Source organism: Apium graveolens, chromosome 9 (genome assembly GCF_009905375.1).
Source record: "Apium graveolens cultivar Ventura chromosome 9, ASM990537v1, whole genome shotgun sequence".
Taxonomy (NCBI): Eukaryota; Viridiplantae; Streptophyta; class Magnoliopsida; order Apiales; family Apiaceae; genus Apium; species Apium graveolens.
The window spans coordinates 140,023,711-140,167,889 of record NC_133655.1 but is presented as its reverse complement, the minus strand read 5'-3'; the positions used below and the strand labels follow the sequence as shown (position 1 = coordinate 140,167,889).

General features: G+C 36.4%; 1 non-coding gene across 1 annotated transcript; it reads left to right on the top strand.

The window, feature by feature from the left end:
* Nucleotides 1–131,342: 131,342 nt before the first annotated feature.
* Nucleotides 131,343–131,449, top strand: LOC141687673 (small nucleolar RNA R71). The gene has a single exon (XR_012561161.1). It is a non-coding gene; the product is annotated as a small nucleolar RNA R71 (small nucleolar RNA).
* The last annotated feature ends 12,730 nt before the right edge of the window (nucleotides 131,450–144,179 follow it).

Sequence of the window (144,179 nt, the reverse complement as noted above, 5' to 3'; positions counted from 1 at the left end):
GTGTCAACTTCCACTTAAGGCCTAAGGAGGCCCGAGTGAGGTCTTTGAGTCATTACAACTTTGAGAGTCATTTAGAGTCTTAATAACCTTTTAGATTTGGTTTGGAGTGCAAGAACAAGGTGGAGATACCCCATTTCCACCAAAACACCTGAGAGTCACCATTAGAGTTGCATTTGAAATTTGAGAAGAGTGCATTACATTTGTGTGTCTTTTGTGTGAGGACTTGATGTAAAACCAAGTTTGAGAGTTATTATTATGTCATAAAAGTTTTTGGGAGTCAGAATTTAGTAGAGGCTTAAGATGGAAATGAATATTTCTTCCAAGGCATGCAAGGGGTGCCAAAGTGAGCATTCGGGAAAGTTTAGTATGTGCATTGGTTTTGTAAGTCATTTGAAGTGAGGCCTAAATGTGTCTTATAATTTCTATGTTGAGTTGAGGTCATTAGAAGTAAAGTAGGAGTGTTGGTAATAATGCTTGTGTGTGACTAGGTTAATTGCATAAGGATCTAGAATAGCGAATATAGTAGAAGTATGCACTGTTAACTAGATAATAATTGCCATGCCATTTCGTGTTTATGTGTTTATGTGGAATGTTGATGCATAATTAATTGTAAATAATTAAGTTTATATGGATATATATATATATATATACTAGTTAATAGGGTAGGCATATATATATTAGAAGCTTATAATTAGTAATGAGTTAAGGTATAATTAGTAATGAGGTCTAATATTATGTGTAGGTTCCGGATCTAAGAAAAGGAAGACTCATGCCATTAAGATAGAGTAATTTCCAAATATAATTAGAAGGCAAGTACTTCTGATCCTTTTATTGTATTGCAAATATTCCTATCCTCGATTCGTAAATTACTACAAATACTTTTGATCGTATCTTATGATGATTGCCATGCTTTTACCCGCAACTTATAAATATTACAAATGCTTTTATTTTCAACTTACAACCTTGCTAGTGCTTTATCCTTGATATATTCCTTGTTCCATTGATTCCATTTGACCTTTGACCTACGATTAACTAGTGATAACCTAGAACCCTTTTGATCATTACCGATAGTTGTTGTTACAATACCCTCCCTGACATCTATGTTATAAAATGAATGATTGTTTAAAAATAAAATAAATGTTTTATTGATTTAGTGGATTGGACTTAGACGCAGGTCCTTTCCACACTTATTGATAGGCTGAAATGTTGCCAAGGGATCCCATTATATTTGAGAACCCAGCGCGGTTCAGGATTACTTCGCGACTGATCACCGGCTGTAATCTATAGCGTCCTAAAATGAATTTTGAAGTCATTTTGATTATAAATGTTTATAACATGTTGCCATGATGCCATTATTCTATATACCATATTTCATGTTGTTATTATGCCTTTATGATATGATTTCTGCTATTAATACCATTGATACCATCCATCTGTCTCTTCAAATTATGCTCTCCTGATTATGAGATTATACCATGTGTTGTTGGAAATGTTTAGTAATTGTTGAGCACTTTAGCTCATTTTCTTCTATTTAATCCTGATCTATAGCTAGCAAGTATGGTTCGTACCAAGCAGACCGCCCGTAAGTCAACCGGTATGCAAGCTAAAGACTATGTGAGGGCTTAGGTTGTTTTAACAACCTAGAAGGACGTGAGCGACTATCATATATTATGTAATAGATAGAAGGGTTGTTCCGTACTCAAAACCTGTAGCAATTCTGGTATTTCTATTTTGTTGGGATTATAATCTAATTACGATTATCTTTTATATTTTATTAATATGTAATTTTATTTATGGGTTAATATCTGGCTTGTGTGTGTGTATATGTTTGGGGCGTGACAAAAAGTGAATAAAAAACTGGAAATTGTGAAAGAAGAACTAGAGCTGCAACTTGTGAGCCTAGAATTAGTTAGGCAAGAAAATGAATATCTTAAAAACAAAATAAAATGTGTAAAGGAGATAGAGACTTTACAAAGAAGAAGAATGTGCCCAACACTGCTTGGGTAGCTAAAAACACTTAAACCTCATTGTGTGCAGGGCAAGAAGAATAAAGTCATGTGGATCATTGATAGTGAATGTTCCAGGCACATGATAGGTGATAAAGCCCTGTTATCACAGTTTGAGGAGATGGTTGGCCCTTTTGTGACCTTTGGAGACAATAACAGGGGATTCACAATGGGATATGGCAATTTGGTTTGTGAAAGTGTTGTCATTCAAGATTTGGCACTGGTTGGAGGTCTTAAGGTTAATCTTCTAAGTGTCAATTAATTTACTGATAAAGGTTTTAGAGTTACATTTGACAAAGAAGATTACTCAATTATAAACAAAAAGAATGGTGAAATTTCTCTCAAATGAGTAGGACAAGGAAGCATGTTTATTGCAGACTTGAACTCAGCAAACAAGAACAAAGTGTGTTGCTTCCACACTAAGGAATCAAGTGAACAAAGCAGACTTTGGCACCAAAAGCTCTCACACCTAAACTTCAAAGCAATCAACACTCTTGTGAAAAGAGAATTGGTGAGAGACATGTAACGACCGAGAAATTACGCTTGTATTATATTATAATAATAATAAATTATGTATATTATTATGTGATTAAATGTGTTAAGTCGTTGAACCCTAACTGCTATGTGTTATGTGTTGGTTGTTTTGATCCAAATGTGTTTTGAATATTTATTGAGCGTTCTATCGTCAGTTATATATATTATATCAAAACCTGTACAGCTCAAAACTATGTTTTAAAAGCCCGTATTTCAAACAAAATCATTGGCCCTATTTTGCCAAAAATGCCCTATACCGTATCGCTATTCTGAACCCCTGGACGTTTTACAAATTGACCTTTTTCGCGAAAAACGACTTTTCCGGACCCCTTCCGGTACCAAAAACCCCACAAAAATCACATTCTTATTTTTATATGATTATGAAATTATCATATATCATTTTTCTTTGTATTTTTGTATTTTTCACAATTTTTGGGAATTTTTAGTATTTATTTTGTATTTATTGGATATTTAAAAATTCATTATTAATACCCAAAAATTATAAAAATTGGGGCCAAATATTTTTATTAGGAGTGTAATTAGACCCTTAATTTTACTTAGGGGTATTATTTTCATAAATATAAATACCTGAATTACTATTAATTAAATCAGTTAATTATAATTAAAAATCAGAAAATAAAAAGAAAATCAGAAAAGGGAATTAGGGTTAGGGTTTGTGAAGAACAGAGCAGGAGGATCAAAGGCGATTTTGATCGTGATTCCGGAGTCCAAATCGAGCGTGTGAGTATTCGTTTTGAAGCTTATGATCTCTAGTTTTCAATTATGTAATTGTTTTTCGTGTTTGATTGATTGAATAGAAATTTATATTTTCGGGTTTAATTCTTGAATTCGGGTTTTGATTTCTGTGGATTGTTTGATGATTCTGTTAGCATAGTCGTGTAGATCGTCGTTTTTCCTGTCGATTGGTACCGGGTTTGTGTTTGTTGATGTCCGTTTCGAGCTCGCCGGAGTTTAGCCGTCGCCGCCGCGTTTCTTCGTTTTCCGGCTGCTGTGTCGATGAACGAGGAAGGAGAATTAGAAGGGAACGACGTGTGATTTCTGTGGAACAAGAACGGGGAAGAACGTGCCTGGAAATCGAACGTTTTGGCCATGTTTTTCGTCTCGCCGGAATCAGTCCGCCGGCGTCGGATTCTGGAATTACAGCCGGTGTTCTTCCCGACCCGTTTGGGTTGGGGACGACCCGGTTGCAACCCGGTTTCGACCCGGGTTTGATCCTAAAAACCCTAATCTGAAAACCTGTGTTGTGTTTCTGATATATTAATTATTAATTATATTTTCTAAAATCAGAAAATCAGTTTTAAAAATTCTAATAATTAATTAAAAATTAGTTTTATATTCTGAAAAATAGTATTATTAATTTCTAAATTATTTTATTAATTTATAAATTCGAATTTAATTATTTAATTAATTATTTAATTATTTATCTAATTATTTATTAGTTATCTAATTAATTAATAATTAGGTAATTAATTAATAATTAGGTAATTAATTAATAAATAAGGATTAAAAATAATTAAATAATATGATTAATAATTCGATAATTAGTTATTATTACGAGTAATGATTCGATAATGAGAATTATTATTCGAGCGATAGTTATTCGAATAATATTGTAGTGATTATTTGTATCGTATAATTAAATACCGATAATTAATTGATTAACGAATCGTATAAGTTTCAGTAATAATGTAATAGTTCGATAATTATGTGAGGATTGCGAGTAGCTCATATTTATACGAGTAATTAATCGTTGAGTTAGATTATAATTCGAGCACATAGTAGATATTCGATAAATAGCGTATCCGTTAATAGAATCGATTGATTATTTGTAAATAATCGATCTAATCGAAGAAATATCGATAAGTTATAAATATTATAATAAATTGTGATTAATCCTGATAATTAAAGATTTATTATTTTAGATTATTAAATAAGCAATTATTAATTATTTATTAGTTATTTATTTATTCAATATTTAAAAAGTGATTAATTATTTCGATAATTAATCACATAATTTTTAATAAATCGTAACTTCTTCATTTTAACTCCAAAAATTATAAAAAAATTATTTTTGACTTTAATTTTTCTTAAATAATTATGTAAAAATTATTTTAGGATTTAAAAGGATTGTAATAATTATTTATAATGAATAATAAATTAAATCATCCGTATTTACTTCATAACAATTCAACCGTTAGTCCGATTTGAGTGAAACGAAGACCTCTAGACTCAGAAAAATGAGACAAATCCAATAAAAATGGTTGTAAGTTATAATTTCTTCTGAAAAAGAGTGGTTTGGTGATAATTGATAGTTCGTAGGTCCTAGTAGGGATATAATTGAACCGAATAAATCCCGAAAAATTATAATAAAATCAGATACGACTAGTAATGCAGGTATAAGCCCAGAATTGATTCTAAAAATAATTATAAATCTAGAGATTAATTATGTGCTTTACGTGCTACGTGCTTTATGTGATTATATGAATAGATGTGCTGTATAAATGTATGTATATATATATATATATGCGAGTCAGATAGAAACGCATGGGTAGACTGATAAGGTTGCGTGATATCAATTCAAGATACACGTATGTAGTAAATTATCTAAACACCTATCTTTCCATGATTTGTTCAGTGTTAGCAAGGCAGAGCAAGCTAGGGTCAGAAGACAGTGAGTTAAACCAGGTTAAGTACGCGCAAGGCAAGTTTTTCCCCTATTCTAAATTCAGAATAGTGAATTATATTTCTTTTCTATCATATCAATTCTCTTTGATAATCATTGTTCATATACACTGTTGTCCATTTATTATTACTTGTTCCAGTTTCATTTCAATTCTTGATTTACCCAATTTATTGAATTCCCTGTTCATATTTCAATTCTTTTACCCTACATATATTCTGGTATATCCTGGTGTTGGGATATATCAATAGCATACCGATTGTTCCGGATGCTCAGCCTTGGACTGGATGGTTACTATAAAGGCTGGGTTTTTCCCAGACCATTAATTAATAGGCCATAGTTGCCTGAGTACTCCTTATGTTGGTTGGGTCTATGCAGTTGGGTATAGATCCGCACTATATTCTGACTGATCAGCAGATTATAGTGCATATGTTGGTTCTTGTTTCCAGTCTTGTTCATTTGACACTCGCCATCATTGGCAAATTATTATCATATACAGATACAGATGGTTGTTCAAACCAGCAGCTTATTAGTTCATTTATTTCTTTCTCTTTATAATATATATATATATTGTTGCAGGCTTGTTGAGCAATTTTGGCTCATTTCTTTTATTGTCACTCCTATTGTTTTACAGTTAAGGTAGAGAATGAAACCCATCAGAACCCGCATAGTCAAGAAGCGAGTCAAGCAGCGGGACCCTCTTATACCAAGAATGTTCCTTCCTATTCCCGAAGAGAGCTTTGAATTGCCAGATCAGGTGTAGCAGGATAAGTAGTAATGTTGGGTTGAATAAAAGTTTTGTGTAGTTTGAATAAAAGATTGCGTAGTGAAACTGTAGATAGAATAAAGTTTTGTAATAAAGAGAGTTCTTGAGATAGGTTTTATTTAGTTGGGTTTGTAATAAAGTGTAGTGCATGATTCTTGTTTCCAAACTCAACCCTTAAAAGATCCTGAGTAGTGATAGTTCGGGGTAATTATTATATTAATATTCCGCTTGTGCAGGTATAGTTGGTAATTGTTGTTAATAATGCCCCAAATCTATACCCCGGATTTGGAGGGTGTTATAGTTGGCATCAGAGCTTAGGATTGACCTTGGAAAACAAGAATGTTAGGGTTAAGATAAGATAGGAAAATAAGATAGGATGAGGGTAAGAGTGTTAGGAGTGTTTGTCTATGTGATTAGAAGTTATGAGTTATAGGATTGTGATTTGATTGTTTTGTGTTATTATTTTTATGTATATTAGATGGCTTCTTTATCATCATCTACGGAGAGGACCGAGACAGATCCAGTGGATGCACAGGTAGTAGCCCCAGTGTCAGAGCAGGTCTTACCTCCATTGCCACCTGAGCCAGCACCAGAGATACCACTTCCCCCGGAGGTACCAGGTTTTGCAGATTATTTTCCATACGTTGAGCCAGAGATACCAGATATTCCACCCTTAGAGTTTCCGATGTTTGATATTCCTGATATGGTTGATCTTCCGCAGTGGGAGGATTTAGAGCCTCAGATTCCTATGCCACCAGTTGAGATTCCAGAGATGCCACCGATGGAGCCAGAGGCAGAGCCGCCTGTGTATGCGCCTATGGAGCAGCCTGTCTTATTTCCTGCCCCATTAGCCATTTATGCACCTGTTCCAGGAGTGTATCAGTTTCCTCAGCCAGAGTTTATGGATGAGATCGTGGTAGATGGACCATTACCTTCTCGAGGTTCCAGCACTGATCTTCATGAGCATCATACCGTGACTTACCAGCGCTTTCAGGCAGAGAGGGAGGAGAGGATTAGATGGCAGAACCAGTGTAGAGAGATCCTTGGATTGTATGAGACACAGACGGATGGTCCTGTCAGAGCATTACGACCGAATTATATACTGAGAGATAGACTACATCATATTCACCGGGTTAGTTTTCAGCAGCTTACTGATTTGAGACAGCAGGATCTTAGTGCGGAGACAGCATATCGCAGAGCATTGGGACTTACCGAGGCAGTGCTAGAGGCAGTGCAGGAGGAATTGAGCCATGTACCACCAGGATTTTGAGATTAGCAGATCGATGAGTGCTGTATTATGTATATTTTGTAGATAGAGGCAGTATAGTATTGTATGAGTGTAGCTACTGACTCTGACTGATAGTAGTAGCAGTACGACTGTTATGTCATAGGTTTTTGTATCAAGCACTGACACCTGTAGCTGGTGTTCTACCTATATATATATATATGAGATAATCTTTTGCACGTTTTCTTTATTTTATTTCCAGTCATTTAAGCATTTACATTTATTTCAGTACCATTGCATATTTACAAATGTAGTTTTATTCACGATCATGTTGTAAAAAAAAAAAAAAATTTAAAACATATCATACTATTTTATCTATTCAGTCATTTAATAAGTTATTTTATTTTCTCAAATCGACTGTTTTAATATATGTTTAATATACTGTTATTAAATAAGATCCATTATTTATTTACCAGAAAAATGGCACCTAAGAGAAAAGCGCAGCCTGACTCATCGAATGGAAACACCGATGGCCAAAACAATAATAAACAGATGGATCAGATGTTTAATCTCATGCAACAGCAGATGTTGATGATGCAACAACAAATGCAGCAGCAGCAACAGCAGTTCCAGCAACAGATGTTACAGCAAGCCGCTCATCCAGGACATCAAATACCACCAGCAGCACCTACGACTAATTTCAAGCAATTTCAGTCGGTGAAGCCACCGGAATTTATGGGTTCCACAGATCCTACAAAAGCGAGGGCTTGGCTGAAAGAGATGGAAAAGGCTTTTTCGTTGGTAAAGGTTGAGGAAGAGCAGAAGATAGATTTCGCTAGCTATTTTCTAAAAGGCGAAGCTAATTACTGGTGGGAATCAAAGAAAGCTTTGGAAGAAGGTGTGGTGACCTGGAACAGATTCACTGATCTTTTCTTGGAGAAATATTTTCCTCGTTTTATGAAGAACCAGATGGAGATCAAGTTCCTGGAGCTGAAACAAGACAACTTATCGGTTGCGGATTATGAAACCAAGTTTACTGAATTGGCAAGGTTTGTTCCAGAGCAGGTGGATACGGACGAAAAGCGGGCCAAGAGATTTCAGCAAGGACTGAAACCATGGATTCGTAGCAGGGTAGCTGTGTTTGAATTGACAACTTATACGGCTGTTGTTCAGAAGGCTATGATTATTGAAGCAGAAAGCGAAGCAGCTCAGAAAGAGAAAGGACCAGGAAATTTTCAGAATCGTTTCAACAAAAGGTCGGGATTTCAAGCTCGGGGAAAAGTAAATTTCAAAAGGCCAGAGCAGAACAATCAGAGGATGGGAAATCGACTACCTGCCCCAACTCAGCAAAGGCTTATTCGACCGCTTATACCTGATAGTAGAACGTGTGGTAGAAAGCATACAGGAGTTTGCAACAAACTAAATGTTACGTGTTTCAAGTGCAAGCAAAGGGGACACTATTCTGGAGAATGTCCAATGGGAAAAGCAGAAGTTACTTGTTTCCAATGTGGGAGAAAAGGACATATCGCCAAAGACTGCAGAGGAATTGCAATGGCTGCCAGTATTCCAAGAATTTTAGCATTACCTCCACCTCCACTACCACAGCAAAATCAGCCCAGAGCAATAACTTTCAACATGTCAATGAAGGAAGCGGTACAGAGTCCGAATGTGGTTGCAGGTACACTCCCTGTAAATTCCGTAAATGCTTTAGTATTGATTGATTCAGGAGCTACTAGATCTTTTATTTCTGAAGCCTTTATCTCTAAGATAGATTGTGAGATTCAGTGGTTGGATGAAGTGTTAGTCATAAAATTAGCGAATAATGATCAGGTTGCAGTAGATCGAGTATGTCCGAGCTGTGATATTGAGATAGGGAGATGTCATTTTTCAGTTGATTTGATACCTTTTAGGTTAGGGGAGTTTGATATTATTTTAGGAATGGATTGGCTGTCTAGTAATAATGCTCAAATTGATTGTGCGAATAAGAGAGTGAAATTGCAAACTGAAGAAAATGAAACGGTAATATTTAAAGGTGAGAAGCAAAAGCAGAAATTCCTATCAATAATGCAGACGAGAAGATTGCTACGTCAAGGATGTCAAGCTTATTTAGCCTATGTACGGGATGTTGATAAGGGAAATTTGAAGATTGAAGATATTCCTGTAGTTTGTGAATTTCTTGATGTTTTTCCGGATGAATTACCAGGACTTCCACCAGATCGAGAAATCGAATTCACTATTGACTTGACGCCAGGGACTGAACCAATTTCGAAAGCTCCATATCGAATGGCACCTGTTGAAATGAGGGAATTAGCAAAGCAGTTGCAAGAACTTCTTGACAAAGGAATTATAAGGCCAAGTGTATCCCCATGGGGTGCGCCAGTATTGTTCGTGAAAAAGAAGGATGGTAGTATGCGACTGTGTATTGATTATCGTGAGCTGAACAAGTTAACTATCAAGAATAAATATCCTTTACCTCGCATTGATGATTTATTTGATCAACTAAAAGGAGCGGCATGGTTTTCGAAAATCGACCTACGATCAGGCTATCATCAGTTAAAGATCAAGGCCGAAGATATTCCAAAGACAGCGTTTAGAACAAGGTACGGACACTATGAATTTCTTGTGATGGCTTTTGGATTGACGAATGCACCTGCAGCGTTTATGGATTTGATGAATCGAATATTCAAGAAGTATTTGGATAAGTTTATCATCATATTTATTGATGACATCTTGATCTATTCAAAGACGGAAGAAGAGCATGCAGCGCATTTAAGAACGACATTGGAAATATTACGGAAGGAGCAGCTTTATGCAAAATTTTCCAAATGCGAATTTTGGTTGAAAGAAGTGCAGTTTTTAGGGCACATCATCAGCAGAGAAGGCATTCAAGTTGATCCAGCAAAGATTGAAGCCGTGTTGAATTGGGAAAGACCAAAGACGCCGACAGAGGTTCGAAGTTTCTTAGGTTTGGCAGGATATTATCGAAGATTTGTCAAAGATTTTGCGAAGATAGCTACACCGCTGACCAAGTTAACTCGACAAAGTGAAAAGTTCGAATGGAATAGTAAGTGTGAAGAAAGTTTTCAAGAGTTGAAGAATCGGTTGGTAACGGCACCAGTATTAGTACTGCCAGACGAGCAAGGAAATTTTGTTATTTACAGTGACGCTTCATATCGTGGTTTAGGATGTGTATTGATGCAACATGGTAACGTCATTGCATATGCGTCGAGACAACTTAAACCTCATGAACAGAAATATCCTACGCATGATCTGGAATTGGCAGCAATTGTATTTGCATTGAAGCTGTGGAGACATTATCTGTACGGTGAAAAATGTGAAATCTACACGGATCATAAAAGTCTGAAGTATATCTTCACGCAAAAGGAACTAAACATGCGACAACGTCGATGGCTGGAATTGATTAAAGATTACGATGTTACAATCAGTTATCATCCAGGAAAAGCAGATGTTATAGCAGATGCGCTAAGCAGAAAAGAAAGATTGAATCGGTTGACTTCATGCGAAGAATTGGCCAGGGAATTCGACAAATTGGAAATCGAAATTCGTATTCCTAATGAATCTGCAGAAACTATCTACACTATGACTTTCCAACCAGAATTGCTGGAAAAGATTCGCCGTTGTCAAGAAGAAGTGATGAGTCAAGACGATAACTTAACAGGAGAAGAGATTACAACTCAGAAAGATAATGAAGGAATTTTACGTTTTACGTCAAGAATCTGGATCCCTAACGTGGCAGAATTAAAAGAAGAAATTATGCGAGATGCGCACAATTCGAAGTATTCCATTCATCCAGGAAGCACGAAAATGTATCGCGATTTGAAGGAAAACTTTTGGTGGCCGAATATGAAGAAGGAGATAGCAGAATGGGTGAGTAAATGCTACACATGCCAGCGAGTTAAAGCAGAACACCAACGTCCGAGTGGGTTATTGCAACCATTAGACATTCCAGAATGGAAATGGGAACATTTAGCGATGGATTTTGTGGTAGGACTACCGAGGACTAGGGCAAATCATGATGCGATATGGGTAATCATTGACAGACTTACGAAGTCGGCACATTTTCTACCAATTAATGAAAGATTTTCGCTCGACAAATTAGTGCACATGTATCTCAAAGAAATTGTGATGCGTCATGGAGTACCAGTATCAATTGTATCGGATCGAGATCCTCGTTTCAATTCAAGATTTTGGAGACAATTCCAAGAATGTCTAGGAACGAAGTTGAATATGAGTACAGCTTATCATCCGCAAACTGACGGCCAAAGTGAAAGGACAATTCAAACGATTGAAGACATGCTACGAGTTTGTGCGATCGATTTTGAAGGCAGTTGGGATGAACATTTACCCCTAGTGGAATTTTCTTATAATAATAGCTATCACGCCAGTATTGGAATGCCACCGTATGAAGCATTATATGGGAGGAAATGCAGATCACCCGTGCATTGGGATGAAGTTGGAGAACGCAAGATTTTGGGTCCAGAATTAATTCAGCAGACAAAAGAAAAGATTAATCTTATTCGAAAATGAATCGAGGCAGCACAAAACAGACAAAGCAGATATGCAAACCAAGCCAGGAAGGATATGAACTATCAGGAAGGAGAACACGTATTGCTCAAAATATCGCCATGGAAAGGATTGACCAGATTTGGAAATAAAGGGAAATTGAAGCCACGATACGTTGGACCATTTGAGATTTTGAAGAAAATTGGGAAGGTTGCGTACGAGTTAGCTCTACCACCCTATATGCAGCACATTCACAACATATTTCATGTATCTATGCTTAAGAGGTATAATCCTGATACAAGGCATGTAATAGAGTATGAACCAGTAGAACTTCAGGCAGATTTGTCATATGTAGAACAGCCAATAAGAATTCTAGATAGGCAAGAGAGGGTATTAAGAAATAAGTCTGTGTCATTAGTGAGAGTTTTATGGAGAAACCCAGTGGTTGAAGAATCAACCTGGGAGCTTGAAAGTGAAATGCTAGAAAAGTATCCTCAGTTATTTGCATAATTAGATTCTGAGGACAGAATCTTGTTAAGGGGGGGAGAATGTAACGACCGAGGAATTACGCTTGTATTATATTATAATAATAATAAATTATGTATATTATTATGTGATTAAATGTGTTAAGTCGTTGAACCCTAACTGCTATGTGTTATGTGTTGGTTGTTTTGATCCAAACGTGTTTTGGAATATTTATTGAGCGTTCTATCGTCAGTTATATATATTATATCAAAACCTGTACAGCTCAAAACTATGTTTTAAAAGCCCGTATTTCAAACAAAATCATTGGCCCTATTTTGCCAAAAATGCCCTATACCGTATCGCTATTCTGAACCCCTAGACGTTTTACAAATTGACCTTTTTCGCGAAAAACGACTTTTCCGGACCCCTTCGGGTACCAAAAACCCCACAAAAATCACATTCTTATTTTTATATGATTATGAAATTATCATATATCATTTTTCTTTGTATTTTTGTATTTTTCACAATTTTTGGGAATTTTTAGTATTTATTTTGTATTTATTGGATATTTAAAAATTCATTATTAATACCCAAAAATTATAAAAATTGGGGCCAAATATTTTTATTAGGAGTGTAATTAGACCCTTAATTTTACTTAGGGGTATTATTTTCATAAATATAAATACCTGAATTACTATTAATTAAATCAGTTAATTATAATTAAAAATCAGAAAATAAAAAGAAAATCAGAAAAGGGAATTAGGGTTAGGGTTTGTGAAGAACAGAGCAGGAGGATCAAAGGCGATTTTGATCGTGATTCCGGAGTCCAAATCGAGCGTGTGAGTATTCGTTTTGAAGCTTATGATCTCTAGTTTTCAATTATGTAATTGTTTTTCGTGTTTGATTGATTGAATAGAAATTTATATTTTCGGGTTTAATTCTTGAATTCGGGTTTTGATTTCTGTGGATTGTTTGATGATTCTGTTAGCATAGTCGTGTAGATCGTCGTTTTTCCTGTCGATTGGTACCGAGTTTGTGTTTGTTGATGTCCGTTTCGAGCTCGCCGGAGTTTAACCGCCGCCGCCGCGTTTCTTCGTTTTCCGGCTGCTGTGTCGATGAACGAGGAAGGAGAATTAGAAGGGAACGACGTGTGATTTCTGTGGAACAAGAACGGGGAAGAACGTGCCTGGAAATCGAACGTTTTGGCCATGTTTTTCGTCTCGCCGGAATCAGTCCGCCGGCGTCGGATTCTGGAATTACAGCCGGTGTTCTTCCCGACCCGTTTGGGTTGGGGACGACCCGGTTGCAACCCGGTTTCGACCCGGGTTTGATCCTAAAAACCCTAATCTGAAAACCTGTGTTGTGTTTCTGATATATTAATTATTAATTATATTTTCTAAAATCAGAAAATCAGTTTTAAAAATTCTAATAATTAATTAAAAATTAGTTTTATATTCTGAAAAATAGTATTATTAATTTCTAAATTATTTTATTAATTTATAAATTCGAATTTAATTATTTAATTAATTATTTAATTATTTATCTAATTATTTATTAGTTATCTAATTAATTAATAATTAGGTAATTAATTAATAATTAGGTAATTAATTAATAAATAAGGATTAAAAATAATTAAATAATATGATTAATAATTCGATAATTAGTTATTATTACGAGTAATGATTCGATAATGAGAATTATTATTCGAGCGATAGTTATTCGAATAATATTGTAGTGATTATTTGTATCGTATAATTAAATACCGATAATTAATTGATTAACGAATCGTATAAGTTTCAGTAATAATGTAATAGTTCGATAATTATGTGAGGATTGCGAGTAGCTCGTATTTATACGAGTAATTAATCGTTGAGTTAGATTATAATTCGAGCACATAGTAGATATTCGATAAATAGCGTATCCGTTAATAGAATCGATTGATTATTTGTAAATAATCGATCTAATCGAATAAATATCGATAAGTTATAAATATTATAATAAATTGTGATTAATCCTGATAATTAGAGATTTATTATTTTAGATTATTAAATAAGCAATTATTAATTATTTATTAGTTATTTATTTATTCAATATTTAAAAAGTGATTAATTATTTCGATAATTAATCACATAATTTTTAATAAATCGTAACTTCTTCATTTTAACTCCAAAAATTATAAAAAAATTATTTTTGACTTTGATTTTTCTTAAATAATTATGTAAAAATTATTTTAGGATTTAAAAGGATTGTAATAATTATTTATAATGAATAATAAATTAAATCATCCGTATTTACTTCATAACAATTCAACCGTTAGTCCGATTTGAGTGAAACGAAGACCTCTAGACTCAGAAAAATGAGACAAATCCAATAAAAATGGTTGTAAGTTATAATTTCTTCTGAAAAAGAGTGGTTTGGTGATAATTGATAGTTCGTAGGTCCTAGTAGGGATATAATTGAACCGAATAAATCCCGAAAAATTATAATAAAATCAGATACGACTAGTAATGCAGGTATAAGCCCAGAATTGATTCTAAAAATAATTATAAATCTAGAGATTAATTATGTGCTTTACGTGCTACGTGCTTTATGTGATTATATGAATAGATGTGCTGTATAAATGTATGTATATATATATATATGCGAGTCAGATAGAAACGCATGGGTAGACTGATAAGGTTGCGTGATATCAATTCAAGATACACGTATGTAGTAAATTATCTAAACACCTATCTTTCCATGATTTGTTCAGTGTTAGCAAGGCAGAGCAAGCTAGGGTCAGAAGACAGTGAGTTAAACCAGGTTAAGTACGCGCAAGGCAAGTTTTTCCCCTATTCTAAATTCAGAATAGTGAATTATATTTCTTTTCTATCATATCAATTCTCTTTGATAATCATTGTTCATATACACTGTTGTCCATTTATTATTACTTGTTCCAGTTTCATTTCAATTCTTGATTTACCCAATTTATTGAATTCCCTGTTCATATTTCAATTCTTTTACCCTACATATATTCTGGTATATCCTGGTGTTGGGATATATCAATAGCATACCGATTGTTCCGGATGCTCAGCCTTGGACTGGATGGTTACTATAAAGGCTGGGTTTTTCCCAGACCATTAATTAATAGGCCATAGTTGCCTGAGTACTCCTTATGTTGGTTGGGTCTATGCAGTTGGGTATAGATCCGCACTATATTCTGACTGATCAGCAGATTATAGTGCATATGTTGGTTCTTGTTTCCAGTCTTGTTCATTTGACACTCGCCATCATTGGCAAATTATTATCATATACAGATACAGATGGTTGTTCAAACCAGCAGCTTATTAGTTCATTTATTTCTTTCTCTTTATAATATATATATATATATTGTTGCAGGCTTGTTGAGCAATTTTGGCTCATTTCTTTTATTGTCACTCCTATTGTTTTACAGTTAAGGTAGAGAATGAAACCCATCAGGAACCCGCATAGTCAAGAAGCGAGTCAAGCAGCGGGACCCTCTTATACCAAGAAGTGTTCCTTCCTATTCCCGAAGAGAGCTTTGAATTGCCAGATCAGGTGTAGCAGGATAAGTAGTAATGTTGGGTTGAATAAAAGTTTTGTGTAGTTTGAATAAAAGATTGCGTAGTGAAACTGTAGATAGAATAAAGTTTTGTAATAAAGAGAGTTCTTGAGATAGGTTTTATTTAGTTGGGTTTGTAATAAAGTGTAGTGCATGATTCTTGTTTCCAAACTCAACCCTTAAAAGATCCTGAGTAGTGATAGTTCGGGGTAATTATTATATTAATATTCCGCTTGTGCAGGTATAGTTGGTAATTGTTGTTAATAATGCCCCAAATCTATACCCCGGATTTGGAGGGTGTTATAGTTGGCATCAGAGCTTAGGATTGACCTTGGAAAACAAGAATGTTAGGGTTAAGATAAGATAGGAAAATAAGATAGGATGAGGGTAAGAGTGTTAGGATTGTTTGTCTATGTGATTAGAAGTTATGAGTTATAGGATTGTGATTTGATTGTTTTGTGTTATTATTTTTATGTATATTAGATGGCTTCTTTATCATCATCTACGGAGAGGACCGAGACAGATCCAGTGGATGCACAGGTAGTAGCCCCAGTGTCAGAGCAGGTCTTACCTCCATTGCCACCTGAGCCAGCACCAGAGATACCACTTCCCCCGGAGGTACCAGGTTTTGCAGATTATTTTCCATACGTTGAGCCAGAGATACCAGATATTCCACCCTTAGAGTTTCCGATGTTTGATATTCCTGATATGGTTGATCTTCCGCAGTGGGAGGATTTAGAGCCTCAGATTCCTATGCCACCAGTTGAGATTCCAGAGATGCCACCGATGGAGCCAGAGGCAGAGCCGCCTGTGTATGCGCCTATGGAGCAGCCTGTCTTATTTCCTGCCCCATTAGCCATTTATGCACCTGTTCCAGGAGTGTATCAGTTTCCTCAGCCAGAGTTTATGGATGAGATCGTGGTAGATGGACCATTACCTTCTCGAGGTTCCAGCACTGATCTTCATGAGCATCATACCGTGACTTACCAGCGCTTTCAGGCAGAGAGGGAGGAGAGGATTAGATGGCAGAACCAGTGTAGAGAGATCCTTGGATTGTATGAGACACAGACGGATGGTCCTGTCAGAGCATTACGACCGAATTATATACTGAGAGATAGACTACATCATATTCACCGGGTTAGTTTTCAGCAGCTTACTGATTTGAGACAGCAGGATCTTAGTGCGGAGACAGCATATCGCAGAGCATTGGGACTTACCGAGGCAGTGCTAGAGGCAGTGCAGGAGGAGTTGAGCCACTGTACCACCAGGATTTTGAGACCTAGCAGATCGATGAGTGCTGTATTATGTATATTTTGTAGATAGAGGCAGCATAGTATTGTATGACTAGTTGTATGAGTGTAGCTACTGACTCTGACTGATAGTAGTAGCAGTACGACTGTTATGTCATAGGTTTTTGTATCAAGCACTGACACCTGTAGCTGGTGTTCTACCTATATATATATATATGAGATAATCTTTTGCACGTTTTCTTTATTTTATTTCCAGTCATTTAAGCATTTACATTTATTTCAGTACCATTGCATATTTACAAATGTAGTTTTATTCACGATCATGTTGTAAAAAAAAAAAAAAAAATTTAAAACATATCATACTATTTTATCTATTCAGTCATTTAATAAGTTATTTTATTTCTCGAATCGACTGTTTTAATATATGTTTAATATACTGTTATTAAATAAGATCCATTATTTATTTACCAGAAAAATGGCACCTAAGAGAAAAGCGCAGCCTGACTCATCGAATGGAAACACCGATGGCCAAAACAATAATAAACAGATGGATCAGATGTTTAATCTCATGCAACAGCAGATGTTGATGATGCAACAACAAATGCAGCAGCAGCAACAGCAGTTCCAGCAACAGATGTTACAGCAAGCCGCTCATCCAGGACATCAAATACCACCAGCAGCACCTACGACTAATTTCAAGCAATTTCAGTCGGTGAAGCCACCGGAATTTATGGGTTCCACAGATCCTACAAAAGCGAGGGCTTGGCTGAAAGAGATGGAAAAGGCTTTTTCGTTGGTAAAGGTTGAGGAAGAGCAGAAGATAGATTTCGCTAGCTATTTTCTAAAAGGCGAAGCTAATTACTGGTGGGAATCAAAGAAAGCTTTGGAAGAAGGTGTGGTGACCTGGAACAGATTCACTGATCTTTTCTTGGAGAAATATTTTCCTCGTTTTATGAAGAACCAGATGGAGATCAAGTTCCTGGAGCTGAAACAAGACAACTTATCGGTTGCGGATTATGAAACCAAGTTTACTGAATTGGCAAGGTTTGTTCCAGAGCAGGTGGATACGGACGAGAAGCGGGCCAAGAGATTTCAGCAAGGACTGAAACCATGGATTCGTAGCAGGGTAGCTGTGTTTGAATTGACAACTTATACGGCTGTTGTTCAGAAGGCTATGATTATTGAAGCAGAAAGCGAAGCAGCTCAGAAAGAGAAAGGACCAGGAAATTTTCAGAATCGTTTCAACAAAAGGTCGGGATTTCAAGCTCGGGGAAAAGTAAATTTCAAAAGGCCAGAGCAGAACAATCAGAGGATGGGAAATCGACTACCTGCCCCAACTCAGCAAAGGCTTATTCGACCGCCTTATACCTGATAGTAGAACGTGTGGTAGAAAGCATACAGGAGTTTGCAACAAGCTAAATGTTACGTGTTTCAAGTGCAAGCAAAGGGGACACTATTCTGGAGAATGTCCAATGGGAAAAGCAGAAGTTACTTGTTTCCAATGTGGGAGAAAAGGACATATCGCCAAAGACTGCAGAGGAATTGCAATGGCTGCCAGTATTCCAAGAATTTTAGCATTACCTCCACCTCCACTACCACAGCAAAATCAGCCCAGAGCAAGAACTTTCAACATGTCAATGAAGGAAGCGGTACAGAGTCCGAATGTGGTTGCAGGTACACTCCCTGTAAATTCCGTAAATGCTTTAGTATTGATTGATTCAGGAGCTACTAGATCTTTTATTTCTGAAGCCTTTATCTCTAAGATAGATTGTGAGATTCAGTGGTTGGATGAAGTGTTAGTCATAAAATTAGCGAATAATGATCAGGTTGCAGTAGATCGAGTATGTCCGAGCTGTGATATTGAGATAGGGAGATGTCATTTTTCAGTTGATTTGATACCTTTTAGGTTAGGGGAGTTTGATATTATTTTAGGAATGGATTGGCTGTCTAGTAATAATGCTCAAATTGATTGTGCGAATAAGAGAGTGAAATTGCAAACTGAAGAAAATGAAACGGTAATATTTAAAGGTGAGAAGCAAAAGCAGAAATTCCTATCAATAATGCAGACGAGAAGATTGCTACGTCAAGGATGTCAAGCTTATTTAGCCTATGTACGGGATGTTGATAAGGGAAATTTGAAGATTGAAGATATTCCTGTAGTTTGTGAATTTCTTGATGTTTTTCCGGATGAATTACCAGGACTTCCACCAGATCGAGAAATCGAATTCACTATTGACTTGACGCCAGGGACTGAACCAATTTCGAAAGCTCCATATCGAATGGCACCTGTTGAAATGAGGGAATTAGCAAAGCAGTTGCAAGAACTTCTTGACAAAGGAATTATAAGGCCAAGTGTATCCCCATGGGGTGCGCCAGTATTGTTCGTGAAAAAGAAGGATGGTAGTATGCGACTGTGTATTGATTATCGTGAGCTGAACAAGTTAACTATCAAGAATAAATATCCTTTACCTCGCATTGATGATTTATTTGATCAACTAAAAGGAGCGGCATGGTTTTCGAAAATCGACCTACGATCAGGCTATCATCAGTTAAAGATCAAGGCCGAAGATATTCCAAAGACAGCGTTTAGAACAAGGTACGGACACTATGAATTTCTTGTGATGGCTTTTGGATTGACGAATGCACCTGCAGCGTTTATGGATTTGATGAATCGAATATTCAAGAAGTATTTGGATAAGTTTATCATTATATTTATTGATGACATCTTGATCTATTCAAAGACGGAAGAAGAGCATGCAGCGCATTTAAGAACGACATTGGAAATATTACGGAAGGAGCAGCTTTATGCAAAATTTTCCAAATGCGAATTTTGGTTGAAAGAAGTGCAGTTTTTAGGGCACATCATCAGCAGAGAAGGCATTCAAGTTGATCCAGCAAAGATTGAAGCCGTGTTGAATTGGGAAAGACCAAAGACGCCGACAGAGGTTCGAAGTTTCTTAGGTTTGGCAGGATATTATCGAAGATTTGTCAAAGATTTTGCGAAGATAGCTACACCGCTGACCAAGTTAACTCGACAAAGTGAAAAGTTCGAATGGAATAGTAAGTGTGAAGAAAGTTTTCAAGAGTTGAAGAATCGGTTGGTAACGGCACCAGTATTAGTACTGCCAGACGAGCAAGGAAATTTTGTTATTTACAGTGACGCTTCATATCGTGGTTTAGGATGTGTATTGATGCAACATGGTAACGTCATTGCATATGCGTCGAGACAACTTAAACCTCATGAACAGAAATATCCTACGCATGATCTGGAATTGGCAGCAATTGTATTTGCATTGAAGCTGTGGAGACATTATCTGTACGGTGAAAAATGTGAAATCTACACGGATCATAAAAGTCTGAAGTATATCTTCACGCAAAAGGAACTAAACATGCGACAACGTCGATGGCTGGAATTGATTAAAGATTACGATGTTACAATCAGTTATCATCCAGGAAAAGCAAATGTTGTAGCAGATGCGCTAAGCAGAAAAGAAAGATTGAATCGGTTGACTTCATGCGAAGAATTGGCCAGGGAATTCGACAAATTGGAAATCGAAATTCGTATTCCTAATGAATCTGCAGAAACTATCTACGCTATGACTTTCCAACCAGAATTGCTGGAAAAGATTCGCCGTTGTCAAGAAGAAGTGATGAGTCAAGACGATAACTTAACAGGAGAAGAGATTACAACTCAGAAAGATAATGAAGGAATTTTACGTTTTGCGTCAAGAATCTGGATCCCTAACGTGGCAGAATTAAAAGAAGAAATTATGCGAGATGCGCACAATTCGAAGTATTCCATTCATCCAGGAAGCACGAAAATGTATCGCGATTTGAAGGAAAACTTTTGGTGGCCGAATATGAAGAAGGAGATAGCAGAATGGGTGAGTAAATGCTACACATGCCAGCGAGTTAAAGCAGAACACCAACGTCCGAGTGGGTTATTGCAACCATTAGACATTCCAGAATGGAAATGGGAACATTTAGCGATGGATTTTGTGGTAGGACTACCGAGGACTAGGGCAAATCATGATGCGATATGGGTAATCATTGACAGACTTACGAAGTCGGCACATTTTCTACCAATTAATGAAAGATTTTCGCTCGACAAATTAGTGCACATGTATCTCAAAGAAATTGTGATGCGTCATGGAGTACCAGTATCAATTGTATCGGATCGAGATCCTCGTTTCAATTCAAGATTTTGGAGACAATTCCAAGAATGTCTAGGAACGAAGTTGAATATGAGTACAGCTTATCATCCGCAAACTGACGGCCAAAGTGAAAGGACAATTCAAACGATTGAAGACATGCTACGAGTTTGTGCGATCGATTTTGAAGGCAGTTGGGATGAACATTTACCCCTAGTGGAATTTTCTTATAATAATAGCTATCACGCCAGTATTGGAATGCCACCGTATGAAGCATTATATGGGAGGAAATGCAGATCACCCGTGCATTGGGATGAAGTTGGAGAACGCAAGATTTTGGGTCCAGAATTAATTCAGCAGACAAAAGAAAAGATTAATCTTATTCGAAAACTGAATCGAGGCAGCACAAAACAGACAAAGCAGATATGCAAACCAAGCCAGGAAGGATATGGACTATCAGGAAGGAGAACACGTATTGCTCAAAATATCGCCATGGAAAGGATTGACCAGATTTGGCAATAAAGGGAAATTGAAGCCACGATACGTTGGACCATTTGAGATTTTGAAGAAAATTGGGAAGGTTGCGTACGAGTTAGCTCTACCACCCATATGCAGCACATTCACAACAGTATTTCATGTATCTATGCTTAAGAGGTATAATCCTGATACAAGGCATGTAATAGAGTATGAACCAGTAGAACTTCAGGCAGATTTGTCATATGTAGAACAGCCAATAAGAATTCTAGATAGGCAAGAGAGGGTATTAAGAAATAAGTCTGTGTCATTAGTGAGAGTTTTATGGAGAAACCCAGTGGTTGAAGAATCAACCTGGGAAGCTTGAAAGTGAAATGCTAGAAAAGTATCCTCAGTTATTTGCATAATTAGATTCTGAGGACAGAATCTTGTTAAGGGGGGGAGAATGTAACGACCGAGGAATTACGCTTGTATTATATTATAATAATAATAAATTATGTGTATTATTATGTGATTAAATGTGTTAAGTCGTTGAACCCTAACTGCTATGTGTTATGTGTTGGTTGTTTTGATCCAAACGTGTTTTGGATATTTATTGAGCGTTCTATCGTCAGTTATATATATTATATCAAAACCTGTACAGCTCAAAACTATGTTTTAAAAGCCCGTATTTCAAACAAAATCATTGGCCCTATTTTGCCAAAAATGCCCTATACCGTATCGCTATTCTGAACCCCTAGACGTTTTACAAATTGACCTTTTTCGCGAAAAACGACTTTTCCGGACCCCTTCGGGTACCAAAAACCCCACAAAAATCACATTTTATTTTTATATGATTATGAAATTATCATATATCATTTTTCTTTTATTTTTGTATTTTTCACAATTTTTGGGAATTTTTAGTATTTATTTTGTATTTATTGGATATTTAAAAAATTCATTATTAATACCCAAAAATTATAAAAATTGGGGCCAAATATTTTTATTAGGAGTGTAATTAGACCCTTAATTTTACTTAGGGGTATTATTTTCATAAATATAAATACCTGAATTACTATTAATTAAATCAGTTAATTATAATTAAAAATCAGAAAATAAAAATAAAAAGAAAAGGAATTAGGGTTAGGGTTCTGTGAAGAACAGGGCAGCATAATCAATCGCGATTTTGATAGGTGATTCCGGAGTCCAAATCGAGCATGTAAGTAGTCAATTGAAGCTGGTGACTCGTAGTTTCTGATTATGCAACTATTTTTATTGTTTGATTAAGTGATTTTAATTTCATGTTTTCGGGTTTTAATCTTGAATTCGGGTTTCGATTTCTGGTTGATTGTTTGATGATTTCGTTGCCATGAGGATGTAGATCGTCGAATAGGGAGTCGTTTGGCACCGTGTTTCACTCGATTTGGTGTCCGTTTTAGCATCGCCGGAAAACGACGACGCCGCCAGCTGTTCGTGTTCGCCGGTCTGGTTCGACGGGGAGGAAGGACGAATGAAAGAGGAGGACGTCCCTGTGGTGTTTTCGGTGGAGAACGAAGCAAACCGCTTGGAACCGTGGTGTTTGGACGTGTTTTGGTTCGCCGGATTTTCACCGGAAAATTCCCAGCCGCCGGCGTCGGGTTTTCTGGGCAGCCAGGAGTGTTCTTCGCGACCTGGGTTCGACCCGGTTGCAACCCGGAAACGACCCGGTTTTGATCCCCAAAACCTGAACACCAATTCCCTGAATGTGTGTTTTGATTTATTAATTATTTATTTATATTTTAGTAAATCAAATCAGATTTTAAAAATTCTAATATTAATTAAAAATTAGTTCTAAATTCTGAAAAATAGTATTATTAATTTCTAAATTATTTTATTAATTTATAAATTCGAATTTAATTATTTAATTAATTATTTAATTATTTATCTAATTATTTATTAGTTATCTAATTAATTAATAATTAGGTAATTAATTAATAATTAGGTAATTAATTAATAAATAAGGATTAAAAATAATTAAATAATATGATTAATAATTCGATAATTAGTTATTATTACGAGTAATGATTCGATAATGAGAATTATTATTCGAGCGATAGTTATTCGAATAATATTGTAGTGATTATTTGTATCGTATAATTAAATACCGATAATTAATTGATTAACGAATCGTATAAGTTTCAGTAATAATGTAATAAGTTCGATAATTATATGAGGATTGCGAGTAGCTCGTATTTATACGAGTAATTAATCGTTGAGTTAGATTATAATTCGAGCACATAGTAGATATTCGATAAATAGCGTATCCGTTAATAGAAATCGATTGATTATTTGTAAATAATCGATCTAATCGAATAAATATCGATAAGTTATAAATATTATAATAAATTGTGATTAATCCTGATAATTAGAGATTTATTATTTTAGATTATTAAATAAGCAATTATTAATTATTTATTAGTTATTTATTTATTCAATATTTAAAAAGTGATTAATTATTTCGATAATTAATCACATAATTTTTAATAAATCGTAACTTCTTCATTTTAACTCCAAAAATTATAAAAAAATTATTTTTGACTTTGATTTTTCTTAAATAATTATGTAAAAATTATTTTAGGATTTAAAAGGATTGTAATAATTATCTTATAATTGAATAATAAATTGAATCATCAGTATTTACTTCATAACAATTCAACCGTTAGTCCGATTTGAGTGAAACGAAGACCTCTAGACTCAGAAAAATGAGACGAATCCAATAAAAATAGGTTGTAAGTTATAATTTCTTCTGAAAAAGAGTGGTTTGGTGATAATTGATAGTTCGTAGGTCCTAGTAGGGATATAATTGAGCCGAATAAATCCCGAAAAATTATAATAAAATCAGATACGACTAGTAATGCAGGTATAAGCCCAGAATTGATTCTAAAAATAATTATAAATCTAGAGATTAATTATGTGCTTTACGTGCTACGTGCTTTATGTGATTATATGAATAGATGTGCTGTATAAATGTATGTATATATATATATATGCGAGTCAGATAGAAACGCATGGGTAGACTGATAAGGTTGCGTGATATCAATTCAAGATACACGTATGTAGTAAATTATCTAAACACCTATCTTTCCATGATTTGTTCAGTGTTAGCAAGGCAGAGCAAGCTAGGGTCAGAAGACAGTGAGTTAAACCAGGTTAAGTACGCGCAAGGCAAGTTTTTCCCCTATTCTAAATTCAGAATAGTGAATTATATTTCTTTTCTATCATATCAATTCTCTTTGATAATCATTGTTCATATACACTGTTGTCCATTTATTATTACTTGTTCCAGTTTCATTTCAATTCTTGATTTACCCAATTTATTGAATTCCCTGTTCATATTTCAATTCTTTTACCCTACATATATTCTGGTATATCCTGGTGTTGGGATATATCAATAGCATACCGATTGTTCCGGATGCTCAGCCTTGGACTGGATGGTTACTATAAAGGCTGGGTTTTTCCCAGACCATTAATTAATAGGCCATAGTTGCCTGAGTACTCCTTATGTTGGTTGGGTCTATGCAGTTGGGTATAGATCCGCACTATATTCTGACTGATCAGCAGATTATAGTGCATATGTTGGTTCTTGTTTCCAGTCTTGTTCATTTGGCACTCGCCATCATTGGCAAATTATTATCATATACAGATACAGATGGTTGTTCAAACCAGCAGCTTATTGGTTCATTTATTTCTCTCTCTTTATAATATATATATATATATTGTTGCAGGCTTGTTGAGCAATTTTGGCTCATTTCTTTTATTGTCACTCCTATTGTTTTACAGTTAAGGTAGAGAATGAAACCCATCAGAACCCGCATAGTCAAGAAGCGAGTCAAGCAGCGGGACCCTCTTATACCAAGAGTGTTCCTTCCTATTCCCGAAGAGAGCTTTGAATTGCCAGATCAGGTGTAGCAGGATAAGTAGTAATGTTGGGTTGAATAAAGTTTTGTGTAGTTTGAATAAAAGATTGCGTAGTGAAACTGTAGATAGAATAAAGTTTTGTAATAAAGAGAGTTCTTGAGATAGGTTTTATTTAGTTGGGTTTGTAATAAAGTGTAGTGCATGATTCTTGTTTCCAAACTCAACCCTTAAAAGATCCTGAGTAGTGATAGTTCGGGGTAATTATTATATTAATATTCCGCTTGTGCAGGTATAGTTGGTAATTGTTGTTAATAATGCCCCAAATCTATACCCCGGATTTGGAGGGTGTTATAGTTGGCATCAGAGCTTAGGATTGACCTTGGAAAACAAGAATGTTAGGGTTAAGATAAGATAGGAAAATAAGATAGGATGAGGGTAAGAGTGTTAGGATTGTTTGTCTATGTGATTAGAAGTTATGAGTTATAGGATTGTGATTTGATTGTTTTGTGTTATTATTTTTATGTATATTAGATGGCTTCTTTATCATCATCTACGGAGAGGACCGAGACAGATCCAGTGGATGCACAGGTAGTAGCCCCAGTGTCAGAGCAGATCTTACCTCCATTGCCACCTGAGCCAGCACCAGAGATACCACTTCCCCCGGAGGTACCAGGTTTTGCAGATTATTTTCCATACGTTGAGCCAGAGATACCAGATATTCCACCATTAGAGTTTCCGATGTTTGATATTCCTGATATGGTTGATCTTCCGCAGTGGGAGGATTTAGAGCCTCAGATTCCTATGCCACCAGTTGAGATTCCAGAGATGCCACCGATGGAGCCAGAGGCAGAGCCGCCTGTGTATGCGCCTATGGAGCAGCCTGTCTTATTTCCTGCCCCATTAGCCATTTATGCACCTGTTCCAGGAGTGTATCAGTTTCCTCAGCCAGAGTTTATGGATGAGATCGTGGTAGATGGACCATTACCTTCTCGAGGTTCCAGCACTGATCTTCATGAGCATCATACCGTGACTTACCAGCGCTTTCAGGCAGAGAGGGAGGAGAGGATTAGATGGCAGAACCAGTGTAGAGAGATCCTTGGATTGTATGAGACACAGACGGATGGTCCTGTCAGAGCATTACGACCGAATTATATACTGAGAGAGAGACTACATCATATTCACCGGGTTAGTTTTCAGCAGCTTACTGATTTGAGACAGCAGGATCTTAGTGCGGAGACAGCATATCGCAGAGCATTGGGACTTACCGAGGCAGTGCTAGAGGCAGTGCAGGAGGAGTTGAGCCATGTACCACCAGGATTTTGAGACTTAGCAGATCGATGAGTGCTGTATTATGTATATTTTGTAGATAGAGGCAGTATAGTATTGTATGAGTGTAGCTACTGACTCTGACTGATAGTAGTAGCAGTACGACTGTTATGTCATAGGTTTTTGTATCAAGCACTGACACCTGTAGCTGGTGTTCTACCTATATATATATATATGAGATAATCTTTTGCACGTTTTCTTTATTTTATTTCCAGTCATTTAAGCATTTACATTTATTTCAGTACCATTGCATATTTACAAATGTAGTTTTATTCACGATCATGTTGTAAAAAAAAAAAAAAAATTTAAAACATATCATACTATTTTATCTATTCAGTCATTTAATAAGTTATTTTATTTCTCGAATCGACTGTTTTAATATATGTTTAATATACTGTTATTAAATAAGATCCATTATTTATTTACCAGAAAAATGGCACCTAAGAGAAAAGCGCAGCCTGACTCATCGAATGGAAACACCGATGGCCAAAACAATAATAAACAGATGGATCAGATGTTTAATCTCATGCAACAGCAGATGTTGATGATGCAACAACAAATGCAGCAGCAGCAACAGCAGTTCCAGCAACAGATGTTACAGCAAGCCGCTCATCCAGGACATCAAATACCACCAGCAGCACCTACGACTAATTTCAAGCAATTTCAGTCGGTGAAGCCACCGGAATTTATGGGTTCCACAGATCCTACGAAAGCGAGGAGCTTGGCTGAAAGAGATGGAAAAGGCTTTTTCGTTGGTAAAGGTTGAGGAAGAGCAGAAGACAGATTTCGCTAGCTATTTTCTAAAAGGCGAAGCTAATTACTGGTGGGAATCGAAAGAAAGCTTTGGAAGAAGGTGTGGTGACCTGGAACAGATTCACTGATCTTTTCTTGGAGAAATATTTTCCTCGTTTTATGAAGAACCAGATGGAGATCAAGTTCCTGGAGCTGAAACAAGACAACTTATCGGTTGCGGATTATGAGACCTAAGTTTACTGAATTGGCAAGGTTTGTTCCAGAGCAGGTGGATACGGACGAGAAGCGGGCCAAGAGATTTCAGCAAGGACTGAAACCATGGATTCGTAGCAGGGTAGCTGTGTTTGAATTGACAACTTATACGGCTGTTGTTCAGAAGGCTATGATTATTGAAGGCAGAAAGCGAAGCAGCTCAGAAAGAGAAAGGACCAGGAAATTTTCAGAATCGTTTCAACAAAAGGTCGGGATTTCAAGCTCGGGGAAAAGTAAATTTCAAAAGGCCAGAGCAGAACAATCAGAGGATGGGAAATCGACTACCTGCCCCAACTCAGCAAAGGCTTATTCGACCGCTTATACCTGATAGTAGAACGTGTGGTAGAAAGCATACAGGAGTTTGCAACAAACTAAATGTTACGTGTTTCAAGTGCAAGCAAAGGGGACACTATTCTGGAGAATGTCCAATGGGAAAAGCAGAAGTTACTTGTTTCCAATGTGGGAGAAAAGGACATATCGCCAAAGACTGCAGAGGAATTGCAATGGCTGCCAGTATTCCAAGAATTTTAGCATTACCTCCACCTCCACTACCACAGCAAAATCAGCCCAGAGCAATAACTTTCAACATGTCAATGAAGGAAGCGGTACAGAGTCCGAATGTGGTTGCAGGTACACTCCCTGTAAATTCCGTAAATGCTTTAGTATTGATTGATTCAGGAGCTACTAGATCTTTTATTTCTGAAGCCTTTATCTCTAAGATAGATTGTGAGATTCAGTGGTTGGATGAAGTGTTAGTCATAAAATTAGCGAATAATGATCAGGTTGCAGTAGATCGAGTATGTCCGAGCTGTGATATTGAGATAGGGAGATGTCATTTTTCAGTTGATTTGATACCTTTTAGGTTAGGGGAGTTTGATATTATTTTAGGAATGGATTGGCTGTCTAGTAATAATGCTCAAATTGATTGTGCGAATAAGAGAGTGAAATTGCAAACTGAAGAAAATGAAACGGTAATATTTAAAGGTGAGAAGCAAAAGCAGAAATTCCTATCAATAATGCAGACGAGAAGATTGCTACGTCAAGGATGTCAAGCTTATTTAGCCTATGTACGGGATGTTGATAAGGGAAATTTGAAGATTGAAGATATTCCTGTAGTTTGTGAATTTCTTGATGTTTTTCCGGATGAATTACCAGGACTTCCACCAGATCGAGAAATCGAATTCACTATTGACTTGACGCCAGGGACTGAACCAATTTCGAAAGCTCCATATCGAATGGCACCTGTTGAAATGAGGGAATTAGCAAAGCAGTTGCAAGAACTTCTTGACAAAGGAATTATAAGGCCAAGTGTATCCCCATGGGGTGCGCCAGTATTGTTCGTGAAAAAGAAGGATGGTAGTATGCGACTGTGTATTGATTATCGTGAGCTGAACAAGTTAACTATCAAGAATAAATATCCTTTACCTCGCATTGATGATTTATTTGATCAACTAAAAGGAGCGGCATGGTTTTCGAAAATCGACCTACGATCAGGCTATCATCAGTTAAAGATCAAGGCCGAAGATATTCCAAAGACAGCGTTTAGAACAAGGTACGGACACTATGAATTTCTTGTGATGGCTTTTGGATTGACGAATGCACCTGCAGCGTTTATGGATTTGATGAATCGAATATTCAAGAAGTATTTGGATAAGTTTATCATCATATTTATTGATGACATCTTGATCTATTCAAAGACGGAAGAAGAGCATGCAGCGCATTTAAGAACGACATTGGAAATATTACGGAAGGAGCAGCTTTATGCAAAATTTTCCAAATGCGAATTTTGGTTGAAAGAAGTGCAGTTTTTAGGGCACATCATCAGCAGAGAAGGCATTCAAGTTGATCCAGCAAAGATTGAAGCCGTGTTGAATTGGGAAAGACCAAAGACGCCGACAGAGGTTCGAAGTTTCTTAGGTTTGGCAGGATATTATCGAAGATTTGTCAAAGATTTTGCGAAGATAGCTACACCGCTGACCAAGTTAACTCGACAAAGTGAAAAGTTCGAATGGAATAGTAAGTGTGAAGAAAGTTTTCAAGAGTTGAAGAATCGGTTGGTAACGGCACCAGTATTAGTACTGCCAGACGAGCAAGGAAATTTTGTTATTTACAGTGACGCTTCATATCGTGGTTTAGGATGTGTATTGATGCAACATGGTAACGTCATTGCATATGCGTCGAGACAACTTAAACCTCATGAACAGAAATATCCTACGCATGATCTGGAATTGGCAGCAATTGTATTTGCATTGAAGCTGTGGAGACATTATCTGTACGGTGAAAAATGTGAAATCTACACGGATCATAAAAGTCTGAAGTATATCTTCACGCAAAAGGAACTAAACATGCGACAACGTCGATGGCTGGAATTGATTAAAGATTACGATGTTACAATCAGTTATCATCCAGGAAAAGCAGATGTTATAGCAGATGCGCTAAGCAGAAAAGAAAGATTGAATCGGTTGACTTCATGCGAAGAATTGGCCAGGGAATTCGACAAATTGGAAATCGAAATTCGTATTCCTAATGAATCTGCAGAAACTATCTACACTATGACTTTCCAACCAGAATTGCTGGAAAAGATTCGCCGTTGTCAAGAAGAAGTGATGAGTCAAGACGATAACTTAACAGGAGAAGAGATTACAACTCAGAAAGATAATGAAGGAATTTTACGTTTTACGTCAAGAATCTGGATCCCTAACGTGGCAGAATTAAAAGAAGAAATTATGCGAGATGCGCACAATTCGAAGTATTCCATTCATCCAGGAAGCACGAAAATGTATCGCGATTTGAAGGAAAACTTTTGGTGGCCGAATATGAAGAAGGAGATAGCAGAATGGGTGAGTAAATGCTACACATGCCAGCGAGTTAAAGCAGAACACCAACGTCCGAGTGGGTTATTGCAACCATTAGACATTCCAGAATGGAAATGGGAACATTTAGCGATGGATTTTGTGGTAGGACTACCGAGGACTAGGGCAAATCATGATGCGATATGGGTAATCATTGACAGACTTACGAAGTCGGCACATTTTCTACCAATTAATGAAAGATTTTCGCTCGACAAATTAGTGCACATGTATCTCAAAGAAATTGTGATGCGTCATGGAGTACCAGTATCAATTGTATCGGATCGAGATCCTCGTTTCAATTCAAGATTTTGGAGACAATTCCAAGAATGTCTAGGAACGAAGTTGAATATGAGTACAGCTTATCATCCGCAAACTGACGGCCAAAGTGAAAGGACAATTCAAACGATTGAAGACATGCTACGAGTTTGTGCGATCGATTTTGAAGGCAGTTGGGATGAACATTTACCCCTAGTGGAATTTTCTTATAATAATAGCTATCACGCCAGTATTGGAATGCCACCGTATGAAGCATTATATGGGAGGAAATGCAGATCACCCGTGCATTGGGATGAAGTTGGAGAACGCAAGATTTTGGGTCCAGAATTAATTCAGCAGACAAAAGAAAAGATTAATCTTATTCGAAAATGAATCGAGGCAGCACAAAACAGACAAAGCAGATATGCAAACCAAGCCAGGAAGGATATGAACTATCAGGAAGGAGAACACGTATTGCTCAAAATATCGCCATGGAAAGGATTGACCAGATTTGGAAATAAAGGGAAATTGAAGCCACGATACGTTGGACCATTTGAGATTTTGAAGAAAATTGGGAAGGTTGCGTACGAGTTAGCTCTACCACCCTATATGCAGCACATTCACAACATATTTCATGTATCTATGCTTAAGAGGTATAATCCTGATACAAGGCATGTAATAGAGTATGAACCAGTAGAACTTCAGGCAGATTTGTCATATGTAGAACAGCCAATAAGAATTCTAGATAGGCAAGAGAGGGTATTAAGAAATAAGTCTGTGTCATTAGTGAGAGTTTTATGGAGAAACCCAGTGGTTGAAGAATCAACCTGGGAGCTTGAAAGTGAAATGCTAGAAAAGTATCCTCAGTTATTTGCATAATTAGATTCTGAGGACAGAATCTTGTTAAGGGGGGGAGAATGTAACGACCGAGGAATTACGCTTGTATTATATTATAATAATAATAAATTATGTATATTATTATGTGATTAAATGTGTTAAGTCGTTGAACCCTAACTGCTATGTGTTATGTGTTGGTTGTTTTGATCCAAATGTGTTTTGAATATTTATTGAGCGTTCTATCGTCAGTTATATATATTATATCAAAACCTGTACAGCTCAAAACTATATTTTAAAAGCCCGTATTTCAAACAAAATCATTGGCCCTATTTTGCCAAAAATGCCCTATACCGTATCGCTATTCTGAACCCCTAGACGTTTTACAAATTGACCTTTTTCGCGAAAAACGACTTTTCCGGACCCCTTCGGGTACCAAAAACCCCACAAAAATCACATTCTTATTTTTATATGATTATGAAATTATCATATATCATTTTTCTTTGTATTTTTGTATTTTTCACAATTTTTGGGAATTTTTAGTATTTATTTTGTATTTATTGGATATTTAAAAATTCATTATTAATACCCAAAAATTATAAAAATTGGGGCCAAATATTTTTATTAGGAGTGTAATTAGACCCTTAATTTTACTTAGGGGTATTATTTTCATAAATATAAATACCTGAATTACTATTAATTAAATCAGTTAATTATAATTAAAAATCAGAAAATAAAAAGAAAATCAGAAAAGGGAATTAGGGTTAGGGTTTGTGAAGAACAGAGCAGGAGGATCAAAGGCGATTTTGATCGTGATTCCGGAGTCCAAATCGAGCGTGTGAGTATTCGTTTTGAAGCTTATGATCTCTAGTTTTCAATTATGTAATTGTTTTTCGTGTTTGATTGATTGAATAGAAATTTATATTTTCGGGTTTAATTCTTGAATTCGGGTTTTGATTTCTGTGGATTGTTTGATGATTCTGTTAGCATAGTCGTGTAGATCGTCGTTTTTCCTGTCGATTGGTACCGAGTTTGTGTTTGTTGATGTCCGTTTCGAGCTCGCCGGAGTTTAACCGCCGCCGCCGCGTTTCTTCGTTTTCCGGCTGCTGTGTCGATGAACGAGGAAGGAGAATTAGAAGGGAACGACGTGTGATTTCTGTGGAACAAGAACGGGGAAGAACGTGCCTGGAAATCGAACGTTTTGGCCATGTTTTTCGTCTCGCCGGAATCAGTCCGCCGGCGTCGGATTCTGGAATTACAGCCGGTGTTCTTCCCGACCCGTTTGGGTTGGGGACGACCCGGTTGCAACCCGGTTTCGACCCGGGTTTGATCCTAAAAACCCTAATCTGAAAACCTGTGTTGTGTTTCTGATATATTAATTATTAATTATATTTTCTAAAATCAGAAAATCAGTTTTAAAAATTCTAATAATTAATTAAAAATTAGTTTTATATTCTGAAAAATAGTATTATTAATTTCTAAATTATTTTATTAATTTATAAATTCGAATTTAATTATTTAATTAATTATTTAATTATTTATCTAATTATTTATTAGTTATCTAATTAATTAATAATTAGGTAATTAATTAATAATTAGGTAATTAATTAATAAATAAGGATTAAAAATAATTAAATAATATGATTAATAATTCGATAATTAGTTATTATTACGAGTAATGATTCGATAATGAGAATTATTATTCGAGCGATAGTTATTCGAATAATATTGTAGTGATTATTTGTATCGTATAATTAAATACCGATAATTAATTGATTAACGAATCGTATAAGTTTCAGTAATAATGTAATAGTTCGATAATTATGTGAGGATTGCGAGTAGCTCATATTTATACGAGTAATTAATCGTTGAGTTAGATTATAATTCGAGCACATAGTAGATATTCGATAAATAGCGTATCCGTTAATAGAATCGATTGATTATTTGTAAATAATCGATCTAATCGAAGAAATATCGATAAGTTATAAATATTATAATAAATTGTGATTAATCCTGATAATTAAAGATTTATTATTTTAGATTATTAAATAAGCAATTATTAATTATTTATTAGTTATTTATTTATTCAATATTTAAAAAGTGATTAATTATTTCGATAATTAATCACATAATTTTTAATAAATCGTAACTTCTTCATTTTAACTCCAAAAATTATAAAAAAATTATTTTTGACTTTAATTTTTCTTAAATAATTATGTAAAAATTATTTTAGGATTTAAAAGGATTGTAATAATTATTTATAATGAATAATAAATTAAATCATCCGTATTTACTTCATAACAATTCAACCGTTAGTCCGATTTGAGTGAAACGAAGACCTCTAGACTCAGAAAAATGAGACAAATCCAATAAAAATGGTTGTAAGTTATAATTTCTTCTGAAAAAGAGTGGTTTGGTGATAATTGATAGTTCGTAGGTCCTAGTAGGGATATAATTGAACCGAATAAATCCCGAAAAATTATAATAAAATCAGATACGACTAGTAATGCAGGTATAAGCCCAGAATTGATTCTAAAAATAATTATAAATCTAGAGATTAATTATGTGCTTTACGTGCTACGTGCTTTATGTGATTATATGAATAGATGTGCTGTATAAATGTATGTATATATATATATATATGCGAGTCAGATAGAAACGCATGGGTAGACTGATAAGGTTGCGTGATATCAATTCAAGATACACGTATGTAGTAAATTATCTAAACACCTATCTTTCCATGATTTGTTCAGTGTTAGCAAGGCAGAGCAAGCTAGGGTCAGAAGACAGTGAGTTAAACCAGGTTAAGTACGCGCAAGGCAAGTTTTTCCCCTATTCTAAATTCAGAATAGTGAATTATATTTCTTTTCTATCATATCAATTCTCTTTGATAATCATTGTTCATATACACTGTTGTCCATTTATTATTACTTGTTCCAGTTTCATTTCAATTCTTGATTTACCCAATTTATTGAATTCCCTGTTCATATTTCAATTCTTTTACCCTACATATATTCTGGTATATCCTGGTGTTGGGATATATCAATAGCATACCGATTGTTCCGGATGCTCAGCCTTGGACTGGATGGTTACTATAAAGGCTGGGTTTTTCCCAGACCATTAATTAATAGGCCATAGTTGCCTGAGTACTCCTTATGTTGGTTGGGTCTATGCAGTTGGGTATAGATCCGCACTATATTCTGACTGATCAGCAGATTATAGTGCATATGTTGGTTCTTGTTTCCAGTCTTGTTCATTTGACACTCGCCATCATTGGCAAATTATTATCATATACAGATACAGATGGTTGTTCAAACCAGCAGCTTATTAGTTCATTTATTTCTTTCTCTTTATAATATATATATATATTGTTGCAGGCTTGTTGAGCAATTTTGGCTCATTTCTTTTATTGTCACTCCTATTGTTTTACAGTTAAGGTAGAGAATGAAACCCATCAGAACCCGCATAGTCAAGAAGCGAGTCAAGCAGCGGGACCCTCTTATACCAAGAATGTTCCTTCCTATTCCCGAAGAGAGCTTTGAATTGCCAGATCAGGTGTAGCAGGATAAGTAGTAATGTTGGGTTGAATAAAAGTTTTGTGTAGTTTGAATAAAAGATTGCGTAGTGAAACTGTAGATAGAATAAAGTTTTGTAATAAAGAGAGTTCTTGAGATAGGTTTTATTTAGTTGGGTTTGTAATAAAGTGTAGTGCATGATTCTTGTTTCCAAACTCAACCCTTAAAAGATCCTGAGTAGTGATAGTTCGGGGTAATTATTATATTAATATTCCGCTTGTGCAGGTATAGTTGGTAATTGTTGTTAATAATGCCCCAAATCTATACCCCGGATTTGGAGGGTGTTATAGTTGGCATCAGAGCTTAGGATTGACCTTGGAAAACAAGAATGTTAGGGTTAAGATAAGATAGGAAAATAAGATAGGATGAGGGTAAGAGTGTTAGGAGTGTTTGTCTATGTGATTAGAAGTTATGAGTTATAGGATTGTGATTTGATTGTTTTGTGTTATTATTTTTATGTATATTAGATGGCTTCTTTATCATCATCTACGGAGAGGACCGAGACAGATCCAGTGGATGCACAGGTAGTAGCCCCAGTGTCAGAGCAGGTCTTACCTCCATTGCCACCTGAGCCAGCACCAGAGATACCACTTCCCCCGGAGGTACCAGGTTTTGCAGATTATTTTCCATACGTTGAGCCAGAGATACCAGATATTCCACCCTTAGAGTTTCCGATGTTTGATATTCCTGATATGGTTGATCTTCCGCAGTGGGAGGATTTAGAGCCTCAGATTCCTATGCCACCAGTTGAGATTCCAGAGATGCCACCGATGGAGCCAGAGGCAGAGCCGCCTGTGTATGCGCCTATGGAGCAGCCTGTCTTATTTCCTGCCCCATTAGCCATTTATGCACCTGTTCCAGGAGTGTATCAGTTTCCTCAGCCAGAGTTTATGGATGAGATCGTGGTAGATGGACCATTACCTTCTCGAGGTTCCAGCACTGATCTTCATGAGCATCATACCGTGACTTACCAGCGCTTTCAGGCAGAGAGGGAGGAGAGGATTAGATGGCAGAACCAGTGTAGAGAGATCCTTGGATTGTATGAGACACAGACGGATGGTCCTGTCAGAGCATTACGACCGAATTATATACTGAGAGATAGACTACATCATATTCACCGGGTTAGTTTTCAGCAGCTTACTGATTTGAGACAGCAGGATCTTAGTGCGGAGACAGCATATCGCAGAGCATTGGGACTTACCGAGGCAGTGCTAGAGGCAGTGCAGGAGGAATTGAGCCATGTACCACCAGGATTTTGAGATTAGCAGATCGATGAGTGCTGTATTATGTATATTTTGTAGATAGAGGCAGTATAGTATTGTATGAGTGTAGCTACTGACTCTGACTGATAGTAGTAGCAGTACGACTGTTATGTCATAGGTTTTTGTATCAAGCACTGACACCTGTAGCTGGTGTTCTACCTATATATATATATATGAGATAATCTTTTGCACGTTTTCTTTATTTTATTTCCAGTCATTTAAGCATTTACATTTATTTCAGTACCATTGCATATTTACAAATGTAGTTTTATTCACGATCATGTTGTAAAAAAAAAAAAAATTTAAAACATATCATACTATTTTATCTATTCAGTCATTTAATAAGTTATTTTATTTTCTCAAATCGACTGTTTTAATATATGTTTAATATACTGTTATTAAATAAGATCCATTATTTATTTACCAGAAAAATGGCACCTAAGAGAAAAGCGCAGCCTGACTCATCGAATGGAAACACCGATGGCCAAAACAATAATAAACAGATGGATCAGATGTTTAATCTCATGCAACAGCAGATGTTGATGATGCAACAACAAATGCAGCAGCAGCAACAGCAGTTCCAGCAACAGATGTTACAGCAAGCCGCTCATCCAGGACATCAAATACCACCAGCAGCACCTACGACTAATTTCAAGCAATTTCAGTCGGTGAAGCCACCGGAATTTATGGGTTCCACAGATCCTACAAAAGCGAGGGCTTGGCTGAAAGAGATGGAAAAGGCTTTTTCGTTGGTAAAGGTTGAGGAAGAGCAGAAGATAGATTTCGCTAGCTATTTTCTAAAAGGCGAAGCTAATTACTGGTGGGAATCAAAGAAAGCTTTGGAAGAAGGTGTGGTGACCTGGAACAGATTCACTGATCTTTTCTTGGAGAAATATTTTCCTCGTTTTATGAAGAACCAGATGGAGATCAAGTTCCTGGAGCTGAAACAAGACAACTTATCGGTTGCGGATTATGAAACCAAGTTTACTGAATTGGCAAGGTTTGTTCCAGAGCAGGTGGATACGGACGAAAAGCGGGCCAAGAGATTTCAGCAAGGACTGAAACCATGGATTCGTAGCAGGGTAGCTGTGTTTGAATTGACAACTTATACGGCTGTTGTTCAGAAGGCTATGATTATTGAAGCAGAAAGCGAAGCAGCTCAGAAAGAGAAAGGACCAGGAAATTTTCAGAATCGTTTCAACAAAAGGTCGGGATTTCAAGCTCGGGGAAAAGTAAATTTCAAAAGGCCAGAGCAGAACAATCAGAGGATGGGAAATCGACTACCTGCCCCAACTCAGCAAAGGCTTATTCGACCGCTTATACCTGATAGTAGAACGTGTGGTAGAAAGCATACAGGAGTTTGCAACAAACTAAATGTTACGTGTTTCAAGTGCAAGCAAAGGGGACACTATTCTGGAGAATGTCCAATGGGAAAAGCAGAAGTTACTTGTTTCCAATGTGGGAGAAAAGGACATATCGCCAAAGACTGCAGAGGAATTGCAATGGCTGCCAGTATTCCAAGAATTTTAGCATTACCTCCACCTCCACTACCACAGCAAAATCAGCCCAGAGCAATAACTTTCAACATGTCAATGAAGGAAGCGGTACAGAGTCCGAATGTGGTTGCAGGTACACTCCCTGTAAATTCCGTAAATGCTTTAGTATTGATTGATTCAGGAGCTACTAGATCTTTTATTTCTGAAGCCTTTATCTCTAAGATAGATTGTGAGATTCAGTGGTTGGATGAAGTGTTAGTCATAAAATTAGCGAATAATGATCAGGTTGCAGTAGATCGAGTATGTCCGAGCTGTGATATTGAGATAGGGAGATGTCATTTTTCAGTTGATTTGATACCTTTTAGGTTAGGGGAGTTTGATATTATTTTAGGAATGGATTGGCTGTCTAGTAATAATGCTCAAATTGATTGTGCGAATAAGAGAGTGAAATTGCAAACTGAAGAAAATGAAACGGTAATATTTAAAGGTGAGAAGCAAAAGCAGAAATTCCTATCAATAATGCAGACGAGAAGATTGCTACGTCAAGGATGTCAAGCTTATTTAGCCTATGTACGGGATGTTGATAAGGGAAATTTGAAGATTGAAGATATTCCTGTAGTTTGTGAATTTCTTGATGTTTTTCCGGATGAATTACCAGGACTTCCACCAGATCGAGAAATCGAATTCACTATTGACTTGACGCCAGGGACTGAACCAATTTCGAAAGCTCCATATCGAATGGCACCTGTTGAAATGAGGGAATTAGCAAAGCAGTTGCAAGAACTTCTTGACAAAGGAATTATAAGGCCAAGTGTATCCCCATGGGGTGCGCCAGTATTGTTCGTGAAAAAGAAGGATGGTAGTATGCGACTGTGTATTGATTATCGTGAGCTGAACAAGTTAACTATCAAGAATAAATATCCTTTACCTCGCATTGATGATTTATTTGATCAACTAAAAGGAGCGGCATGGTTTTCGAAAATCGACCTACGATCAGGCTATCATCAGTTAAAGATCAAGGCCGAAGATATTCCAAAGACAGCGTTTAGAACAAGGTACGGACACTATGAATTTCTTGTGATGGCTTTTGGATTGACGAATGCACCTGCAGCGTTTATGGATTTGATGAATCGAATATTCAAGAAGTATTTGGATAAGTTTATCATCATATTTATTGATGACATCTTGATCTATTCAAAGACGGAAGAAGAGCATGCAGCGCATTTAAGAACGACATTGGAAATATTACGGAAGGAGCAGCTTTATGCAAAATTTTCCAAATGCGAATTTTGGTTGAAAGAAGTGCAGTTTTTAGGGCACATCATCAGCAGAGAAGGCATTCAAGTTGATCCAGCAAAGATTGAAGCCGTGTTGAATTGGGAAAGACCAAAGACGCCGACAGAGGTTCGAAGTTTCTTAGGTTTGGCAGGATATTATCGAAGATTTGTCAAAGATTTTGCGAAGATAGCTACACCGCTGACCAAGTTAACTCGACAAAGTGAAAAGTTCGAATGGAATAGTAAGTGTGAAGAAAGTTTTCAAGAGTTGAAGAATCGGTTGGTAACGGCACCAGTATTAGTACTGCCAGACGAGCAAGGAAATTTTGTTATTTACAGTGACGCTTCATATCGTGGTTTAGGATGTGTATTGATGCAACATGGTAACGTCATTGCATATGCGTCGAGACAACTTAAACCTCATGAACAGAAATATCCTACGCATGATCTGGAATTGGCAGCAATTGTATTTGCATTGAAGCTGTGGAGACATTATCTGTACGGTGAAAAATGTGAAATCTACACGGATCATAAAAGTCTGAAGTATATCTTCACGCAAAAGGAACTAAACATGCGACAACGTCGATGGCTGGAATTGATTAAAGATTACGATGTTACAATCAGTTATCATCCAGGAAAAGCAGATGTTATAGCAGATGCGCTAAGCAGAAAAGAAAGATTGAATCGGTTGACTTCATGCGAAGAATTGGCCAGGGAATTCGACAAATTGGAAATCGAAATTCGTATTCCTAATGAATCTGCAGAAACTATCTACACTATGACTTTCCAACCAGAATTGCTGGAAAAGATTCGCCGTTGTCAAGAAGAAGTGATGAGTCAAGACGATAACTTAACAGGAGAAGAGATTACAACTCAGAAAGATAATGAAGGAATTTTACGTTTTACGTCAAGAATCTGGATCCCTAACGTGGCAGAATTAAAAGAAGAAATTATGCGAGATGCGCACAATTCGAAGTATTCCATTCATCCAGGAAGCACGAAAATGTATCGCGATTTGAAGGAAAACTTTTGGTGGCCGAATATGAAGAAGGAGATAGCAGAATGGGTGAGTAAATGCTACACATGCCAGCGAGTTAAAGCAGAACACCAACGTCCGAGTGGGTTATTGCAACCATTAGACATTCCAGAATGGAAATGGGAACATTTAGCGATGGATTTTGTGGTAGGACTACCGAGGACTAGGGCAAATCATGATGCGATATGGGTAATCATTGACAGACTTACGAAGTCGGCACATTTTCTACCAATTAATGAAAGATTTTCGCTCGACAAATTAGTGCACATGTATCTCAAAGAAATTGTGATGCGTCATGGAGTACCAGTATCAATTGTATCGGATCGAGATCCTCGTTTCAATTCAAGATTTTGGAGACAATTCCAAGAATGTCTAGGAACGAAGTTGAATATGAGTACAGCTTATCATCCGCAAACTGACGGCCAAAGTGAAAGGACAATTCAAACGATTGAAGACATGCTACGAGTTTGTGCGATCGATTTTGAAGGCAGTTGGGATGAACATTTACCCCTAGTGGAATTTTCTTATAATAATAGCTATCACGCCAGTATTGGAATGCCACCGTATGAAGCATTATATGGGAGGAAATGCAGATCACCCGTGCATTGGGATGAAGTTGGAGAACGCAAGATTTTGGGTCCAGAATTAATTCAGCAGACAAAAGAAAAGATTAATCTTATTCGAAAATGAATCGAGGCAGCACAAAACAGACAAAGCAGATATGCAAACCAAGCCAGGAAGGATATGAACTATCAGGAAGGAGAACACGTATTGCTCAAAATATCGCCATGGAAAGGATTGACCAGATTTGGAAATAAAGGGAAATTGAAGCCACGATACGTTGGACCATTTGAGATTTTGAAGAAAATTGGGAAGGTTGCGTACGAGTTAGCTCTACCACCCTATATGCAGCACATTCACAACATATTTCATGTATCTATGCTTAAGAGGTATAATCCTGATACAAGGCATGTAATAGAGTATGAACCAGTAGAACTTCAGGCAGATTTGTCATATGTAGAACAGCCAATAAGAATTCTAGATAGGCAAGAGAGGGTATTAAGAAATAAGTCTGTGTCATTAGTGAGAGTTTTATGGAGAAACCCAGTGGTTGAAGAATCAACCTGGGAGCTTGAAAGTGAAATGCTAGAAAAGTATCCTCAGTTATTTGCATAATTAGATTCTGAGGACAGAATCTTGTTAAGGGGGGGAGAATGTAACGACCGAGGAATTACGCTTGTATTATATTATAATAATAATAAATTATGTATATTATTATGTGATTAAATGTGTTAAGTCGTTGAACCCTAACTGCTATGTGTTATGTGTTGGTTGTTTTGATCCAAATGTGTTTTGAATATTTATTGAGCGTTCTATCGTCAGTTATATATATTATATCAAAACCTGTACAGCTCAAAACTATATTTTAAAAGCCCGTATTTCAAACAAAATCATTGGCCCTATTTTGCCAAAAATGCCCTATACCGTATCGCTATTCTGAACCCCTAGACGTTTTACAAATTGACCTTTTTCGCGAAAAACGACTTTTCCGGACCCCTTCGGGTACCAAAAACCCCACAAAAATCACATTCTTATTTTTATATGATTATGAAATTATCATATATCATTTTTCTTTGTATTTTTGTATTTTTCACAATTTTTGGGAATTTTTAGTATTTATTTTGTATTTATTGGATATTTAAAAATTCATTATTAATACCCAAAAATTATAAAAATTGGGGCCAAATATTTTTATTAGGAGTGTAATTAGACCCTTAATTTTACTTAGGGGTATTATTTTCATAAATATAAATACCTGAATTACTATTAATTAAATCAGTTAATTATAATTAAAAATCAGAAAATAAAAAGAAAATCAGAAAAGGGAATTAGGGTTAGGGTTTGTGAAGAACAGAGCAGGAGGATCAAAGGCGATTTTGATCGTGATTCCGGAGTCCAAATCGAGCGTGTGAGTATTCGTTTTGAAGCTTATGATCTCTAGTTTTCAATTATGTAATTGTTTTTCGTGTTTGATTGATTGAATAGAAATTTATATTTTCGGGTTTAATTCTTGAATTCGGGTTTTGATTTCTGTGGATTGTTTGATGATTCTGTTAGCATAGTCGTGTAGATCGTCGTTTTTCCTGTCGATTGGTACCGAGTTTGTGTTTGTTGATGTCCGTTTCGAGCTCGCCGGAGTTTAACCGCCGCCGCCGCGTTTCTTCGTTTTCCGGCTGCTGTGTCGATGAACGAGGAAGGAGAATTAGAAGGGAACGACGTGTGATTTCTGTGGAACAAGAACGGGGAAGAACGTGCCTGGAAATCGAACGTTTTGGCCATGTTTTTCGTCTCGTCGAAATCAGTCCGCCGGCGTCGGATTCTGGAATTACAGCCGGTGTTCTTCCCGACCCGTTTGGGTTGGGGACGACCCGGTTGCAACCCGGTTTCGACCCGGGTTTGATCCTAAAAACCCTAATCTGAAAACCTGTGTTGTGTTTTTGATATATTAATTATTTATTATATTTTCTAAAATCAGAAAATCAGTTTTAAAAATTCTAATAATTAATTAAAAATTAGTTTTATATTCTGAAAAATAGTATTATTAATTTCTAAATTATTTTATTAATTTATAAATTCGAATTTAATTATTTAATTAGTTATTTAATTATTTATCTAATTATTTATTAGTTATCTAATTAATTAATAATTAGGTAATTAATTAATAATTAGGTAATTAATTAATAAATAAGGATTAAAAATAATTAAATAATATGATTAATAATTCGATAATTAGTTATTATTACGAGTAATGATTCGATAATGAGAATTATTATTCGAGCGATAGTTATTCGAATAATATTGTAGTGATTATTTGTATCGTATAATTAAATACCGATAATTAATTGATTAACGAATCGTATAAGTTTCAGTAATAATGTAATATTTCGATAATTATGTGAGGATTGCGAGTAGCTCGTATTTATACGAGTAATTAATCGTTGAGTTAGATTATAATTCGAGCACATAGTAGATATTCGATAAATAGCGTATCCGTTAATAGAATCGATTGATTATTTGTAAATAATCGATCTAATCGAATAAATATCGATAAGTTATAAATATTATAATAAATTGTGATTAATCCTGATAATTAAAGATTTATTATTTTAGATTATTAAATAAGCAATTATTAATTATTTATTAGTTATTTATTTATTCAATATTTAAAAAGTGATTAATTATTTCGATAATTAATCACATAATTTTTAATAAATCGTAACTTCTTCATTTTAACTCCAAAAATTATAAAAAAATTATTTTTGACTTTGATTTTTCTTAAATAATTATGTAAAAATTATTTTAGGATTTAAAAGGATTGTAATAATTATTTATAATGAATAATAAATTAAATCATCCGTATTTACTTCATAACAATTCAACCGTTAGTCCGATTTGAGTGAAACGAAGACCTCTAGACTCAGAAAAATGAGACAAATCCAATAAAAATGGTTGTAAGTTATAATTTCTTCTGAAAAAGAGTGGTTTGGTGATAATTGATAGTTCGTAGGTCCTAGTAGGGATATAATTGAGCCGAATAAATCCCGAAAAATTATAATAAAATCAGATACGACTAGTAATGCAGGTATAAGCCCAGAATTTGATTCTAAAAATAATTATAAATCTAGAGATTAATTATGTGCTTTACGTGCTACGTGCTTTATGTGATTATATGAATAGATGTGCTGTATAAATGTATGTATATATATATATATATGCGAGTCAGATAGAAACGCATGGGTAGACTGATAAGGTTGTGTGATATCAATTCAAGATACACGTATGTAGTAAATTATCTAAACACCTATCTTTCCATGATTTGTTCAGTGTTAGCAAGGCAGAGCAAGCTAGGGTCAGAAGACAGTGAGTTAAACCAGGTTAAGTACGCGCAAGGCAAGTTTTTCCCCTATTCTAAATTCAGAATAGTGAATTATATTTCTTTTCTATCATATCAATTCTCTTTGATAATCATTGTTCATATACACTGTTGTCCATTTATTATTACTTGTTCCAGTTTCATTTCAATTCTTGATTTACCCAATTTATTGAATTCCCTGTTCATATTTCAATTCTTTTACCCTACATATATTCTGGTATATCCTGGTGTTGGGATATATCAATAGCATACCGATTGTTCCGGATGCTCAGCCTTGGACTGGATGGTTACTATAAAGGCTGGGTTTTTCCCAGACCATTAATTAATAGGCCATAGTTGCCTGAGTACTCCTTATGTTGGTTGGGTCTATGCAGTTGGGTATAGATCCGCACTATATTCTGACTGATCAGCAGATTATAGTGCATATGTTGGTTCTTGTTTCCAGTCTTGTTCATTTGGCACTCGCCATCATTGGCAAATTATTATCATATACAGATACAGATGGTTGTTCAAACCAGCAGCTTATTGGTTCATTTATTTCTCTCTCTTTATAATATATATATATATATATATTGTTGCAGGCTTGTTGAGCAATTTTGGCTCATTTCTTTTATTGTCACTCCTATTGTTTTACAGTTAAGGTAGAGAATGAAACCCATCAGAACCCGCATAGTCAAGAAGCGAGTCAAGCAGCGGGACCCTCTTATACCAAGAGTGTTCCTTCCTATTCCCGAAGAGAGCTTTGAATTGCCAGATCAGGTGTAGCAGGATAAGTAGTAATGTTGGGTTGAATAAAAGTTTTGTGTAGTTTGAATAAAAGATTGCGTAGTGAAACTGTAGATAGAATAAAGTTTTGTAATAAAGAGAGTTCTTGAGATAGGTTTTATTTAGTTGGGTTTGTAATAAAGTGTAGTGCATGATTCTTGTTTCCAAACTCAACCCTTAAAAGATCCTGAGTAGTGATAGTTCGGGGTAATTATTATATTAATATTCCGCTTGTGCAGGTATAGTTGGTAATTGTTGTTAATAATGCCCCAAATCTATACCCCGGATTTGGAGGGTGTTATAAGACATGCCAGCCTTGGAGTTTGTCCAAGATGAAGTTTGTGAAGCTTGTCAGAAAGGAAAGATGTTAAGATCAAGTCACAAAAGCAAGTCTGTGAATTCTATTAATACTCCCCTACAACCTATTCACATGGACTTATTTGGTCCTGTGAATGTCATGCCCATCTTTAAGAATAGATATGAACTAGTAATGGTGGATGCTACTCAAGATACACTTGGGTGGAATTTATGCATTCAAAAGATGAAACTCCACACACTATCATTGAACATATAATAAAGATTGAAAAACAGGCTGAAAATTAAAATTATGTGAAAAGGTTGAGAAGTGACAATGATACTGAGTTCAGAAATTTCATATCCAATGAATTCTGTAAATAGAAAGGCATCACTCGAGAGTTCTTAGCTCCAATAACACCTCAACGAAATGGTGTGGTTGAAAGAAAGGATAGAACCCTGGTTGAAGCTGCAAGGACAATGTTCCAGGATGCCAAGTTTCCAACTATCTTTTGGGAAGAAGCTGTTAACACAACATGTTACGCACAAAATAGATACTTGATAAACAAGAGCATTGGAAAGTCAACTTACTCAATCATGTCTAAGAAAAAGCCTACAGTTATACATCTTTGTGTGTTTGGAAGCAAATGCTTTGTGTCAAAAGACAACTCTGAGTATATTGGAAAATTTGATTCCAAAGTATTTAAAGCTATCTTTCTTTGTTATTCATTGGAAAAGACTTCCTACAGGGTCTAGGTGTTAGAGTAAAAGAAAACAATGAAGAGCACATATGTGACATTGGATGATAACAAGTATCCTGGCTTTGAACATCAAAATTTTCTAGATTTTGTTTACAGACTATTAAAAGCTCTCTATGGTTTGAAGCAAGCACCAAGAGCATGGTATGATACTTTATCAGAATTCTTGATCAATAATGGATTTACTAGAGGCACAATTGACAAACTTTATTCTACAAGCAACATGGTGATGACATAGTTCTAGTTCAAATCTATGTGAATGATATCATCTTTGGATCTTATTGTGCAAGACATTCCTGTACATAACAATACTAAGTCACCTTGAAAACCCTAAGTATAAGTTGTATTATAATCTTATTGTATTTTGTATTTGTATTTCTTGAGTTTGCAAAAATGCTAAGTAGATTAGATTTGAGGATTTTTCTATGAACATCCATCAAGCTAAGGAATAAACTCTGGAAGAAGATCAATCATGATCATGCCTCAGAGAGAAGTGTAGAAGCTTGGAGCTAAATAATGTTGTTCTAGAAAAAATAAAGTCAGATATCGACAATTTACAGATCAAGGAATATAGAGATGCATTTTGAGAAGTCAAAAGTGGCTTGTAAAGAAGTACCAAGATATATCGACAAGTCAATCTGCATGTAGATAACTGGAGATATCGACAAGTCAAAAAGTCCATATCGAGAACTGGAGATATTGATAAGTTAAAGTCTACTTATAGAGAACTGGAGATATCGACAAGTCAAAAGCTTATGTAGAGAACTGGAGATATCGACTAGTCATATGACTTATAGAGAACTAGAGATATTGACAAGTCCAAAGTTTATGTAGAGAACTAGATATATCGACAAGTCATTCTACTTTCAGAGAACTGGAGACCTCGACAAGTCATTACACTTATCGAGAAATACAGATATCAATAAGTTACTTTATTTATCGATATGTGACATCTCTACATAATAAAAGAGATCTCGACAAACAACTTCAAAATTCAAAATACATACAACTTGAAGATCCAAGATTATCAGTCAACAAACAATTCTATCACTGAATTGAAAAGCCTACAAATACATCTTGAAGAATGCAAGATGAAGGGCCAAGATAAATTATACAAAGAAGGATCACAGACATAGTAGATTCTATACAGATATGTTGCACTAGAAATAGAAATAGACAAATGAGCTTTAGAAAATATAATATTTTAGTGCAAGTTCTGTGAACTTTGCATGTTGATCTATAAAACATGTCACACATCCTCAGTTTAGTTGTAACAACCAGATCTAGACAATATTGTATGACATTCTCAAAACCTATGAGCTGGAAATGATGCAGAGAAAGTCACTGAAAGTGAGTCAAAGATATGTTGTGGATGTATCAAGTGCCTTGATAGCAAATGACAAGAAAATTGAATGAAGATGACACTGAATCCCAGACTCAAGTTATTCAAGCTGTTGAGTAGAAGAACAAGGAACCTCAAAAATAAGTCATTCTGGAGTTGGAAGAGGATGAGTACTATACTCTGGATGAGTTGGATGAACTGGATCAGTCTATGGCTTATCTAGAAAGAAAATTTTCAAACATAAGAGTCAAGAAGCCAAGGTATTTCAAGGGTAAAGGACTAACATCCTATAAAAACAACTGAAAAGGAAATACTCAGATAAATGCAACTGGAAAAAAAAGGCTACATGTCAGGATCTGTGGACAGATCAAAGATTAGATGCTACAACTATGATGAACTTGGTCTCTTTGCCATATAATGAAGGAAGCTATTAAAGGTGAAAAAGGTTAAGGCTTATTTGAAGCTTGAAGCTAAGTATGAAGTACTTCTGAAGAAACAACAAGAAAAAGTTTATATTGATAAAGGTAAAAGTTGGGATAATACAGATGATGCTGAAGAATATAGAAACAATGCTCTCATGGCTTTGGAGGAAGAGAATCATCTGCAACAAAATCAGAGGTACCTATTTTAAACACCATTGATTTGAATATGTCATAATATAAGGAAACTGTTGAAAAGATGAGTGTAGAAATATTTCATATTCACACAAGCATGGTGGCAGCTATTGTGGAAATGAGTAGGTTGTCAAAAGTGAATGAGAAACTTGAGATTGAAAAACAAGAACTAGAGCTATAACTTGTTAGTCTAGAAGAGGTTAGACAAGAAAATGAATAATGTTATTCCCAGTGAACTAACAATGAGATTTACAGAAGGGGGGTTGAATGTAAATCTCAAAACTTTTTCAAGTTTTGTGCAGTTTCTAGGCTTTATGTTTTAATGAACAAGTGTGTGTGAATTGCTTTCACTAATGCAGACAGATATATATTCAAACACAAATATAAAGAACACAACAGACTTAAAAACTTTTCTGGTGGATTTGTTGTTCCACCAGAGATGTGTTATTTCAGAAAATCTGTGATTCAAAGAATTAAATCACAGCTGCGTCCTAGTACAAACTAGATGATTTTCTCTCGGGATTTATCTAAACAGCTCTGGAAAATTCACACTCTAATTACTAGCTGCTACTTGGTTTATATAACACCAAGTTTACAAGTGAAGATAAAACTGTAAAATACAATTAAAAGATTCTTCACATGTTTCTTCTTCATTTCCCTATCCAATGCAATTTAAGTTTAGCTGTGAATCTTTGAATACTTCCTTGTTTGCACCAGAATGGAAATGCTGCATTTTCTTGATTCTTCCTAGAGGCTGCCACATTCCAGTTTGTCTCTGTCAACCCATGTGCCTCTGTCAGCTTATGAATTGTCACTATCAACTGCTAATTGAACAAAGCATCCGTTGAAGCTTTCATCCGTTGATGCTTTATCCGTTGAATCTTTATCCATTGAAGCTTTATCCGTTGATGCATTAGCAGTTGAAGCTTTATCCGTTGAAGCTTTATCCGTTGATGCATTAGCAGTTGAAGCTTTATCCGTTGGAGCACTCATCCGTTGATGGATGTTATCCGTTGAAGCTTTAGAGACATCCGTTGAAGCTTTGTTTCTCATCCGTTGAAGGCCTTTAATATCAGTTGATACAACTTCATTTATACAAAATTACAAGGCATGAAATATTTACAATTAGCCCTCCTATTTGCGTATCCACTAGTAGTCAACATGACTGATAATTTCCCACAACATCTAAGAATTACAACTTAAATACAGAGAATGAAATGTGCTACAATACTAAACTTATATCTATGTAAAGCTACTCCTTCAACGGATAGCCAAAATGGTCTTATCCGTTGAGGCTACAAACACTAGATTTCTACTTAAGTGTTTTGTTTAACTTATCATCAAACTAATACACATATTCCTAACAATCTCCCCCTATTTATGTCTACTAGAACTGTAGGCATAAATTTGGGTTTAACTTGATGATAACAAAACACTTATCAAACATATGAACTAAAATAAAGTAGAAATTCAAAAGTGCTGCAAAAGTGTGTATACTGAGATAGAATTGAAGAATTACATTGTTTCCAAGGGTGCTCCTTTAGTCTGAGCAAATTAATTCCTTTTCCTTTGATCCCTTGTTTTCTTCCCTAGCCTCTTGTCATTCTCCTCTATTTGGAGTTGGAGTTGTCTGTAGAATTCAGCTTCATCTTCTTCATTGATGTCCAACTTAGATTGCATATCCTTGAGAGTTTTATTACTGGCAATCTTGAGCTGATCTTCAAGTCTGAAAAATCTTCTGACTCCCTTATTGTCTCTAAACTCTATCAACCAATGAGGTGATTTATGAACTGTAATTCCTCTCTCTTGGATGAGTAATGTTCTAGCCAAGGCATTTGGCTCCCACCAAGTTTTCCTTATGCTGGCAATCTTGTTGAGAATCTCAGTTTTGGCAGTCCTGGTAAAGCCAGAATCCCTTTTTATAGCTGAGTAGACTCTAACCAAGGTAGAATAGCCTTCAGTCAGAAATCTGTAAAGAGGCCAAGTCCTTTCCCCACTTCCTTTGTATTTAAACACTAGTCTTTCTGGAAGCTGTCTGTAGGCATCTATTCCCCTTACTTTCTCCAGCTCATCCAGATAGAGTTCAATGTCTGAAAATTCCTTTATGTCACAAATGTGAACATAATCATCCTTTGAGGCTTGTGGCTTAGGCTTAGGCTTCTGAGTGAATTTGATTGAGGTTAGAGGAGGTGTTGATTTGATTTTTCTTTTCTGTTTCTTTGATGGTGGAGAAGTGGTTAAGAAGGTGGGCAATTTGATGGTGTCCCATTTAATTGGTTCATCCTTAGGAGTGATTGTTTCACCATGGATGTTTATGAAGGGGTCAGGCACAATGGGTTCAGGAATAGAAAGTAGTGGTTTGGATTTTGATTGGGTTTCTTCAGTTTCATCTACAGTCTTCCTTTTTGCATTGGCCTTCTTTCTGTTCCCTTTCTGCCATTCCTTTCTTTCCTTACTTCTTTCTTCCACATCATCACTAAGCATGTCCCTCATACCTACATCTTCACCCTTGTTTTCAATTTCTTTCTTTTCTTTATCTTGACTTGACTCTAGCTATTTTTCAAGCTTTGCTTGTGTTTTTCTGTCAGCCTTTAGCTTTTTAGCTTCTTCCTTCAACCTTCTGGATTCTTCCCTCTTGGCTATTGAGAATTTGGGATGTCCTTGTATCACACAGATACTCTTTCCCTCTCTAAAGATAATAGCCATGTTCATTCTTTCAACCACATCCTTGATCTCCTTGTGCTTTATGATATTACCACCCAAAACCTTGTCTTCATCAGGCTTTGGAAGAGGAAAATCCATTTCTTTCAACTGAGCAAGGCTTAGAGGGTTCTTTGTAGAGTCCTTATTGAATCTGTTGTCGGGCTTGAGAACCATAGGTTTCAGATTTTTGGAAGAAGTCTCTCCAACCTTATTTCTCCTTACTGGTTTGAGCTCCATAATGATTGGCTCCACCTTTGTGCTATGCTTCACAGATTGTGATTTTGAAGTTGTAGAACCAAAAATTTATTGCATCTTTTCATCAATTCTCTTCTTTTGCTCTTTGACTTTTATCTCAGCTGGTGCTATCTGGATTAGATCAATTCCATCAAGCTTTCCTTTAATTTGAAGTGTTGGAGAAGTGGTGATGGCAGGAACTAGCACTTTAGAGATTTGAACTTTTGTTGATGGCTCTCCTTCCCCTTCCCCTTTATTCTCCCCCTTTTTGTTATCATCAAGGGTAGGGGTCAAGCCCTGTGCTTTTGCCAGCTGCAATAGTAGACTTGTCTGAGATTGTTGATTTTGAAGAATGGTGACCACAGAGTTTTCAATGACTTGAACTCTGTTCTCCAACTTGGCCAGCCTCTTGTCAGCATCAGATTCTCTCCTCAATCTCAGCAACAATTCTTGCATTGTACCATAAGGCATAACTGAATCCAACTTCTCAGAATTGTAGGATTTCAGATCAGCAATATCCTTCTTGAGTTCATCCACACTCAAATTCTGTCTGATGTGTTGCAACTGCAAGAGATGCAGAGAGTCTAGATGAGCTTGAAGAATAGCCTTGGTATCAGCATCTGAAGTGTCCTGAAGGGCCTTTTGAATAGCCATAACCTGCTTGATCAAGGCTACACCAAACTGTCCTGGTGTAGATTTCTTTATCCATGCCCATTCAGGTAAATTTGGAACAGAACTTGGGCCTGCATCTCCCCCTAAGTTCATGCTTCCATCCAAAGACATAGAGTCATCATCATTAGAATTTACTTTAAATTCTTCAGATGGCTCACCAGCTGGAGGAGGCATCCTATAAACAGCAGCTTTATCTCTTTGAAGAGATTCTGAAGTGTGCACTAGGTTCAAAGTCTGCTCTGCCTCCACATTGCCCTGAGTTGCCAACAGTTGATAGGCTGAAACAGGATGAGTAAAAGTGTCAGCATCCAAGGAAATGTTATCAATTTCAGCTTTGTAATGTTGCTGAAATTGTCTTCCCTTTTCAGCATCATCCACAATCATTGACTCACTAGCAATGGCTGGATCCACCCTTATAGCTTCTGTACCTGCTTTTCTCTCATTTTCTCTATATTCTTGCATCAGGGGCTCCCCCTGGCTCACACACATCCTCACACCCTTACCCTCACCTACTAAGGTTGCACTCCCCTCACTCACTTTTGCCATGCTGGAAGAAATAGCATGCATAGTTTGACTCTCAACCTCTCCTTTTGCCTGGGAGCAACCCAGCCTCTCACTCAAATTATCACTCCCTTCCCTCAATCCTAGAAGTGATTGTACAGTAACCATGTCTTCTACACTTGGAATTGAATCAGTTATATGTGTAGAGACCATCAACGGAGAGGGAGTATCCGTTGAAGTGGAAACTAATGATATCAACGGATAACTGCTGTTAAGCTTATTCGTTGAAGAACAACCACTTGTCAACGGATGAGAGATATCCGTTGAAGAAGGAAAAGATGTAGATATTGAAAGTGACATAATTGTTGAATCAGTGTGAATTGATTTTAAGTGAGGTGACACAGATTCTTCAACTAAGTCTGAAAGAATTGGTTGATGATCCAACAAGTCATCTAACAGATGATGATCACCAGGATTTGAGTGGGGCTCCTCCCTGAGTTTTAAAGAGGGAGAATCAGGAATTGATTTGAATATCATATCCACATCCAGAGATGGTGATGGAGAATTTTGTGATTGTTGTGTGTCTATTATAAGAGAATGGGGCTGTGACTCCACATTTGCTGGAGCCACATCAAGCTGAATTTGAGAAGGCAAAGATACAGGTGGATGTATCTGTGCAGTGTGTGCCCCCTGTATGGAAACTAGGGTTTTAGCCTTCTTTCTTCTTGAAAAAGCTTTGATAGGTGAATGTGTGGCTTCAATGTCCCTCCTTCTTTTATTCTGTGTCCCTGGTTGGGGACTATTTTCAATAGCTGCATCCTTTTGGGAGGATGCAACTAGGGATGTGTTTGACTCCTTTTGAACCACCACAGTCTTTTGAGAAACTGTGGCTTGGCTGGCTAGGGTACCACTCACCTCTCCCACCTTATCCTGGGGGGTTTCTTGATGTTCACCCCTCCCCTCACCACTCACACCCTGTTCACTCCCTTCAGGATTTTTGGTAGTTGTTACAACTGTTGTCTTTTGAGAAACAACAAAGGTGGTTTTCTTTTACTTATGTTTTGGAATTTTAGGTTTGGTGGCTTTGGTAGGAATCTGTTGGGACAAAGACACAGATTCCATTGCCACACTAGAAGACAAAGAAACAATGGGGGAGGAGGATGTATGTAACACCCCCAAATCCGGGGTCGGGGATCCAGGTTGTCACGAGTTCCATTTCCCTTATCAATACTTAATCTTAACAGTCAACCAACTACTGCGTACTGTGACCCCACAATATACACACACACACCACAAGTTATAGTCTCAGAGATGAATACCGAAAATAACACAAGTCATTTTATTCCACAATTATAAACCATTTCACCTTAAAAAGGGTTTCTGAATAATTTACATATTCTTTGCCATTATTACAATTCATAAATATACATAAGTCTGGTACATTGAAGGTTGAACGCCTAGCCTATTGGTAGATCCTACCTCAGCTACACGGCATCAACGCCTACAGGAAACTGCGGAACGTTTCCTAACTGCTCGCGAATTGGGAGCTTGATCCTGTTCATCTTGTCTATCTATTGTTGTGTGATGAAAGAAGAAAGCAAGGGTGAGCAACAAGGCCACCGAAATAATATGTATAATAATTAACAATATATGAGCATTCTCATAGTACTCATGAAAGTCTTGGTCAAGAAGAAATGAACCAAGTTGATATCTTAACGCGACCAAGTCGCAAATTATTCAGTATATATATACATATATACTTTTCACAATCTTTGAAATCCTCTAACATGTATAATGTACACAGAGTTCCAGTTTATAACTGTATAAAAATATCATTTCAAGATGATCTCATATATCTAACCTTCTCTCAATATTTTTTCTGAAAATCTTTGACATGCACAAGATAATCATTTACTATATATAAGTTTAAAAGATGAAGTTACAAGATACTCCAATATACTTATATCTTTTCCGAATACTACTTGAACTACCACCGTTCAAGTTATAATTAGTTCATCCCATAGATTAAGCTACAAGACAAAACTTGTATAGAATCAATCTTTAAAATATCATCAAAATAAAATGAAGTTACGAGATACTTCATTTGATGCAAACATCATTTTGAAAGCTTGACCCTGCCAACACTCAACAATCGCCCAACCGTAGCCTTTCTATCGAAGTGCTCTGGGTAGTGTTGTAGAAATATCCAATTGGATGATGAACTCATTACGGGAGTTTTCCGCGCCAGGAAGACCACTTACGATGATCAGTCGTAGTAGTGCAACTCCACCATTTTCTACATGTAGAGGAGAACCTGTCGGATTTACTTGTCAACCGAATACTGGACTCCTAAGGAGTGGACCGTTTTAGCGGAACTTCCGGGCCATTTGGGCCAATATAATAAGGTTGGGCCGGCGCTACTCGACCACTTACACCACTCCTAGTTCAGATGAAATCCATGACCCTGAAACGTAAAGCTCATTCTCCCTTTCCCCAAGTAGAAACTTGTTGATACGGCTCCACTAAGAAGTCGTATCTAGATGAAAAGGAAAACTCACCGATATTTCCCAGGCGATGCCTGTTAATGGATTAACTTGTTCCAAGAATTTTACTTCCCGAGTGTTGGGTAAGTAATCAAAAACTCTTTTATCAGAATTGCAACCTTGTTGCGAATATAAAATACACCACAGAGCCGGATCCCTCAGGTTTTGAGCGAGTATTTAAATCCCCTTCGAAAGGAGGATCTTAAATATAAAAATGAGTTTTGGGATCCGCCCTAACCTTTAAAAATCATTTTGAAGACTCGAAAACATTTTTAAGAATGTTTAGAGTGATGCTGATTTAATAAAATAAATCAGTCCCAATATATTAGAAAATATCTTAATATTATTATTTAAATAATATTCCCATAAAGAATAATCTTTATAAAAATAATTGAAGTAGAAGTTTTAAAACTTATACTTGAAATGAATATTAAATAACCAAAGATATACTATATGAAAGTACTATCTTTATTTGAATAATCAAAAGTAAGTTTGATTATTGACACATTATTCTTTAATAAAATAAATAATAATAATTAGTAAATAATCGGAGTCATAAGTCCTCGAATGAATATTCAAATAGTAATATTCATTAAATAAAATAAACTGAGTCATATGTCCTCGAATGAATATTCAAAATAATAGTCATTAATAAAATAGAGTTATCGAATAAACCTTATTCGATTCATAGTTTTGAAAACTATATCTATATATATATAAATATATATATATATATATATATATATATATATAATATATTCGGGAACATCGATTCTCGGTTTTAGAAAATGTTCACCTTTGGGGTCCCCTATACTAAGGGTATACGCAACTACTGCTTATCTCTAACATAGGTATTATGCAACTTATAAGCAATTGAATCAATAATATATATCAAGATTATGAAACAGACATGCATATATACCATATCACATGCTCCAATATATCACAAGATTTGCTAATTAACCATCATGCATCTATCACAAGAAAATGCATATACATATGTACATCACAACAACAGTATAACGGGTAGAAAACTTGCCTGAGCGAATGGGGGTGATAAATGGCTTGGGACGAGTCTAGTAACCTATAAACAACATATAAGTTGGAATTAAACCAAAGTCGCTTATGAATCTATACTTTAACCAATTAGACCCTAACGTTCGCTTTTGCGCTTAACGATTCACTTAAGTCGCTCGAGTACCCTTGGCTCCACCATTTTTAATAAATTAACCATTAAGGGTTTTAAGGCAATTCTTTCGCGAGTGCCTTACCAACTGCCTAATACACTTTACATAAATGATTAATACTCCAATTAGTCTTTTAAGGTCTTTAACCTATGTTTCAAAGTAAGACGAGGGGTAATGGTTCGTTCGCGAAACGCCGTTACTTAAAACGGTCGTTTCTCCTAAACCGTATATCGGATTCAAACGAACCACATATCAAAACGAAGATCGTAACACGAACTATCTAATCATGGCAATGTTTAAAATCTAATAGTGAGTTCTCGGGTCCTGATGTTAAGAACAAAAACAGTCTAAAGTAAATCGGACATTACGACGGCTATGTTTACGCGATTACCAATTTTTATTCTACTCCAAATCAACCACAAACCAACAACAATTCAACCATACCACCAAACTCCATACATACATCACTACAACAGCCCCAACACCTCAAGTTTTTCCAATTTATATTAATCTCAAACATGAACTAAAACTATTCTTAAGTTCTTTAACTAATAACCAAGATTTACAACTCCAAAAACATCACAAAACCAACTAATCTCTACATACACAACAATCAAGCCTCTTATAAACTATAATACTCATATTAAGCTCTTAAAATTCAATAACAAAGCTAGGTTAAGAGATTATACCTTCCTTGTGAGTGGGAGTAACTAATTAGCTTGGAATCACCCTTGAAAGTCCTTACCCAAGCTTAATCTAAACAAAAACTCAAGAACAAAATGTTAAGTTCTTGAAAAACACTATTCACCCTCTTCTTCCATGAATTTTAGGAAGACATTGTGAAGGAATTTGAATCTCAAACTTATAGGATAGCTATATATATGCATAAGGAGTCTTAGATAATTACCTCACTAATTAACAAGGCTTGGATCTTGGATTTTGGATTTTTTTCTTCTTGAAATATGAAAAGGGCCGAGAGCTTTCTTGAAGAAAAGTGAAGTCAACTTTGTGTTTTTGTGAAATGAATTGTTGGTTGGTTGTTTTTGGCTTTTGTTTTAATTATTTACCTTTTAACCATGGTGATTTTTGTGTGGTTCTTAATCAACCAACCTTCCTTCCTTTTTGGTCATGCTTAGGTCATCATTCTTATGTCATCTTCTCATGCTTGTCCTCTTCTTATTGGTTTGATGACATCATCCTCACTAACCTCTTTGATTAGCTCCTAATTACTTGGCTAATGACCGCTGATCTGTTATACGGTTCGCTTAACTTTCGTTTTCGTTTATCGTTTGAGGGATCATACCCGGGATCTTATTACTTGGGTTCCCTTAACCTTTATCAATACACTATATTCCTTTTATGATCCTTTCTTATAATCCTTGAATTTAAATCCTTTTTATCATGTTCCCTTATACTCATTTCTTTCGGTATCTGGTGGATTTTCGGGAAAAATCAAAGTGTTCGAATTTGGATTCTGACGATCTTTACATACACTTATATCCCATATAAAGTACTAATAAGATCTCAAAATAACAATAGAAGAACCCCTACATAGTGTGGCATGGAAAGTTTTCTTATTCAGCATAATCAGCAAAACACTATTCATAAGGGTTACTAAAAGTTCAAAAATTTTGGGGTTATTACAGTCTCCCCTCCTTAAAAGGATTCCGTCCCGAAATTAGGAAAAAATGAATAGGGATACTTTCTTAGCATTGCACTTTCTAACTCTCAAGTCAATCTTCCCACATTGTGGTTCTACCATAAAACTCTGACTAGTTTGATAGCCCTTCTCTTAAGCACTTGTTCCTTTTCAATCTATAACCCTTCCTGGTTGCTCCATATAGGTTACGTCGGGTTGCATGTCTATGCGCTCATATGCCCCTATTTGTCTGGCATCCGAATTATACTTCCTTAATATTGATACGTGGAACACGTTATGAACTTGCTACATGTTCGGGGGTAGGGCTAGCTCATATGTTAACTTCCCAATACGTCTTAATACCTCAAAGGGTCCAACAATTCGTGGGCTTAGCTTTCCTTTCTTTCTGAACCTCATCCATCATTTCCAAGGGATACCTTTAACATTACTAGGTCCCCTATTTCCTATTCCTTGTCCTTTCGTGTCAAATCAACATACTTCTTATGTCCATCTCGGGCTACTACCAGCCGTCCTCTGATTAGATCTATTATATCCTTGGTCCTTTGGACCACTGCTGGTCCGAGCATCTTGCGCTCTGCAATCTTCATCCTAACATAAGGGAGATCGACATTGTCTTCCCTCAAGGATCTCATAAGGCGATACCTCGATACTGACATACGATCGATTATCGTGAGAAAACTTAATCCGCATTAAGTGATCATTCCAAATTCTTTCAAGTCTATTGAACCGACTCTCATCATAGCTTCTAGCATTATAGCTTTTGCTTCTCAATACCCATTCTTTTCCAGTTCGTAGTCGTTACTATCTTCCGTACATAATACTATACTGGTTACACTTTTGCTCGTTAGCGTTCTATAACCTTTTAATAACCATGTCAACCTTAGTATCACGAACGTGTTAGAATCAGAATACCACCATACTGATACTACTTCCTTTCTAGCTGCTTCTATCTTCGAAAGCTTGATCCATCATATAGAAGTAAAGGAATTTGTTGAGAGATCACTATGATCACGAACACTTGTTCTATTACATAGTTAGTACAGAAGGTGGTCAGCCTTTATTACTTGTCAAGCAATTAAACAACATATGGTATCCTACTAGGCTTCTATCACACAGATAGATAGTCATTCGGCAATACCTCCTCTTCTGGAAGGGTTGTTCTTCCCAGCTTATATGAAATGAAAAGGAGAGAAAAGAACGAATTGAAGAGAATTGTATATATATAAAATATGCTGCCACAAAATATCTGGCTTGGAATCTACCTCTGAACTATAGAGGTTTATCATAGGAGAACAAAACATATATGTATATATATCAACATCAAGTATTATATCATCGCATTTCATATTCCTAAATATTTATGCTATTCCGTCCATCATTCTATGGACCCATGCTCTTGCTCGAGCTCATAAACACTCACCATTGAAACTCCCTTGACAACAAAAATCGAATCTGGTGATTTCATTCTAGACATCATCGTTACTAGAATTCTATGCTTGCATCGCAACCTTCCTCGTATAGTCATACGACCCTCTATTGATAAGGAGGAATAAATATTCAATAGGTAAATAATCTACTTAATTAGTCTATTCAATGATAACTTATACATCACCACGACCCGATTAGTGGTACTCAATCTCAGCATTCATTACAATACAACTCTCACCGTTGTCATTGTCTCATTATTCATAGACTCATTGGAGCATTAATATGGTCCACCACTGACCTACTGTAGTCATTCGCTTTCCATGAAGTCTTAACAGCTAACCATACGGAGTCCATACATATCGTATTGAATTCTTCTAAGGAGTTAACATAATCACCATTCATAATTCATGAAGAACACTCCAAATTCTGACGTACTTTCATGACATGAAGCAGATAAAATTGCAGAAGAGTTTCAATCAAAGCAACGATAGTAGGTTAATACCATTCTTAATCATATGCCTTAAATAGAAGACTTAACTCAAAGGTTCGTCTAGTCCTTTTTGAAACATGGTCCTGGCTTATCTCAAGATAGTACCTTCTGAGATAGATAGCCCGCTCATGGCGATTACACGAATTAAACCTTTACCAACTGCTATTACGGTTGGTTATTGCACAGTCATCAGAAGGAATGTCAATCTTCCAAACCATAATATAACCTTTACAACTTTAACCATCATCACTGTATTCCTTTGGCACAAGCGCCTATAATTATCCTCTTACCTTTAAAGTGTCGGCCACCTCTTTGGCCTTTCCTGATAGTAAAATTTCCTTACAGTCAATGTCATTTTAACCACCTCCAAATAAATTTTCTACCTCATTTCAATCACTGCTTATGTGAAGATGTTTTCCTTAAAATCTGATGAGTAAAAAAAAATATCACCATTTTTACATAAGTTATTGCCTCAGTCTTTAGAGATTAATCACTGTCACGACTTACTCTCAATCATAATTAGAACATCTTTTATCTTAGGTCCTAATTGCCCTGAACAATTTCGACCTTTACTGGTTCGATCCATACTTTCTCGTGGTTTAACACGTGCCCCACTTGGCATCATTATAATTACGTCATATTTCCTTTATCCACATTTCTATTCTTGAGAATTTTGAATATTACCTTTCTCCTTGTAAAACCTCTAAGGTTATCCTTGAATTGTTCCTCCTGTATTCCCTAGATACCGGGCATATCACGATACCATTTATTAATACTAGAATCATTGACTATATACTTCTGAAAAATTTCTCCACTGATCCTTAAAGGTTGTTATTACCTTAATCCTTTCCGATTCATACTGTCAAAACTCATACTATCCCTATTAAGGGTGAAATGCCAACCTTTATGCATCCCCCTAGGATTCATTTTAAGTTACCGATGGTCTATCCTTAATTCCACCTTTAAAAAGGTATATGCATCCTTCCATGGATAAATCAAGTCATATATCCCTGATAAGGGTGTCTTATTCAATCATTCCCTCTCGATTGTATATGCCTAATTTCACAATAACATCTGTATTTAAAATGAGGTCAATCAATATGGCCTCCAAAAGATAACAACGATTATCCGCTTTTCTTACCTAATTTGGTAACGATAACAAGGATGTTCTGGAAGATATTGGTCGTGTTCAACGTGAACTTCTTCTTACTAATTCCTTATTTACTTTTGTTGTTTATCTCAACAGTCATCTCAATGTTGGGATATCTTTCATACCTGGCGTCTCCCTTTCTGGGTATCAAGCCACCGGTCTTACACTTCACATTCTTGAAGGTCACTTCCTTCATCTAATTTTCCTAATTTCTTACTTCCTTGTCTCCTCGATCTATCCGCGTCTCATTATTTATCCTTCGAACTATCTTGAGGTTTCCTCGAATCCTCCCAACTTACAGGGGATAAAATATATGTATCTCGTATTCCTTCAATCATCAACTTTAACTCATGGTGAATCACCCTCATCCTGACGATTACATACTTTTCTATTTCTATTGCTATGAGTCTTTAGGGTTTCCTCATACCCAACTCCCTTATCATTCCTCAAACCCTATTGCCTTTATATTCCTTTTCACTTCAATTTCTTTTATTTTCATTTCTATTACAACCATTTCATGAACCAACACAACATAAGCATTGATTTCAAACATCCCGTCATTCTGGATTCGTGTCCTCAGAACGAATCTTGACAACTTTTACAACTTAGCTTAATAATTCATCATTCTCTTCTGCCTTTGTTCTGGCTCTAAAGCTTTTACACTATCTCCATAACCTTGGGAATTACTTTCCCGAAAACAATTGACTGAACTTTAATCAGTTTATTATAACCTCTGGCTCCGTGCCTTTCTTGGTCTTTCACCAGCGGGTGGCCTCTCTTTTAGAAAGGTAAGTGACAAAAACAGTCTTTTTCACTTCGTCAATTATTTAGAATCTCAAATGGTTCCTATATTTCCTTTATCCAGGCTCTTGCCTCGACTGGGTCAGCTTGTTCCTTGGAACTCTGAGAGCTTAGCGACTTAAAGGTCCTGAAAGAATTTCTCACCGCATTGTTTCCTCAGGGTGGTGGTTGGGGATAATAGTTTAAGTTCTGTCTAGAAAGGTCCATAAATTATCGTATAGGAGTACCGTCTTGGGTCTCCTTTCCTTACTCGACTTTTGTTTCCTTAGTCTGAACATTCCCTCCTCCTCCCATAATCGAGGTCAGCCTACATGTTTAAATCCTCATTTTCCACTTCATTATGTTATGGTTCCTTCTATCTTGATGGCGACCTCCCTGACTATCACGTTCAGGGTTTGCTCTAAATCTTATTCCTCAAACTAGCTTTCATCTAAGATCTCATCTTTAAGCTCTTGAACATTTGGAACCCAAATTCTCTAGGAATACCTCATTATTCCCTTATCATCTTTCTCGGTATTAATCTCTTATCTATTTGTTGGCTCTCTGCCTTCATTCATCACTTTTTCTAGCACAATATGATCTTTTCCAATAATTCGGACTGTATTGCAATCTCAAACAGCTTTTCGGTACCGGCTCCGGTTACCTTCACTTCTATTTCCATTTTCTCAAAATCTCTTATAAACTCTCCCAAAGACATTATCATCTTGAGTCTCTCCTTTATACTAAGGGCATTAGCCACCATTTTGGCTTTCCCTGGATGATAAAGAATCTCTTAATCGTAATCCTTGATTAGCTCTAACCACCTCCTCTGGCGCATGTTGAGCTCTTTCTGCGTGAAAATGCACTAGAGCACTTATGGCTTGTGTAAATCTCGCACTTCTCTCCATACAACTAGTGCCTCCAATCTTTATGGCAAAACTATTGCCACGAGCCCAAGCTCATGGGTGGGGATATCGAATTTTATATTCCCTTAATTGTCTTGACGCGTACGCGATTACCTTGTTGTGCTGTATAAGAAGCACCCTAATTCCTTATGCGAAGCGTCACTACACTTCACAAAATCTCATTTTCCATCCGGCAACGCCAACATAGGGGACGTCACCAACCTTTGCTTCGGTTCTTAAAAGTTGTTCTCGCATTTCTCTGTCCATTCGAACTTCTCAATCTTACGAGTAAGCCGCGTTAAAGGGGCTACTATCTTTACAAACTTGAACGAACCTCCGGCAGTGACCGGCCAATCCTACCTCTGGTAGTCGCCCTAACCATGGTTATCAATTCCTCAGCGATCATCTCTTCAGTCTTGTTAGGATCCTCCACGAGATCCTTCTCAACAACAATCCTGTTTGGGACAACATCCTCAACCGCTACATCCTCAATATGAATGTCATCCGGTCCCTCATTATGGTGTTCCATTGGATCCACAATCCTGAAAGGCATATGTCATAGCCTACTCGTTTATTCGAGTATTTAACTCAACTCAAATAAGAATGTAATAAGTAAATAGTGGATCAATCATCAGAGAGATCTCATAATGTAACATCTGTCAAAGAATAAAGAAACATTGTTCATCTGCAGACTTGAAGATTCACTGGAAGAAGTTCAAGAATTTGATCATGCCTCAGTGATATAAATCAAGATCGTGGATTTAATCAAGTGGCAGAGATCTCATCAGGGTATCATTTATTACAAGGATTTAATCAGAATATCAAAGTCAAGACATGAAGAAACGTCACGGAAGTTAGTCACTCATGAACCAGACAGTACATCGAGTGTCAGCATTGAAGTGGCGTAATTGATTCATAAGTCTCAGTGACTTTCAGAAGATTGTCAGAAGAATGGATGCTGCTCAGGGTTAGTATTAATTCTCTATTAATTAATTAAGTCATATAATTTAATTAAGAAAATAAATTATATCTGCAAAGATTAATTTATTGATTAATTGAATTAAATTGATTAATTAATTTAGAATTAATATTAAGGATTTACAAGATTTTAATTGGTTTAAAATCTACTTAAAATTCAGCAAGACAATTCTTTTGAACTAGTATGACAATCGGTATGACAATTGATAGTCATACCGAAAGTCATGCCAATACATTTAATTATCTTATTAGAATTTCTGTTTAGATTAAAATCTGTTATTAATTCAGCAAGACAATTTATTTGAACTAATATGACAATCGGTATGACAATCAATAGTCATACCGAAAGTCTTGCTAGCTCATTTTAATTGTCTTGCTAGTTGTAAATTTTGTCATACCGAAAGTCTTGCTGGCCAAAGAAGATTGTCATGCCAGTACATGTTTACATTCGGCTGTTTGATAAAAAGGAGCAGAAGTCTATTATTTCACAATCAATCAAACAGAACACAAACTCAAGAACAAAAGAAAAAGGAGCAGAAAAATATTTCATCTCATCTGCAACTTCAAGATCAATTTCTAGATTGTAAAGTTAAATCCAATCAACTAGAAATACTTATCTTGTTCTTGTGTATCAATCTAGCGGATTAAAATCCCTAGAACTTAATCTCAAATCGCATTTAGCATTTGATCTTTTAATTACAAAAATAGAAAAAGTTCATGTCGAATTTATTCTAGATTTGTAATAATTGATTTGAGATTAATCCCTTGTAACCGATACCGTAGTTGTAACACCTTTCAAGTTTAATAAAAGTTTTATTTAACTTGAATTTTGTTTCACAATTTTATTCCGCATTTTATTCGATTAAACGGTATTGTTTGCATTCAACCCCCCCTTCTACAAACAAATTGGGACCTAACAATTGGTATCAGAGCCTTCTGATTAACGTACAAATCTAGATCCTAGACTTTTGTGTTTCTTTCACTTCTTGAATTTTTTATTCACTAAAAAAATTCATAATGACTACACAAAAAGTTGGAACCGTTAAAATTCCACTTTTCGATAAAGAAAATTATGTTATGTGGAAGAAGAAGATGCTACTGTTTTTACAGGTTGCTAATCCCAAATATTTGCAAGTGTTGAAGAAGGGTCCAAAAATTCCTATGGTTATGGAACCAGAGGTAATAGAAAATGATGTGGTGATCACCAAAGCGAGAACTTATGTGAAGGATCCTGAGGACTTCTCTCCTGCTGAAATAGAAGAAGCTTCCCTGGATGCTAGCCTTCAATTAATCTTAGTAGATTCCCTTAATCCCCTGATGAATAGACATGTGATGAATTGTAAAGATTCCAAACATATCTGGAAAACTATTGAGATTATTAATGAAGGCACAGAGGAAGTTAGGGAGAACAAACTAGAAATCCTAACCTCTGAGTATGAATACTTTAAATCCAATCCAGGAGAAGGAATCACTGAAGTGTTTGAGAGGTACAATGCATTGATCAACAACCTGAACATTAATGGTAAATACTATTCCATCAGGGAGGTCAACAAAAAGTTCCTTTTAACACTGCCAACTCATCTCGAACATAGAATCACTGCCATAAGAGAAGCAAGAGATCTGAGTGAGATTTCTTTGGAAAGGCTCTATGGTGTGTTAAAGACTTATGAGTTGGAGCAGATTCAGCAGAAGGAAGTTTACGGGAAAGGAAGAGTGGTCAGCACGTCTACTGCTCTAGTAGCTGATGAACAACAACAACAACCACAATATCAACAACAATCTCAACAGTCAGAAAGAATGGTACAGTCTTCCAAGGTTGAAGATAATGTGATAGTAGCAGAATTTGATTCTCCTACTACAAATCAATCAGGAGATGATTATTATTCCTTGGAAGAACTGGAGCAATTGGAGGATGAGTCAATGGCCCTGATTGTCAAGAGATTCTCAAATGTCAGATTCAAAAGGAATCCCAAGTTCAAGTACAAGTCCAACTACAACAGATTCCTGAAAGGTGGATCTTCATCCTCTAACACCAGCAGTGGTGGGTATAAAACAGGGATGGTTGATCGAAGCACCATTCGATGCTTCAACTGTAATGAGTTGGGACACTTTGCCACAGAATGCAGGAAGCCAAAACAAGCTAGGAAGAACTCTTACGATTCTAATCAGAAGAGTAAATCTGAAAAGGCGTACCTGGCAAAGGGAAGAAGCTGGGATGATACTGACAGTGAAGATGAAGAAGTTGGGAATCTTGCTCTCATGGCTAGTAATGCAAGCACCTCATCGTCAAGAAAAGAGGTAAAATTTACTGATGCTGAATTAGTTTATCATCTAGGAGGTTCCTTAGATTGTACTCGTCGTGATAATGAATTGTTAAATCAACAAATCAAAGACCTTGAGAAAGAGGTCAATGAATTAAGACTTGTGCACATTAATCAAGATAAACTAAAAGAACAAGTATCTTTTCTAGAGAATAGAGTTGACTGTTATAGACAACTCGAAACTATTCTCAAAGACAAGATCACCGGTCTTGAGGCTAAGGTTAAAGCTTACTTTAATTCTTGTTCAAAGTCCAAAGAGTTTTACAATAAGCAAGCTGTTAATCAAACACATGGAATAGGTTATGATTACAATGCTGCTATTGGAAAATTAGGCATAAACTCCCCTCCTCATGTATGTGCTAAAGGCAGGGAAGTACCACATGTGCTTAAAGGTGTTGATGAACCCCTCTATAAAGAATCAATTGCTGAACCATTTGATGAGACCTCTTTTATTATTCAAGAAGAAATCCGTGCTGAAGATAATGCTAATGGGAAAGCTGTCTCCAAGACAAGTGTGTCAAAAGCTCCAGTCAAGATTGTGAAAGCAACTGAGACTAACTCAGACACACATGAGTTGGATAACACAAATGCCATGTCTACCATGCATAAGTTGCCTATTGTTAATCCTTCTCATAAAGCATGTGGTGTTCCTGATTGTATGTCTTGTGCTTTTAATCTGTTGTTTGCTTATTTTAATGGTAAGCATGTTTCTAATGATAAGACTACTCCTCGTCAGCATGTGAATAATAGAAAGCATGATAGGTCTAAGACTGCTAGTCCTCCTAAAGCTAGAAAGGAGACATTTGTGCCTAAGCCTAAACAGAAATTTGTCAAGGCTGTTCACAAGGTCAAATGTTCAGTCATTGAGAACGTTGAGAATATTAAAATTAAGAATGTTGTTTTGCCTGATAAAGGCCAATTTTACAAGTATGCCGGACCCAGCCAAGCTTGGGTTCCGAAGAAGGTCTAATCCATTTGTATTGCAGGGCATTAAACAGGTACAACCGGTAGTGTGGATTCTTGACAGCGGATCGTCAAGACATATGACCGGAGATAGAGCCCTGCTATCAAATGTGGTTGAGAAAGCTGGCCCAGTGGTTACCTTTGGAGATAACAACAAAGGTTTAACGGAGGGATATGGCTGTTTGCTAGCTGGAAATGTTATCATTGAAAATGTATATGTTGTGCAAGGACTTGAACACAATCTGCTTAGCATTAGTCAGTTCTGTGACAACGGCTACAATGTTTTATTCGATAAGCTGAAGTGTCAGATTCTGCACAAGAAAGGTGAAAAACCCTCCTTAATGGGAATCCGGAAAGGAAATCTGTTCGTAGCTGACATGAACTCTGGAAGCAATCTTGAAGTCAATTGTTTCTATGCAAAGGCATCGTCAGATGAGAGTTGGCTATGGCACAAGAGACTTTCTCATCTCAATTTCAAAACAATGAATTCTCTTGTCAAAAGAGAATTGGTAAGAGGTCTGCCTCAGCTAGAATTCTCTCCAGAAGGACTATGTGAGGCTTGCCAGAAAGGAAAGTCAAAGAAAGCAAGTCACAAAGGCACTGACACATCTTCCATAACTGGTGTTCTGCAATTATTGCACATGGATTTATTTGGTCCAGTTAATATCCCTTCTATGTCAAAGAAGTGTTACTGTCTTGTGATAGTTGATGACTATTCCAAGTATACGTGGGTTTTATTTCTTCACTCTGAGGATGAAACACCACAAGTTGTGATTGATCATATCAAGATGATTGAGTTAGATTCTAACGTCCCTGTTAGAGCAATAAGGTCAGATAATGGGACAGAATTCAAGAATGCACTTCTCAATGGATTCTGTACAGACAAAGGGATTACCAGACAATTTTCAGCTCCTAGAACCCCTCAGCAAAATGGAGTGGTAGAAAGGAAGAATCGTACATTGATTGAAGCTGCAAGAACGATGTTAAGTGAATCAGGTCTTCCAATGTACTTTTGGGCTGAAGCTGTCAATACTGCATGTTATACTCAGAATCGAACTCTAATCAACAAAGACTTCATGAAAACTCCTTATGAGATTTTGAATGAACAGAAACCTTCTATCAAATACTTTCATGTATTTGGTGCCAGATGCTTCGTGCTCAAGGATGGAGATGATCGTCGTGGTAAGTTCGAGGCAAAGGCATATGAGGGTATTTTTGTTGGATATGGAAGAAGATCATATAGAGTGTATATCATTGATCAACACAAAGTAACTGAAAGTGTCAATGTTACATTTGATGACACTAAACTCCCTAGTATCCAAACTGAAGATCCTTCTGAGAAACTGAAGTTTGATGATACGTCAGATTCAGAATCAGAACATGGTCAAGAACCTGAGGTTGTTGCTGGTGAAGAACCTGTTAATCCTGATGATACTCAAGGTAATAGTGATGGAAACTATGGCAACAACTCAGGGGGAGATGTTGAAGGATCATCTAGTAGGACACAACATCACAATGAATTTCAAGGCGAATCATCAAGATCAAATCTTCCAAGACAGACTGTCTGGAATAAAGCTCACCCTTTTGAGTTGATTATTGGTGATCCAGATGTTGGAGTCAGAACTAGATGTGCTACTCAAAATGAGTGTCTGTTCTCAGGATTTCTTTCTGAGATGGAACCTAAGAAAATTGAAGAAGCACTGACTGATCCAGATTGGGTGATTGCTATGCAAGATGAACTCAATCAGTTTGAAAGTCAACAAGTCTGGAAACTGGTACCTAGGCCTGTACACAAGAAAGCTGTTGGTACTAGGTGGGTATTCAGGAATAAACTAGATGAAGATGGTGTGGTTACAAGAAACAAGGCAAGACTGGTAGCTAAAGGGTATTCTCAAGCTGAAGGCATTGATTATGATGAAACCTATGCTCCAGTGGCTAGACTTGAGGCCATCAGGATATTTCTGGCATTCGCAGCATTTTCAAACTTTAAAGTTTATCAAATGGATGTCAAGAGCGCCTTTCTGAATGGAAAGCTGGATGAAGAGGTATATGTAGAGCAACCTCCTGGTTTTGAAGATCCAGATCATTTGGATTTTGTCTTCTTTCTTTTCAAGGCTATCTATGGGCTAAAACAGTCTCCAAGAAAATGGTATGACACTCTCTCTGAATTTCTTATTGAAAATAGCTTTATTAGAGGTGTCATAGACAAAACTCTCTTTTCTAAAAAACATAAGAATGATACTATATTAGTCCAAGTCTATGTGGATGATATAATATTTGGGTCTACTAATGATAATCTCTGTAAGAGATTTGCTAAGTTAATGCACAGCAAGTTTGAAATGAGCATGATGGGAGAGCTGAAGTTCTTTCTTGGATTACAAGTAAATCAAAGGTTAGATGGAACATTTATTTGTCAATCCAAGTATCTCAAGGAACTCCTCAAAAAGTACAATCTAGAGGATTCTGCATCAGCAAGGACTCCATCAACTACAGCTGTCAAGCTTGGACCATGTGAAAACTCCATTAAGGTAGATGTCATAAGCTACAGAGGTATGATTGGCTCGTTACTCTATCTTACTGCAAGTAGACCAGATATTATGTATGCTACATGTTTATGTGCAAGGTTCCAAGCGGATCCTAGAGATATTCATCTCGTTGCTGTTAAACGAATCTTAAGATATCTTAAGGAACACCAAATCTAGGTATTTGGTACCCTAAAGAATCTGGTTTTAACCTTGTTGGATATACAGATTCAGATTACGCAGGAAGTGTTGTTGATAGGAAAAGCACCTCAGGAAGTTGTCAATTCCTAGGAAGCAGGCTAGTCTCATGGTACAGCAAGAAACAGCAAACAGTTTCCAACTCAACGGCCGAGGCTGAATATATTGCTGCTGGAAGCTGCTGTGCTCAGATCTTGTGGATTAGGAACCAACTACGAGACTATGGCTCTGTATTGAACAAGATTCCTATTTTATGTGACAATACAAGTGCAATAGCCATCACCAACAACCCTGTGCAGCACTCGAGGACAAAGCACATTGACATCAGGTATCATTTTATTAGAGAGCACGTCATGAATGGTACTGTTGAACTATTTTTTGTTCCAACAGAAGAACAAATAGCAGATATTTTCACTAAACCACTTGACGAATCCACATTTACCAGATTAGTTGGTAAATTGGGCATGTTGAATAGTTTTAGTGATTAATTTAGTTAATATCTGTGATCTGTTCTTGAATAAATTTATAAATGAATTTTTCATAAATGAAAAAAAAATTCATTTGCAAATTTATTTTATCATTTTATCATATTTCTTGCTTATTTCTATGCAATATATATTATCTTATCTATTTTTATTTTCCCTACTTGTTAATTTAAAATATCTCAGAATATTTTATTTCCTCTAAAAATATTTTACTATGAATTTTATTTGCTAAAATTCAATAGAAATCTATTTTTAGAATAAAAATAATAAATTCTGATATATTGTCTTTGTTTCTGTAAATATTATAAGTCTGTATTTCAGTTTTACTATTTTGTAAATATTTTCTGATATTTTTACTAAGTTATATAAGTCTTTATAAATTTATATATGTGTGTGTTTCTGTGTTTAAAGCTGATATGACAATCGGCAAGATAATTGAAATTGTCTTGCTGAAAGTCATTTCAGTTTAAATTTTGTTTATTATATTATTCAGTACAGTTTTATACTGGCAAGACAATCGGTATGACTATCAATTGTCTTGCCAGTTATAAACCATATATATAATTATTTTCCTTTTATTATTATACTGGTATGACAATCGGTATGACTATCAGATTGTCATACCAGTTATAATTTTAGTATTTATTCTATTTTTTTTCTTTTCCTTCTTTTGCCTGGTATGACAATCGGTATGACAATCCCGGATTGTCATACCAGCTGTAATATAAAGGCGTGTGTTTGTTTTTTTTTAAAACCATTTCAACAGTTCATTTTTTTAAGTCGAACAGTTTTCTCTCTTCTCTCTCTTCGAACTAAAACCAACGAATTGCTTCTTTCCTTGCTCGAGTTTTTACTCAGCAAACTGAATCTTCACTCCTGTGATATATACTTACATATATATACATACAGGAGTGCTGTCAAAATTTTCAAATTTTTTTTATATATCAGTTTGCCCCTTCAAATTCAATTTGTGTTTGTTGATTTTGAACTTTTTATTTTTATTTCAATTTCTGATTTGTGTCTTTTGGTTTGTCAAAACTGCGTTTGTGAGTTAAGAATTTTAACGAGATACATTTCCGTCTAAATTTTTCGATTATAATTAATTTAATTTGAATTATTAAATTAATTTAATTAATTCGAATTTTCTTAATATTATTCTTAAAATTCTGAAAAGCGTGTGTCTTCTTATTATTTTAAATGGCTCTCAATTTCCAAATTGTCGCGCATAATCAGGTTGGTTATTTTAATCCGGAAAAATGTGATGTTGAAAAATTTAAGCCATGGATTAGATTTTTAAATGACCATTCGATTGTTAGCTCTGCTATTAAATCAAATGTGATTTTAAACGTCGATCTACTTAGACTGATTTGCACAACCTCTACTGTGGCCGATGATTCAAAATCTTTTTCATTTACCGTCGCAAACACACAGTATGTAGTTGATGAAACAGTCGTCAATCGTGCGTTAAATTTTCCACTAGACAATTTCTGTAATTTACCCTCTGAAAATGATATCTCAAATTTTTTCAATGCTATTCACTATCAGGGGGTGATCAATTTAACCAAACTTTCTAAATCAAATTTGGTGTCTGAATGGGATATTTTCTTCGATACACTTTCCAAAGTGTTTGCCAACTGCACAAAATCCAATTTTCATAACATCACTTCCACTCTGCAGTATATTGGTCTGGCGGTTGTTTTCAATCAAAGGATCAATTTTGGCAAACTACTTTTTCCCATTCTCTTGAGACGTCTAACTTCTGCTTTACGTGATCATTCTACAAATCGTAGGGTATCATGTTACTATGCTCGTTTTCTCATGCTTATAGCAGATCATCTTCTCACACCTGAACACAAAGCCCTTTTTGCTAACTCTGCAGTAACCGAACCCCCTCCAGTTAGCAAAAAGATTTACACTCGCCAAGACACAACCTTCAAATTCATGCAAGTTCCAGTACTTGTATCTGCTTTCATGGCCACTTATATTCCTTTACCTATTTTCAATCTTCCCGGACTTGAACAGCAACCTCAACCTCCAGTGGTTCAAGCCACCCAGGCTCCTCAAACATCAGATGCTCTTCCATTACAGGTAGTAATTCCTCACTCTCACTCCCTTCCTACTTCTGTTGAAAGACCCCCAGTGGTTGATAGGGCTGACCATGAAGTTGTAGAACCACAGCTTCAATCCCAGGTCATAGAGCCAAACACAGAGTCACATTCTATCTCAACCTTTCCCCCACTGTCTAAAATGTTACCCAGAAGATTACTAGGAAGTGGTACATTGTTAAATATGAGTGAACCCTCAGCTCTGCCTCCTCCTAAGAAAAGAAGAACATATTATGAGGCATCTGAAAGCCCATCCTTGTCCTCCCAACAGGACATGGACTTTGAAATGGCCAATGAACAGTTACTAGAGGCATTCTCTCAACAGGATGCATCTATTGAAATTCGCCATAGGGCCATGGCATCTTGTACTGAGTCAAGCACAATTCCATTACTCACAATGGAACCATACACTTCCCCAGATCATACTTAGAACACACAGCGAGGAGTGCACGTAGAGTCGGTTACAGTGCCTGCCATAGTTACGGTAGAAGAGCAGTCACATGCTTCTGAGGGAAAATCTGACTCTCCGCCATCTTTAATAGAGTCATTTTCTCCCCTCCCAGATCCAACACCTCTGGCTCCCTTATGGGATTCTCCACTCGCAGATTTATCTGGAGAAAGTGGAGGGCAACTCGGTCAATCTATCCCTGAAGCAATTCAGACATCTATTCCAAAAGATTTGATAGTATTGACTGAGGATCGGGACTCGCGAATTCCCATTGCACCACCACTGACCTCTCTTGAAGAGGCTAGGGTGATTTTTAATGCAGGTACAGAAGAACAGCAACAGGAAGACTCCTCACGAGCAATTATATTGAGAGAAACACATGCACGTGAGGTGAGTGAACCAAACACGAGTGAAATTCAGGTGAGAGCACACACAGACACTGATACTGTAAACCTGTTAGCTCAGATTGCTGCCCTAAAAGAAGAACTTGCTAAAAGCCAAGCTGAAGCTCAAGCATTCAAAGCACAAGTGGTTGAACGGTCTTCTTCTTCCACCTCTGTCAACAATCAGCTTGCAATCATAAGGAATGACATCTCAGATCTAAAGACCACTGTAATACCAAAGCTCAATTCTATTCAGGACACTCCAACTTTATCAGCTGATGACATATCCAACTTCTGCTCTCTACACACAAGAATGACTTCTCTTGAAGACCTCGTTGAGATGAATCATTCACTGGACTCCTCAAGATTTCTAAAGATAGAGACGGGCATGGAACATCTCAATGAAGGGATGAAGCACCTATATTTCATGATCAAGAATTCTCATTGCCCTAATGAAGAACAAAGAACTTATTTTGAAGGACCGTCTGGTGGAGGATCAGGCTCTGGAGGTGATGGAGGTTCCAAAGGAAAGTCAGTAGAGGATCCCTCAACTAAGGGGGAGAAGAAAGGAAGTAGTGCCAAAGGGAAAGAAAAAGATACCTCTGCTGGAAACAAAGGAAAGGCTGATGATGTCTACTACAGTGGAGAACAGGATGACTTTGATATTTTTGACATTCCCACTGAACCAGTTCAGGAAGATAAAGATGGGTTATTTGAAGCTGAAGAGGAAAGTGATTTTGGAGAATGGGAAGAAGAAGCTCAAGTGGATCCTATGTTTGAGAAAGAATTTCAGAAGGAGCAGTCAGAGATGAAAAGAAAAGAAGCTGAACTCAAGAAGGTCTCTCAGATCATTGACATGAGAAAAGACATTCAAAGAACAGAAACTCTTCAAAAGCAACGTCTTCATGACATTAAGGCTCAAGAAAGGAGAAGAGATGTCAGACTAAAGATTGGTGAAAAATGGGATGAAGCTAGGAGAGTACTTGATATGCCTCAGCTGAGCACTAACAATGATAGGCAGTTCTTACATCTTCTTGACAAGCTGGAAATCTCAAATCCTAACAATGACATGTACATGAATGCTATCAAGACTGAAGTCTCAAGGATCACAGCTGCTTTTGATAGATCCCTAAATGAGATGAGCATTTTTGTATATTGTCAGAGTGAAGGATCATTCAAGGTGTCACTTCATCTATTTGAGAATCGTTCTTTGTCAGAGATTTGGGTTCTTTTAAACAAAGTCAAAAGAAGCTCAGAATTGAATGAAGTTCTTCGAGAAAGGCTTAAAGAGTTTGCCAGCAGGGCTAGTCCTCAAGTGGTCAACAATCCTCATCAGGTGAGATTCTTTAAGTTTGATTGTCTTCAAATCTGTCAGCTAGATGTACAATCTCTTAAAGACTACTCAGCTAAGCATCTGGTCTGGATGGAACATCATTTGAGAACTGCTGGATATTCATCCATGTTGAAGACTCAAGCTGCTGACTTGATTCAAGCTTATTGTGAAAAGAATGTTAAAAGGTACAATCAACTCAAGAATAAGCTGAAGTCAGTTGGAGTTCAACCAGTCAGACCAGCAAGCTTCACTTCAGAAAAGGATCGTGTCTTTGACAAGGAATTGCTTCAAGATTTAGAAGAAGGTGAAGTCAGAAGAGAAGACAACTGAAGTCAATTAGCTCAAAACTCAATGTAATATGATTAGAGCTTTATGAATCAAGATAGTCTAATGTAGTTATATGTTCAGGCTAGAGGAACATCTATCTTGTATTCACTTGTAAATTTCATTTGGAATCTGGAAAATGTTAAATATAATCCAGAACTTTTCTGCTATTTACTTTACATTACTGTTTATATCTTTTTCTTATTTGTTAGTTGAGTTATCCTCTAGGTATTTGTTGTTATTGTCTAACAAGCAAATAGGGGGAGATTGAAAGGTATATGTCATAGCCTACTCGTTTATTCGAGTATTTAACTCAACTCAAATAAGAATGTAATAAGTAAATAGTGGATCAATCATCAGAGAGATCTCACAATGTAACATCTGTCAAAGAATAAAGAAACATTGTTCATCTGCAGACTTGAAGATTCACTGGAAGAAGTTCAAGAATTTGATCATGCCTCAGTGATATAAATCAAGATCGTGGATTTAATCAAGTGACAGAGATCTCGTCAGGGTATCATTTATTACAAGGATTTAATCAGAATATCAAAGTCAAGACATGAAGAAACGTCACGGAAGTTAGTCACTCATGAACCAGACAGTACATCGAGTGTCAGCATTGAAGTGGCGGAATTGATTCATAAGTCTCAGTGACTTTCAGAAGATTGTCAGAAGAATGGATGCTGCTCAGGGTTAGTATTAATTCTCTATTAATTAATTAAGTCATATAATTTAATTAAGAAAATAAATTATATCTGCAAAGATTAATTTATTGATTAATTGAATTAAATTGATTAATTAATTTAGAATTAATATTAAGGATTTACAAGATTTTAATTGGTTTAAAATCTACTTAAAATTCAGCAAGACAATTCTTTTGAACTAGTATGACAATCGGTATGACAATTGATAGTCATACCGAAAGTCATGCCAATACATTTAATTGTCTTATTAGAATTTCTGTTTAGATTAAAATCTGTTATTAATTCAGCAAGACAATTTATTTGAACTAATATGACAATCGGTATGACAATCAATAGTCATACCGAAAGTCTTGCTAGCTCATTTTAATTGTCTTGCTAGTTGTAAATTTTGTCATACCGAAAGTCTTGCTGGCCAAAGAAGATTGTCATGCCAGTACATGTTTACATTCGGCTGTTTGATAAAAAGGAGCAGAAGTCTATTATTTCACAATCAATCAAACAGAACACAAACTCAAGAACAAAAGAAAAAGGAGCAGAAAAATATTTCATCTCATCTGCAACTTCAAGATCAATTTCTAGATTGTAAAGTTAAATCCAATCAACTAGAAATACTTATCTTGTTCTTGTGTATCAATCTGGCGGATTAAAATCCCTAGAACTTAATCTCAAATCGCATTTAGCATTTGATCTTTTAATTACAAAAATAGAAAAAGTTCATGTCGAATTTATTCTAGATTTGTAATAATTGATTTGAGATTAATCCCTTGTAACCGATACCGTAGTTGTAACACCTTTCAATTTTAATAAAAGTTTTATTTAACTTGAATTTTGTTTCACAATTTTATTCCGCATTTTATTCGATTAAACGGTATTGTTTGCATTCAACCCCCCCTTCTACAAACAAATTGGGACCTAACAAATCCGATCCCCAATCAGTAATAAAACATCATCGCGCTGTTGCTCCTCAACCTCAGGGTTCAGAGTCCCGCTACTATATACGATAACGAACTACGCTTCTATCACGATATTTATAAGGGTTCCCATAAGGGTTTTAACTGTCAGTACTATGTTAGGTAGCCCGATTATGAACTTGGTAAGAGTTCTTATTATCTTAGTGAACTTATTATCTTAACGTCACATCATCTCTGAGGTTTATAACGCTTGGCTCTGATACCATTTCTGTAACACCCCCAAATCCGGGGTCGGGGATCCAAGTTATCACGAGTTCCATTTCCCTTATCAATACTTAATCTTAACAGTCAACCAACTACTGCGTACTGTGACCCCACAATATACACACACACACCACAAGTTATAGTCTCAGAGATGAATACCAAAAATAACACAAGTCATTTTATTCCACAATTATAAACCATTTCACCTTAAAAAGGGTTTCTGAATAATTTACATATTCTTTGCCATTATTACAATTCATAAATATACGTAAGTCTGGTACATTAAAGGTTGAAAGCCTAGCCTATTGGTAGATCCTACCTCAGCTACACGGCATCAACGCCTACAGGAAACTGTGGAACGTTTCCTAACCGCTCACGAATTGAGAGCTTGATCATGTTCATCTTGTCTATCTATTGTTGTGTGATGAGAGAAGAAAGCAAGGGTGAGCAACAAGCCCACCGAAATAATATGTATAATAATTAACAATATATGAGCATTCTCATAGTACTCATGAAAGTCTTGGTCAAAAAGAAATGAACCAAGTTGATATCTTAAAGCGACCAAGTCGCAAAATATTCAGTATATACATACATATATACTTTTCACAATCTTTGAAATCCTCTAACATGTATAATATACACAGAGTTCCAGTTTATAACTGTATAAAATATCGTTGCAAGGTGATCTCATATATCTAACCTTGTCTCAACGTTTTTATGAAAATCTTTGACATGCACAAGATAATCATTTACTAGATATAAGTTTAAAAGATGAAGTTACAAGATACTCCAATATACTTATATCTTTTCCGAATACTACTTGAACTACCACCGTTCAAGTTATAATTAGTTCATCCCATAGATTAAGCTACAAGACAAAACTTGTATAGAATCAATCTTTAAAATATCATCAAAATAAAATGAAGTTACGAGATACTTCATTTGATGCAAACATCATTTTGAAAGCTTGACCCTGCCAACACTCAACAATCGCCCAACCGTAGCCTTTCTATCGAAGTGCTCTGGGTAGTTTTGCAGAAATATCCAATTGGATGATGAACTCATTACGGGAGTTTTCCGCGCCAGGAAGACCACTTACGATGATCAGTCGTAGTAGTGTAACTCCACCATTTTCTACATGTAGAGGAGAACCTGTCGGATTTACTTGTCAACCGAACACTGGACTCCTAAGGAGTGGACCGTCTTAGCGGAACTTCCGGGCCATTTGGGCCAATATAATAAGGTTGGGCCGGCGCTACTCGACCACTTACGCCACTCCTAGTTCAGATGAAATCCATGACCCTGAAACGTAAAGCTTGTTCTCCCTTTCCCCAAGTAGAAACTTGTTGATACGGCTCCACTAAGAAGTCGTATCTAGATGGAAAGGAAAACTCACCGATATTTCCCAGGCGATGCCTGTTAATGGATTAACTTGTTCCAAGAATTTTACTTCCCGAGTGTTTGGTAAGTAATCAAAAACTCTTTTATCATAATTGCAACCTTGTTGCGAATATAAAATACACCAAAGAGCTGGATCCCTCAGGTTTTGAGCGAGTATTTAAATCCCCTTCGAAAGGAGGATCTTAAATATAAAAATGAGTTTTGGGATCCGCCCTAACCTTTAAAAATCATTTTGAAGACTCGAAAACATTTTTAAGAATGTTTAGAGTGATGCTGATTTAATAAAATAAATCAGTCCCAATATATTAGAAAATATCTTAATATTATTATTTAAATAATATTCCCATAAAGAATAATCTTTATAAAAATAATTGAAGTAGAAGTTTTAAAACTTATACTTAAAATGAATATTAAATAACCAAAGATATACTATACGAAAGTACTATCTTTATTTGAATAATCAAAAGTAAGTTTGATTATCGACACATTATTCTTTAATAAAATAAATAATAATAATTAGTAAATAATCGGAGTCATAAGTCCTCGAATGAATATTCAAATAATAATATTCATTAAATAAAATAAACTGAGTCATATGTCCTCGGATGAATATTCAAAATAATAGTCATTAATAAAATAGAGTTATCGAATAAACCTTATTCGATTCATAGTTTTGAAAACTATATCTATATATATATATAAATATATATATATAATATACTCGGGAACATCGATTCTCGGTTTTAGAAAATGTTCACCTTTGGGGTCCCCTATACTAAGGGTATACGCAACTACTGCTTATCTCTAGCATAGGTATTATGCAACTTATAAGCAATTGAATCAACAATATATATCAAGATTACGAAACAGACATGCATATATACCATATCACATGCTCCAATATATCATAAGATTTGCTAATTAACCACCATATATCTATCACAAGATAATGCATATACATATGTACATCACAACAACAGTATAACGGGTAGAAAACTTTCCCGAGCGACTGGGGGTGATAAATGGCTTGGGACGAGTCTGGTAACCTATAAACAACATATAAGTTGGAATTAAACCAAAGTCGCTTATGAATCTATACTTTAACCAATTAGACCTTAAAGTTCGCTTTTGCACTTAACGATTCACTTAAGTCGCTCGAGTATCCTCGGCTCCACCATTTTTAATAAATTAACCATTAAGGGTTTTAAGGCGATTCTTTCGCGAGTGCCTTACCAACTGCCTAATACACTTTACATAAATGATTTATACTCCAATTAGTCCTTTAAGGTCTTTAACCTATGTTTCAAAGTAAGACGAGGGGTAATGGTTCGTTCACGAAATGCCGTTACTTAAAACGGTCGTTTCTCCTAAACCGTATATCGGATTCAAACAAACCAAATATCAAAACGAAGCTGGTAACATGAAATATCTAATCATGGCAATGGTCAAAACCTAACAGTGAGTTCTCGGGTCCTGATGTTAAGAACAAAAACAGTCTAAAGTAAATCGGACATTACGACGGCTATGTTTACGCGATTACCAATTTTTATTCTACTCCAAATCAACCACAAACCAACCACAATTCAACCATACCACCAAACTCCATACATACATCACTACAACAGCCCCAACACCTCAAGTTTTTCCAATTTATATTAATCTCAAACATGAACTAAAACTATTCTTAAGTTCTTTAACTAATAACCAAGATTTACAACTCCAAAAACATCACAAAACCAACTAATCTCTACATTCACAACAATCAAGCCTCTTATAAACTATAATACTCATATTAAGCTCTTAACATTCAATAACAAAGCTAGGTTAAGAGATTATACCTTCCTTGTGAGTGGGAGTAACTAATTAGCTTGGAATCACCCTTGAAAGTCCTTACCCAAGCTTAATCTAAACAAAAACTCAAGAAAAAAATGTTAAGTTCTTGAAAAACACTATTCACCCTCTTCTTCCATGAATTTTAGGAAGAGATTGTAAAGGAATTTGAAGCTCAAACTTATAGGATAGCTATATATATGCATAAGGAGTCTTTGATAATTACCTCACTAATTAACAAGGCTTGGATCTTGGATTTTGGATTTTTTCTTCTTGAAATATGAAAAGGGCCGAGAGCTTTCTTGAAGAAAAGTGAAGTCAACTTTGTGTTTTGGTGAAATGAATTGTTGGTTGGTTGTTTTTGGCTTTTGTTTTAATTATTTACCTTTTAACCATGGTGATTTTTGTGTGGTTCTTAATCAACCAACCTTCCTTCCTTTTTGGTCATGCTTAGGTCATCATTCTTATGTCATCTTCCCATGCTTGTCCTCTTCTTATTGGTTTGATGACATCATCCTCACTAACCTCTTTGATTAGCTCCTAATTACTTGGCTAATGACCGCTGATCTGTTATACGGTTCGCTTAACTTTCGTTTTCGTTTATCGTTTGAGGGATCATACCCGGGATCTTATTACTTGGGTTCCCTTAACCTTTATCAATACATTATATTCCTTTTATGATCCTTTCTTATAATCCTTGAATTTAAATCCTTTTTATCATGTTCCCTTATACTCAATTCTTTCGGTATCTGGTGGATTTTCGGGAAAAATCAAAGTGTTCGAATTTGGATTCTGACGATCTTTACATACACTTATATCCCATATAAAGTACTAATAAGATCTCAAAATAACAATAGAAGAACCCCTACATAGTGTGGCATGGAAAGTTTTCTTATTCAGCATAATCAGCAAAACACTATTCATAAGGGTTACTAAAAGTTCAAAAATTTTGGGGTTATTACAATGTAGGAGTTGCAGAAGTATTTACCTCACTTACCTGAGGTGCATTCATTATTGGTAAATATACCAATGGCACCTGGCTGTTGAGGCTAATTCTCAAAAGGTCTGCAAGGACCCTTTTCTCTTGTGCCCAGCATTTGAGTTTATTGCTCTCATTCGTTATGACCAAACCTTCCGCAATATGGTTAGCCAATAACATAAAGAATCTAGCATAATAGATGTTATGAGGTCTATTAGGTTTTTTAATTAACCTGGAACCTAATTCTAGCATGACATAGTTGCTAAAATTAAAGTACCTATCAGAAACCAGCATATAAAGCATATTAACAAGAGATGAAGTTATGGCATCAAAATTGCTAATCTTCCCAGAGAAAACCTTGATAAAGGCATCTCCAAGAAAACTCCATTCTTTCCTAAGGCCATTTCTTCTAATGCTCCCTAAACTAGCAGAATCAAACGAATAGCTTATGGAATCTAACATAGCAGATACATCATTATCAGTGTGTGGTGTCATGGTATTATTCTCAGGTAACTTAAAGCATGACTGTATATCATCACAGTTAATACAGTAATCCTTACCTTTGAGAGAGAAAGCAATGGTCATATATGTGGAGTTGAACTCTGCAGTTGTCCAAATCTCCTCAATTACCTCACAATAGATAGTTGGGGCTTCCAGCATTGCATAGATTAGTTTGCAGTTCTTGATGAAGTCCATCATCTTATGATAATCTGAATGGGCTTCATTCTTTTCCACCAAGGCTATGAAATTGTTCTTTTCATAAACAAAGCCAGACTGAGACATAGTCTTGACTACTGGTGCCATTGTTGTGAGTAGAGGTTGCAGAGAAAAGATTGAGAGTTTTGGGAGAGAAAGAGAGTAAAAATTGCAAGAAAGCGTAAAATGAAAATAGGAATTTAATGGGCTTTTATACTTTCTTGAATTAAAACGTAAATAAAATGATTAAATTATACTTTTAAATAAATTGCAACCGTTTGAGAATAAAGGAAACTGTAGAAATTCTGAAAACTGCCTTTAATACAAATACATACAACAGTATATATCTGTATCAACGGTTAAGTAAACAAATCAACGGCTGTGACTCACTTAAAGTAACTGATGTGACACTTCAACGGATGAGGTAAATAGTTATCCGTTGAAGATTAACACAGTTTTTATCCGTTGAAGGATAAGATTACCAGAAATCTATTTGTCTTTCAACGGATAATGAACATCCGTTGATAGAACAATTTTGGCTTTCAACGGATAAGGAATATCCATCGATAGAATAATCTTTACTGAAAGCCAACTTTGTTTTTGCCACAAATTCATTTCAGGCTTCAAAGCATATTATAATGAGGACATGAATTTATGAATAATTAAGCATACCTAGCTCACTTACTAATCTTGTGAATGTTGATTCATCAAGTGGCTTGGTAAATATGTCTACAATCTGCTTTTCACTTGGAACAAAATGAAGTTCCACTGTACCTTTCATCACATGTTCCCTTATGAAGTGGTACTTGATGTCAATGTGCTTGGTTCTTGACTGCTGCACTGGATTTTCAGTAATGGCAATGGCACTTGTGTTGTCACAGAATATAGGAATTTTGTAACAGTTAGTCCATAGTCAAATAGTTGATTCCTCATCCACAGTATCTGTGCACAGCAACTACCAGCAACAATGTACTCAGCTTCAGCTGTTGATGTTGAAACAGAATTTTGCTTCTTGCTGAACCATGACACAAGCTTATTCCCTAGAAATTGACAGGTGCCAGTTGTGCTTTTCCTGTCTATTTTGCAACCTGTATAATCTGCATCTGAGTAGCCAATTAGATCAAAACCAGACTCTCTAGGGTACCAAATTCCTAGATTTGGAGTCCCTTTGAGATATCTGAAAATCCTTTTACTAGCCACTAAGTGAGAGTCTTTAGGGTCATCTTGAAATCTAGCACAGAGACATGTAGAAAACATTATATCAGGTCTACTAGCAGTTAAATATAAAAGTGAACCAACCATGCCTCTATAACTTGAAATGTCTACAGACTTCAGCCTTATTTAATTCAAGCTTGGTGGCAGTGGCCATGGGAGTTTTTGCAGATAAACAATCCATTAAGTCAAACTTCTTTAAAAGATCATAAATATATTTAGTTTGACTAATGAAAATTCCACCACTAACTTGTTTAACTTGTAAACCAAGAAAATAAGTTAGCTCTCCCATCATGCTCATTTCATATTTACTTTGCATTAACTTAGAAAACTTTTTACAAAGCTTATCATCTGTAGATCCAAATATAATATCATCTACATAAATTTGAACAAGTATTGTAGAGCCATTAACATTTCTAAAGAAAAGAGTTTTGTTAACAGTACCTCTTGTGAAGTGATTATCTAGAAGAAATTTTAACAAAGTCTCATACCAGGCTCTAGGTGCTTGCTTTAGTCCATAGAGTGCTTTCAACAAATAATACACATAGTCTGGAAAGTTTGGATCTTCAAATCCTGGAGGTTGGCTTACATAAACTTCTTCCTCCAATTCCCCATTCAGAAATGCACTCTTGACATCCATTTGATAGACCTTGAAATTGGCATGGGCTGCATAGGCTAGAAAGATTCTGATGGCTTCAAGTCTGGCAACTGGAGCAAATGTCTCATCAAAATCTATTCCCTCTTGTTGAGAATAGCCTTTAGCAACCAATCTGGTTTTATTCCTTATGACAATGCCATTTTCATCCATCTTGTTTCTGAATACCCATTTTGTGTCAATAGAACTCTTGTTCTTTGGCTTGGGTACTAGCTTCCATACTTTGTTCCTTTCAAATTGGTTTAGCTCCTCTTGCAAGAAAGGAATATGTCCTAAGTCCAATCATGTATTAGGATTTAGGAATAACTTTTATATAATCTGTTTTGATTTCATTGATATTAATAAAGACTTGTTTTGTTTTTATTACGGGCTTTATCTATTTAAGTGTTTAAATAAGATATACCATAGTTTAGAGTAAAGCTTTTTATGGATTATGATGAGATCATAATAGTGAGACCTAAAAAGATGATAACTCTAAACTTAAATAGTTCCTGGTCATAGGATTACTAACTGGTAATTAATAATCCGCAAAGATCGGTACATACTATGCTTGCTTCATTATGAAGGATGTCTGTTCTCATAGACATTTGTGTGGTGACACTATAGCTAGTATGAAGGTGCTTATTATAGAATAAGTTCACTGAACATGACTCGCCCAGCTGAACAACTGATGGAGTTCACTCACGTGTCAGCAGTTGTTCGCTTAGTGATAGTTGTACAAGTATCCTTAGACTTGAGGTCATCATAGTCATCTTGTGTACACTGAACTGTGCTTTGGTTTAGTTCTTAGTCTCCAGGGACAATTATTAGGGCTCTTCTGGGTATAGGAATTTGTACACGAAGATAGTGTATGATCAATAAAGGATCTACCCCTTCCAGTGAAGGAGGCGAATGTTCAAGGCTAATCCACTTATGCTAGTTCAAGAATCTCTGGCCAGAGTAAATGAAATTAGAAAGGAGTTTCTAATTTGCATAGAACTACGCATAGTAAATGGTAAGCAAAGTGATTGAATTAGATAGGCTTGACACGAGATCCATGCCTTGTATTTAATCGGGACATTGTAGGGTAGAAGGAGTTTATTGTACGGTAACTATTCACTGCCAGGTTCTTGGTATTCTAAAAAGTGAATTCATATTATCTGGATAGTCGCGATATGTTGAGAAGCATCACTCACGATGTAGAATAAATGTGATTAATTAATTAATCATATTTAATAAATTAGAAAATTTATATAAATAATGATAAAATAATTTTATTATTATTTATTTCTACTACCGGCTTAATATTGAACCTACAGGGTCACACCATAAAAAGAGAATGATTTAATGGTGGAGGAATTAATTAATAATGGCTAATAATTATTTATTTATGAAATAAATAATTAATTGGAAAATTTAATAATTGATTAAATGAGATTTAATTGATTATAAATTAATTAAGAAAAGTTCTTAATATTATTAATTAAAGGATTTAATTTTTGGAAATTAAATCAAGAGAGAGAATTATTTCTAAAGTGTTTAGAAAAAGGATTAATGATTAAAAGGTGTTTTAATTATTAATGAGAATAATAAATGGGATAATAATAATAATATTTATGGGAAAATTTCAGCTGAAAATTTTGCCTATAAATACACTATTATAGACCCTATTTTATTCTAACCCACATAAAACCCTAGAAACCCAAAAGTTTTAGAAAACCAAATTCTCTCCACCTCCTCCTCCTCCTAAAAGTCGTTTTCTTGGTGGATACCGGTGGAGTGCTTCACACTTGAGGAGCAACTGCTAAGGATCTCTGATCGTTGTCTCTGAATTGTTTTTAAAGGTTAGATTCGATCCCTCGAATTTTTATTCACGATTTATATGCTTTTACTTGGATTTTGTGTGTGTAAAAGTGTTTTGTCATGCCCCCGCTGCGTTAAAAATCCAATATTGGTATCAGAGCCTAGGTTGTATGCATATAGATCTGTGGTAAAAATTTCAGAATTTTATGTGCTTGTATGAATTAATTATGATTTTTACAAGTTATATTATGGATTAATTTTGTCTGATGAGAAATCATTTCTCAGAATAATTTTGAATGTTGATCTGTGTTCTACAAGTATTGTAGATCGTCTGGGTATTTTTTTCATAATTTTATGATGTATAGATTTTTTATTATGAATTTTTGAAGTTCTTACAATTAAATTCGTAATTTAATAAGTATAATTATATGTATATATAGTATATATATATTTGTATTATCTGTACATCTGCACATCTGCTTGTACTGTCTGTGTTGTACTGCTGCGTGAAAAGAAGAATCAAGGTACAGGTCTGACATGCACGACCACCGAGGTGAGAAAAGAGCGGCTGCAGAAAATTAAAAAAAAAAGGGTGTAACGCATTCCGGGAATGCGTTACACACCTGTGGCGCATTCACGGAATGCGTTACACCCTTTAATGGCTTAAAAGGGGTGTAACGCATCACCGGAATGCGTTACAGGGCTTGTAACGTGTTCCTGTAATGCGTTACAGCCCGTCTGTTGATTTTAAAATTGATTTTCTGGGAGTTTCGTAACTCCGTTTTAGGCGTGCAATATACCGTTGGATTCGTTTTTTCGAGACGGATCTAATAGAGTGATCAATTTTAGTTTATATAAAAGTTTTGAACTGTTTATATTTCCATGAAGTGTTTTAAAGCTATTTTTAACTGTTTTAGTTGCTTTTAAATGCTTCATGTGATACATAGAGATGTATAATGCTTAGACTAATGTGCTAGATGATGTAACATGGCTACCTTGATGTTTATTCATGTTGATATATGTGATATATGCTTAGTTTATCATGCGATGATAGATTTAGGTGAACTTAAATAAACATAAGGCGTTTGTTAGACAACCTAGTATAGTGAAATTGTTTCATAACCTTAAGAATAATATTATGAATACAATCATGAGATTCTTGTGTTTGTGAAACACGTAATTGAATATGAATTTTCGATATGAGAGAAAGGATGATTCTGTCAACAACAGATTTCTATCTGTAAGAAAGGGTTATTAAGTGACGCCTCTTAACAATGCTCCACCCAATTTGGGAATCATCTGATTATTGATTATTGATTTGAAATATTTAATTTAAAAGGAAGAATCTCTTTATAATATGATTATGATTGTAACGTAATATAATCCCTCTAAAATTAAATAATATCAAGTAGTAATTGGCCAATGATACAACGGGCTTGTATCGGTCATAGCCTTCCAACATGGTAGAAAGTAGTTCTTATTTTTGAATCATTGTCGTTTCATGCCACAGCCGAGGGCTTTGATTTCGAAATAAGAAATACTTGTCTATTACATAGAGATGTGTACATTGAATAAGAATCTAAAGGTCGTTACGTGCCACAGCCGTGGGCCTTTGGGGACTGATTCAATTGTACGGAATGTTGGGTTAGACTTGAATTAGAATATTGAGTTTGTCATGCCACAACCGTGACTCAATTATTTAAGAGGCTAAAGTTTGATTAGGGAATAACATTAGATGTAATTGACAAGAGTTGTCTGCCTATTGAACATTACATGGCGTTTCGTGCCACAGCCGGGGTTGTGTAATGGAATGTAGGATCCCTATTCCCACTAGCATTATGAATGCTTAATTTTTCATGTAGGGGGTTGAATAAATTAGGAAAACTAGTGGGAGCCACTTATGAATAAAGACCCGATTCATATAGTGTTTTGAAATGAAATCAAATATTTGCTAAGTGTTGTTATGTGTTTATCATTTACAGATTTACTTTGTACGTTATGTCTTCTGCACTATCACTCGGGAGCATACTAGATGCTCACAAATTGACTGGTCCTAATTATGCTGACTGGCTTCGAAACATGAGAATTGTTCTCAGGATTGAGAAACTGGAATACGTGATTGACTCACCTAAGCCTACTGAACCTGCTAGTGATGCACATAATGATGAACATATTGTGTATCGTAAGTGGATAGATGATGCAAATGTTGCTCAATGCATCATGCTAGCTTCCATGAACATTGAGCTACAGAAGTAACATGAGCATATGGATTCTCACACTATCCTCATGCATCTACAAGAATTGTATGATGTGGCAGGGAGGACAGCTCGATATGAGATATCGAAGGAGCTGTTCGGGTGTAGGATGTCTGAGGGATCATCTGTGAATGACCATGTACTTAAGATGATCAATTTGATTGAACGTCTTGGACAACTTGGTTTTGCCATGGATGGGGAGCTGAGCCAAGACTTAGTCTTGCAATCGCTTCCGAGTTCGTTCTCGCAGTTTGTTATGAACTTTCACATGAATAAGTTGGATGTCAGCCTGCCTGAACTCCACAACATGTTGAAGACTGCGGAATCGAATTTTTCCCCTAAGAAGAGTTCTGTTCTTCTAATTGGTGAAGGTTCCAATCCTAAGAAAAGGAAGAGGAACTCTTCCAAGAAGAAGAAAGTAGGTGAGAAAATGCCGGTTCCACCAAAAGCTGAAAACCCCAAGAGCAAAGTTGTTTGCTTTCACTGTAACAAGGTGGGGCACTGGAAGAGGAACTGCAAGGTTTACCTTGCAGAATTGAAGAAGGAGAAGGGTAGTGAGACTACCGCTTCTGATTCAGGTATGTTCATGATAGAAGTGAATATGTCATTTCTACTTGGGTATTAGATACCGCCTGTGGTTCTCATATCTGCAATTTGTTGCAGGGACCAAGGAGAAGTAGGACTCTTGAGGAAGAGGAGGTGATTCTATTGATGGGAAATGGAGCAAGAGTTACTGCTAAAGATGTAGAATCATTTCATTTACATATGCCTACGGGCAAGACTATTGTTTTAAATAATTGTTATTTTGTTCCCTCGATTGTGAGGAATATTATTCCCATGCTAGACTTGGATGGATTTTCATTTATTATTGAGAATAATGAATGTTCTATTCTTAGAGATAATATTCTTTATGGACGTGGTACTTTAAATAATGGTCTGTATATATGTGACATAATTTAATTCAGATTGAACAAACAAATAAAAGAAAAGGGATGATGAAAATCTCACTTTATAGTGGCATTGCAGTCTCCATTTAGTAGACATGGAGAGATGACTGTAAATTTGCTAGGAATGGTACACACAGATGTATGTGGACCAATGTCTAAGCAAGCCATGGGTGGATTTTCATACTTCATTACTTTCATAGATGATAGATCTAGATTCGGATATGTGTTTGATGAAACACAAGTCTGAAGCCTTTGAAAAGTTCAAAGAGTATAAGTATGAAGTGGAGAAACAACCAAACATAGTATTATAACTCTTCGATCAGATCGAGGTAGTGAATACTTTAATGGAGTGTTTCTAGATTATCTCAAAGTAAATGGTATAGTCTCCCAGTGGACTCCTCCAGATTGGTATCTGAAAGGAGAGATCGAACTTTGTTAAACATAGTTCGGTCCATGATGAGCTATGCAAATCTTCCAGTATTCCTATGAGGTTATGCATTGGAAACCTCAGCATATTTACTGAATAAGGTGCCTTCCAAAATCTGTTCCTCAAACTTAATATGTGATATGGAGAGAAAGGAAACCGAGTCTTAAACACGTTAAGATTTGGGGATGTCCAGCTTATGTCAAGTAAGTTGACCCAGATAAGCTGGAATATCGATCCGTAAAATGTAGTTTTGTGGAATATCCTAAAGAGACTTTAGGGTATTACTTTTACACCGATCATCGGGTGTTTGTCTCCAGACATGCTACCTTCTTGGAAAAGGAGTTTATCCTTGAAGGAAACAGTGGGAGCAATGTTGAACTTTATGAAGTTCAAGAAGCACAAACTGCTACGGATCAAGTGGAAACACCTGTTCTGACTGAACAACCTTTTGTGGAACAGCCCATTCATAGATCAGGGAGAGTGTCTCGCCAACCTGAGAGGTAATATGGCCTTGTCATTGAGAATGTCAATGAGTTGTCGATCATTAATGATGACGACCCTGTGACCTATAATGAGGCTATGAGTAGTGTTGACTCAGAGAAATGGCATAGTGCCATGAAATCTAGAATGGAATCTATGTATACGGTATACAAAAGATAGATTATAGCAGATGGCCAGGTGGAGACCTTTAAGGCCAGGCTTTTGGGAAAAGGATTCAAACAAAGGAAATGGATTGTCTTTGATGAAACCTTTTACCTGTAGCCCTGTTAAAATCAGTTCGGATTTTGCTTGTGAATGCTGCTTACTACGACTATGTGATCAGGCAAATAGCCAGATGGTTTTCTTTCCAAGGGAAATGAAAACCTAGTGTGTAAGCTGTTGCGAACCATATGTGGTTTAAAGCAAGCTTCTCGAAAGATGGAACATTCGTTTTGATGAGACAATCAAAGAGTTTGATTTTATAAAAAACGTAGATGAACCATGCGTCTACAAAAGGGTTAGTGGGAGCGCGGTAACATTTCTTGTATTGTATTGAATTAGAGTTGACACACATAACAACATAGCAGGCCCACTCACAAAGCTACTTTTTGAAAGTCACTTTGATCGTCATAAAGATGAGATGGATATTAGATACCAGAGTGATTGGCTTTAGTACAAGTGGGAGATTGAAAGGAATATGTCCTAAGTCCAATCATGTATTAGGATTTAGGAATAACTTTTATGTAATCTGTTTTGATTTTATTGATATTAATAAAGACTTGTTTTGTTTTTATTACGGGCTTTATCTGTTTAAGTGTTTAAATAAGATATACCATAGTTTAGAGTAAAGCTTTTTATGGATTATGATGAGATCATAATAGTAAGACCTAAAAAGATGATAACTCTAAACTTAAATAGTTCCTGGTCGTAGGATTACTAACTGGTAATTAATAATCCGCAAAGATCGGTACATACTATGCTTGCTTCATTATGAAGGATGTCTGTTCTCATAGACATTTGTGTGGTAACACTATAGCTAGTATGTAGGTGCTTATTATAGAATAAGTTCACTGAACATGACTCACCCAGCTGAACAACTGATGGAGTTCACTCACGTGTCAGCAGTTGTTCGCTTAGTGATAGTTGTACAAGTATCCTTAGACTTGAGGTCATCATAGTCATCTTGTGTACACTGAACTGTGCTTTGGTTTAGTTCTTAGTCTCCAGGGACAATTATTAGGGCTCTTCTGGGTATAGGAATTTGTACACGAAGATAGTGTATGATCAATAAAGGATCTACCCCTTCCAGTGAAGGAGGCGAATGTTCAATGCTGATCCACTTATGCTAGTTCAGGAATCTCTGGCCAGAGTAAATGAAATTAGAAAGGAGTTTCTAATTTGCATAGAACTACGCATAGTAAATGGTAAGCAAAGTGATTGAATTAGATAGGCTTGACACGAGATCCATGCCTTGTATTTAATCGGGACATTGTAGGGTAGAAGGAGTTTATTGTACGGTAACTATTCACTGACAGGTTCTTGGTATTCTAAGCAGTGAATTCATATTATCCGGATAGTCGCGATATGTTGAGAAGCATCACTCACGATGTAGAATAAATGTGATTAATTAATTAATCATATTTAATAAATTAGAGAATTTATATAAATAATGATAAAATAGTTTTATTATTATTTATTTCTACTACCGGCTTAATATTGAACCTACAGGGTCACACCATAAAAAGAGAATGATTTAATGGTGGAGGAATTAATTAATAATGGCTAATAATTATTTATTTATGAAATAAATAATTAATTGGAAAATTTAATAATTGATTAAATGAGATTTAATTGATTATAAATTAATTAAGAAAAGTTCTTAATATTATTAATTAAAGGATTTAATTTTTGGAAATTAAATCAAGAGAGAGAATTATTTCTAAAGTGTTTAGAAAAAGGATTAATGATTAAAAGGTGTTTTAATTATTAATGAGAATAATAAATGGGATAATAATAATAATATTTATGGGAAAATTTCAGTTGAAAATTTTGCCTATAAATACACTATTATAGACCCTATTTTATTCTAACCCACATAAAACCCTAGAAACCCAAAAGTTTTAGAAAACCAAATTCTCTCCACCTCCTCCTCCTCCTAAAAGTCATTTTCTTGGTGGATACCGGTGGAGTGCTTCACACTTGAGGAGCAACTGCTAAGGATCTCTGATCGTTATCTCCGAATTGTTTTTAAAGGTTAGATTCGATCTCTCGAATTTTTATTCACGATTTATATGCTTTTACTTGGATTTTATGTGTGTAAAAGTGTTTTGCCATGCCCCCGCTGCGTTAAAAATCCAACAGTGCATTGCTAAAATCCAATCTGGATCCAATAGAGCTTCTTCCACTCTCTTAGGTTCCTCCTGTGATAGAAAGCTACTATACAGACATTCATCTTGAGTAGCCCTTCTAGTTTGCACTTTAGATGTAGCATCACCAATGATTAGTTGAAAAGGGTGATTCTTGGTCCATTTCCTTTGAGGTGGTAGATTAGCTCTAGATGAGGTTGCCTCAGTATTGTCATGATGTGAGATAGAATGTTGATTGGTTGAAACTTCCCCTGAGTTGCTGATCCTTTGAAAGGAATTGGGAGTTCTATCAACTGATGAAGTAAAATGATTATCCGTTGACAGACTGTGATCAACGGATGCTTCATTATGAACTTCAACGGATGATGCACTTCATCTTTCAACTGATGCTGTATTGCTTCTATCAACGGAAGCTGAATTATGACTTTCAACGGATGCATCATTCGGTGCATTATCCAAGAGCAAATTTTGAATTCTTTTCGAGGTGCCTTCTTCATCATTCTCATCTTCACTATCATCACAATATATCTCAATGTTGTCGAATTTGAGTCCTTCATGATATCCCTCATCTGTTAGTCCATCAATCTTTTTATCATCAAACACAACATGCACAGATTCCATGACAATGTTGTTTCTTAGATTGTAGACTCTATATGATTTTCCAGCAGAATAACCAACAAATATTCCTTCATCAGCCTTTGCATCAAACTTCCCTTTGTGATCAGGTTGATTCCTTAGAATGTAACATTTGCAACCAAAGACATGCAGAAAGTTTAAAGTTGGTTTTCTTCTCTTGAACAATTGATAGGGAGTCATGCCTTTTGCCTGATTAATTATAGGAATATTCTGAGTGTAACATGCACAGTTAACAGCCTCAGCCCAAAAGTATGTTGGGAGTTTTGATTCTTCAAGCATTGTTCTTGCAGCTTCAATTAGTGATCTGTTCTTCCTTTCCACCACACCATTTTGTTGTGGAGTCCTTCGAGCTGAGAACTCATGCATGATCCCATTTTCTTCACAGAACAACTTCATGGTTGTATTCTTGAACTCAGTTCCATTGTCACTCCTGATATTCCTTACTTTGAAATCTGGATGATTGTTGACTTGCTTGATATGGTTGATGTGATTTCACTAGCTTCATCCTTTGATCCAAGGAAATAAACCCATGAAAACTTTGAGAAATCATCTACAATCACTAGGCAATATCTTTTCCTTGAAATTGATAATACATTGACTGCTCCAAAAAGATCCATGTGTAGCAGTTGTAATGGTTCATCAATTGCAGATTCAAGTTTCTTACTGAATGATGCTTTCTTTCCTTTCCTTTCTGACAAGCATCACACAGTCCATCCCTTGTGAATTCCACTAGAGGGATTCCTCTAACTAAGTCCTTTTTGACTAGATCATTCATTGTCTTGAAATTCAAATGGGACAGCTTCTTGTGCCATAGCCAACTTTCATCTGGACTTGCTTTGCTGAGAAGACAAGTAATTGATTCTGAATCTGTAGAGTTGAAGTCAGCTAAGTACACATTCCCTTTTCTAACTCCAGTTAGAACCACTTTGTTGTCCTTCTTACTTGTGACAACACAGGCTTCAGAATTGAAGGAAATAGTATTCCCTCTGTCACATAGTTGACTGATGCTCAATAGATTGTGTTTGAGACCATCAACTAATGCAACTTCATCAATGATGACAATTTCTTTTGAAATCAAGCCATATCCCATAGTGAACCCTTTGCTGTCATCTCCAAAGGTTATGCTAGGGCCAGCTCTCTCCTTGAACTCTGTGAGCAGGGTGAAATCTCCTGTCATGTGTCTTGAACAACCACTGTCCAAGTACCATAGATTCCTTCTTTTTCCCTGCACACAACAAAATCAATCAAGTTGATTTTGGTACCCAAGTTTCCTTGGGTCCAACCTTGTTAGTCTTTTTCCTAGACTTCATTCCTCCTGCATCTTTTGATTTAGGTAACTTTGGGTCAACCTTGATCTCAGATGTAGTTGGTTGAAGTGTAGGGTTAGTCACAGAATCATTTAGCACATTTGATTGAATTTGATAAGGCATGTATTGTGCAAATATATTATTCCACATAGGCATGTTGTATGGCATCTGAGGCATACTGAATGCAGTAAAATAAGGATTATTAACATATGACATGTTTGCAAAATGTGCATGAGGGTTCTGATGAGACATAACAGGCATAGCATGCAGAGGTGACATAGACATGTTAGGCATGGAGGGAGTTAAAGTCATGGGAGCATTCTTAACAGATTTGCAGTTATCAGATAGATGATTAACACTTTTACAATGCACACAGCTTTTTCTAGGGGCATACTTATCAGGTGTGTAATTGTTGTGTTTATTAATCCCTACCTCCCCATTTCTATTAGATTTTCTTTTAGTCTCCTTTTTATCCTCAACCAATTTAAGCCTATTTTTCAGCTGATCTAAAGTCATGTGTCCTATATTCACCTTACTGGCATCTTTGGATGTGCTAGCTCCTTCTTTGACAAAGTTCTTGAAAGTTGAACTAACCTTCTTATTGAGATTTTTCTTTTTAGAATCACTTGCCTGTTTTAATTGATGAGCCTTCAACGGATGCTCTTTTTCTTCCTTCAACGGATAACTTTCATTATCCGTTGATTCCACATCTGTTGACAATCCATTAATTAATTCTAACTCCTTTTTGTTTTTCTTCCAGGCATTCTCACAGAATGATTCAATTCCCTGAACCTTGACAATCTGGGCACTAACATCCCTAGATGTTTTCCAGGCCTTGATTACCTCTTGCTCACTTTCTAACTGTTTAGAAAGAATTTCTACTTTCTTAACAGCTTCTTCTAGTTCACTTTCAACAGTTAAGCATTTAATTTTAATCTTTTCAAGCTCAATTACCTGATTCTCTAACACAGCATTCCTATCACTTAAAAACAAATTATTCTCTTTGATTCTTGTGTTTTCTTTAGCTAGTGATTTAAGGGAAACACGCAAATGATATAATTCATTGGACATATCATTTATGGCTTCATTGCATTCAATCTTAGAAAGCTGAGAGAGATCAGTAGTAATTACCTGGTTGCTTGATGAACTAGTTTCATTTTCATCAGAATTAGCCATCAGGGCTAGGTTGACATATTCCATATCATCATCTTCATTGACTCCATCTGCTGCCCAATCATCTTGAGTCAGAAAAGCTCTTTCCTTTTGTTTGAGCAAATCAAAATACTTCTTTTTGTAATCAACTTGCTCAAATTTCTTCTTATCAGAGGTTGGCTTCCTGCACTCATTGGCAAAGTGTCCACTAATGCCACAGTTATAACATTTGAACTTAGATTTGTCCACCATGTTTTTGTTTGACTAGTGAATTTTGTATTTTTCCTGAATTTCATCTTTGTAAACCTCCTGGACAGAAAAGTCAGATGTTCATCAACATCATCAGAGTCATCTTAACTGGAATTGTCTTCATCCTCAGTTACTTGCTCCTTTCCCTTGCTTGATTCTGATTTGCTTGTGCCAATTTTGAGACTTGGCATTGTCTTTTCCTCATTCCTGGCTTCAATCTTCTCATTGTCAGCTACAAGTACAACTGATCCTCCTTTTCTCTTTCCCTTTTCCAACAGCTCATCTTGCTCCATCTCAAGTTCATATGTCTTCAAAATTCCATATAATCTTTCAAGTGTGAAGTCCTTATAATCTTGAGAATTTCTTAGAGAAACAGTCATAGGCTTCCATTGTAACACCCCCAAATCCGGGGTCGGGGATCCAGGTTGTCACGAGATCCATTTCCCTTATCAATACTTAATCTTAACAGTCAACCAACTACTGTGTACTGTGACCCTACAATAAACACACACCACAAGTTATAGTCTCAGAGATGAATATCCAAAAATAACACGAGTCATTTTATTCCACAATAATAAACAGTTACACCTAAAAAGGGTTTCTGAATAATTTACATATTCTTTGCCATTATTACAATTCATAAATATACATAAGTCTGGCACAACAAAAGTTGAAAGCCTAGCCTACTGGTAGCTCCTACCTCAGCTATAACGGCATCAACGCCTACAGGAAACTGTGGAACGTTTCCTAACCGCTCACGAATTGAGAGCTTGATCATGTTCATCTTGTCTATCTATTGTTGTGTGATGAGAGAAGAAAGCAAGGGTGAGCAACAAGCCCACCGAAATAATATGTATAATAATTAACAATATATGAGCATTCTCATAGTACTCATGAAAGTCTTGGTCAAAAAGAAATGAACCAAGTTGATATCTTAAAGCGACCAAGTCGCAAAATATTCAGTATATACATACATATATACTTTTCACAATCTTTGAAATCCTCTGACATGTATAATATACACAGAGTTCCAGTTTATAACTGTATAAAATATCGTTGCAAGGTGATCTCATATATCTAACCTTGTCTCAACGTTTTTCTGAAAATCTTTGACATGCATAAGATAATCATTTACTAGATATAAGTTCAAAAGATGAAGTTACAAGACACTCCAATATACTTATATCTTTTCTGAATACTACTTGAACTACCACCGTTCAAGTTATAATTAGTTTCAAAAGTTCTTCACACTGATGAGACTACAAGATAAGACTTAAATAGATTCAATCTTTGAAATATCATTTGAAAGAAATGAAGTTATGAGATACTTCATTAAGTCCCGATATATATACACCTATATATATACATTTCATACACTCCTTGAAAACCTCTGTTATGAAAATTATAAACAGAGTTGCAATATCCAATGAATTTGGAAAGGAGAAAACCTTGGCATAAACCTGATATCTTGCTGATCAGGCAAAGATACCAATAAGTAACCTTTTCTACTAGTAGATGGACGAATTCCCCACTGGTCATTGTTAGGGCAAAATCACGCGCTAATATTCACGCAAGTATACGCGTTCGCAAGTAATATAGAATACTTTCTAGTTCGTTCCCACAGATACTCAGACTAAATTATTGTCTAATTAAACTCACTCACCAATGTATGATTACTTCTCAATGTTAAGACACTAACACTTAAGATTGTTGATTAAATATTAACTATAATTAACTACTTAATTAATCACTTACTTAACACTTCAAATTATCAATAATAAAACACTCATGAGATCACAACTTCATTATTACTTCCTTCAATAGCCATTGTTATTACCTTTAGCATGTGACAGTGATGATATTAATCGAATAACACGAAACTGATAAAAGCCAACTTTCATTGTACTAATACCATTCTACCAAGCATCCACAATTTAAGATAGAAGTTGAATAGTCATCAATTATGTTGAGTTCCTATATGTCTACAGAAATTGACAACACAACGATTTAAGCACAAGTTATTCCTTTTGATTACATAGGGCAAATAAAACTGTTAGAGTTACCCACTAATCATGCACAACATACATGAACCTATGCTAGCATGGCAAGTTCTAAATCTCAAGATCCACCGTCGCTTCACAAGAGATTAACACCCTATCTTATATGTTCGCGACGCACATAAGACGAATACGCACAACCAATACTAGATATCATACAATCATCACACACTAAAGTATTAAACAATTAACTAAAGAATTCCATAATAAATCCGTTGCAACCCCATGATCACGATTAGCCCATAATAGCACTTATCGTCATCATGGGTTCATATGAAATCATGATAAACAAACACAAGAAAATAATAACTAAACTAATTATATTAAAATAGAATACAACACAAGAGTAAATAAGTTCAAAGTAAGAAAACTAGCATCCAACATTACAACGACACAAGAATCACAAGAAAATATGCTTCCTCTTCGTTGCGGTGTGCTAAATCGGTCTTCTTCCTTATCTCCTTCGCTCTTTGCGTAAAAACACAATCTTCTTCAATCCACCCTTGTGAAAACGTCTCAAATCTACTTATATAATAGTCCCATAAAACTCAGATTACATAGAAGTGGAAACCAAACAGAAGTAGAAGTCCTGAAATAATATATTTTTCCCCGACCCTGCGCGGCCGCTCAGCATAGCTGAGCGGACGCTCACCTTGCTGCGCGGCCACTCAGCAATGCTGAGCGGGCACTCAGACCTCTACTGGAAAAAATCTGATTTTGCTCCGTTTCTTCGCCGTAATCTGCCCGTTTCTTTCCTCTCGCAATGGTGAACATATGCCAAGGCTTATTCTTGATGATTCCTCCCCCGAAATGCAACTAATACTGTAATAACCCCAATTTTTGGGAAATTTTTGAAACCCTTATGAATAGTGTTTTTGCTGAATGAGAAAACTTTTCATGCCACACTATGTAGGGGTTCTGATATGGATATTCTGAGATTTTATTAGTACTTTATATGGGATATAAGTGTATGTAAAGATCGTCAGAATCCAAATCCGAACACTTTGATTTTTCCCGGAAATACACTAGATACGGAAAGATTTGAGAAAAAGGTAACAGGATAAAAAGGATTTAAATTAAAGGATTATAGGAGAGGATCATAAAAAGGAATATAATATATTGAGAAAGGTTAAGGGAACCTAAGTAATAAGATCCCGGGTATGATCCCTCAAACGATAAACGAAAACGAAAGTTAAGCGAACCGTATAACAGATCAGCGGTCATTAGGCAAACGATTAGGAAGTTAATCAAGGGGATTAGTGGGGATGATGTCATCCAGCCAATAGAAAGAGGACAAGGAGGGGAGGATGACATCATGAGGATGACACAAGCATGACAAAAAAGGAAGGAGATGTGGTGACTTTTTAACCACACAAAATCAAGGGCAACTAGGTAATTTACTAAAACAAACACAAAAATCAAACCAACCAAGCCAAGCAAATCATTTTTCATCAAAATCAAAAAGAAACCAAGGCATTGTTCTTCATGCTCTCGGCCAAAACAGAACCAGAACACTAAAACTGCTGTATCTCCTTCATTTCTCACTCAAATATTGTGTTCTATAGCTCATTGGAAAGGTATTGAGATGGCCTACAACTCTTGTTCACAAGTCTCGTCCAAATAATCATGGTAAGACCCTCATTTTTACAGTTCTTTAAATCGGACTTTTAGAAACTTCAAAGCCTAACTTTGTGTTCTTGATTTCTTTGGAAAGATCAAGCTTGTAGGAGGCTCCCTAAGGCTTCCTAGCAACTTAACACCTTCCAAGGAAGGTATAAACTTCAAACCCTAGCCTTTACTTTATTTGTTAGTAAGTTTAATGGTTGGTGTTGTGAAATGAGAAGCATGGATTGTGATTATTAGTAGTTTGGTTTGATTTGGAAGTGTTTTGGTAATTGAAGCTTGATTATAGTTCATAGGTCTTGATTGTGGTTGTTTGAGTTGAAAAACTTGGAGATTATGGACTGATGTGGTATGGTTTAGGTGAAGTTTTGTTGTATTGATGGTTATGAGTTGGTTGGTGGTTAATTGGAGTAGTTTAAACATTGGTAATCGCGTAAACATAGCCGTCGTAACGTCCGATTTTCTTTGGACTGTTTTTGTGCATAACATTAGGACCCGAAAATCCCCTGATAGATTATGACCACTGCCATGTTTAGATAGCTCATGTTACGAGCTTCGTTTTGATATGTAGTTCGTTCGATTCCGATGCACGGTTTAGGAGAAACGACCGTTTCAAGTAACGGCGTTTCGCGAACGAAACTTTTCCCCTCGCCTTACTTTGAAACATAGGTTAAGGACCAAAAAGGGTTAATTAATGTATGAAACATTTATGGTAAGTGTGTTAGGCAGTTGGTAAGACACTCGCGAAGGAATCGCTTTAAAACTCGTAAAGGTTAAATTATTAAAAATGGTGGAGCCGAGGGTACCCGAGTGACTTAAGCGAATCAGTGAGCGCAAAACGAGCGTTAGAGTCTGAGTTGGTTAGGGTATAGATTTACAAGTGACTTTGGTTTAATTCCAACTTACTTGTTGCTTATAGGTTACCAGACTCGTCCCGAGCCATTCGTAACCCCCAGTCGCTCAGGCAAGTTTTCTACCCGATATACTGTTGTTGTGATGTAAATATATGTATATGCATTATCTTGTGATAGTGCATGATTGTTATTAGCAAATTTTGCGATATATTGGAGCATGCTGATATGGTATATATGCATGTCTGTTTCGTAATCTGGTTATCTATCTGTTGATTTCAATGCTTATAGTTGCATAATACCTATGCTAGAAATAAGCAAGTAGTTGCGTATACCCTTAGTATAGGGGATAAAAGGTGAACATATTTCTAAACCGGGAGTCGATGTTCCCGAGTATATTATATATATATATATATATTTATATATATATGGATATAGTTTTTAAAACTATGGATCGAATAAGGTTTATTCGATACCTTTATTTTACTTAATTGAATATTAATTTGAGTATTCATTCGAGGGCTTATGACACAGTTTATTTTATTATTTGAATATTATTTGAATATTCATTCGAGGGCTTATGACTCAGTTTATTTTATTATTTGAATATTATTTGAATATTCATTCGAGGGCTTATGACTCAGTTTATATTATTATTGAATATTACTTGGATATTCATTTGAGGATGTATGACTCCTTTATTTTATGAATATTATTTATAGTATTCATTCGAGGTATTATGACTCCGCTTATTACTTAATAATATTCTTTATTGTATTAAAGAATAAGGTGTCAATAATCAAACTTACTTTTGATTATTCAAATAAAGATATTACTTTCGTATAAGTATATCTTTGATTATTTGCTATTCATTTCAAGTATAAGTTTTAATACTTCTACTTCAATTATTTTATAAAGATTATTCTTTATGGGAATATTATTTAAATAATAATATTCAGACATTTTCTAAATATTCTGGGGACTGATTTACTTTATTAAATCAGCTTCACTCCAAACATTCTTAAAAATGTTTTGCGAGTCTTCAAAATGATTTTTTTAAAAGTTAGAGCGGATCCCAAAACTCATTTTTTTTAAGATCCTCCTTTCGAAGGGGATTTAAATACTCGCTCAAAACCTGAGGGATCCGGCTCTGTGGTGTGTTTTATATTCGCAACAAGGTTGCTGTTTTGATAAATGAATTGATTACTTACCCAACACTCGGGAAGTAAAATTCTTGGAACAAGTTAATCCATTAACAGGCATCGCCTGGGAAATATCGGTGAGTTCTCCTTTCCAAATAGATACGACTTCTTGGTGGAGCCGTATCAACAAGTTTCTACTTGGGGAAAGTGGGGACAAGCTTTACGTTTCAGAGTCATGGATTTCATCTGAACTAGGAGTGGCGTAAGTGGCCGAGTAGCGCCGGCCCAGCCTTATTATATTGGCCCAAATGGCCTGGAAGTTCCGCTAAGGCGGTCCATTCCTTAGGAGTTCAGTGTTCGGTTGACAAGTAAATCCGACAGGTTCTCCTCTACATGTAGAAAATGGTGGGGTTGTACTACTACGACTGATCATCGTAAGTGGTCTTCCTGGCGCGGCAAACTCCCGTAATGAGTTCATCATCCAATTGGATAATTTCTGCAACACTACCCAGAGCACTTCGATAGAAAGGCTACGGTTGGGCGATTGTTGAGTGTTGGCAGGGTCAAGTTTTCAAAATGATGTTTACATCAAATGAAGTATCTCGTAACTTCATTTTATTTTGATAATATTTTAAAGATTTAATCTATTCAAATCTTGCCTTATAGTCTCATCTATGTGATGAACTTTTGAAGCTAATTATAACTTGAACGGTGGTAGTTCAAGTAGTATTTGGGAAAGATATAAGTATATTGGGGTATCTTGTAACTTCATCTTTTAAACTTATATCTAATTAATAATTGTCTTATGAATGACAAAGATTTTCAGAAAAACGTTGAGACAAGGTTAGATATATGAGATCACCTTGCAACGATATTTTTTTTATACAGTTATACACTGGGACTTTGTGTATATTGTGCATGGAAGAGGACTTCCAATATTTTGAAAAGTATATATGTATATATATATACTGAATATTTTGCGACTTCATCGCATTAAGATATCAACTTGGTTCATTTCTTTTGACCAAGACTTTCATGAGTACTATGAGAAGGCTTATATATTGTCAATCATTATACATATTATTTTGGTGGGCTTGCTGCTCACCCTTGCTTTCTTCTTTCATCACACAACATCAGATATACAAGATGAACCGGACCAAGCTCCCGATTCGCAAGAGGTTAGGAGACGTTCCGCAGTTTTCTAGAAGCACTGATGCCGCCATAGCTGAGGTAGGAACTACCAATAGGCTAGGCTTTCAACTTTTGATGTATCAGATTATGTATATTTATGAATTGTAATAATGGCAAAGAAATGTAAATTTATTCAGAAACCTGTTTAAGGTGTATTGGCATATAATTGTGGTATAAAACGACTTGTGATTATTTTTGGATATTCATCTCTGAGACTATAACTTGTGGTGTGTGTGTTTATTGTGGGGTCACAGTACAGAGTAGTTGATTATTTATTAAGATTGGGTGTTGTTAAGGGAAATGGAACTCGTGACAACCCGGATCCCCGACCCCGGATTTGGGGGTGTTACAGAAATGGTATCAGAGCTAAGCGTTATAAACCTCAGAGATGATGGGACGTTAAGATAATAAGTTCACTAAGATAATAAGAACTCTTGCCAAGTTCATAGTCGGGCTACCTAACGTAGTACTGACAGTTAAAACCCTTATGGGAACCCTTATAAATATCGTGATAGGAGCGTAGTTCGTTATCATATATGGCAGCGGGACTCCGAACCCTGAGGTTGAGGAGCAACATCGCGATGATATTTTATTACTAATTAGAGATCGGATTGTGGATCCGATAGAGTGTCCTAATGCAGGACCGGATGATGTTGATATTGAGGATTTAGCGGTTGAGGATGTTGTCCTAGAAGGGATAGTTGTTGAGGAGGATCCCATGGAGGATCCTGACAGGATTGGATAAAGGACCACTGATGAATTGATGACCATGGTTTGGTCGACTACCAGAGGTAGGATTGGCCGGTCACTACCGGAGGTTCGTTCAAGTTGTAAAGATAATAGCCCCTTTAACGCGGCTTACTCGTAAGACTGAGAAGTTCGAATGGACAGAGAAATGCGAGAACAGCTTTCAAGAACTGAAGTAGAGGTTGGTGATGGCCCTTATGCTGGCGTTGCCGGATGGAAAAAGAGATTTTGTGAAGTATAGTGACGCTTCGCACAAGGGTTTAGGGTGCGTGCTTATGCAGCACGGTAAGGTAATCGCGTACATGTCAAGACAATTAAGGTAATATGAAATTCGATATCCCCGCTCATGAGCTTAGGCTCGTGGCAATAGTTTTACCCTAAGGATTGGAGGCACTACTTGTATGGAGAGAAGTGCGAGAATTACCTAAGCCATAAGTGCTCTAGTACATTTTCACGTAGAAAGAGCTCAACATATGCCAGAGGAGGCAGTTAGAGCTAATCAAGAATAATGATTGGGAGATTCTTTATCATTCGGGGAAAGCCAATATGGTGGCTGATGCCCTTAGTAAAAAGGAGAGACTCAAGATGATAATGTCTTTTGGAGAGTTTATAAGAGATTTTGAGAAAATGGAAATAGAAGTGAAGGTAACCGGAGCCGGTACCGAAAAGCTGTTTGAGATTGCAATACAGCCCGAATTATTGGAAAAGATCATATTGTGCCAGAAAAAGTTATGAATGAAGGCAGGGAGCCAACAATTAGATAAAAGATTAATATCGAGAAAGATGATAAGGGAATAATGAGGTATTCCTATAGAATTTGGGTTCCGAAAGTTCAAGAGCGTAAGGATGAGAACTTAGATGAGAGCCATAGTTTGAGGAATAAGATTCAGAGCAAACCCTGAACGTGATAGTCAGGGAGGTCGCCATCAAGATAGAAGGAACCCATGACATAATGGAGTGGAAAATGAGGATTTTAAATTAAAAGATGACCCCAATTATGGGGAGTAGGATGAAATATTTCATACTAAGGAAACAGAAAGTCGAGTAAGGAAAGGAGACCCGAGACGGTACTCCTATACGGCAATTCATGGACCTGTCTAAAAAGAACTTAGACTATTATCCCCAACCACCACCCTGAGGAGACAGTGCGGTGAGAAATTCTTTCAGGACCTTTAAATCGCTAAGCTCTCAGAGTTCCAAGGAACAAGCTGACCCAGTCGAGGCAAGAGCCTGGCTAAAGGAAATATAGGAATCATTTGAGATTTTAAATGATTGACGAATCACAAAAGACTGTTTTTATCACTTACCCTCCTAAGAGAGAGACCACCCGCCGGTAAAAGGCCAAGGAAGGCACGGAGCAAGAGATTATAATAAACTGATTTAAGTTCAGTCAATTGTTTTCGGGAAAGTAATTCCCAAAGATAAGGAGATAGTGTAAAAGCTTTAGAGCCAGAACAAAGGCAGACGAGTATGATAAATTATGAATCTAAGTTGTAAAAGTTATCAAGATTCGTTCTGAGGACACGAATCCAGAATGACGGGATGTTTGAAATCAATGCTTATGTTGTGTTGGTTCATGAAATAATGATAAGAGAATGGAAAATAAAAAGAAATTGAAGTGGAAAGGAATATAACGGCAATAGAGTTTGAGGTATGATAAGGGAGTTGGGTATGAGGAAACCCTAACGACTCGTAGCAATAGAAATAGAAAAGTATGCATTCGTCAGGATGAGGGTGATTCACCATAAGTTAAAATTGATGGTTGAGGGCATAAGAGATACATATAGTTTATCCCCTGTAAGTTGGGAGGATTCGAGGAAACCTTGAGATAATTCGAAGGATAAATAATGAGACGCGGATAGACTAAGGGGATAAGGAAGTAAGAAATTAGGAAAAAATGGATGAAGGAAGTGACCTTCAAGAAAGAAATGTAAGACCGGTGGCTTGATACCCAGAAAGGGAGACGCCAGGTATGAAAGATATCCCAACATTGAGGTGACTGTTGAGATAAACAACAGAAGTAAATAAGGAATTATTAAGAAGAAGTTCACATTGAACACGACCAATATCTTCCAGAACATCCTTGTTATCGTTACCAAATTAGGCAAGACAAGCGGATAACCGTTGTTATCTTTTGGAGGCCATATGGATTGACCTCAATTTGAATAAGGATGCTATTATGAAGTTAGGTATAGACTATCGAGGTGGAAATGATGAATATGATAATCTATCAAGGAAATATGACTTGATTTATTCGTGGAAGGATGCAGGTACCTTTTAAAGGTGGAATTAAGGATAGAACATTGGTAACTTAAAATGAATCCTAGGGGACTGCATAAAGGTTGGCATGTCACCCTTAATAGGGACAGTATGAGTTTTGACAGTATGATTGGGAAAGGGTTAAGGTAACAACAACCTTTAAGAATCAGTGGAGAAATTTTTCAGAAGTATATAGACAATGGTTCTAGTAATAGTAAATGGTATTTTAATATGCCCTGTATCTAGGGAATACAGGAGGAACGATTGAAGGATAACCTTAGAGGTTTTATAAGGAGAAAGGTAATATTCAAAATTTTCAAGAATAGAAATGTTGATAAAGGAAATATGACGTAATTATAATGTTGCCAAGTGGGGCACGTGTTAAACCACGAGAAAGTATGGATCGAACCAGTAATGGTCGAAATTATTCAGGGCAATTAGGACTTAAGATAAAAGATGTTCTAATTATGATTGAGAGTCAGTCATGACAGTGATTAACCTCTAAAGACTGAGGCAATAACTTATGGAAAAATGGTGATTTTTTTTTACTCATCAGATTTTAAGGAAAGCATTTTCACATAAGCTGTGATCGGAAATAAGGTAGAAAATTTATTTGGAGGTGGTTAAAATGACATTGACTGTAAGGAAATTTTACTATCAGGAAAGGCCAAAGAGGTGGCCGACACTTTAAGGGTAAGAGGATAATTATAGGCGTGTGTGCCAAAAGAATACAGTGATGATGGTTAAAAATGTGAAGGTTGAATTATGGTTTGGAAGATTGACATTCCTTCTGATGACTGTGCAATACCCAACCGTAATAGTAGTTGGTAAAGGTTTAATTCGTGTAATCGCCATGAACGGGCTATCTATCTTAGAAGGTCCTATCTTGAGATAAGCCAGGACTATGTTTCAAAAAGGACTAGATGAACCCTTGAGTTAATTCTTCTATTTAGGGCGTATGATTAAGAATAGTATTAACCTGCTATCGTTGCTTTGATTGAAACTCTTCTGCACTTTTATCTGCTTCATGTCATGTATGTATGTCAGGATCAAGAGTGTTCTTCATGAATCAGAAATGGTGATTATGTTACCTCCTTAGAAGGATTTGATACGACATGTATGGACTCCGTATGGTTAGCTATTAAGATTTCATGGAAAGTGAATGATGACAGTGGGTCAGTGGTGGACCATAGTAAGGCAGCAATGATTCTGCGAGTAGTGAGCTGATTACAACCGTGAGAGTTGTATTGGAATGGGTGTTGAGATTGAGTACCACTAATCGGGTCGTGGTAGTGTATAAGTTATCATTGATAGACTAATTAAGTAGAGTATCTACCTGGTGAATAATTATTCTTTCTTATCAATAGAGAGTCGTATTATTATACGAGGAAGGTTGCGGTGCAAGCATAGAATTATAGTAACGATGATGTATAGAATGAGATCCCAGATTCGATTTTCGATGTCGAGGGAGTTTCAAAGGTGATTATGTATAAGCTCGAGGAAGAGTGTGGGTCCATGGAATGATGGACGGAATAGAAATATTTAGGCATGGGAAATACGATGCTATAATACTTGATGCTGTTATAAATACGTTTATGTTTTGTTCTCCTATGACAAACCTCTATAATTCAGAGGTAGGTTCCAAGCCAGATATTTTGTGGCAGTATATATTTTTTTATATATATACAATTCTCTTCAGTTCATTCTTTTCTCTTCTTTTCATTTCATGTAATCTGAGAAGAACAACCCTTCCAGAAGGGGAGGTATTGCCGAATGACTATCTATCTGTGTGATAGAAGCCTAGTAGGATACCATCTATTGTTTAATTGCTTGTCAAGTACTAAAGGCTGGCCACCTTCTGTACTAACTATGCAATATAACAAGTGTTCATGATCATAGTGATCTCTCAACAAATTCCTTTACTTCTATATGATTGATCAAGCTTCCAAAGATAGAAGCAGCTAAAAAAGGAGTAATAAAGTGGTGGTAGTATGCGGAATGGGAACACATTCGTGATACTAAGGTTGACGTGGTTATTAAAAGGTTATAGAACGCTAACGAGCAAAAGTATAACCGGTATAATATTAGGAACGGAAGGTAGTAGCGATTACGAACTGGAAAAGAAAGGGTATTAAGAAGCAAAAGCTATAATGTTAGAAGCTATAATGAGAGTCTGTGCAATAGACTTGAAAGAAATTGGAATGATCACTTAACACGGATTGAGTTTTCTTACGACAATAGATCATATGTCATTATCGAGGTGTCACCTTATGAGATCCTTGAGGGAAGATAATGTTGATCTCCCTTATGTTAGGATGAAGTTGTAGAGCGCAAGATGCTCGGACCCGCGTTAGTCCAAAGGACCAGGGATATAATAGATCTAATCAGAGGACGGCTGGTAGTAACCCAAGATGGACATAAGAGGTATGCTGATTTGACTCAAAAAAGGACAAAGAGTATGAAATAGGGGGCCTAGTAATGTTATAGGTATCCCCTTGGAAACCCTTGAAAAGGATTGATGAGGTTCGGAAAGAAAGGAAAGCTAAGTCTACAATTTGTTGGACCCTTGGATATATTAAGACGTTTGGGAAGTTAGCATATGAGCTAGCCCTACCCCCGAACCTGTAGCAAGTTCATAACGTGTTCCACGTATCAATGTTAAGGAAGTGTAATTCGGATGCCAGACAAATAGGGGCATATGAGCACATAGACATGCAACCAGACGTAACCTATATGGAGCAACCAGGAAGGGTATAGAGTAAAAAGGAACGAGTACTTAGGAGAAGGGTTATCAAACTAGTAAGAGTTTGATGGTAGAACCACAATGTGGGAAAATTTACTCGAGAGTTAGAAAGTGCAATGCTAAGAGAGTATCCCTATTCACTTTCTATCTGATTCCGGGACGGAATCCTTTTAAGGAGGGGAGACTGTAATAACCCCAATTTTTGGGAAATTTTTGAAACCCTTATGAATAGTGTTTTTGCTGAATGAGAAAACTTTTCATGCCACACTATGTAGGGGTTCTGATATGGATATTCTGAGATTTTATTAGTACTTTATATGGGATATAAGTGTATGTAAAGATCGTCAGAATCCAAATCCGAACACTTTGATTTTTCCCGGAAATACACTAGATACGGAAAGATTTGAGAAAAAGGTAACAGGATAAAAAGGATTTAAATTAAAGGATTATAGGAGAGGATCATAAAAAGGAATATAATATATTGAGAAAGGTTAAGGGAACCTAAGTAATAAGATCCCGGGTATGATCCCTCAAACGATAAACGAAAACGAAAGTTAAGCGAACCGTATAACAGATCAGCGGTCATTAGGCAAACGATTAGGAAGTTAATCAAGGGGATTAGTGGGGATGATGTCATCCAGCCAATAGAAAGAGGACAAGGAGGGGAGGATGACATCATGAGGATGACACAAGCATGACAAAAAAGGAAGGAGATGTGGTGACTTTTTAACCACACAAAATCAAGGGCAACTAGGTAATTTACTAAAACAAACACAAAAATCAAACCAACCAAGCCAAGCAAATCATTTTTCATCAAAATCAAAAAGAAACCAAGGCATTGTTCTTCATGCTCTCGGCCAAAACAGAACCAGAACACTAAAACTGCTGTATCTCCTTCATTTCTCACTCAAATATTGTGTTCTATAGCTCATTGGAAAGGTATTGAGATGGCCTACAACTCTTGTTCACAAGTCTCGTCCAAATAATCATGGTAAGACCCTCATTTTTACAGTTCTTTAAATCGGACTTTTAGAAACTTCAAAGCCTAACTTTGTGTTCTTGATTTCTTTGGAAAGATCAAGCTTGTAGGAGGCTCCCTAAGGCTTCCTAGCAACTTAACACCTTCCAAGGAAGGTATAAACTTCAAACCCTAGCCTTTACTTTATTTGTTAGTAAGTTTAATGGTTGGTGTTGTGAAATGAGAAGCATGGATTGTGATTATTAGTAGTTTGGTTTGATTTGGAAGTGTTTTGGTAATTGAAGCTTGATTATAGTTCATAGGTCTTGATTGTGGTTGTTTGAGTTGAAAAACTTGGAGATTATGGACTGATGTGGTATGGTTTAGGTGAAGTTTTGTTGTATTGATGGTTATGAGTTGGTTGGTGGTTAATTGGAGTAGTTTAAACATTGGTAATCGCGTAAACATAGCCGTCGTAACGTCCGATTTTCTTTGGACTGTTTTTGTGCATAACATTAGGACCCGAAAACCCCCTGATAGATTATGACCACTGCCATGTTTAGATAGCTCATGTTACGAGCTTCGTTTTGATATGTAGTTCGTTCGATTCCGATGCACGGTTTAGGAGAAACGACCGTTTCAAGTAACGGCGTTTCGCGAACGAAACTTTTCCCCTCGCCTTACTTTGAAACATAGGTTAAGGACCAAAAAGGGTTAATTAATGTATGAAACATTTATGGTAAGTGTGTTAGGCAGTTGGTAAGACACTCGCGAAGGAATCGCTTTAAAACTCGTAAAGGTTAAATTATTAAAAATGGTGGAGCCGAGGGTACCCGAGTGACTTAAGCGAATCAGTGAGCGCAAAACGAGCGTTAGAGTCTGAGTTGGTTAGGGTATAGATTTACAAGTGACTTTGGTTTAATTCCAACTTACTTGTTGCTTATAGGTTACCAGACTCGTCCCGAGCCATTCGTAACCCCCAGTCGCTCAGGCAAGTTTTCTACCCGATATACTGTTGTTGTGATGTAAATATATGTATATGCATTATCTTGTGATAGTGCATGATTGTTATTAGCAAATTTTGCGATATATTGGAGCATGCTGATATGGTATATATGCATGTCTGTTTCGTAATCTGGTTATCTATCTGTTGATTTCAATGCTTATAGTTGCATAATACCTATGCTAGAAATAAGCAAGTAGTTGCGTATACCCTTAGTATAGGGGATAAAAGGTGAACATATTTCTAAACCGGGAGTCGATGTTCCCGAGTATATTATATATATATATATTTATATATATATGGATATAGTTTTTAAAACTATGGATCGAATAAGGTTTATTCGATACCTTTATTTTACTTAATTGAATATTAATTTGAGTATTCATTCGAGGGCTTATGACACAGTTTATTTTATTATTTGAATATTATTTGAATATTCATTCGAGGGCTTATGACTCAGTTTATTTTATTATTTGAATATTATTTGAATATTCATTCGAGGGCTTATGACTCAGTTTATATTATTATTGAATATTACTTGGATATTCATTTGAGGATGTATGACTCCTTTATTTTATGAATATTATTTATAGTATTCATTCGAGGTATTATGACTCCGCTTATTACTTAATAATATTCTTTATTGTATTAAAGAATAAGGTGTCAATAATCAAACTTACTTTTGATTATTCAAATAAAGATATTACTTTCGTATAAGTATATCTTTGATTATTTGCTATTCATTTCAAGTATAAGTTTTAATACTTCTACTTCAATTATTTTATAAAGATTATTCTTTATGGGAATATTATTTAAATAATAATATTCAGACATTTTCTAAATATTCTGGGGACTGATTTACTTTATTAAATCAGCTTCACTCCAAACATTCTTAAAAATGTTTTGCGAGTCTTCAAAATGATTTTTTTAAAAGTTAGAGCGGATCCCAAAACTCATTTTTTTTAAGATCCTCCTTTCGAAGGGGATTTAAATACTCGCTCAAAACCTGAGGGATCCGGCTCTGTGGTGTGTTTTATATTCGCAACAAGGTTGCTGTTTTGATAAATGAATTGATTACTTACCCAACACTCGGGAAGTAAAATTCTTGGAACAAGTTAATCCATTAACAGGCATCGCCTGGGAAATATCGGTGAGTTCTCCTTTCCAAATAGATACGACTTCTTGGTGGAGCCGTATCAACAAGTTTCTACTTGGGGAAAGTGGGGACAAGCTTTACGTTTCAGAGTCATGGATTTCATCTGAACTAGGAGTGGCGTAAGTGGCCGAGTAGCGCCGGCCCAGCCTTATTATATTGGCCCAAATGGCCTGGAAGTTCCGCTAAGGCGGTCCATTCCTTAGGAGTTCAGTGTTCGGTTGACAAGTAAATCCGACAGGTTCTCCTCTACATGTAGAAAATGGTGGGGTTGTACTACTACGACTGATCATCGTAAGTGGTCTTCCTGGCGCGGCAAACTCCCGTAATGAGTTCATCATCCAATTGGATAATTTCTGCAACACTACCCAGAGCACTTCGATAGAAAGGCTACGGTTGGGCGATTGTTGAGTGTTGGCAGGGTCAAGTTTTCAAAATGATGTTTACATCAAATGAAGTATCTCGTAACTTCATTTTATTTTGATAATATTTTAAAGATTTAATCTATTCAAATCTTGCCTTATAGTCTCATCTATGTGATGAACTTTTGAAGCTAATTATAACTTGAACGGTGGTAGTTCAAGTAGTATTTGGGAAAGATATAAGTATATTGGGGTATCTTGTAACTTCATCTTTTAAACTTATATCTAATTAATAATTGTCTTATGAATGACAAAGATTTTCAGAAAAACGTTGAGACAAGGTTAGATATATGAGATCACCTTGCAACGATATTTTTTTTATACAGTTATACACTGGGACTTTGTGTATATTGTGCATGGAAGAGGACTTCCAATATTTTGAAAAGTATATATGTATATATATATATATACTGAATATTTTGCGACTTCATCGCATTAAGATATCAACTTGGTTCATTTCTTTTGACCAAGACTTTCATGAGTACTATGAGAAGGCTTATATATTGTCAATCATTATACATATTATTTTGGTGGGCTTGCTGCTCACCCTTGCTTTCTTCTTTCATCACACAACATCAGATATACAAGATGAACCGGACCAAGCTCCCGATTCGCAAGAGGTTAGGAGACGTTCCGCAGTTTTCTAGAAGCACTGATGCCGCCATAGCTGAGGTAGGAACTACCAATAGGCTAGGCTTTCAACTTTTGATGTATCAGATTATGTATATTTATGAATTGTAATAATGGCAAAGAAATGTAAATTTATTCAGAAACCTGTTTAAGGTGTATTGGCATATAATTGTGGTATAAAACGACTTGTGATTATTTTTGGATATTCATCTCTGAGACTATAACTTGTGGTGTGTGTGTTTATTGTGGGGTCACAGTACAGAGTAGTTGATTATTTATTAAGATTGGGTGTTGTTAAGGGAAATGGAACTCGTGACAACCCGGATCCCCGACCCCGGATTTGGGGGTGTTACAAATACCCTGAAATGCATAAACATTAGAAAAACGCATCAAATACACAAAATACTTGTAATAACCCCAAAATTTTTCAACTTTTTGTAACCCTTGTGAATAGTGTTTTAGCTGAATGAGAAAACTTTTCACGCCACACTATGTAGGGGTTCTGTTATGGATATTCTGGGATATTATTAGTACTCTATGAAGTATATAAGTGTATGTAAATATCGTCAGAATCCAATTCCGAACACTTTGGTTTTTCCCGGAAATCCACAAGATACGGAGAGAATTGAGTATAAGGTAACAGGATAAAAAGGATTTAAATTAAAGGATTATGATAGAGGATCATAAAAAGGAATATAATGTATTGAGAAAGGTTAAGGGAACCTAAGTAATAAGATCCCGGGTATGATCCTTCAAACGATAAACGAGAACGAAAGTTAAGCGAACCGTATAACAGATCAGCGGTCATTAGGCAAACGATTAGGAAGTTAATCAAAGGGATTAATGGGAATGATGTCATTCAACCAATAGAAAGAAGACAAGGAAGGAAGGATGACATCATGAGGATGAGGTAAGCATGACATGGGAAGGAAGGAGGTGTGGTTGAATAAGGACCACACAAATTCAAGGGCAAGGTAGTAATTTACTAAATCAAATACAAATCAAGCCAACCAAGCTAGCAAAATCATTTCATCAAAAATCAAAAACAACCAAGGCATTTGTTCTTCATTTTAGCTCTCGGCTTTTTACATTTTTAAAGGCAAGATTTTTCAAAATCAAGATCCAAGCATCCTAAATTGGTAAGAAAATTCCCTAATCATCTTTATGCTTAGTTATGGCTATATCATGAGTTTAAGCCATTAATTCTTTCTCTAACTTCTTCATTTAATCAAAGAAGAAGACAATGAATAGTGTTTTCAAGTTTTTAACTTGAACTTTTTCTTGTTTTCTTGAAGATCCAAGCTTTCCTAAGGCTTCTCAAAGCTTCTTAAGGCTTCCTAGCTCCACCCACCACTTCAAGGAAGGTATACCATTTCCAAACCCTAGGTTCATATATATTATAAGGTGATTTTGATGAGTAGGATGTTATTGTAGTTGTTGTTATGATTTAGAGTTTGGGATTTGGAATGGTAGTGTAATGGAATGGTAATTTTGTGGTTTTGATTTAAAGGAGCTTAAGTATGATTAAAGTTAGGTTTAAGCACATGTATGAATGATTAAATTGAATTGGCTGGGGTTGTTATGATGTGATAAGGATGGATGTTTGTTGTGTGTTGGATTTGAGGATGGTTTGGGTTGATTGTGGATGGTTTAAAAATTGGAAATCGCGTAAACATAGCCGTCGTAACGTCCGATTTTCTTTGGACTGTTTTTGTGCATAGCATTAGGACCCGAGGACCCCCTGCTAGATTGTGACCACTGCCATGTTTAGATAGCTCATGTTACGAGCTTCGTTTTGATATGTAGTTCGTTCGATTCCGATTTACGGTTTAGGAGAAACGACCGTTTCAAGTAACGGCGTTTCGCGAACGAAACTTTTTCCCTCGCCTTACTTTGGAATGTAGGTTAAAGACCAAAAAGGGTTAATTAATGTATGAAACATTTATGGTAAGTGTGTTAGGCAGTTGGTAAGTCATTCGCGAAGGAATCGCTTTAAAACTCGTAAAGGTTAAATTATTAAAAATGGTGGAGCCGAGGGTACCCGAGTGACTTAAGCAAATCGGTGAGCGCAAAACTAGCATTAGAGTCTAAGTTAGTTAAAGCATAGATTTACAAGTGATTTTGGTTTAATTCCAACTTACTTGTTGTTTATAGGTTATCAGACTCGTCCCGAGCCTTTCTCACCCCCAAGTCGCTCAGGCAAGTATTCTATCCGTTATACTGTTGTTGTGATGTATACACTTGTATATGCATTATCTTGCGATAGATGCATGTTGGTTATTTAGCAAATTCTTGCGATATATTGTAGCATGTGATATGGTATATATGCATGCCTGTTTCATATTCTTGAAATATATATCTGTTGGTTCAGTTGATAATACCTATGCTAGAGGATAGCGGTATCTTGCATATACCCTTAGTATAGGGACCCAAAGGTGAAAATATTTTCTAAAACCGGGAGTCGAGGATCCCGAGTAGATTTTTGTATATATGGATATGGATATATATATATATATATATTTATATTTATATATATATATATGGTTATAGTTTTCCAAACTATTAATCGAATAAGGTTTATTCGATAACTTTAACTTTATTTTATTATTGAATATTATTTCGAATATTATTCGAAGGCGTATGACTCCTTTTATTTATTTATTGAATATTATTTGAATATTCATTCGAGGACTTATGACTCTTTTATATTATTTATGAATATTATTTGAATATTCATTTGAGGATCTATGACTCCTATTATGTGCTGAGATATATTCTTTATTTTATTAAAGAATAAGGTGTTAATAATCAAACTTATTTTCGATTATTCAAATAAAGATAATACTTTCATATAAGTATATCTTGGGTTATTTAATACTCGTTTCAAGTATAAGTTTTAATACTTCTACTTCAATTATTTTAATAAAGATTATTCTTTATGGGAATATTATTTAAATAATAATATTCAGTCATTTTCTAAATATTCTGGGGACTGATTTACTTCATTAAATCAGCCTTACTCCAAACACTCTTTAAAGTGTTTTCGAGTCTTCAAAATAATTTTTAAAAGTCAGAGCGGATCCCAAAACTCATTTTTATATTTAAGATCTTCCTTTTTAAAGGGGATTTAAATACTCGCTCAAAACCTGGGGAATCCGGCTCTGTGGTGTATTTTATATTCGCAACGAGGTTGCAGATTTGGTAAATGAATTGATTACTTGCCCAACGTTCGGGAAGTAAGCCCATCTCATTGAGTCGGCATAAGCGACAGGCCGGGGTACGGTCTATTATTGTGTAAGTGGCTGGGTGGCAGTCCATCAACGCGTGAGGGGCCGGGGTACGGTCTAGCGCGAGGTCCTAATGCGGCCAGGGTGATGACCGGTGAGGAATTCATCCATCTACAGTAGAAAAGGTTACTTATTGGTATCTTTGCCTGATCAGCGAGATATCGGGTTTATGCCAAAATTCTTTTCCTTTCCAAAATTCATTGGATGTTTCAAACTCTGTTCATACTTTACATAACAGAGGTTCCAGGAAATGTTTAAAGGGGTATATATATGTGGATATATATATACCGGGACTAAATAAAGTATCTCATAACTTTTTCATTCAATAATCTTTCAAAGATTGAATCTATTCAAGTCTTAACTTGTGGTCTCATCTATGGGATGTTTTTCTTAAAACCTATAATACTTTGAACGGTGGCAGTTCAAGTAGCTTATTATATGATATAAGTGTGGTGAAGTATTGGTAACTTCATTCCTTGTTTTTACTTATATCTAGTAAGTAATTATCTTGCATATGATAGAGATGCTATCAAGTATCCATTTAGATACTTATATTACTGTTATCACTATACATATTATCTTGCGAGCTGTAAGGCTCACTCTTGCTTTATTTCTTCATCACACAACAACAGTTAGGAGAGATGGCCAGACTCCAGCAGACCCAGCGCAAGCGCGTGGGAAGCGCCCCGCGTCTTCCCGATGATGTTGTAGCTGCTATAGCTGCAGAGGTAGATCCATTGTAGTTCAGACCATCTACTTTTGAGAATCAAATTATGTATAATTATAACTTGTGGCAGATAATGGCAATTAACTGTAAATTTATCAAGTAATTATTTTGGGTTGTAATAATTTTAAATTGTGGATTCAAAGACTTGTACTTATTTCAATTTCATCTCTGAGACTATAACGGGTTGTGGTGTGTGTTAGTGTGGGGTCACAGTATGAGGTTATTTATTATTAATTAAGTGAAGTGATATTGTGGAAAGAAAGACCGTGACAACCCGGATCCCCGACCCCGGATCTGGGGGTGTTACAATACTTGATTTCAAGACACCAATTTAAGCCATTTTAAGATGCTCTAAGTGGTATAAAATGCCACTTATCACACCCTCAAACTTAAATCGATGCTTATCCTCAAGCGTCACAGACTCAAAAACAAATAAAAACATGCATGAATGCAATCTATATGAAAATGCAGCGATCCCCCTTTCTACAATTAACCAACCAAATTGCAACATCTTAACAATTACAGTTAGACAACTAAAGATCAATAAACTCATGCAAACAGACATACAGCCAGAAACGTGGTGTGTGCAAATGCTTAACAGATATGCTTCGGAACTAGACCAATTATTATGACTTGACTATCCTCAAGGCAATCACATGATTATACAGAGAATAAAAATTCTAGGCACAAAGTGATATTCAACACTACAAGAATTCTGGAGCTTATTACGGAATCGTGCTTTTTATTCACAACACAAATGCTTAATTGACCGTGCTATGAGTGAGGTCCACAAAAGACTTATACAATGGTATCCATGTAACGAGCGTTAGGTTAGCGGATCCTAGACTCTAAAAGCCTTAGGTCACTAGGCACAGAGTCCCCTAAGAACTTAATAACTCGAATACCAAAGAGCCCACTCTTGATCAATTATGCATAAACTAAATATTATTATTATTTTTTTTTATTTTTTTTTAACTTCTGAGCAAGTGCGTTTCGCTCCATCTTGCTCAACCCTAGACTACTCGCACCATATGCGAGCCGGCTACTAGCCATTTAACGCCTAGCCACAACTAGCAACGAATTCCAAATTTTTTTTTCCTCCAATTTTTTTTTCTTTTTCATGCCTTTATCACTAAGAACCTATTATCGAATTCTAAGCATTATAAATAGATTGACCTCGAAAACAACCAAATCATAACAACAATCTAGCCCTTACGCATTCTCTAAGACTTAGTGGAATTACAAGTGTTTCTAGCATGGATATCAACGTACACGACTTAATATCACTTTAATGCTATCACTACACTCGCATCAATATCACAATTCAGTCGATAAATCATTGCAAAAGGGATCATGGTAAATGCATGAGCTACATGACATACATAACAAAAAAAACTATATGGCATAAATTATGCAACTATATGAACTAAGCTATCATGAATATGCAGTTATATGACACACACACAATATTCCTTAACTACCACCCCCAAACGTAAAATCTTCACTGTCCTCAGTGAAGGTAGTAGAAAGGAACACAGGGTATACCTACTCGGAGTCATCATCATCATCACCCTCAGTGGGTGGAGTATCAGGCGGCGGGTATGCAGAGTCCTCACCAAAAACTGGCCACTGGATATCAGCTCCAAGGCCCCGAAAAGCAGTCCCTAACGCAAGGATGAGCTCCTGAGGAAATCTGCTCTGCGTCTCGTACATAGCATCCATCCGCCGTGTAAGCCTCCTATACTGGGCATCAACCATCCCAGCACCCTCCCGAGCTCTCGAAAAACCAGCCTCATCACGCCCTGGCCTAGCCATAGTAGCACCTCGTGCTGGACGCCCTCCAAGAAGACGATAACCCAGCCCATGCTCCTCAGGCTCACCACCTGTCCACTCCTGCATCCCATTCAGCATCCCAGAATCAATCGGAGCTGCCGGCAACTGCAACTGCTCATGAGCCGGCCAGTTCACTCCCACTGTTTGGCATAGCTTTGTAACCGTGGATGCATAAGGGATGTTCATATGCTTCGCTCCCCTCAAAAACTTCAGAATTCCTTGGTAGATAAACTCACCAAGGTCCACATAGTACTCCTCATTCAGAATTCCCCACAACAATTATGCTCTCTCAACTGTGACCTCGTGTGCATGCGAAAAAGGCAAAATATTAGCACAAATAAATGCATTCCATGCACGGGCATGAAAGGAATATGTCCTAAGTCCAATCATGTATTAGGATTTAGGAATAACTTTTATGTAATCTGTTTTGATTTCATTGATATTAATAAAGACTTGTTTTGTTTTTATTACGGGCTTTATCTATTTAAGTGTTTAAATAAGATATACCATAGTTTAGAGTAAAGCTTTTTATGGATTATGATGAGATCATAATAGTGAGACCTAAAAAGATGATAACTCTAAACTTAAATAGTTCCTGGTCATAGGATTACTAACTGGTAATTAATAATCCGCAAAGATCGGTACATACTATGCTTGCTTCATTATGAAGGATGTCTGTTCTCATAGACATTTGTGTGGTGACAGTATAGCTAGTATGTAGGTGCTTATTATGGAATAAGTTCACTGAACATGACTCGCCCAGCTGAACAACTGATGGAGTTCACTCACGTGTCAGCAGTTGTTCGCTTAGTGATAATTGTACAAGTATCCTTAGACTTGAGGTCATCATAGTCATCTTGTGTACACTGAACTATGCTTTGGTTTAGTTCTTAGTCTCCAGGGATAATTATTAGGGCTCTTCTGGGTATAGGAATTTGTACACGAAGATAGTGTATGATCAATAAAGGATCTACCCCTTCCAGTGAAGGAAGCGAATGTTCAAGGCTGATCCACTTATGCTAGTTCAGGAATCTCTGGCCAGAGTAAATGAAATTAGAAAGGAGTTTCTAATTTGCATAGAACTACGCATAGTAAATGGTAAGCAAAGTGATTGAATTAGATAGGCTTGACACGAGATCCATGCCTTGTATTTAATCGGGACATTGTAGGGTAGAAGGAGTTTATTATACGATAACTATTCACTGACAGGTTCTTGGTATTCTAAGCAGTGAATTCATATTATCCGGATAGTCGCGATATGTTGAGAAGCATCACTCACGATGTAGAATAAATGTGATTAATTAATTAATCATATTTAATAAATTAGAGAATTTATATAAATAATGATAAAATAGTTTTATTATTATTTATTTCTACTATCGGCTTAATATTGAACCTACAGGGTCACACCATAAAAAGAGAATTATTTTATGGTGGAGGAATTAATTAATAATGGCTAATAATTATTTATTTGTGAAATAAATAATTAATTGGCAAATTTAATAATTGATTAAATGAGATTTAATTGATTATAAATTAATTAAGAAAAGTTCTTAATATTATTAATTAAGGATTTAATTTTTGGAAATTAAATCAAGAGAGAGAATTATTTCTAAAGTGTTTAGAAAAAGGATTAATGATTAAAAGGTGTTTTAATTATTAATGAGAATAATAAATGGGATAATAATAATAATATTTATGGGAAAATTTCAGCTGAAAATTTTGCCTATAAATACACTATTATAGACCCTATTTTATTCTAACCCCATCGAAACCCGAAAACCCAAAAAGTTTGGAAAACCCAATTCTCTCCACCTCCTTCCTCCTCCTAAAAGTCGTTTTCTTGGTGGATACCGGTGGAGTGCTTCACACTTGAGGAGCAACTGCTAAGGATCTCTGATCGTTGTCTCCGAATTATTTTAAAAGGTTAGATTCGATCCCTCGAATTTTTATTCATGATTTATATGCTTTTATTTGGATTTTGTATGTGTAAAAGTGTTTTACCGTGACCCCGCTGCATTAAAAATCCAACATTGGTATCAGAGCATAGGTTGTATGCATATAGATCTGTGGTAAAAATTTCAGAATTTTATGTGCTTGTATGAATTAATTATGATTTTTACAAGTTATATCATGGATTAATTTTGTCTGATGAGATCGTTTCTCATAATAATTTTGAATGTTGATCTGGGTTCTACAAGTGTTGTAGATCGTCTGGGTATTTTTTTCATAATTTTAGGATGTATAGATTTTTTATTATGAATTTTTGAAGTTCTAGCAATTAAATTCATAATTAAATAATTATATATATATGAATTGTTTGTATGTATATATTATGTATTTGTACTGCTGCTGTCTTCTGTGTGATGGCACGGGAAGGAAAGAAAAGCAGACAGGGAACAGGTTCTATCAGGCGGCTGCACGGTTTTTGAGGAGAAAAGAAGTCGGCTGCTAAAAAAAAAATATAGGGGTGTAACGCATTCCGGGAATGCGTTACACACCTGTGGCGCATTTACGGAATGCGTTACACCCTTTAATGGCTTAAAAGGGGTGTAACGCATCACCGGAATGCGTTACAGCCCTCTATTGATATTAAAATTGATTTTCTGGGAGTTTCGTAACTCCGTTTTGGGCGTGTAATATACCGTTGGATTCGTTTTTCCGAGACGGATCTAATGGAGTGATCAATTTTAGTTTATATAAAAGTTTTGAACTGTTTATATTTCCATGAAGTGTTTTAAAGATGTTTTTGACTGTTTTAATTGCTTTTAAATGCTTCATGTGATACATAGAGATGTATAATGCTTAGTTCTATGTGCTAGATGATATAACATGCCTACCTTGATGTTTATTCATGATGATATATGTGATATATGCTTAGTTTATCATGCGATGATAGATTTAGGTGAACTTAAATGAACATAAGGCGTTTGTTAGACAACCTAGTATAGTGAAATTGTTTCATAACCTTAATAACAATATTATGAATACAATCATGAGATTCTTGTGTTTGTGAAACACGTAATTGAATATGAATTTTCGATATGAGAGAAAGGATGATTCTGTCAACAACAGATTTCTATCTGTAAGAAAGGGTTATTAAGTGACGCCTCTTGACAATGCTCCACCCGATCTGGGAATCATCTGATTATTGATTATTGATTTGAAATATTTAATTTAAAAGGAGGAATCTCTTTATAATATGATTATGATTGTAACGTAATATAATCCCTCTAAAATTAAATAATATCAAGTAGTAATTGGCCAATGATACAACGGGCTTGTGTCGGTCATAGCCTTCCAACATGATAGAAAAGTAGTTCTTATTTTTGAATCATTGTCGGTTCGTGCTACAGCCGAGGGCTTTGATTTCGAAATAAGAAATACTTGTCTATTACATAGAGATGTGCACATTGAATAAGAATCTAAAGGTCGGTACGTGCTACAGCCGTGGGCCTTTGGGGACTGATTCAACTGTACGGAATGTTGGGTTAGACTTGACTTAGAATATTGAGTTTGTCGTGCTACAGCCGAGACTCAATTATTCAAGAGGCTAAAGTTTGATTAGGGAATAACATGAGATGTAATTGACAAGAGTTGTCTGCCTATTGAACATTACATGGCGGTTCGTGCTACAGCCGGGGTCGTGTAATGGAATGTAGGATCCCTAATCCCACTAGCATTATGAATGCTTAATTTTTCACGTAGGGGGTTGAATAAATTAGGAAAACTAGTGGGAGCCACTTATGAATAAAGACCCGATTCATATAGTGTTTTGAAATGAAATCGAATATTTGCTAAGTGTTGTTATGTGTTTATCATTTACAGATTTACTTTGTACGTTATGTCTTCTGCACTATCACTTAGGAGCATACTGGATGCTCACAAATTGACTGGTCCTAATTATGCTGACTGGCTTCGAAACTTAAGAATTGTTCTCAGGATTGAGAAGCTGGAATACGTGATTGACTCACCTAAGCCTACTGAACCTGCTAGTGATGCACATAATGATGAACATGTTGTGTATCGAAAGTGGATAGATGATGCAAATGTTGCACAATGCATCATGCTAGCTTCCATGAACATTGAGCTACAGAAGCAACATGAGCATATGGATGCTCACACTATCCTCATGCATCTACAAGAGTTGTATGATGTGGCGGGGAGGACAGCTCGATATGAGATATCGAAGGAGTTGTTCGGTTGTAGGATGTCTGAGGGATCATCTGTGAATGACCATGTACTTAAGATGATCAATTTGATTGAACGTCTTGGACAACTTGGTTTTGCCATGGATGGGGAGCTAAGCCAAGACTTGGTCTTACAATCGCTTCCGAGTTCGTTCTCGCAGTTTGTTGTGAACTTTCACATGAATAAGTTGGATGTCAGCCTGCCTGAACTCCACAACAAGTTGAAGACTGCGGAATCGAATTTTCCCCTAAGAAGAGTTCTGTTCTTCTAATTAGTGAAGGTTCCAATCCTAAGAAAAGGAAGAGGAACTCTTCCAAGAAGAAGAAAGTAGGTGAGAAAACGCCGGTTCCACCAAAAGCTGAAGACCCCAAGAGCAAAGTTGTTTGCTTTCACTGTAACAAGGTGGGGCACTGGAAGAGGAACTGCAAGGTTTACCTTGCAGAATTGAAGAAGAAGGGTAGTGAGACTACCGCTTCTGATTCAGGTATGTTCATGATAGAAGTGAATATGTCATTTCTACTTGGGTATTAGATACCGCCTGTGGTTCTCATATCTGCAATTTGTTGCAGGGACCAAGGAGAAGTAGGACTCTTGAGGAAGAGGAGGTGATTCTACTGATGTGAAATGGAGCAAGTGTTGCTGCTGAAGATGTAGAATCATTTCATTTACATAGGCCTACGGGCAAGACTATTGTTTGAAATAATTGTTATTTTGTTCCCTCGATTGTGAGGAATATTATTCCCATGTTAGACTTGGGTGGATTTTTCATTTATTATTGAGAATAATGAATGTTCTATTCTTAGAGATAATATTCTTTATGGACGTGGTGCTTTAAATAATGGTCTGTATGTATGTGACATAATTTATTTCAGATTGAACAAACTAATAAAAGAAAAGGGATGATGAAAATCTCACTTTATAGTGGCATTGTAGTCTCCATTTAGTAGACATGGAGAGAGAGCTGCAAATTTGCTAGGAATGGTACACACAGATGTATGTGGACCAATGTCTACGCAAGCCATGGGTGGATTTTCATACTTCATTACTTTCATAGATGATAGATCTGGATTCGGATATGTGTTTGATGAAACACAAGTCTGAGGCCTTTGAAAAGTTCAAAGAATATAAGTATGAAGTGGAGAAACAACCAAACATAGTATTATAACTCTTCGATTAGATCGAGGTGGTGAATACTTTAACGGAGAGTTTCTAGATTATCTCAAAGTAAATGGTATAGTCTCCCAATGGACTCCTCCAGATTGGTATCTGAAAGGAGAAATCGAACTTTGTTAGACATAGTTTGGTCCATGATGAGCTATGCAAATCTTCCAGTATTCCTATGGGGTTATGCATTGGAAACCTAAGCATATTTACTGAATAAGGTGCCTTCCAAATCTATTTCTCAAACTTCATATGAGATATGGAAAGAAAGGAAACCGAGTCTTAAACACGTTAAGATTTGGGGATGTCTAGCTTATGTCAAGAAAGTTGACCCAGATAAGCTGGAATATCGATCCGTAAAATGTAGTTTTGTGGGATGTCCTAAAGAGACTTTAGGGTATTACTTTTGCACCGATCATTGGGTGTTTGTCTCCAGACATGCTACCTTCTTGGAAAAGGAGTTTATCCTTGAAGGAAACAGTGGGAGCAAAATTGAACTTGATGAAGTTCAAGAAGCACAAACTACTACGGATCAAGTGGAAACACCTATTCTGACTGAACAACCTTTTGTGGAACAGCCCATTCATAGATCAGGGAGAGTGTCTCGCCAACCTGAGAGGGAATATGGCCTTGTCATTGAGAATGACAATGAGTTGTCGATCATTGTTGATGACGAACCTGTGACCTATAATGAGGCTATGACTAGTGTTGACTCAGAGAAATGGCATAGTGCCATGAAATCCAGAATGGAATCTACGTATACGGTATACAAAAGATTGATTATAGCAGATGGCCAGGTGGAGACCTATAAGGCCAGGCTTGTGGGAAAAGGATTCAAACAAAGGCAATGGATTGACTTTGATGAAACTTTTTACATGTAGCCCTGTTAAAATCAGTTCGGATTTTGCTTGCGATTAATGTGGTTTAAAGCAAGCTTCTCGTAGATGGAACATCCATTTTGATGAGACAATCAAAGAGTTTGATTTTATCAAAAATGTGGACGAACCATGCGTCTACAAAAGGGTTAGTGGGAGCGCGATAACATTTCTTGTATTGTATTGAATTAGAGATGACACACATAACAACATAGCAGACCCACTCACAAAGCTACTTTATGAAAGTCACTTTGATCGTCAAGATGGGTATTAGATACCAGAGTGATTGGCTTTAGTACAAGTGGGAGATTGAAAGGAATATGTCCTAAGTCCAATCATGTATTAGGATTTAGGAATAACTTTTATGTAATCTGTTTTGATTTCATTGATATTAATAAAGACTTGTTTTGTTTTTATTACGGGCTTTATCTATTTAAGTGTTTAAATAAGATATACCATAGTTTAGAGTAAAGCTTTTTATGGATTATGATGAGATCATAATAGTGAGACCTAAAAAGATGATAACTCTAAACTTAAATAGTTCCTGGTCATAGGATTACTAACTGGTAATTAATAATCCGCAAAGATCGGTACATACTATGCTTGCTTCATTATGAAGGATGTCTGTTCTCATAGACATTTGTGTGGTGACACTATAGCTAGTATGTAGGTGCTTATTATGGAATAAGTTCACTGAACATGACTCGCCCAGCTGAACAACTGATGGAGTTCACTCACGTGTCAGCAGTTGTTCGCTTAGTGATAGTTGTACAAGTATCCTTAGACTTGAGGTCATCATAGTCATCTTGTGTACACTGAACTATGCTTTGGTTTAGTTCTTAGTCTCCAGGGACAATTATTAGGGCTCTTCTGGGTATAGGAATTTGTACACGAAGATAGTGTATGATCAATAAAGGATCTACCCCTTCCAGTGAAGGAAGCGAATGTTCAAGGCTGATCCACTTATGCTAGTTCAGGAATCTCTGGCCAGAGTAAATGAAATTAGAAAGGAGTTTCTAATTTGCATAGAACTACGCATAGTAAATGGTAAGCAAAGTGATTGAATTAGATAGGCTTGACACGAGATCCATGTCTTGTATTTAATCGGGACATTGTAGGGTAGAAGGAGTTTATTGTACGATAACTATTCACTGACAGGTTCTTGGTATTCTAAGCAGTGAATTCATATTATCCGGATAGTCGCGATATGTTGAGAAGCATCACTCACGATGTAGAATAAATGTGATTAATTAATTAATCATATTTAATAAATTAGAGAATTTATATAAATAATGATAAAATAGTTTTATTATTATTTATTTCTACTACCGGCTTAATATTGAACCTACAGGGTCACACCATAAAAAGAGAATGATTTTATGGTGGAGGAATTAATTAATAATGGCTAATAATTTTTATTTGTGAAATAAATAATTAATTGGCAAATTTAATAATTGATTAAATAAGATTTAATTGATTATAAATTAATTAAGAAAAGTTCTTAATATTATTAATTAAGGATTTAATTTTTGGAAATTAAATCAAGAGAGAGAATTATTTCTAAAGTGTTTAGAAAAAGGATTAATGATTAAAAGGTGTTTTAATTATTAATGAGAATAATAAATAGGATAATAATAATAATAATATTTATGGGAAAATTTCAGCTGAAAATTTTGCCTATAAATACATTATTATAGACCCTATTTTATTCTAACCCCATCGAAACCCGAAAACCCAAAAAGTTTGGAAAACCCAATTCTCTCCACCTCCTTCCTCCTCCTAAAAGTCATTTTCTTGGTGGATACCGGTGGAGTGCTTCACACTTGAGGAGCAACTGCTAAGGATCTCTGATCGTTGTCTCCGAATTATTTTATAAGGTTAGATTCGATCCCTCAAATTTTTATTGATGATTTATATGCTTTTATTTGGATTTTGTATGTGTAAAAGTGTTTTACCATGACCCCACTACGTTAAAAATCCAACAGGGCATACCTATTCATGGAGATCGCCGGAAAGTGACGATACTCATTAGTGCCGGTCCTGAAGGTCCAAACTGTGCCCGGTCGACAGAGAGTCACACAAATCAAATCCAAGTCAAAATCCTCAGCAGTCTTTCCATTCCAGTTCTCCTCCTCGGGTTTCCTCTCTCGCTGGCCAATCACACGGCGAATCCCCGTAGGATGATAATCAACCGTCAGCCCTCGGACCACAGAAAACCCATTCTTTTCGGCCTTCGCGTTCGCGTAGAACTCGCGAACAACGCTCATCGGTACCGCTTCGGGTGACTCAGAAAAAGCTATCCACCCCTTCTCTGCAATCATGGGCAGCAACTCACCATCCCTCCCCGATGGTAAAAACCCTCTCTCCTTCAGAATCGGCTTCCCCAACAGCCTAGTATACTCCTCTTCCGCGGCTCTGTCAGTTAACCGAGGCCTTACATCAGTACCCCTCGATGAATCAGCAGTAGGAACTGTGCTGCTGCTGTCAATAGTGCGTGCTCTCTTGGGTGCCATTGATTCGTGAATAAAAGTGTGTAAGAACTGATTTTTGGTGCTTGGGAGAGAGTTTAAGTGTAGGAAGTTTGTGGGGGATATATAGGATAGGTGTATGTATATATAGGGTGTGGATTAAATTAGGGTTTGTGAATTAATGGTTAAAATAATGGGGTAGTGGGAACAAATCGTGGGTTTATGGGCTACACTGTTTTTGTGTTTTTGTTTTTTTTTTTTTTCTGAACTGTAAAAAAAAATTCTGGTACTCGACCCCTGAGCGGTCGCTCAGCGAAGCTGAGCGGGCGCTCAGCTTGCTGCGTGGTCGCTCAGGCGCTCAGCTTGCTGAGCGGTCGCTCAGCAATGCTGAGCGGGCGCTCAGGGGGTCATTGGAATTTTTTTTTTCAGCCCCTGTTTTCTAATTTTTTTTGTGTTTTTGGATAGGTTATTAACTTCTAAGGGTTCCTGTAACAACAATTCATGGGTTGCCTCCCACGCAGCGCTTCTTTTTCGTCATTAGCTTGACGTTTCGTACCCTTCTCAAGTAGTCAACAAAATGGCACTAACCACTTCTCGGTTTGCCATGTCCCCATAGTAGTGCTTCAAACGCTGCTCGTTAACTTTGAATGCTTGGTCCAGATCATTCTCAAAAATTTCCACCGCTCCATGTGGAAACACAGTTTTGACAATAAAAGGCCCAGACCACCTCGATTTCAACTTCCCTGGAAAAAGTCGGAGTCGAGAGTTGAATAAGAGAACTTGTTGCCCCGGCACAAATAACTTAGGATGTAGCTTCCTATCGTGCCACCTCTTCACCTTTTCCATATACATTTTGTTATTCTCGTACGCTTGAAGTTGAAATTCATCAAGTTCATTAAGCTGAAACATTCTTTTCTTACCAGCTGCATCTAAATCCAGGTTCAACTTTTTCAATGCCCAGTAAGCCTTATGCTCAAGCTCCGCAGGTAGATGACATCCCTTACCGTACACCAACTGAAACGGGGACATACCAAGTGGAGTTTTGTATGCTGTTCTGTAAGCCCAAACAGCTTCATCGAGCTTTAAAGACCAATCCTTCCTTGACGGACAAACAACCTTCTCTAGAATGCGCTTTATCTCTCTGTTAGACACTTCCGCTTGACCATTTGTTTGCGGATGATAGGCAGTAGCTACTCGATGATTCACATTATAATGCTGCATCATAAAAGTGAACTTACGGTTGCAGAAATGCGATCCTTCATCACTTATGATTACCCGAGGTGTTCCAAACCTTGTGAAAATTTGCTTATGAAGAAAATTTAGCACTGCCTTTGCATCATTTGTCGGTAAAGCTTTAACTTCGACCCATTTTGAGACATAATCGACTGTCAGCAAGATGTACTGATTATTGCAAGACGAGATAAAAGGCCCCATGAAATCGATTCCCCAAACATCAAAGACCTCGACTTCAAGCATAACATTTAATGGCATCTCATCCTTCCTTGTCAAATTTCCCACTCTTTGGCAACGATCACACCTTAAAACAAACTGATGAGCATCCTTGAACAAAGTAGGCCAAAAAAAACCTGCTTGCAGAATACGAGCTGCCGTCTTCTCACCACCATAGTGTCCACCATAAACCGTGGAATGGCAGTCTCGTAATATCCCCTCCGTCTCACAGAACGGGATACATCTCCTGATAATCTGGTCAGCTCCCTGTCTAAACAAATATGGTTCATCCCACATATACCACTTCACCTCATGCAGAAACTTCTTCTTTTGAGCGGATGTCAAATTAGGAGGCATTACATTGCTGACGAGATAGTTTACAATATCTGCAAACCATGGTTCTTCCTCCTGAATTGCAAACAACTGCTCATCCGGAAAAGATTCATTGATTAACGTCCTATCTTGTGAAGTAGAATCGGGATTCTCCAACCTAGAGAGATGGTCAGCTACTTGATTCTCAGTACCTTTTCTATCCTTGATCTCTAACTCAAATTCCTGAAGTAAAAGCACCCAACGAATGAGTCTCGGCTTCGAGTCCTTATTGAAAACCAGATAGCGAATAGCCGCATGATCAGTGAATACTGTTACTTTCGTACCAAGTAGATAAGATCGAAATTTCTCGAAACCAAAGACTATAGCCAAAAGCTCCTTCTCAGTAGTGGTGTAGTTCAATTGGGCCCCATTTAAAGTCTTACTCGCATAGTAGACCACATGGAAGAGATTTTTCTTGCGCTGTTCCAGAACTGCACCTACCGCATAATCACTCGCATCACACATCATCTCAAACGGTTCTGTCCAATCTGGTGCTGTAATAACTGGTGCAGTGATCAAACTCTTCTTGAGAGTCTCGAATGCTGCCAAACATTCATCATCAAATTTGAAAAGCACATCTTTCTCAAGCAAATTGCACAACGGCTTAGATATCTTTGAAAAGTCCTTGATGAATCGCCGATAAAAACCCGCATGACCAAGAAAACTACGGATTCCTTTCACAGAGTTAGGTGGGGGAAGATTTTCAATGACTCCCACCTTGGCCTTGTCCACCTCCAGACCCTTGTTAGAGACCTTATGCCCAAGAATAATGCCTTCACGCACCATAAAATGATATTTCTCCCAATTGAGCACCAAATTAGTTTCCACGCATCTTTTGAGTACGGCGCGCAGATTATTCAAACATTCATCATATGAGTGTCCAAAGACGGAGAAGTCGTCCATGAACACTTCGACATTATTTCCAATCATGTCAGAGAATATAGCCATCATACATCTCTGAAAAGTGGTCGGGGTGCCACATAACCCAAACGAAACTCTGCGAAAAGCAAACGTGCCAAATGGACAAGTGAAGGTAGTCTTTTCCTGATCCTCTGGTGCAATACAAATCTGATTATACCCTGAATAACCATCCAGAAGACAAAAATACTCATGACCCGCCAACCTGTCAAGCATCTGATCAATAAATGGAAGAGGGAAGTGATCCTTCCTTGTGGCTTTGTTCAATTTTCTATAATCCATGCATACTCTCCATCCTGTAACTGTTCGAGTGGGGATGAGCTCATTCTTTTCATTTGCAACCACAGTGATACCTCCTTTCTTAGGTACACATTATACGGGGCTCACCCATGAGCTGTCAGAAATAGGATAAATGATGCCTGCATCCAGCCATTTCAGAATTTCTTTCTTCACCACCTCCTTCATGATGGGATTCAGTCTTCACTGCTGTTCCATAGTTGGCTTACTACCTTCCTCTAGCAGAATTTTATGCATACAATATGAAGGACTTATCCCCTTGATGTCTGCTATGGTCCATCCAATAGCCGATTTGAATTCTCTCAAAATCCTTAAGAGCTTGTCTTCCTCACTACCTGAAAGGTCAGATGAAATAATAAGAGGTAACGTAGATGAATCACCTAAAAAAGCATACCTCAAGTGTTCAGGTAATGGCTTGAGCTCCAAGGTAGGTGCTTCCTCTATTGATGGTTTGAGCTTTCCTTCAGCATTCTTAAGGTCTGAAGTACCAAGAGATTCAAACGGCATGTCCAGCTTTCGCTTCCAGGGAGAAGCGTTTAGATATTGTAATTGCTCGTTGCCATCTTCATCATCACTGTCAAAATCCCCCACTAAGGCCTTTTCCAATGCATCAGACATTAACATACGATCGAGTTCCGAAGTAATCGCAGAATCAATCACATCTACTTTTAAGCACTCCTCATCTTCTGTAGGGAATTTCATTGCCTTGAATACATTGAAGGTCACATCCTGCTCTTGTACCCGCATAGTAAGTTCACCTTTTTGCACATCTATCAAGGTACGTCCAGTAGCCAAAAAAGGTCTTCCCAAGATTATGGGAATCTTCTTATCTTCCGCATAATCCAGAATAACAAAATCTGCAGGAAAGAAGAGCTTATCCATCTTGACGAGCACATCCTCCACTATGCCCCTTGGGTAAGTAATGGAACAATCAGCCAATTGTAGAGACATGTATGTGGGTTTTGGATCAGGCAGATCCAACTTTTTAAAGATCGACAACGGCATCAGATTAATGCTTGCTCCCAAATCACAAAGGCACTTGTCAAAAGTCAGATTGCCAATGGTGTAAGGAATGGTGAAGCTTCCTGGATCTTTCAGTTTTGGTGGTAACTTTTGCTGCAGAACAGCGCTGCATTCTTCCGTGAGAGGAACGGTTTCAAGGTCATCCAGTTTCACCTTCCTTGAAAGAATAGTCTTCATAAACTTCGCATAACTAGGCATTTGCTCCAGAGCCTCAGCGAAAGGTATATTGATGTGAAGTTTCTTGAACACCTCCAGAAACTTCCCAAACTGTCTATCCAGCTTTTTTTGCTACAATCTTTTAGGAAAAGATGGTGGAGGATAGAGCTGTTTCTCCCCTGTATTAGCCTCAGGCAGAGTGTGTTCAATAGTAGTCTTCCTTGGTTCCGCCGCTTTCTCCTTTTCCTTAGATTCTTCATCACTAATTTCAGCTTCTCCTTCTTTTGCCTTTTCAGCATCAGCAACTTTTCCAGACCTTAAGGTAATAGCCTTGACTTGCTCTTTAGCTTCCTTCCTGCCTGGTACTTCCGTGTCACTGGGAAGAGTGTCAGGTTGACGATTGAGCACTGCATTGGCTAATTGACCGATTTGATTTTCCAAGGTCTTGATAGAAACCGCCTGACTCTTGCATAACAGCTTAAGTTCCTCAAAATCAGCACTAGTAGGTGCAGCCGTACTTCCCTGTTGAGGATATGATTGACTTGTAGCATACTGCTGTGGTTGCTGGAATCCAGGTGGGTTAAACTGTTTACTCACTCCTTGCTGATATGGTGGCTGAATAGCATTCTGATTATTCCCCCAGCTGAAATTTGGATGATTTCTGTTGTTAGGATGATAGGTCGCTGGCACAGGCTACTGTTGTCGCTGATAATTATTCAGATACTGAACAGATTCGTTGACCAGAGAACACTGATCCGTAGCATGAGAACCTGCACAAAGCTCACAAACCATAGCTATTTGATTAACTCCATATGTAGCCAAAGAATCAACCTTCATTGATAGCGCTTGGAGCTGGGCTGTAATAGCGGTGGCTGGCATAACTTCCAGAATACTTGCTACCTTGCCTGACGTCATCCTCTGAGTTGGGTTTTGATGCTCATTTGCAGCCATCGTCTCTATAAGATTATACGCCTCAGTATAGGTTTTAGCCCATAAAGCGCCTCCAGCTGCTGCATCGAGCATGGGCCGAGATTAGGCCCCCAAACCATTATAGAAACCAGTGATCACCATCCAATCCGGCATTCCATGATGTGGACATTTTCTCAACATTTCCTTGTAGCGTTCCCAAGCCTCGCACATAGATTCAGTAGGTTGCTGCGCAAACTGAGTAAGAGCACTCCTCATAGCAGCAGTCTTTGCCATCGGATAAAACTTCACCAGAAACTTTTGCGCAAGATCTTGCCACGTAGTGATGGACCCAGCTGGTTCAGAATGTAACCAGTCTTTAGCCTTGTCCCTCAGTGAGAATGGGAAAAGCCTCAACTTGATAGCCTCATCAGTCACGCCATTATACTTAAAAGTGCTGCAGATCTCGACAAAATTCCTTATGTGCATGTTGGGGTCTTCAGTTGCCGCTCCTCCAAAAGAAACAGAATTCTGCACCATCTGAATAGTGCCCGGCTTAATTTCAAAGGTGTTAGCTTGAATAGCCGGATGAAGGATGCTTGACTGAATGTCATCAATTTTAGGCCGAGAAAAATCCATAAGAGCTGGATCAGCTTGAACAATACGATCTCCCATGTTTACTGGTTCTTTCCGCTCAGTTCCTGAATCCGAATCCTCAAAATCTAACTTCTCCATAATATCCAGAATTTCGTCTGTCTCCTCAGCTGTATCTAAAGTCCTCTTGCGAGCACGAGAACTAGTTTGCATAAACGCTTGCTAAAGTACCTGAAACACAACTGGAAACAATAAGTAACTACTACGTCCTAATCACTGAGTCCTAATGACCAATGATGGTAAGTACATAAACTAAATAAATACGCCGAGTCCCCGGCAGCGGCGCCAAAAACTTGTTAGGGCGAAATCACGCGCTAATATTCACGCAAGTATACGCGTTCGCAAGTAATATAAAATACTTTCTAGTTCGTTCCCACAGAGACACAGACTAAATTATTGTCTAATTAAACTCACTCACCAATGTATGATTACTTCTCAATGTTAAGACACTAACACTTAAGATTGTTGATTAAATATTAACTATAATTAACTACTTAATTAATCACTTACTTAACACTTCAAATTATCAATAATAAAACACTCATGAGATCACAACTTCATTATTACTTCCTTCAATAGCCATTGTTATTACCTTTAGCATGTGACAGTGATGATATTAATCGAATAACACGAAACTGATAAAAGCCAACTTTCATTGTACTAATACCATTCTACCAAGCATCCATAATTTAAGATAGAAGTTGAATAGTCATCAATTATGTTGAGTTCCTATATGTCTACAGAAATTGACAACACAACGATTTAAGCACAAGTTATTCCTTTTGATTACATAGGGCAAATAAAACTGTTAGAGTTACCCACTAATCATGCACAACATACATGAACCTATGCTAGCATGGCAAGTTCTAAATCTCAAGATCCACCGTCGCTTCACAAGAGATTAACACCCTATCTTATATGTTCGCGACGCACATAAGACGAATACGCACAACCAATACTAGATATCATACAATCATCACACACTAAAGTATTAAACAATTAACTAAAGAATTCCATAATAAATCCGTTGCAACCCCATGATCACGATTAGCCCATAATAGCACTTATCGTCATCATGGGTTCATATGAAATCATGATAAACAAACACAAGAAAATAATAACTAAACTAATTATGTTAAAATAGAGTACAACACAAGAGTAAATAAGTTCAAAGTAAGAAAACTAGCATCCAACGTTACAACGACACAAGAATCACAAGAAAATATGCTTCCTCTTCGTTGCGGTTTGCTAAATCGGTCTTCTTCCTTATCTCCTTCGCTCCTTGCGTAAAAACACAATCTTCTTCAATCCACCCTTGTGAAAACGTCTCAAATCTACTTATATAATAGTCCTATAAAACTCAGATTACATAGAAGTGGAAACCAAACAGAAGTAGAAGTCCTGAAATAATATATTTTTTCCCCGACCCTGCGCGGCCGCTCAGCATAGCTGAGCGGGCGCTCAGCTTGCTGCGCGGCCGCTCAGCAATGCTGAGCGGGCGCTCAGACCTCTACTGGAAAAAATCTGATTTTGCTCCGTTTCTTCGCCGTAATCTGCCCGTTTCTTTCCTCTCGCAATGGTGAACACATGCCAAGGCTTATTCTTGATGATTCCTCCCCCGAAATGCAACTAATACCCTGAAATGCATAAACACTAGAAAAACGCATCAAATACACAAAATACTTGATTTCAAGACACCAATTTAAGCCATTTTAAGTCGTTCTAAGTGGTATAAAATGCCACTTATCAGTCATCACCCTGACCGCAATAGGACCTTATGCTGGACTGCCACTCAGCCACTTACGCATTTGATGGACTCCCACTGAGCCACTTACACTTTCATGGACGCCCATTGAGCTCATGTTGCTTATGCCGACTCAAATAGATGAACTTATCCGCTCTAATCTTTTAAAAAATCATTTTGAAGACTCGAAAACATTTTTAAGAATGTTTGGAGTAATGCTGATTTAATGAAATAAATCAGTCCCGATATATTAGAAAATATCTGAATATTATTATTTAAATAATATTCCCATAAGGATAATCTTTATAAAAATAATTGAAGTAGAAGTTTTAAAACTCATACTTGAAATGAATAATAAATAACCAAAGATATACTTATACGAAATTACGATCTTTATTTGAATAATCGAAAATAAGTTTGATTATCAAAACATCATTCTTTAATAAAATAATGAATATTATTTAATAAATAAGTGGAGTCATAAGTCCTCGAATGAATATTCAAACTAATATTCATTAAATAAAATAAATGGAGTCATAAGTTCTCGAATGAATATTCAAACTAATATTCATTAAATAAAATAAACGGAGTCATAAGTCCTCGAATGAATATTCAAACTAATATTCATTAAATAAAACAAACGGAGTCATAAGTCCTCGAATGAATATTCAAACTAATATTCATTAAATAAAATAAACGGAGTCATAAGTCCTCGAATGAATATTCAAACTAATATTCATTAATTAAAATAAAGTTATCGAATAAACCTTATTCGATTAATAGTTTTGAAAAATATATCTATATATATAAATATATAAATATATGTATATATAATATACTCGGGAACATCGACTCCCGGTTTAGAAAATGTTCACCTTTGGGTCCCCTATACTAAGGGTATACGCAACTACTGCTTATCTCTAGCATATGTATTATGCAACTTATAAGCTATTGAATCAAAAATTAGATATCAATATTACGAAACAAACATGCATATATACCATATCACATGCTCCAATATATCGTAAGATTTGCTAATAACAATCATGCACTTATCACAAGATAACGCATATACATATATTTTCATCACAACAACATTATAACGGGTAGAAAACTTGGCTGAGCGACTGGGGGTGGTAAAAGTCCTGGGATGAGTCTGGTAACCTATAAAACCACATATAAGTTGGAATTAAACCAAAGTCGCTTAAGAATCTATACTTTAACCAATTAGACACTAACGTTCGCTTTCGCGCTTAACGATTGACTTAAGTCGCTCGAGTATCCTCGGCTCCCCCATTTTTAATAAATTAACCATTAAGAGTTTTAAGGTGATTCTTTTGCGAGTACCTTACGAACTGCCTAATCCACTTTACATAAATGTTTCATACCCCAATTAGTCAATTAAGGTCCCTAACCAATGTTTCAAAGTAAGGCGAGGGGTAATGGTTCGTTCGCGAAACACCGTTACTTAAAACGGTCGTTTCTCCTAAACCGTACATCAGATTCAAGCGTACCACATATCAAAACGAAGCTCGTAACATGAACTATCAAATCATGGCAATGGTCAAAACCTAAAAGTGAGTTCACGGGTCCTGATGTTAAGAACAAAAACAGTCTAAGGTAAATCGGGCATTACGACGACTATGTTTACGCGATTACCAAATTTTATACCACTCCAATCAATCCAAAATTCCACCCACAATCAACATTACAACCAGAATCCCTCCAAACCTCACCACATCAGTCCATTACTTCATGTTTTATCCAACTCATTCAATCACAACAAAAGCTACTAACCATACTATGGTTCATTAACTAATAACCAAGATTCAATCGTCAAAATTTCTACAAACTCAACCAAACTTTAAACAACCAAGAATCATGCTTCTCATAAACTATAACATTCAAAACCACTCCTAAATACTCATAATTAAAGCTAGGGTATGAGGTTTTACCTTCCTTGGTGAGTGATAAGTAGCTAGGAAGCCTTAAGGAGCCTTCATCTAACCTCCTACAAGCTTGATCTTTCAAAGAAATGAAGAACACAAAAATTAATTTCAAGAAAGTACTATTCACCATCTTCTTGAATGATTTATAGGAAATGCTAGGAAAGGATTTTGAAGCTAAGATTCCTAGGAAGTATGTAACTTAACTAGGAGAAGCTAGGATAATTACCTTGTAATTTAGCAAGTGGAGGAGCTTGGACTTCCCTTTTGCTAAGAAAGAAGCCGAGAGCTTCATGAAGAAAAGAGAGAAAATGAATTTTTTTGCTTGCTTGGTGTATTTGTGTGGTGTTTTGTTAGCTTGGTTAGTTTAGAATTTACCATGATAAATAATGCTTGGCTACAAATCAACCAACAAAATAATCTCACTTGTCATGCTTATGTCACCTTTCTTATGTCATCCATTTGCCACATGTCTTTGTCTTGTGGTTTGATGATGTCACAATCATTGGCTTCTTGTACAAGCTTGTCTCTTGGTCGCTTATTTGTTTTACGGTTCGCTTAACTTTCGTTCGCGTTTATCGTTTGAGGGATCATACCCGAGATCTTATTACTTGGGTTCCCTTAACCTTTCTCAATTAATTATATTCCTTTTATGATTCTCTCTTATAATCCTTGAATTTAAATCCTTTTTATCCTGTTACCTTATACTCAATTCTTTCGGTATCTGGTGGATTTTCGGGAAAAATCAAAGTGTTCGGATTTGGATTCTGACGATCTTTACATACACTTATATACCACATAGGGTACTAATAATATCTCAGAAGATCAATAAAAGAATCCCTACATAGTGTGGTATGAAAAGTTTTCTTATTCAACATAATCAGCAAAATCACTATTCATAAGGGTTTCAAAAATTCCAAAAATTGAGGTTATTAGAGTCTCCCCTCCTTAAAAGGATTCCGTCCCGGAATCAGATAGAAAAAGAATAGGGATACTCTCTTAGCATTGCATTTTCTAACTCTCAAGTCAATTTTCTCACATTGTGGTTCTACCACCAAACTCTTCCTAGTTTGATAACCCTTCTCCTAAGCACTTGTTCCTTTTCGATCTATAACCCTTCCTGGTTGCATGTCTATGCGCTCATATGCCCCTATTTGTCTGGAATCCGAATTACACTTCCTTAACATTGATACGTGGAACACGTTATGAACTTGCTACATGTTCGGGGGTAGGGCTAGCTCATATGCTAACTTCCCAATACGTCTTAATATATCCAAGGGTCCAACAATTCGTGGGCTTAGCTTTCCTTTCTTTCCGAACCTCATCCATCCTTTCCAAGGGAATACCTATAACAACACTAGGTCCCCTACTTCCTATTCTTTGTCCTTTCGTGTCAAATCAACATACTTCTTATATCCATCTTGGGCTACTACCAGCCGTCCTCTGATTAGATCTATTATATCCTTGGTCCTTTGGACTACTGCGGGTCCGAGCATCTTGCGCTCTATAACTTCATCCTAACATAAGGGACATCGACATTGTCTTCCCTCAAGGATCGCATAAGGCGATATCCCAATACTGACATACGATCTATTATCGTAAGAAAATTCAATTCGTGATAAACGACCATTCCAAATTCTTTCAAGTCTATTGCATAGACTCTCATCATAGCTTCTAGCACTATAGCTTTTACTTCTCAATACCCATTCTTTTCCAGTTCGTAATCATTACTATCTTCCGTACATAATACTATACTGGTTACACTTTTGCTCGTTAGCATTCTATAACCTTTTAATAATTGCGTCAACCTTAGTATCACGAACGCGTTAGATTCGGAATACCACCGAACTGATACTACTCCTTTCTAGCTGCTTCTATCTTTGAAAGCTTGATCCATCGTATAGAAGTAAAAGAATTTATTGAGAGATCACTATGATCATGAACACTTGTTATATCGCATAGTTAGTACAGAAGGTGGCCATCCTTTAGTACTTGACAAGCAATTAAACAACATGTGGTATCCTACTAGGCTTCTATCATACAGATAGATAGTCATTCGGCAATACCTCCCCTTCTGGAAGGGTTGTTCTTCTCAGCTTACATGAAATGAAAAGAAGAGAAAAGAACGAATTGAAGAGAATTGTATATGAAAAAAAATACTGCCACAAATATCTGGCTTGGAATCTACCTCTGAACTATAGAGGTTTATCATAGGAGAACAAAACATATGTATCTATATCAATATCCAGTATTATCGCATCGCATTTCACATGCTTAAATATTTTTGCTATTCCATCCATCATTCTATGGACCCATGCTCTTCCTCGAGCTTATACACAATCACCTTTGAAACTCCCTCGACATCGAAAATCGAATCTAGGATCTCATTCTAGACATCATCGTTACTAGAATTTTATGCTTGCATCGCAACCTTCCTCGTATAGTCATACGACCCTCTATTGATAAGGAGGAAAAAAATATTCAATAGGTAAATAATCTACTTAATTAGTCTATTCAATGATAACTTATACATCACCACGACACGATTAGTGGTACTCAATCTCAACATTCATTACAATACAACTCTCACAGTTGTCATTGTCTCATTATTCATAGACTCATTGGAGCATTACTATGGTCCACCACTGACCTACTGTAGTCATTCGCTTTTTATGAAGTCTTAATAGCTAACCATACGGAGTCCATACATATCGTATCGAATTCTTCTAAGGAGGTAACATGATCACCGTTCATGATTCGTGAAGAACACTCCTGATCCTGACGTACATTCATGATATGAAGCAGATAAAATGCAGAAGAGTTTTAATGAAAGCAACGATAGTAGGTTAATACCATTCTAAATCATATGTCTATATTAGGAGACATGAAGCTCAAAGGTTCATTTAGTCCTTTTTGAAACATGGTCCTGGCTTATTCTCAAGATAGTTCCTTCTAAGATAGATAGGCCGCTCATGGTGATTACACGAATTAAACCTTTACCAAACTACTATTACGGTTGGGTATTGCACAGTCATCAGAAGGAATGTCAATCTTCCAAACCATAATACAACCTTCACGGCTTCAACCATTATCACTGCATTCCTCTGGCAGGAGCGCCTATAATTGCTATCTTGCACTTAGAGTGTCGGCCACCTCATTGGCCTTTCCTGATAGTAATAGTTCCTTATAATCAATGTCTATTAACCACCTTCAACTAAATTTTCTACCTCATTTTAATCACTGCTTATGTGAAAATGCTTTTCTTAAGTCCTGGTGAGAAAGAAAAAAAAATCACCATTTTTCCATAAGTCATTGCCTTAGTCTTTAGATGTGAACATTGTCACGGCGGACTCTCGATCATACTTAGGACGTCTCTTATCATGGGTCCTTCTTGTTTTCACCAATCTTGACCCTCATTGGGTCGATTTATACTTTCTTATGGTTCAACACGTGCCCCACCTGGCATTATTATAATTACGTCATATTTCCTTTATCCAAAATTTCTATTCTTGAGAACTTTGAATATTACCTTTTTCCTTGTAAAACCTTTAAGGTTATCCTTGAATCGCTCCTCCTGTATTCCGTAGATACACGGAATATCAAAATACCATTTACTAATACTAGAACCATTGTCTATGTACTTCTAAAAATTTTCTCTACTGATCTTTAAAGGTTGTTCTTACCATAATCCTTTTTAATTTATACTGCCAAAACTCATGATGTCCTTATTAAGGGCGAAATGCCAACCTTTATGCATTTCCCTAGGATTCATCTCAAGTTATCGAGGTTCTATCCTTAATTCCACCTTTAAAAAGGTACATGCATCCTTCCATGGATAAATCAAGTCATATTTCCTTGATAGATTATCTTATTCATCATTCCCACCTCGATAGTCTATAACTAATTTTATAATAGCATCTTTATTCAAATTGAGGTCAATCCATATGGCCTCCAAAAGATAACAATGGTTATCCGCTTTTCTCTCCTGATTTGATAATGATAACATGGATGTTCTGGAAGATATTGGTTGTGTTCAACGTGAAAATCTTCTTAATAAATCCTCATGTACTTTTGTTGTTTATCTCAACAGTCATCTCAATGTTGGGATATCTTTCATACCTGACGTCTCCCTTTCTGGGTATCATGCCACCGGTCTTACACTTCACATTCTTGAAGGTCACCTCCTTCATCCAATTTTCCTAATTTCTTACTTTCTTGTCTCCTCAGTCTATCCGCGTCTCATTATTTATCCTTCAACTATCTCAAGGTTTCCTCGAATCCTCCCAACTTAAAGGGAATAAAATATATGTATCTCTTATGCCTTCAACCGTCAACTTTAACTCATGGTGAATCACCCTCATCCTGACGATCATATACTTTTCTATTTCTATTACTATGAGTCTTTAGGGTTTCCTCATACCCAACTCCCTTATCATTCCTCAAACTCTATTGCCTTTATATCCCTTTATACTCCTTCCCTTTTTAGTCTTTTATTTTCATTTCTATTACAACCATTACATGAACCAACATAACATAAGCATTGATTTCACACATCCCGTCATTCTAGATTCGTGTTCTCAGAACGAATCTTGACAACTTTTACAACTTAGGTTCATAATTCATCATATTCGTCCGCCTTTGTTCTGGCTCTTAAAGCTTTTACACTATCTCCATAACCTTGGGATTTACTTTCTCGAAAACAATTGACTCAACTTTAATCAGTTTATCATAAACTCTTGCTCCGTTCCTTTCTTGGTCTTTCACCAGTGGGTGGTTTCTCTCTTAGGAGGGTAAGTGACAAAAACAGTCTTTTGTGATTCGTCAATCATTTAGAATCTCAAATGATTCCTATATTTCCTTTAGCCAGGCTCTTGCCTTGACCGGGTCAGCTTGTTCCTTGGAACTCTGAGAGCTTAGCGACTTAAAGAACCTGAAAGAATTTCTCACCGCATTGTTTCCTCAGGGTGGTGGTTGGGGATAATAGTCTAAGTTCTGTATAAAAAGGTCCATAAATTGTCGTATATGAGTACCGTCTCGGGTCTCCTTTCCTTACTCGACTTTCGTTTCCTTAGTCTGAGCGTTCCCTCCTTCTCCCCATAATCGGGGTCATCCTACATGTTTTAAATCCTCATTTTCCACTCCATTATGTTATGGTTCCTTCTATCTTGATGGCGACCTCCCTGACTATCACGTTCAGGGTTTGCTCTAAATCTTATTCCTCAAACTAGCTTTCATCTAAGATCTCATCTTTAAGCTCTTGAACATTTGGAACCTAAATTCTGTAGGAATACCTCATTATTCCCTTATCATCTTTCTCGGTATTAATCTCTTATCTATTTGTTGGCTCTCTGCCTTCATTCATCACTTTTTCTGGCACAATATGTTCTTTTCCAATAATTCGGGCTGTATTGCAATCTCAAACAGCTTTCCGGTACCGGCTCCGGTTACCTTCACTTTTATTTCCATTTTCTCAGAATCTCTTATAAACTCTCCTAAAGAAATTATCATCTTGAGTCTCTCCTTTTTACTAAGGGCATCAGCCACCACATTGGCTTTCCCTGAATGATAAAGAATCTCCCAGTCATAATTCTTGATTAGCTCTAACCGCCTCCTCTGGCGTATGTTGAGCTCTTTCTACGTAAAAATGTACTAGAAATCCTATGGTTTGTGTAAATCTTGCACTTCTCTCCATACAAGTAGTGCCTCCAATCTTTAGGGAAAAACTATTGCCACAAGCCCAAGCTCATGGGTCGGGATATCGAATTTTATATTCCCTTAATTATCTTGACGCGTACGCGATTACCTTGTTGTGCTGTATAAGAAGCACCCTAATTCCTTATGCGAAGCGTCACTACATATCACAAAATCTCCTTTTCCATCCGGAAACGCCATCATAGGGGCCGTCACCAACCTTTGCTTTAGTTGTTAAAAGCTTTTCTCGTATTTCTCTGTCCATTCAAACTTCTCAGTCTTACGAGTAAGCCGCGTTAAAGGGGGCTACTATCTTTACAAGCTTGAACGAACCTTCGGTATTGATTGGCCAATCCTACCTCTGGTAGTTTCCCTAACCATGGTCATCAATTCCTCAGTGGTCCTTTATTCATTCTTGTCAGGATCCTCCACGGGATCCTCCTCAGCAACAATCCCTTCTAGGACAACATCCTCAACCGCTATATCATCAATATGAACATCATCCGATCCTGCGTTAGGACGCTCTATCGGATCCACAATCCGATCTCTAATTAGTAATAAAACATCATCGCGCTGTTGCTCCTCAACCTCAGGGTTCGGAGTCCCGCTACCATATACGATAACGAACTACGCTTCTATCATGATATTTATAAGGTTTCCCATAAGGGTTTTAGCTGTCAGTACTACGTTAGGTAGTCCGACTATGAACTTAGCAAGAGTTCTTATTATCTTAGTGAACTTATTATTTTGACGTCATATCATCTCTGAGGTTTATAACGCTTAGCTCTGATACCATTTCTGTAACACCCCCAAATCCGGGGTCGGGGATCCGGGTTGTCACGAGTTCCATTTCCCTTATCAATACTTAATCTTAACAGTCAACCAACTACTGTGTACTGTGACCCCACAATAAACACACACCACAAGTTATAGTCTCAGAGATGAATATCCAAAAATAACACGAGTCATTTTATTCCACAATTATAAACCATTACACCTAAAAAGGGTTTCTGAATAATTTACATATTCTTTGCCATTATGACAATTCATAAATATACATAAGTCTGGCACAACAAAAGTTGAAAGCCTAGCCTACTGGTAGCTCCTACCTCAGCTACAACGGCATCAACGCCTACTGGAAACTGCGGAACGTTTCCTAACCGCTCACGAATTGAGAGCTTGATCCTGTTGATCTTGTCTATCTGTTGTTGTGTGATGAGAGAAGAAAGCAAGGGTGAGCAACAAGCCCACCGAAATAATATGTATAATAATTAAAAATATATGAGCATTCTCATAGTACTCATGAAAGTCTTGGTCAAAAAGAAATGAACCAAGTTCATATCTTAACGCGACCAAGTCGCAAAATATCCAGTATATACATACATATATACTTTTCACATTCTTTGAAATCCTCTGACATGTATAATATACACAGAGTTCCAGTTTATAACTGTATAAAAATATCGTTGCAAGGTGATCTCATATATCTAACCTTGTCTCAACATTTTTCTGAAAATCTTTGACATGCATAAGATAATCATTTACTAGATATAAGTTCAAAAGATGAAGTTACAAGATACTACAATATACTTATATCTTTTCCGAATACTACTTGAACTACCACCGTTCAAGTTATAATTAGTTTCAAAAGTTCATCACACTGATGAGACTACAAGATAAGACTTGAATAGATTCAATCTTTGAAATATCATTTGAAAGAAATGAAGTTATGAGATACTTCATTAAGTCTCGATATATATATACACCTATATATATATACATTTCATACACTCCTTGAAAACCTCTGTTATGAAAATTATAAACAGAGTTGCAATATCCAATGAATTTGGAAAGGAGAAAACCTTGGCATAAACCTGATATCTTGCTGATCAGGCAAAGATACCAATAGGTAACCTTTTCTACTAGTAGATGGACGAATTCCCCACTGGTCATCACCCTGGCCGCAATAGGACCTTATGCTGGACTGCCACTTAGCCACTTACGCATTTGATGGACTCTCACTGAGCCACTTACACTTTCATGGACGCCCACTGAGCCCATGTTGCTTATGCCGACTCAAATAGATGAACTTACTTCCCGAACGATGGGCAAGTAATCAAGATGTTTTCTCAAAACAGCAACCTCGTTGCGAATGTAAAATACACCACTGAGCCGAATCCCCCCAGGTTTTGAGCGAGTATTTAAATCCCCTTCGAAAGAAAGATCTTAAATATAAAAATCAGTTTTGGGATCCGCTCTAATCTTTTAAAAAATCATTTTGAAGACTCGAAAACATTTTTAAGACTGTTTGGAGTAATGCTGATTTAATGAAATAAATCAGTCCCGATATATTAGAAAATATCTGAATATTATTATTTAAATAATATTCCCATAAGGATAATCTTTATAAAAATAATTGAAGTAGAAGTTTTAAAACTCATACTTGAAATGAATAATAAATAACCAAAGATATACTTATACGAAAGTACGATCTTTATTTGAATAATCGAAAATAAGTTTGATTATCAAAACATCATTCTTTAATAAAATAAAGAATATTATTTAATAAATAAGTGGAGTCATAAGTCCTCGAATGAATATTCAAAATAATATTCATTAAATAAAACAAACGGAGTCATAAGTCCTCAAATGAATTTCAAACTAATATTCATTAAATAAAATAAACGGAGTCATAAGTCCTCGAATGAATATTCAAACTAATATTCATTAAATAAAATAAACGGAGTCATAAGTTCTCGAATGAATATTCAAACTAATATTCATTAATTAAAATAAAGTTATCGAATAAACCTTATTCGATTAATAGTTTTGAAAAATATATCTATATATATATATATAAATATATATGTATATAATATACTCGGGAACATCGACTCCCGGTTTAGAAAATGTTCACCTTTGGGTCCCCTATACTAAGGGTATACGCAACTACTGCTTATCTCTAGCATAGGTATTA